The sequence below is a fragment of the Physella acuta genome, unplaced genomic scaffold (genome assembly GCF_028476545.2).
Source record: "Physella acuta isolate Inbredline_101_S28 unplaced genomic scaffold, ASM2847654v3 ptg000476l, whole genome shotgun sequence".
In the NCBI taxonomy this organism is placed as follows: Eukaryota; Metazoa; Mollusca; class Gastropoda; family Physidae; genus Physella; species Physella acuta.
The window spans coordinates 423099-544635 of NW_026731995.1; the positions used below are offsets into that span (position 1 = coordinate 423099).

At 36.7% G+C, this 121537-nt stretch overlaps 4 protein-coding genes across 11 annotated transcripts in view; 2 read left to right on the forward strand and 2 right to left on the reverse strand.

The window, feature by feature from the left end:
* Positions 1-36707, forward strand: part of LOC131944009 (serine-rich adhesin for platelets) — an 83969-nt gene extending 47262 nt beyond the window's left edge. For all 5 annotated transcript variants that reach the window (XM_059304448.1, XM_059304447.1, XM_059304450.1 and 2 more), the window contains 13 exons: positions 13192-13315; positions 14331-14511; positions 14708-14898; positions 15882-15938; positions 16827-17005; positions 18833-18985; positions 19136-19337; positions 19558-19647; positions 22532-22701; positions 23249-23434; positions 27878-27957; positions 30138-30242; positions 35910-36707. In XM_059304448.1, coding sequence (XP_059160431.1) covers positions 13192-13315; positions 14331-14511; positions 14708-14898; positions 15882-15938; positions 16827-17005; positions 18833-18985; positions 19136-19337; positions 19558-19647; positions 22532-22701; positions 23249-23434; positions 27878-27957; positions 30138-30242; positions 35910-36073 — 1882 coding nt within the window. In that variant the 3' untranslated portion in view covers positions 36074-36707. The remainder of the gene's footprint in view (positions 1-13191; positions 13316-14330; positions 14512-14707; positions 14899-15881; positions 15939-16826; positions 17006-18832; positions 18986-19135; positions 19338-19557; positions 19648-22531; positions 22702-23248; positions 23435-27877; positions 27958-30137; positions 30243-35909) is intronic.
* Positions 36708-47453: 10746 nt separating this feature from the next.
* LOC131943987 (TAR DNA-binding protein 43) lies at positions 47454-63445 on the forward strand. Of its 2 annotated transcripts, none has more exons than XM_059304413.1 (6): positions 47454-47975; positions 55112-55290; positions 56857-56997; positions 57309-57562; positions 60649-60811; positions 61892-62204. In XM_059304413.1, exons 1-6 carry the CDS (start codon positions 47738-47740, stop codon positions 62060-62062), a joined length of 1146 nt encoding a protein of 381 aa, XP_059160396.1. In that variant the 5' UTR covers positions 47454-47737; the 3' UTR covers positions 62063-62204. The 2 variants fall into 2 exon arrangements, with proteins under 2 accessions (XP_059160396.1, XP_059160395.1); XM_059304412.1 differs by having other exon boundaries at positions 47455-47975; positions 61917-63445.
* A 1302-nt stretch (positions 63446-64747) lies between these two features.
* LOC131943988 (uncharacterized) lies at positions 64748-69941 on the reverse strand. Of its 2 annotated transcripts, none has more exons than XM_059304414.1 (3): positions 69779-69941; positions 67187-67341; positions 64748-66873 (listed from the first exon to the last, which is right to left on the reverse strand). In XM_059304414.1, the coding sequence occupies exons 1-3, from the start codon at positions 69885-69887 to the stop codon at positions 64759-64761; spliced, it is 2379 nt and encodes a 792-aa protein (XP_059160397.1). In that variant the 5' UTR covers positions 69888-69941; the 3' UTR covers positions 64748-64758. The 2 variants fall into 2 exon arrangements, with proteins under 2 accessions (XP_059160397.1, XP_059160398.1); XM_059304415.1 differs by having other exon boundaries at positions 69645-69908.
* Positions 69942-71944: 2003 nt separating this feature from the next.
* On the reverse strand, positions 71945-102742 carry LOC131944007 (proteoglycan 4). Of its 2 annotated transcripts, XM_059304444.1 has the most exons (11): positions 102311-102742; positions 97438-97627; positions 93692-93820; positions 92202-93571; positions 88530-88621; positions 86132-86742; positions 85486-85675; positions 78509-78568; positions 78121-78291; positions 73422-73594; positions 71945-73084 (listed from the first exon to the last, which is right to left on the reverse strand). In XM_059304444.1, exons 1-11 carry the CDS (start codon positions 102496-102498, stop codon positions 72980-72982), a joined length of 3279 nt encoding a protein of 1092 aa, XP_059160427.1. In that variant the 5' UTR covers positions 102499-102742; the 3' UTR covers positions 71945-72979. The 2 variants fall into 2 exon arrangements, with proteins under 2 accessions (XP_059160427.1, XP_059160426.1); XM_059304443.1 differs by having other exon boundaries at positions 85486-86742.
* Positions 102743-121537: the final 18795 nt, after the last annotated feature.

Sequence of the window (121537 nt, forward strand, 5' to 3'; positions counted from 1 at the left end):
GCAACACACCAAACCTGACGTTGACATTTGACTGACCTGATGTTGACATCTAACTGGCAACACACCAAACCTGATGTTGACATTTGACTGGCAACACACCAAACCTGATGTTGACATCTAACTGGCAACACACCAAACCTGATGTTGACATTTGACTGGCAACACACCAAACCTGATGTTGACATTTGACTGACCTGATGTTGACATCTAACTGGCAACACACCAAACCTGATGTTGACATCTGACTGGCAACACACCAAACCTGATGTTGACATCTGACTAGCAACACACCAAACCTGATGTTGACATTTGACTGACCTGATGTTGACATCTAACTGGCAACACACCAAACCTAATGTTGACATTTGACTGGCATAACACCTGACCTGATGTTGACATTTGACTGGCAACACACCAAACCTGATGTTGACATCTAACTGGCAACACACCAAACCTGATGTTGACATTTGACAGGCAACACACCAAACCTGATGTTGACATTTGACTGGCAACACACCAAACCTGATGTTGACATTTGACTGGCAACACACCAAACCTGATGTTGACATTTGACTGACCTGATGTTGACATCTAACTGGCAACACACCAAACCTGATGTTGACATTTGACTGGCAACACACCAAACCTGATGTTGACATCTAACTGGCAACACACCAAACCTGATGTTGACATTTGACTGGCAACACACCAAACCTGATGTTGACATTTGACTGACCTGATGTTGACATCTAACTGGCAACACACCAAACCTGATGTTGACATTTGACTGGCAACACACCAAACCTGATGTTGACATTTGACTGGCTACACACCAAACCTGATGTTGACATTTGACTGACCTGATGTTGACATCTAACTGGCAACACACCAAACCTGATGTTGACATTTGACTGGCAACACACCAAACCTGATGTTGACATTTGACAGGCAACACACCAAACCTGATGTTGACATTTGACTGGCAACACACCAAACCTGATGTTGACATTTGACTGACCTGATGTTGACATCTAACTGGCAACACACCAAACCTGATGTTGACATCTGACAGGCAACACACCAAACCTGATGTTGACATTTGACTGGTAACACACCAAACCTGATGTTGACATTTGACTGGCAACACACCAAACCTGATGTTGACATTTGACTGGCAACACACCAAACCTGACGTTGACATTTGACTGACCTGATGTTGACATCTAACTGGCAACACACCAAACCTGATGTTGACATTTGACTGGCAACACACCAAACCTGATGTTGACATTTGACTGGCAACACACCAAACCTGATGTTGACATTTGACTGGCAACACACCAAACCTGATGTTGACATTTGACTGACCTGATGTTGACATCTAACTGGCAACACACCAAACCTGATGTTGACATTTGACTGGCAACACACCAAACCTGATGTTGACATTTGACAGGCAACACACCAAACCTGATGTTGACATTTGACTGGCAACACACCAAACCTGATGTTGACATTTGACTGACCTGATGTTGACATCTAACTGGCAACACACCAAACCTGATGTTGACATCTGACAGGCAACACACCAAACCTGATGTTGACATTTGACTGGTAACACACCAAACCTGATGTTGACATTTGACTGGCAACACACCAAACCTGATGTTGACATTTGACTGGCAACACACCAAACCTGACGTTGACATTTGACTGACCTGATGTTGACATCTAACTGGCAACACACCAAACCTGATGTTGACATTTGACTGGCAACACACCAAACCTGATGTTGACATTTGACTGGCAACACACCAAACCTGATGTTGACATTTGACTGGCAACACACCAAACCTGATGTTGACATTTGACTGACCTGATGTTGACATCTAACTGGCAACACACCAAACCTGATGTTGACATCTGACTGGCAACACACCAAACCTGATGTTGACATCTGACTAGCAACACACCAAACCTGATGTTGACATTTGACTGACCTGATGTTGACATCTAACTGGCAACACACCAAACCTGATGTTGACATTTGACTGGCTACACACCAAACCTGATGTTGACATTTGACTGGCTACACACCAAACCTGATGTTGACATTTGACTGACCTGATGTTGACATCTAACTGGCAACACACCAAACCTGATGTTGACATTTGACTGGCAACACACCAAACCTGATGTTGACATTTGACAGGCAACACACCAAACCTGATGTTGACATTTGACTGGCAACACACCAAACCTGATGTTGACATTTGACTGACCTGATGTTGACATCTAACTGGCAACACACCAAACCTGATGTTGACATCTGACAGGCAACACACCAAACCTGATGTTGACATTTGACTGGTAACACACCAAACCTGATGTTGACATTTGACTGGCAACACACCAAACCTGATGTTGACATTTGACTGGCAACACACCAAACCTGACGTTGACATTTGACTGACCTGATGTTGACATCTAACTGGCAACACACCAAACCTGATGTTGACATTTGACTGGCAACACACCAAACCTGATGTTGACATCTAACTGGCAACACACCAAACCTGATGTTGACATTTGACTGGCAACACACCAAACCTGATGTTGACATTTGACTGACCTGATGTTGACATCTAACTGGCAACACACCAAACCTGATGTTGACATCTGACTGGCAACACACCAAACCTGATGTTGACATCTGACTAGCAACACACCAAACCTGATGTTGACATTTGACTGACATGATGTTGACATCTAACTGGCAACACACCAAACCTAATGTTGACATTTGACTGGCATAACACCTGACCTGATGTTGACATTTGACTGGCAACACACCAAACCTGATGTTGACATCTAACTGGCAACACACCAAACCTGATGTTGACATTTGACAGGCAACACACCAAACCTGATGTTGACATTTGACTGGCAACACACCAAACCTGATGTTGACATTTGACTGGCAACACACCAAACCTGATGTTGACATTTGACTGGCAACACACCAAACCTGATGTTGACATTTGACTGACCTGATGTTGACATCTAACTGGCAACACACCAAACCTGATGTTGACATTTGACTGGCAACACACCAAACCTGATGTTGACATCTAACTGGCAACACACCAAACCTGATGTTGACATTTGACTGGCAACACACCAAACCTGATGTTGACATTTGACTGACCTGATGTTGACATCTAACTGGCAACACACCAAACCTGATGTTGACATTTGACTGGCAACACACCAAACCTGATGTTGACATTTGACTGGCTACACACCAAACCTGATGTTGACATTTGACTGACCTGATGTTGACATCTAACTGGCAACACACCAAACCTGATGTTGACATTTGACTGGCAACACACCAAACCTGATGTTGACATTTGACAGGCAACACACCAAACCTGATGTTGACATTTGACTGGCAACACACCAAACCTGATGTTGACATTTGACTGACCTGATGTTGACATCTAACTGGCAACACACCAAACCTGATGTTGACATCTGACAGGCAACACACCAAACCTGATGTTGACATTTGACTGGTAACACACCAAACCTGATGTTGACATTTGACTGGCAACACACCAAACCTGATGTTGACATTTGACTGGCAACACACCAAACCTGACGTTGACATTTGACTGACCTGATGTTGACATCTAACTGGCAACACACCAAACCTGATGTTGACATTTGACTGGCAACACACCAAACCTGATGTTGACATTTGACTGGCAACACACCAAACCTGATGTTGACATTTGACTGGCAACACACCAAACCTGATGTTGACATTTGACTGACCTGATGTTGACATCTAACTGGCAACACACCAAACCTGATGTTGACATCTGACTGGCAACACACCAAACCTGATGTTGACATCTGACTAGCAACACACCAAACCTGATGTTGACATTTGACTGACCTGATGTTGACATCTAACTGGCAACACACCAAACCTGATGTTGACATTTGACTGGCTACACACCTGACCTGATGTTGACATTTGACTGGCAACACACCAAACCTGATGTTGACATCTAACTGGCAACACACCAAACCTGATGTTGACATTTGACAGGCAACACACCAAACCTGATGTTGACATTTGACTGGCAACACACCAAACCTGATGTTGACATTTGACTGGCAACACACCAAACCTGATGTTGACATTTGACTGGCAACACACCAAACCTGATGTTGACATTTGACTGACCTGATGTTGACATCTAACTGGCAACACACCAAACCTGATGTTGACATTTGACTGGCAACACACCAAACCTGATGTTGACATCTAACTGGCAACACACCAAACCTGATGTTGACATTTGACTGGCAACACACCAAACCTGATGTTGACATTTGACTGACCTGATGTTGACATCTAACTGGCAACACACCAAACCTGATGTTGACATTTGACTGGCAACACACCAAACCTGATGTTGACATTTGACTGGCTACACACCAAACCTGATGTTGACATTTGACTGACCTGATGTTGACATCTAACTGGCAACACACCAAACCTGATGTTGACATTTGACTGGCAACACACCAAACCTGATGTTGACATTTGACAGGCAACACACCAAACCTGATGTTGACATTTGACTGGCAACACACTAAACCTGATGTTGACATTTGACTGACCTGATGTTGACATCTAACTGGCAACACACCAAACCTGATGTTGACATTTGACAGGCAACACACCAAACCTGATGTTGACATTTGACTGGTAACACACCAAACCTGATGTTGACATTTGACTGGCAACACACCAAACCTGATGTTGACATTTGACTGGCAACACACCAAACCTGACGTTGACATTTGACTGACCTGATGTTGACATCTAACTGGCAACACACCAAACCTGATGTTGACATTTGACTGGCAACACACCAAACCTGATGTTGACATCTAACTGGCAACACACCAAACCTGATGTTGACATTTGACTGGCAACACACCAAACCTGATGTTGACATTTGACTGACCTGATGTTGACATCTAACTGGCAACACACCAAACCTGATGTTGACATCTGACTGGCAACACACCAAACCTGATGTTGACATCTGACTAGCAACACACCAAACCTGATGTTGACATTTGACTGACCTGATGTTGACATCTAACTGGCAACACACCAAACCTGATGTTGACATTTGACTGGCTACACACCTGACCTGATGTTGACATTTGACTGGCAACACACCAAACCTGATGTTGACATCTAACTGGCAACACACCAAACCTGATGTTGACATTTGACAGGCAACACACCAAACCTGATGTTGACATTTGACTGGCAACACACCAAACCTGATGTTGACATTTGACTGGCAACACACCAAACCTGATGTTGACATTTGACTGGCAACACACCAAACCTGATGTTGACATTTGACTGACCTGATGTTGACATCTAACTGGCAACACACCAAACCTGATGTTGACATTTGACTGGCAACACACCAAACCTGATGTTGACATCTAACTGGCAACACACCAAACCTGATGTTGACATTTGACTGGCAACACACCAAACCTGATGTTGACATTTGACTGACCTGATGTTGACATCTAACTGGCAACACACCAAACCTGATGTTGACATTTGACTGGCAACACACCAAACCTGATGTTGACATTTGACTGGCTACACACCAAACCTGATGTTGACATTTGACTGACCTGATGTTGACATCTAACTGGCAACACACCAAACCTGATGTTGACATTTGACTGGCAACACACCAAACCTGATGTTGACATTTGACAGGCAACACACCAAACCTGATGTTGACATTTGACTGGCAACACACCAAACCTGATGTTGACATTTGACTGACCTGATGTTGACATCTAACTGGCAACACACCAAACCTGATGTTGACATCTGACAGGCAACACACCAAACCTGATGTTGACATTTGACTGGTAACACACCAAACCTGATGTTGACATTTGACTGGCAACACACCAAACCTGATGTTGACATTTGACTGGCAACACACCAAACCTGACGTTGACATTTGACTGACCTGATGTTGACATCTAACTGGCAACACACCAAACCTGATGTTGACATTTGACTGGCAACACACCAAACCTGATGTTGACATCTAACTGGCAACACACCAAACCTGATGTTGACATTTGACTGGCAACACACCAAACCTGATGTTGACATTTGACTGACCTGATGTTGACATCTAACTGGCAACACACCAAACCTGATGTTGACATCTGACTGGCAACACACCAAACCTGATGTTGACATCTGACTAGCAACACACCAAACCTGATGTTGACATTTGACTGACCTGATGTTGACATCTAACTGGCAACACACCAAACCTGATGTTGACATTTGACTGGCTACACACCTGACCTGATGTTGACATTTGACTGGCAACACACCAAACCTGATGTTGACATCTAACTGGCAACACACCAAACCTGATGTTGACATTTGACAGGCAACACACCAAACCTGATGTTGACATTTGACTGGCAACACACCAAACCTGATGTTGACATTTGACTGGCAACACACCAAACCTGATGTTGACATTTGACTGGCAACACACCAAACCTGATGTTGACATTTGACTGACCTGATGTTGACATCTAACTGGCAACACACCAAACCTGATGTTGACATTTGACTGGCAACACACCAAACCTGATGTTGACATCTAACTGGCAACACACCAAACCTGATGTTGACATTTGACTGGCAACACACCAAACCTGATGTTGACATTTGACTGACCTGATGTTGACATCTAACTGGCAACACACCAAACCTGATGTTGACATTTGACTGGCAACACACCAAACCTGATGTTGACATTTGACTGGCTACACACCAAACCTGATGTTGACATTTGACTGACCTGATGTTGACATCTAACTGGCAACACACCAAACCTGATGTTGACATTTGACTGGCAACACACCAAACCTGATGTTGACATTTGACAGGCAACACACCAAACCTGATGTTGACATTTGACTGGCAACACACCAAACCTGATGTTGACATTTGACTGACCTGATGTTGACATCTAACTGGCAACACACCAAACCTGATGTTGACATCTGACAGGCAACACACCAAACCTGATGTTGACATTTGACTGGTAACACACCAAACCTGATGTTGACATTTGACTGGCAACACACCAAACCTGATGTTGACATTTGACTGGCAACACACCAAACCTGACGTTGACATTTGACTGACCTGATGTTGACATCTAACTGGCAACACACCAAACCTGATGTTGACATTTGACTGGCAACACACCAAACCTGATGTTGACATTTGACTGGCAACACACCAAACCTGATGTTGACATTTGACTGGCAACACACCAAACCTGATGTTGACATTTGACTGACCTGATGTTGACATCTAACTGGCAACACACCAAACCTGATGTTGACATCTGACTGGCAACACACCAAACCTGATGTTGACATCTGACTAGCAACACACCAAACCTGATGTTGACATTTGACTGACCTGATGTTGACATCTAACTGGCAACACACCAAACCTGATGTTGACATTTGACTGGCTACACACCTGACCTGATGTTGACATTTGACTGGCAACACACCAAACCTGATGTTGACATCTAACTGGCAACACACCAAACCTGATGTTGACATTTGACAGGCAACACACCAAACCTGATGTTGACATTTGACTGGCAACACACCAAACCTGATGTTGACATTTGACTGGCAACACACCAAACCTGATGTTGACATTTGACTGGCAACACACCAAACCTGATGTTGACATTTGACTGACCTGATGTTGACATCTAACTGGCAACACACCAAACCTGATGTTGACATTTGACTGGCAACACACCAAACCTGATGTTGACATCTAACTGGCAACACACCAAACCTGATGTTGACATTTGACTGGCAACACACCAAACCTGATGTTGACATTTGACTGACCTGATGTTGACATCTAACTGGCAACACACCAAACCTGATGTTGACATTTGACTGGCAACACACCAAACCTGATGTTGACATTTGACTGGCTACACACCAAACCTGATGTTGACATTTGACTGACCTGATGTTGACATCTAACTGGCAACACACCAAACCTGATGTTGACATTTGACTGGCAACACACCAAACCTGATGTTGACATTTGACAGGCAACACACCAAACCTGATGTTGACATTTGACTGGCAACACACCAAACCTGATGTTGACATTTGACTGACCTGATGTTGACATCTAACTGGCAACACACCAAACCTGATGTTGACATTTGACTGGCAACACACCACACACCTGTGCGGAATAGAAATGTTAACAATTCTAGATGACTACATTGCAATAATCATTCCTAATTAATTATCCAAAGCATAAGTAATGAGAGGTGTACATTTTAGAATGAAACAATGTAGATATGCACCTATTTTGGCATGCACCACCTTGGGGAGTTGCCACTACCAGACTCTCGGTGTGACTGGGTTCAAATCTGTTTCAACTTAAACAAATAGAAAGGTGGGAAAGGAGAAAAAATAGAAAGGTGGGAAAGATGAAAAAATAGAAAGGTGGGAAAGGAGAACAAATAGAAAGGTGGGAAAGGAGAAAAAATAGAAAGGTGGGAAAGAAGAAAAAATAGAAAGGTGGGAAAGAAGAAAAAATAGAAAGGTGGGAAAGGAGAAAAAATAGAAAGGTGGGAAAGAAGAAAAAATAGAAAGGTGGGAAAGATGAAAAAATAGAAAGGTGGGAAAGGAGAAAAAATAGAAAGGTGGGAAAGAAGAAAAAATAGAAAGGTGGGAAAGATGAAAAAATAGAAAGGTGGGAAAGGAGAAAAAATAAAAAGGTGGGAAAGGAGAAAAAATAAAAAGGTGCGAAAGGAGAAAAAATAAAAAGGTGGGAAAGGAGAAAAAATAAAAAGGTGGGAAAGCAAACAACTGTCTAACTCTCCATTTCTCAGTTCAACAATTAGAAAAAAGAAGTCAATCTTTGGGTAAGGTCAACATTAAGTGGTGCATGTTTGGTTGGAACTTGCCATAGTTGTCTCTCCTGTGTATCTTGTCATTCATTTGGACATCCCAAGTTACCAACCTAATTTAATTTATCAGATTTCCTACTGTCACCCCTAATTACATCAATAAGATTTTCATAAGTGACCCTTTATTAAATCAATGAGATTTTATACTGTGACCTCTAATTAGATCAATGAGATTTTCTACTCTGGCCCCTAATTAAATCAATGAGATTTTCTTCTGTGACCTCTAATTAGATCAATGATATTTTCTACTCTGACCCCTAATTAAATCAATGAGATTTTCTACTCTGACCCCTAATTAAATCAATGAGATTTTCTACTCTGACCCCTAATTAAATCAATGAGATTTTCTACTCTGACCCCTAATTAAATCAATGATATTTTCTACTCTGACCCCTAATTAAATCAATGATATTTTCTACTCTGACCCCTAATTAAATCAATGATATTTTCTACTCTGACTCTCTTGTCAGCTTTATGTATTGTTCACTTTTCATCATGAAGGCATTTTTGTCTAATGTTAGAAAAACAGCAACTTTCACGTGAAACTTGATGAAGCTATCAGTATGGTGACATAAGGCTTAGAAGAGCATAAGTAATTTTTGTGTTGGGTGTGACAGTGAGGATGCATTATATTTGAGACAAAAATTGTGTATTTCTTACAAACATAGGTCTCTATAAAACATTCAGATGAGTTTGATAATTATTGTAATCGGGAGTTGTACTAGAAACTAATTGGATTGTAATAATGCACTAAAAAGGAGAAAATAAAGGATTTTCTTTAAGTATATGATAATGAACTACTGTTGAAAAAACTAAAAGTGTGGGCACTTCTTGAATTCAAGCAAAGTTATTCAATACATATTAGAGCAACCCACACTTTAAGTTATTCAATACATATTAGAGCAACCCACACTTTAAGTTATTCAATACATATTAGAGCAACCCACACTTTAACTTATTCAATACATATTAGAGCAACCCACACTTTAACTTATTCAATACATATTAGAGCAACCCACACTTTAAGTTATTCAATACATATTAGAGCAACCCACACTTTAAGTTATTCAATACATATTAGAGCAACCCACACTTTAACTTATTCAATACATATTAGAGCAACCCACACTTTAAGTTATTCAATACATATTAGAGCAACCCACACTTTAACTTATTCAATACATATTAGAGCAACCCACACTTTAAGTTATTCAATACATATTAGAGCAACCCACACTTTAACTTATTCAATACATATTAGAGCAACCCACACTTTAACTTATTCAATACATATTAGAGCAACCCACACTTTAACTTATTCAATACATATTAGAGCAACCCACACTTTAAGTTATTCAATACATATTAGAGCAACCCACACTTTAACTTATTCAATACATATTAGAGCAACCCACACTTTAACTTATTCAATACATATTAGAGCAACCCACACTTTAACTTATTCAATACATATTAGAGCAACCCACACTTTAACTTATTCAATACATATTAGAGCAACCCACACTTTAAGTTATTCAATACATATTAGAGCAACCCACACTTTAACTTATTCAATACATATTAGAGCAACCCACACTTTAACTTATTCAATACATATTAGAGCAACCCACACTTTAACTTATTCAATACATATTAGAGCAACCCACACTTTAAGTTATTCAATACATATTAGAGCAACCCACACTTTAACTTATTCAATACATATTAGAGCAACCCACACTTTAAGTTATTCAATACATATTAGAGCAACCCACACTTTAACTTATTCAATACATATTAGAGCAACCCACACTTTAAGTTATTCAATACATATTAGAGCAACCCACACTTTAACTTATTCAATACATATTAGAGCAACCCACACTTTAACTTATTCAATACATATTAGAGCAACCCACACTTTAACTTATTCAATACATATTAGAGCAACCCACACTTTAACTTATTCAATACATATTAGAGCAACCCACACTTTAACTTATTCAATACATATTAGAGCAACCCACACTTTAACTTATTCAATACATATTAGAGCAACCCACACTTTAACTTATTCAATACATATTAGAGCAACCCACACTTTAACTTATTCAATACATATTAGAGCAACCCACACTTTAACTTATTCAATACATATTAGAGCAACCCACACTTTAACTTATTCAATACATATTAGAGCAACCCACACTTTAAGTTATTCAATACATATTAGAGCAACCCACACTTTAACTTATTCAATACATATTAGAGCAACCCACACTTTAACTTATTCAATACATATTAGAGCAACCCACACTTTAACTTATTCAATACATATTAGAGCAACCCACACTTTAACTTATTCAATACATATTAGAGCAACCCACACTTTAACTTATTCAATACATATTAGAGCAACCCACACTTTAACTTATTCAATACATATTAGAGCAACCCACACTTTAACTTATTCAAATAGTGGTTCATTTGATATATTTAAAGAAAATCATTTATTTTCTCCCTTATAGTATATTATTACACAAAAGCTTATTATTAAAACGTTTTTTACACAATTTTTACTCATATTTCTAATTAATGGCATCTGCCTGTTTCTTCTATAAAAAAAATAAAGGTTAATCTCTTGTAGGCCTATAATAATTTTTTTTAAATGTGGCCTTTACACACCTTACATATCTGTACATCAACTGCTACTTGTTGTTAGATGTTGTGTACACAGTTTACACAATCATATTTTCAATGTTTACTGCTGTTAGATGTTGTGTACACAGTTTACACAATCATATTTTCAATGTTTATTGTTGTTAGATGTTGTGTACACAGTTTACACAATCATATTTTCAGTGTTTATTGCTGTTAGTTGTTTGGATTTTCAGTGTTTATTGCTGTTAGTTGTTGTGTTGAGTCATTTTATTTGTTATTAATTGTCTTGATATAAGATAATGTTAAACCTAGTAACATGTTCATGCGCTCATTCATTTTTTAAAGAGAAACATTGAAAAAAATCTTTTGTAGTATTCTTAATTATCATTTTTAGTATAAATTAATCAATACTAATATTTGTTAGCAATAAATTTACTCTTACAGTATCCGGTGCATTAATTTGATTCCCTTAAGTCCAGTCTTGTAACTTACACAAGGAGAGAATGATAAATGTTTTACAAGCTTTTACCTGGTTCACAATGTCTGTTGGTGGCAAATCTTGTAGCTCAATTTTGACTAACTTCTAATGCAATTTTCTAGATAAATTATTCTTCTACTCTAGGGTAATATGTGAATATCTGTTTTTTAATTTAATTAGATGTTAAGTTTGTCATTAAAAAATTTAAGTAAATGGTTTTGAAACTAAGGGGACACAACAAAATAAAATCTAAGCAATTACTCGATAGATTACTATATTCATTAACAAAGGGGAGATAAGACACTATTACCCAACTTGTCTGGTGAACTGTGGCTCACGCCAAATGTTTACCATCTTAGAGCAGGGTCCAATTAGTCAAGACTATTAGGACAGATAATATAGTTTTTAAATGATTTGAAACTAAGGGAAGGTAGCAAGATTAAGAACTACCCTTTGCTTTATCAGCTAGCTGTTGTCTGTAAATTGTGGTCACGGTCGGCTGCTTTCATGGGGCATCGTCTTTCAGAAATTGCGAGCTACATACGGTGTTTTTGAAAGCAAATATTTTTGTGTCGACTTCATAAATTAGGAAGCGCTAAAAATTAGAAAACAAAACAAATATTAAAAAACCTTTAGAGCAGCAAACTTTTCAATGCACTGAAAATAAAAAAATAAAACTAATTTGCTTTCTTGAATAAAAGCTTTGGACGCACATAAGATCTTTAACATTTTAGCAACCAAAGCTTTTAATGAAAGAAAGCAAATTATTTTTATTTCCTTCAGTGCATTCAAAAGCTTAAAAGTTTGTTATTCTTTTTTAATTAAAAAATCATGTGACCTTACTCATACCACAAGTCAGAATATTAACCCCATGAACTGTAGGATATAGATGTAATGTAATGAAAGATGTTGTTGTTGTTGATACAGGAGGAAGTCTATCAACTCCAGCCGTCCTGCCTCCTCATCATGTCCTTCATACATGTATCCTGACATCAGCGCTTTCCCAGAGTTGAAAGGAGGAAGCAGTGATGAAAACCTTTATGTTGATCTGGTACAATTTCTCATTCAATTAGCCGTTGGTACCCGTTACACAGGAATTATAGGCCTATATATTTTAATGTTATACTTGTTTGAGAAAAATATTTTATAAAATAGTTATTGGTCAAAAGGCAATGTGCTTTACTACAGGTTGAACGATATTAGTGACAAAGCAAAGAAATAACTAAATAGCTAAAAATCCAACACATTTAAAATAATATAGGCTACCAATATTTAATAGAAAAATTAAAACCAAATTATATACATTATTAGTCAACACAACACCATATTAAATCACACACGAATAAGAGACTTAAATGATTCTGTTAAAAACCCGGCTGTTCAATGGTGATTCTTTTTTTTTAAAAGTAATTTGTGTTAGTTTGACCAAGAAAATTGTATACATTTCGTAGCGTACGTCTTGATAATTAGATCTAAGTCAAATTTGAATGAAATAGTTCATTTCTTCATATTCTAAAATTGTAAGATGACACCATACGTTTTGTGTTCTTTCCATAGCTTAACATGAGACATGTGACATCATTGTTTATTGCTTTCTTGTCACAACAATAAACACTTTTCCATTGGCATAATTAAAAATGTGTTTCTACATTGGAATATTGCTTTATTAATACTTTCTTTGTTTAACTAAAATTTAGTAAATACATTTAAAACACCCACCATATCTTTAAGTTTTCCATATATCGCTGAAGATACTGATCTCTTAGGCTCGGGACATGCGGACAGAGAGGGAGAGAAAGAGAGAACTGGGCACATGGCCTTTTATAAATTAGGATTAGGCATAGCATAAATATGACCCTCCTAAATCAGACCTAGACTCCAAGACTGAACTCAACTTTTCTGTCTCCCACACATTGTCTGTCTAGATGGATGGTGTCTATCTAGGTTGATGTTGTCTGTTTAGACTGATGGTGTCTCTTTTAGACTGATGGTGTCTATCTAGGTTGATGGTGTCTCTTAGACCGATGGTGTCTGTTTAGACTGATGGTGTATGTTCTCGCCTGTAGGAAGATGAGCACATCTATGGTAAAAGCAGTGATGTCTATGTCAGCCAGTTTGAATCCGAGCCCTTATACCAATGGTACAACAAGAACAAGATGATCCAGAACATTGGATCGGATCAATCCACTGCGGATGAGCTGTCAGATGAAGATTATTTAGAAGTAGATGAGAGAAAAACCCACCCAGGTTGGACTTGAAAGATATTTTTAGCAATTGTTTTTGTGTGTTCTGAATTAGGTATTGTGGTAGACAGTAGAGTGCTCCACAGCTAACTCCAGAGCACCCACTGATGGGTACCTAGTAATGTTAAGTAAAGGTGGCCGGGCTTTGTGCTGACCACACTATAAATGCCATGACCATTGAATGTGTTGTGTTTTTTCAGTGTATGAGGATGTGGAAAGACTTTTAGAGAAGACCAGTAGCAGTTCTAGCATTTCAGCCTCTAGCAGCACCAAAAGTGATAGACAACAGTCTTTGAGTGCTAAAGACAAGCCACAACGCAGGTCTGTCATTGAAGATGTCTTCAAGAAAGGCGGTACGCTTCACCGAGCACTTTGGTGTCAGATGCCAGAGGTGAGCCTGACAACTTTCTTTCATCTAGATTTTAAAAAATGAAAGTAAGTGGCTCTTTTATGCATGACTACACCTTTCATCCTATCGCCAAGAAATTTTAGAAAGTTGTTGAAGATAAACCTGAGAGGTTTCTGCGATCAAAAAAATTTCTCCAGGGGCAGTAGGGTGTGGTTAGTCGCACGGAGTTCCCCAGCTATTTTAGCACCTGGGGTCAGTTGATTAGGGGTCCTACGGAAATTTTAAGATAAAATTTCCTGGCTGGCCGGGAAATCTGATGAGTAGTTGAAATCTTCATAAAAGTCAGGAATATTTTCCATCCCCCACATATAATGAGATTTTGACTAGGCATTAGCATCAACATATCTTGTAGATTAGAGTTAAAGCTCACAAAACATGGTTACACAGTATTGGAGCAAATAAAAAAAAATCACCCACTTACTATTTGTGATTTTTTTTTCAGAGGGTGCCATTTTTCTGGATTATGCCTCTCTGGGTTAGCAAAATTTGATTTAAAAAAAAATGGCAGTATTTGAGGTTACAAAATAGAACGTGTATATTTTCAGGTGATAGAAAGTGGTTTATTGCTTCAACTTTCTGACCAAATAGAACGTGTATATTTTCAGGTGATAGAAAGTGGTTTATTGCTTCAACTTTCTGACCAAATAGAACGTGTATATTTTCAGGTGATAGAAAGTGGTTTATTGCTTCAACTTTCTGACCAAATAGAACGTGTATATTTTCAGGTGATAGAAAGTGGTTTATTGCTTCAACTTTCTGACCAAATAGAACGTGTATATTTTCAGGTGATAGAAAGTGGTTTATTGCTTCAACTTTCTGACCAAATAGAACGTGTATATTTTCAGGTGATAGAAAGTGGTTTATTGCTTCAACTTTCTGACCAAATAGAACGTGTATATTTTCAGGTGATAGAAAGTGGTTTATTGCTTCAACTTTCTGACCAAATAGAACGTGTATATTTTCAGGTGATAGAAAGTGGTTTATTGCTTCAACTTTCTGACCAAGAGAAAAAAATCCAGGAGGTGAGTGGACATTTTTTTAGAACCCAAAAAGTTAGTGAGCAATGGATAGAAATTTGATTTCCACAAGCATGGTGTGAGAACCCAAAAAGTTAGTGAGCAATGAATAGAAATTTGATTTCCACAAGCATGGTGTGAGAACCCAAAAAGTTAGTGAGCAATGAATAGAAATTTGATTTCCACAAGCATGGTGTGAGAACCCAAAAAGTTAGTGAGCAATGAATAGAAATTTGATTTCCACAAGCATGGTGTGAGAACCCAAAAAGTTAGTGAGCAATGAATAGAAATTTGATTTCCACAAGCATGGTGTGAGAACCCAAAAAGTTAGTGAGCAATGAATAGAAATTTGATTTCCACAAGCATGGTGTGAGAACCCAAAAAGTTAGTGAGCAATGAATAGAAATTTGATTTCCACAAGCATGGTGTGAGAACCCAAAAAGTTAGTGAGCAATGAATAGAAATTTGATTTCCACAAGCATGCTGTGAGAACCCAAAAAGTTAGTGAGCAATGAATAGAAATTTGATTTCCACAAGCATGGTGTGAGAACCCAAAAAGTTAGTGAGCAATGAATAGAAATTTGATTTCCACAAGCATGGTGTGAGAACCCAAAAAGTTAGTGAGCAATGAATAGAAATTTGATTTCCACAAGCATGGTGTGAGAACCCAAAAAGTTAGTGAGCAATGAATAGAAATTTGATTTCCACAAGCATGCTGTGAGAACCCAAAAAGTTAGTGAGCAATGAATAGAAATTTGATTTCCACAAGCATGGTGTGAGAACCCAAAAAGTTAGTGAGCAATGAATAGAAATTTGATTTCCACAAGCATGGTGTGAGAACCCAAAAAGTTAGTGAGCAATGAATAGAAATTTGATTTTTGAAATATTTTTCAGGCAATGTTTGAAATAATGACATCAGAGGCATCGTATCTCAAGTCTCTCAAAGTTCTTATCACAGTCTTCCTATCTGCACCCGAGTTTTCTGCTGAAATGTCAGATAGATGTGTCATCACTAAGAGAGAGAGACAAATACTTTTTTCAAATATTGGACACATAAAAGATATCAGTGAAGAGTAAGGACATGGTGGTATACCATTATTGTTTTGTTTTTCCATAATTTATATAATGTGCCATTTGTCCCTTATATAATGTGCCATTTGTCCCTTATATAATGTGCCATTTGTCCCTTATATAATGTGCCATTTGTCCCTTATATAATGTGCCATTTGTCCCTTATATAATGTGCCATTTGTCCCTTATATAATGTGCCATTTGTCCCTTATATAATGTGCCATTTGTCCCTTATATAATGTGCCATTTGTCCCTTATATAATGTGCCATTTGTCCCTTATATAATGTGCCATTTGTCCCTTATATAATGTGCCATTTGTCCCTTATATAATGTGCCATTTGTCCCTTATATAATGTGCCATTTGTCCCTCTCTAATGAAATGTTAACTCATTCCCTCCGGATGCGACTAAATGTAGCCTCGGGGGGGTTCCACCTGATGCGTCTGGCCACACTCTCCTTTTTTTCTTTTCAACTAGATAAATCTCGCTAGATTAATACCGGTAACCACGTAGTAGCGAGAATCCACGAGATTTCAATTTTTAAAAACCAGAAGTTTTTATCTTGTTTAGTTCACTTTCAAAACATGGTTCACACTGTGATTTTTGTGTTGAATAAATGTTACATGTACAATTTTTGTTGTTTCCTTTTTTTATACTGTTGTTTTTATTGTTATGCCAGTATTGTTATATTTATCTGAAAGTTTGTCCATTTCTGAGTGCATTCGTCTTTGTAATATTGTTATATTTCTCTGAAAGTTAGTCCATTTTTGAGTGCATTTGTCTTTGTAATATTGAATTGATTCATTATTAGATGGTAAAAAAAATATAATTTTTAAATACATGTTATAAAAATTGAAGTAGCGTCCCTTTGTTCAGGAATGTAAACTGGAAGTGGAGGCTTAGGAGGGAATGAATTAACTGCTGTAAGGTCCATTTTTCCCAATCTAATGAAATGTTATCTGCCGTATGGGCCATTTTTCTCTATCTAATGAAATGTTATCTGCCGTATGGGCCATTTTTCTCTATCTAATGAAATGTTATCTGCCGTATGGGCCATTTTTCTCTATCTAATGAAATGTTATCTGCCGTATGGGCCATTTTTCTCTATCTAATGAAATGTTATCTGCCGTATGGGCCATTTTTCTCTATCTAATGAAATGTTATCTGCCGTATGGGCCATTTTTCTCTATCTAATGAAATGTTATCTGCCGTATGGGCCATTTTTCTCTATCTAATGAAATGTTATCTGCCGTATGGGCCATTTTTCTCTATCTAATGAAATGTTATCTGCCGTATGGGCCATTTTTCTCTATCTAATGAAATGTTATCTGCCGTATGGGCCATTTTTCTCTATCTAATGAAATGTTATCTGCCGTATGGGCCATTTTTCTCTATCTAATGAAATGTTATCTGCCGTATGGGCCATATATCCCAATCTAATGAAATGTTATCTGCCGTATGGGCCATTTTTCTCTATCTAATGAAATGTTATCTGCCGTATGGGCCATTTTTCTCTATCTAATGAAATGTTATCTGCCGTATGGGCCATTTTTCTCTATCTAATGAAATGTTATCTGCCGTATGGGCCATTTTTCTCTATCTAATGAAATGTTATCTGCCGTATGGGCCATTTTTCTCTATCTAATGAAATGTTATCTGCCGTATGGGCCATTTTTCTCTATCTAATGAAATGTTATCTGCCGTATGGGCCATATATCCCAATCTAATGAAATGTTATCTGCCGTATGGGCCATATATCCCAATCTAATGAAATGTTATCTGCCGTATGGGCCATATATCCCAATCTAATGAAATGTTAACGCCTGTAGATTTCTGAAAGACCTGGAGACAAGGTGGCAAGAATCTTGCTACATGAGTGATGTTTGTGATATTATTTACAAGCACGCCTCAAAAAACTTTGAACCTTATGTGCGCTACTGCAGTAATCAGGCTTTTCAAGACCGAGCACTAAACACCTTAAAGTAAGTAGAAATGACATTTTATTTGCCCGCAATCATCAGTCTTCATACCTTTCACCTACCTCTTGCACAAGCTTTCCCCCCCCCCCCCCCCCCCCCTCTTACAGAAATGTTTTTTGCTTGACTACAAGAATCTGGTAACTTGACCCCCAGACTTAAACCAGAATTTAATGAAGCTGTCAAGAGACTTGAGCTTCACCCTGACTGTCAGTTTCTACCTTTGGCCTCATTCTTGCTGCTGCCTATGCAGAGGATTACCCGGATGCCCCTGCTGGTGGATGCTGTGTGCCACAGACTTGAAACTGGCACACCAAGACATTCTAGTGCAAAAAAGGCTTTAGATAGCCTTACCAAGGTACTCATGCATTAGATAACAACACCAAGGTATTTAACTCATGCAATAGATAGCCTTACCAAGGTATGTAACTCATGCAATAGATAGCCTTACCAAGGTATTTAATTCCTGCAATAGATAGCCTTACTAAGGTATTTAACTCATGTTTTAGATAATTTGAAAATATTCCTGTTCACATATATATCAATGCAACATTTTTTCACTTGGTTTTGTTCTTCAGGTGGCTAAAAGGTGTGATGAAGCAGCTAAAAAGATGCAACAAACAGAACAAATATGTCTTTTAGCTTCAAATCTGGAATTTAAAGTCAAGGCAAGTCTAGTTAGTCTGATATATGATATATGTGAGTCCAACATCTGACTGGTTATGTTAGTCCAACATCTGACTGGTTATGTTAGTCCAACATCTGACTGGCTATGTTAGTCCAACATCTGACTGGTTATGTTAGTCCAACATTGGCTATGTTAGTCCAACATCTGACTGGTTATGTTAGTCCAACATCTGACTGGCTATGTTAGTCCAACATCTGACTGGTTATGTTAGTCCAACATCTGACTGGCTATGTTAGTCCAACATCTGACTGGTTATGTTAGTCCAACATCTGACTGGTTATGTTAGTCCAACATCTGACTGGTTATGTTAGTCCAACATCTGACTGGTTATGTTAGTCCAACATTGGCTATGTTAGTCCAACATCTGACTGGTTATGTTAGTCCAACATCTGACTGGCTATGTTAGTCCAACATCTGACTGGTTATGTTAGTCCAACATCTGACTGGTTATGTTAGTCCAACATCTGACTGGTTATGTTAGTCCAACATCTGACTGGCTATGTTAGTCCAACATCTGACTGGTTATGTTAGTCCAACATCTGACTGGCTATGTTAGTCCAACATCTGACTGGTTATGTTAGTCCAACATCTGACTGGTTATGTTAGTCCAACATCTGACTGGCTATGTTAGTCCAACATCTGACTGGCTATGTTAGTCCAACATCTGACTGGTTAAGTTAGTCCAACATCTGACTGGTTATGTTAGTCCAACATCTGACTGGTTATGTTAGTCCAACATTGGCTATGCTAGTCCAACATCTGACTGGCTATGTTAGTCCAACATCTGACTGGCTATGTTAGTCCAAAATCTGAGTGGTTAAGTTAGTCCAACATCTGACTGGCTATGTTAGTCCAACATCTGACTGGTTATGCTAGTCCAACATCTGACAAGTGGTACTTTATTCTATTTCCAGTTTCTTTATACATATAACTTGAGTACTGTTTAACCATTAATGTCCCATTCATTCTACCAAAACTCCACCCATGACGGCCCAATGTAAGGAGCATAACTCTGTATGATCAAGTGAATAGTTTCACAAAATATTTGTTTTTGTCTAAATGAAATTGAAAATTAAGATAAAAACTACTGCTTAATGTTGGGAATAAACCTGGCTTTCCAACAGTATTAAATAGAATATATTATAATCGGTAAAAGTACAGTAAAAAAATAAAAAATGTCGGAGAAAATTCAAAACAGGTCATTTTCGGTAGTCAACTTTATTTATTTTTGTCTAAACAACTAAGCATTGAATTTAACAGTTAAATATCAATTTGGTTATGTTTAAGATAAATAATTCATAAAATACATGCCTAGATACGTTTAGAGGCATTATTTTATCTTATTTTTAATATTAAATCTACTAAAAAAAGGACAGATGAGTCTAAAATTTCGAGATCGAAAGAAGCTATTATTTTTTATCTTTCAAAAGCGCCATTGAAATTATAAGACCGGAAAAGGATGCTGAAACCATCCGACTTCCTGTTTAGTTAAAAATTAGGATTTGTAGGCCAAATTTTAATGAAACAAATTTAATTTTTCTATGCGTATTTTAAGCGGGCGGCAGCGGGCGTTACGGGACATTAATGGTTAAGTTAGATGAAATTTAAAATATAAGTATCAGATCTTATCGACTGGTTTCTGTAAAGTTGTGAGTGATTTCAGTGAAATGTTACTTTATTCTACTACCTTATGATGACAATAACTAGAGTTTAGTTCCAGTTAGAATGATGAAATGTTATATACTATATACAAGTATTAGCTGCTGTCTCCTTTATAAGTGACCATGCTGCCTAAATATGTGAAATCTTTTTCTTTTTCTACTTCTGTGTTATTTTAATATACTCTTTGCAAGTTGTATTTTGTTTCATAAATTTGGTTTTGTTAACGTTTAATAGGAGTACAACTCTGTTTGCAAAAGAAACAAGTTAGTTTAGTTTTTCTTGCATACTAGTACTACAATTTTCTTTAACTAAATGGAATTTCCTTTCCAAATCCTTGTAGGCTATTTTTAATTTAAAAATTAGATAAAAAAAATAAAAAATAGCACTTGCGATTGATACAGGTATATGTACTTTTTAATTGAAAAAATAAAGCGCGAATGAGTTCTCCTAAACTTTCTCATCTATTCTTGTGTAGTAGTAAGGGTTGCGATGGCACTTCCAATGAAATCACGCTATAGACATAAAGAAGAGTGTGACATAACTGCTCACATTTTTAGAACACATAGAGGCAAAAGGTTTTTAGAATTTGAATTATGAGAATATGATATAAATAAATTCTGGAGGTTTAAATAAATTTTTAAGAGTCAAGTGCCCTTTCCAATTTCTGGAAATTGCTCAAAAGTTTATGATTTCATTAATCTTTTTAGCAATTTCCATATGTATGTTGATAAATACAAGCTACCTGTAAACGGTTTGACTCTGATAAATGTTTGACTCTATTCAATGTTTGACTCTGATAAATGTTTGACTCTATTCAATGGTTGACTCTGATAAATGTTTGACTCTATTAAATGGTTGACTCTGATAAATGTTTGACTCTATTCAATGTTTGACTCTGATAAATGTTTGACTCTATTCAATGGTTGACTCTGATAAATGTTTGACTCTGATAAATGTTTGACTCTGATAAATGTTTGACTCTATTCAATGTTTGACTCTGATAAATGTTTGACTCTATTCAATGGTTGACTCTGATAAATGTTTGACTCTGATAAATGTTTGACTCTGATAAATGTTTGACTCTATTCAATGGTTGACTCTGATAAATGTTTGACTCTATTCAATGGTTTTTCAGTACTGAAATGGGTCGACAGTAATTAATTGTGTGACCCTACATCAATGGTTTAAAAAATTTTTGGCAGGAATTTCCACTGGTGTCATCTTCTCGCTTTTTGGTGAAACAAGGGGAGATGACTCTAATCAAAAGTGATGCAACTACACGTAAACCCTTGAGCAAGCTGCTTGGCTCCCATAAAGAACATATTTATTTGTTCTTGTTCAATGACCTTCTTTTAGTTACAAAAAAGAAAGGGTGAGACATCTTTTTACTTGGGTTAGTTAAAAAGAAAGGGTGTGATGATGGAGGTCAAGTAGATAGAGGTTAGCAGAAACAGACTATAGTTGGTTGGTTGGAGAGACCAATGAAGGTGCAGGAGCTGACCGGTCACATGGGACGCTCAGCTGACCACTGAGGCGTGGGCCAGTAGTTAGATCAGAAGCGCAGTTGTTAGGTAGCTAGCAAAGAGAAGAGAAGGTGTTAGGTATCGGTTAAAGTCTGTCGTAATTATATACAGCTAGGGAACAGTTAGATAGTGTTAGGATTGGTCATGGGAGTGTGTAGTTAGTAGTAGTAGTAGTAGATAGCATATAGTATGAACAGTTAGATAGAAGTAGTAGTACAGTGTTAGGTAGGAAGTTGATTATATAAATTTTAATAAAGAACTCATTATTTTTACTTGAACTTGTGTGTGGATATATTCATCACCCCCACGAAAGATCTTTAATTTATCCCCCATCACAAAGGGTTAGACTTCTTTTTACCTGACTGCTAAAGACTGACTTGATTCTTTTTGTCCCAGGGTCATTTTTCAGGTGAGAGATTATTGCCAGCGTAATTCACTGCATGTTGAAGCAATTGACAACTTGGATAAATCTCGTCACATTGCTCCAGGAAGTGCTGCTGGACTCCACAATATTTTGTTTCTTGCTATGCTTGCAAATCATGAAAACAAACAAGTTGAATTAATTTTATCATGTAAATCTGAGTAAGTAATGTCTTGAGTGGGTTCAAATTCCAGTTTGTGTTGATCAGGGATGTGACAATTTTCCTCTGCTGATTTCATTTTCTCCTAATTTTTTCACCGCTTTACAATTTCTGTCCATTATGTAGTAAGTGTTAAATATTCGGGAAAAAATGGAAATGAATTCTACAGAAATAGCCCACACACGCATTCCACATATTTCTATTAAAACAGAGTATTACAGTACAGTTAAACAGACAATAAATACACGCATTTATTTTCAATTGGACTATTGTGCAAGGTAAAATGTAGGTCGAGGTTCAGAATTTCAAATTTTCTGCTATTTTCAGTTAAATATTTATCAAAAACACACAAAGAAAGTAATGCAGCTCTTCAGATGAAACTTATGTCTCCAAAGCCTGGTTTCTTTTCTGTTAATCTTGCTTGAGCTGTAGTCTCGCCATAGCCTAATTTATCTACCAGTCTCTGCTTCTAATTTTATTAAATTTGGGCAATCTCAAATTATATTGCAAATGGAGACTAGCGCGCTGCTCAGTGGACGCTCTAGTGACCTCAGCATGGCCCCAAGTACGTGTTTAGTACGGCTTGTTTTGGGAAAAATTAAAATGATGTCACCATCTATCTTAAATAGCTATGTTCCTGCTTTGACACATGCTATATATAGTCCAACAGATTTCAGGATGGAACTCACGTGACTCAAACTCGACCGTTTCTTGTTTGTGGTAGAAAAATGCGGACTATTTTAAATAAGGGATCTTCCATTAATAACATCACACGTGTGGGAAGTTATTGTGTGACGTGTGATGATTTGCACAGGGGGTTCAAATAGTGTGATATTAAACTAGTGCATTTTAAAAAGTAATGTTAGAAACTTAATTTTAGCCGTTATTTTGCGTTTTAGAAAACTGTTACAATAAACTAGACTACCCGTCATCCCTTGGATAACTGTGGATTTTTCCATAAAAAAACATCACGTCTGTCACTTATCGTCACAAAAAACCAGACCCCACATTCAAAAAGATGTTTTTTATCTTTTTAAAACACAGAAAACACTGATTTCGGACTATCCCTTCGTATACTGATGTCACAGGTGACCTACTCAACTCTACTTCACCTGCCCAGTGTCCCGCCAAGTCTCAGACAACATGTTTTTATCGTTTAAAAAAACTATTCCAGCATGTCCCTGACCACACTATCCCTTCATATGCTTAGGACAAAGAAACAGATGAACTCTACTTCACCTGCCCTGTATCCCGCCAAGTTCAGATAGGCAACTTTATCATTCACATCTAAAAAATAAAATAAAAAATTGAAAAAAAAAATTAACATTGACGTATTGGTCTAGAACCCGTGCCACCTGCATGAAAGCAGATTACACTAACAACTTAGCTATTTAACTTGTGACGTCACTGATGTTTTTTTATAGTATAGTTTAAACTTTGAGTCTCCTTATGCAACTTGATTTACGCGCATAGATCTAGATCTAAGTCTAGTAGTAGTAACTTTCAAATTAAATTTTATCTTAAATTAGCCAATTACATAGCTAAACAAACAAAGATTTATATAAAATAATGAAGGTCTGAAATTATCTAGATCTAGATAGAATTATCTAGATTCTATGACTCGTTTGCTTAAGTCTAGTTATTGCGTAACTCTTACTAGATCTAGATCTAATCATTAGACCTATTCTAGCTAGATAGATCTAGATAGATAAATCACAAAGATTTATATCAAATATTTAAGGACTAAAAAAATGTATTATTATTATAAAATGGATTGTATTTTTATCTAATTAATCTTTGGTTTGTATCTAATTAATCTTTGGGTTGACCTAGATTCTAGATCTATAAATAACTTTCTTGATATTTAGATCTATAAATAAATAGATAACTTTCTTGGACAGATTGTAGAGCTAGAGAAATTTATTGTAAAACAAAATGAAAAAGACAGTTGAAAATTTATATAAGTGTTGGAACGTAATAAAACAGCAAATGGACGTATTGGTAAAGTTATGGCTGACAGAAAATTAGCTTTAGGACACGTTAAACTTTTGAATGGGCCACAAAGTCTAAGATGGAAGCCGCCATCTTATTGTACTAAAAAATAAACAAATCATGTGACGTCACTATTCAGTCAAGGTAAAGCCATTGTTTGAAAAATTTAAAATTAATGTGGTTAATCTACCAATGAATAAATCAATAAATTAATGTCTTTAAATAAATTTGTGATTAACAGTCTGTCTGAAAACAAAAATTGTTCTCTACCTGCATACTATTTTACAGCTCTCCACCTAGCGCAGATTCTCTCCAGTATTCAATCAGACAAACAAAAAAACAAATGAATATTCAAACATGTAAACAAACTTGAGTTTTAGTAGTATAGAGATTGTAATAAATATTGATTATAAGGAAGTATATTTGTCGAGCTCAGTCAATAATTTAGGGGAAAAAAATCATTGTTTAAAAAATAAATCAATTCAAATGTTGGGGGGGGGGGGGAATTAAGCTGTTGTTGGTTGAGGTATGATGTCATTTTAGAGGGTAGTGTGGCTTTTTGTGACGGGATGGAGGGAGGTAAAAATTGTCCAAAAAAGAGTGACATCATTTATGGATTACTCGACAGCTATTCCAAAAAAAAAATAATGATGGGGCTTGGCTATCAAGATGGTTAATTTTGGTAACAAACTTCTTTTATTTAAAATATTAGCTATATTGAACAATTGATTAGTACAGTAACGGTGTGAGAGGATAAAGAGTTTTTTACCGAAAAATTTCCTTTTTTTCTCATGGTCTGGTCACATCACTGGTTGATGTATGGGTTGATGTTGCAGTGTTGATGTCTGTGTTGATGTTGCGGTGTTGATGTATGGGTTGATGTTGCAGTGTTGATGTATGGGTTGATGTTGCAGTGTTGATGTATGGGTTGATGTTGCAGTGTTGATGTATGGGTTGATGTTGCAGTGTTGATGTATGGGTTGATGTTGCAGTGTTGATGTATGGGTTGATGTTGCAGTGTTGATGTATGGGTTGATGTTGCAGTGTTGATGTATGGGTTGATGTTGCAGTGTTGATGTATGGGTTGATGTTGCAGTGTTGATGTATGGGTTGATGTTGCAGTGTTGATGTCTGTGTTGATGTTGCTGTGTTGATGTTGCAGTGTTGATGTCTGTGTTGATGTTGCAGTGTTGATGTTGCAGTGTTGATGTTGCAGTGTTGATGTTGCAGTGTTGATGTATGGGTTGATGTTGCAGTGTTGATGTTTGTGTTGATGTTGCAGTGTTGATGTTGCAGTGTTGATGTCTGTGTTGATGTTGCAGTGTTGATGTTGCAGTGTTGATGTCTGTGTTGATGTCGCAGTGTTGATGTTGCAGTGTTGATGTCTGTGTTGATGTTGCAGTGTTGATGTTGCAGTGTTGATGTATAGGTTGATGTTGCTGTGTTGATGTATGGGTTGATGTTGCAGTGTTGATGTCTGTGTTGATGTTGCAGTGTTGATGTCTGTGTTGATGTTGCAGTGTTGATGTTGCAGTGTTGATGTTGCAGTGTTGATGTATGGGTTGATGTTGCAGTGTTGATGTCTGTGTTGATGTTGCAGTGTTGATGTTGCAGTGTTGATGTTGCAGTGTTGATGTATGGGTTGATGATGTATGGGTTGATGTTGCAGTGTTGATGTATGGGTTGATGTTGCAGTGTTGATGTTGCAGTGTTGATGTTTGTGTTGATGTTGCAGTGTTGATGTCTGTGTTGATGTTGCAGTGTTGATGTATGGGTTGATGTTGCAGTGTTGATGTATGGGTTGATGTTGCAGTGTTGATGTTTGTGTTGATGTTGCAGTGTTGATGTCTGTGTTGATGTTGCAGTGTTGATGTCTGTGTTGATGTTGCAGTGTTGATGTCTGTGTTGATGTTGCAGTGTTGATGTTGCAGTGTTGATGTTGCAGTGTTGATGTATGGGTTGATGTTGCAGTGTTGATGTATGGGTTGATGTTGCAGTGTTGATGTCTGTGTTGATGTTGCAGTGTTGATGTCTGTGTTGATGTTGCAGTGTTGATGTCTGTGTTGATGTTGCAGTGTTGATGTTGCAGTGTTGATGTCTGTGTTGATGTTGCAGTGTTGATGTTGCAGTGTTGATGTATGGGTTGATGTTGCAGTGTTGATGTATGGGTTGATGTTGCAGTGTTGATGTTGCAGCGTTGATGTATGGGTTGATGTTGCAGTGTTGATGTTGCAGTGTTGATGTTGCAGTGTTGATGTTGCAGTGTTGATGTATGGGTTGAAGTTGCTGTGTTGATGTTGCAGTGTTGATGTTGCAGTGTTGATGTTGCAGTGTTGATGTTGCAGTGTTGATGTTGCAGTGTTGATGTCTGTGTTGATGTTGCAGTGTTGATGTCTGTGTTGAAGTCCCAAAAGATGTTGTCTCTCTTTGAATTGTGTTGATGCTGTTGCAGAAGTGAAAGAGCCCGATGGATTGATGCCATCGCACCAGCTCAGATGTCTGCAGACAATGAGAGGATCTATGACTATTGGGGCAAGTACCAGCTGACTAAATTAGGCCAAATTTTAAAATTCTAGAAGATGGGCTGTTAACTACCAGCTAATCCAACTTAAAAACCTTTTGGCTCCCATGCCACTGCAACTGTCTCACTCCCCTTATCCCAAAGAAAGGGGAAGTACTCCTTAAAATGTAACTTAACTTGAAAAAATAAAAATTAGTAAAATGGATAGCACATTTAATAAAGAAGTTTTTATTGAGTTCAATAAAAAAGTTTGACAGTAGCACATTGGAGCTCTACTACTAAAATTAGCCACATGTATTTTTTTTTTTTTGGGCTTATTTTTAAAATAGTCAACATTTTTTTTATACTTCAAAAACTTTTCTTTTCAGAATTTGGGGGGGGGGGGGTGTTCGGTCTACTGCATATCCATGTACAGACATGCCTACTGTTCTGCCAAAAGCTGAATTGTTCAGCTTTTTTACACAAAAAAACGTGTCCTGTTCTGCCGTCCCGTTTTTTTTAGTAATAATTAATATAAAGAAAAGTAATAAATCAAAATTAAAAAAAGAGCAGGGAAAAGCGTTTCAGTTTCCTTGTTTACTTACAAGTATCATCTAATACTAGATCTACTAATAGATAATGTGGACTATATAGCTTCTGAACATTATTTTTAGTAATTTGCAATTAAATTGTAGATTTCAATTATGCCTTAAATAACATGCAGGGAGAAAAATACAATAACATCATGACTAACATGCTAATTTCCGGATCTAGATAGTAGATCTACTAATCTAGATACTGAATACTGTGTACTGTCATACTGATCTATCTTGTAAGTTGTAACTAGTAACTACTATTATGAAGAACTTAGTAAGAAGTAATTAGGACTTTTACTAGGTAGATCTAGGTCTTAACACTTAACTTATGTTTTATATTACATATGAAGCCTTCAGCATTTGTTATTAATATAGCCTAGAACATAGCAAAGCATAAATAATCAAATCAATAATGAGTTGTGTCAAAGCAATGGGTTTTTTAGGGGGGGGGGGATCTCAGGTTACTGGTGAACTTTTAAAAAAAATTTAAGCAGCATTTAAATGTAGCTTAGAGACTATTTATATATAACTAGAAGCCTACTAATGTCATTAGACTAATTTTTATTTATTTTTGACTTAGTAAAGTAGCATTCCTCTTTTGGCTTCAGATTCCTCTTTTTTAGGCATGACTGTTCCTTCTTTTGGCTGACAGGAGTAGGCATGTCTGCCATGTATTTTATCAGAGAGGGGGGGGGGGGGAGAATATGCCATTTCCTACCACCTGTTACCAAAATCAGCTTTTTTTGTTTGAGGAAAATTTTACGCCAATTGGAAAAACATCAGCCATTTTCTTTAGCTGGTCAATTTTCTATCCTGCCAAATATTTAAAGGGAAAAGCAATTTATTTTAAGGACTGTTTATGTATGAAACCCAGCCATGTGCAGTTCTGATATTTTGATTCAACTTTGTGAACATTTTTTTAAAACATATCTTTATAACCAACCATCAAGTGACCAGGGTTGTGTTAAAGATGTTCATGCTAACTTAATTTACTCTTAGCTAGTGCCATATCATTTAAGTTAGTTATTTATAGTTGATTTTAAAAAACTATATTGTCGTATGTTTGACATGTCCAAAGGCATGTATGACAAAGATGAAAGGGGGTCATTAAATGATGAATGTAGTGTAAGGCTAACAATGTTAATAAGACTGTAAGCCTACTATAATTTGGTTACCGTGATATATATTCTATTGTTGTTTTTTTTCTATAGCCCCCACTTACATCATTGACTTTAGGCATTTAAGTATTTCAAGTATTATTTCTTAAGATCTAGATATGCTGGCATTTTGATGAAGTTGTTTGCTGTATGATTGTAGCACCTCCAATGTTGGCAGCTGGTGCTGTATGATTGTAGCACCTCCAATGTTGGCAGCTGGTGCTGTATGATTGTAGCACCTCCAATGTTGGCAGCTGGCGCTGTATGATTGTAGCACCTCCAATGTTGGCAGCTGGTGCTGTTTGATTGTAGCACCTCCAATGTTGGCAGCTGGTGCTCTGGTCTAACACAAGCTTTTCACCATCCACCAGTTTGCCATTGACTATTTCCTACAAGTTTTTTTTTTTATCCATGCCATGTTTGCTGTGTATTTGTAAGACTATGGCCTATATGTTTCAGACTGTCCACAATTCCAGTGTGTTAGAAAATACATTGCTCAGCAACCAGATGAGCTAACACTAGAGGAGGCTGATGTTATCAATGTCACACGCAAAATAGCTGACGGTAGGTAGCTTTTTACTTAAATGGATTCTACTTTTTTAAGGATTCAGAACTTTTTCCAACCATTTCTTGGGGCCCAAACTGCCTAAAACGTGCATTAGAAGATAAGCTATTGTCAAAAAAACTGGTGTTGTCAACTTTGTAGTGACCTTTAATTTCCTGGTTGGATGGTTCAGCTATTAAAATTTTAACTTGCTTAGGTCGTGCAACACTCCTGTACCCACCTGACCAAGTAATAAGTTATCAGAGGTGGGCAGTGCTAGTTAGGTTGATGCTGTGTCATCCAGTGACCCAAGTAATAAGTTATCAGAGGTGGGCAGTGCTAGTTAGGTTGATGCTGTGTCATCCAGTGACCCAAGTAATAAGTTATCAGAGGTGGGCAGTGCTAGTTAGGTTGATGCTGTGTCATCCAGTGACCCAAGTAATAAGTTATCAGAGGTGGGCAGTGCTAGTTAGGTTGATGCTGTGTCATCCAGTGACCCAAGTAATAAGTTATCAGAGGTGGGCAGTGCTAGTTAGGTTGATGCTGTGTCATCCAGTGACCCAAGTAATAAGTTATCAGAGATGGGCAGTGCTAGTTAGGTTGATGCTGTGTCATCCAGTGACCCAAGTAATAAGTTATCAGAGATGGGCAGTGCTAGTTAGGTTGATGCTGTGTCATCCAGTGACCCAAGTAATAAGTTATCAGAGATGGGCAGTGCTAGTTAGGTTGATGCTGTGTCATCCAGTGACCCAAGTAATAAGTTATCAGAGATGGGCAGTGCTAGTTAGGTTGATGCTGTGTCATCCAGTGACCCAAGTAATAAGTTATCAGAGATGGGCAGTGCTAGTTAGGTTGATGCTGTGTCATCCAGTGACCCAAGTAATAAGTTATCAGAGGTGGGCAGTGCTAGTTAGGTTGATGCTGTGTCATCCAGTGACCCAAGTAATAAGTTATCAGAGGTGGGCAGTGCTAGTTAGGTTGATGCTGTGTCATCCAGTGACATAGTCGGTGGGGGTTCTAACACACACATTACCATGGTCCCCAAAATGCCAACCATTATACATTAAGTTATTGCTATTAACCTGTAGCTGGTAGTAACAATTATTAATATCACGGGCAGTGTTTCTTCCAGACTCAGATATATAAAGTATATATTTCTATATAAATTCCATTTTGTTCTGGGGGGGGGGGGGGGGGGTGTGTGTTACATGCCTGGAAGAAACTCAGTTATTTGTAAAGAAATACTTTGAATGGCCAAAAAAAGGCATGCATGTATATTAGTATGTGGAACAAAATTCAATACTCAAACTGGAAAAGGCAACAGACAAGTTTAACCCTTTGATCCCGGCAAGCCAGAAAAGCGGCTTCAAGATCAGGCATATATGTCCAAAAACCTGGTTTTCTGGCCCAATGATCTAGCGTCATAGTCCTAGGGGCTGGTATACCGTCTAATTAGCGGCGGACTGAATAAAACTGTGCATAAATCTTTATAGTGCGGAATTATGATACTAAAAATAGATTTTGGGAAAAGTGAAAGTGTTTCCATTTCGTAAGATGTGATTCATTTCAAGGACGCAATCACTGCATATTTACCGATTGGTTCTATACATCTGTCACTTTAGCTGAGTACTTGTTAGATATACAAGGTTATGTGGTATAGCATTGACAAACCGTTAATAGTTTCCAAAGTAACTTGTGACAAAGAAAATGGATCGTGGTACTCATAACATGTTCAATGGCAAAACATCAGCTATTGTGTGGGGTGATAAGGAGCCAATTTACTTTGTATGTACAAAATATATCAAAGATACAGAGGTAACTGTGCTGAGCTATGACAAAAAAGAAGGGAAAAGAATTCCACTATCGTGTCCAACTGCAGTGAAAGCATATAATGCTTACATGGGAGGGACTGACAAAAACGATCAAATGACCAAGCTACAAAAATCAAGACGCCATTATAAATGGCCGCAGCGTTAGATGGTGAAGTTTTTTATGTGGAGTGCCTACACCTGGAAAAAATCGTCTAACTTTCCATATGTTTATTGACAAACTCTGCCACTAATTAGTTGAAGCATATCGAAGAAGGGTTTTTAGTTCAGAAGGGGAACTTGATCAGATGAAAGATTGACCAATGAAGGTAATATCCCAGTGCACTTACCTGAGCCACCGCCAGGAGCAACAAGCTACAACAGATGTGTGGTCTGTTTGGAAATCTACAAGTGAGCGAAAAGAGCAAATCCTAATGCCAATGACAAAGACTTGTCGAAACAAAAAAAAACAACTGTTTACTGGTGCAAAACATGCAAAGTTTTTCTTTGCATCGGGTCCGGCAGTGATAGATCTAACTGTTTTGAAAGTTATCACACGAAAGTGGACTTCTGGCGATGAACTAGTATGGCCAGGTATCAATAATAACAAAACAATAACTAAATGTAAATTTGTTTCTTCTACGTTCTATCAAACCCATAATTATGTGTTCGTTTTATATACATAGTTATGTTCATACATTGTAATAATAATCATTAAAAAAGTTTTAAAAAACCCACGTTTTCTGATTGAACTAAAAAGTAGAAAATAAATACTATACATCACAATAATGCAAGCGATCACTCTACTATAAGCGATGAAAAACGTGGGGCGCCGAAGTAAAAGTTATATTACTATTGATTAGATAATACTATTGACTTTTATTAGGGAGCTTGTAGAGAGTCAACAGTATTAGAAACTGTCGAGTGGGATAGCAATCGTGTGCCCAACCACTCGACCATATCGTCTCCCCCAAACTGGCCACCAGTGGTAATAGTTACCTCCTGTAAGTTTAAAGTCGGTTCAAACTAAATTATCTGCCCCTAAGCCTGTCGCGACGTGGGATCGTTCGCTTCACTGCGCGCGGCAAGAGAGAGGCGAGCTACGCGTCGCTCGTTTTTTTTCTAATGGCTCGCAGAGGAGAATTATATATATAGATTATATAGCGGTCTAAAATGCTCAATAAAATGTTTCCATTGATCAATTTAGTAATAATAACAATTGAATATTCTATGGTCATCCAAAAGAAAGCTTCCCTGAAAATTTCAGCGCGCTAGCTAACTGGGAAGTGCTAGAAATTTCGATCGCAAGATTTGATTGGAAAAACAAACAGAGAAAGCAAGTTAAAGAAAACGTGGGAAAAACAACAAAGAATTTCAGAATCTTGCTGAATTGTTTGTTTGATCCTGAGCCTGGATACCAAATTTGGCTTGATTATCTCAAACGGTTCAAAAGTTATAGGCAGTTAGAAAAAGATAAGTGACAATTGGTTTGGGCCTGGGAGCTCAGGAAATGGAAGAAATTAGGCCAGGGCTCAAATGTTAATGGGCACCAGCTACTTCACCTTACAATCATCCTTAAGTCAAATTCTAGAAAATTTTAGTGGAGTAATTTTAAAAGAACTTCCATCTGTTTGTTGTAACGACCATTGTAGTACTTCTATTGCGTTTTCTCAATTTGTTACATGTCATTAACATATGTTGTACATCAGTTGCATGTTATAAAAACAGTTAGTGTTGTTGCGATCTCAGAAGAAAAGAAATTCAAGAAACTCCTTATAACATTCACTTGTTACCAATGATGTATTTTTAGATGCGTAACACCTAATTTTGTGCTGTAAGCTCTATGGTCGGTGGGATGTAGTTCTATAGGTCTGGAAAAAGTCATGAATTTAGTTTTTAAAAGTCTGAAATCTAGTTTTAGAAACTTGTTCACGAAGTCCGTATTTTCTGACTTACAAAATTGCTATTTTTCAGTGAATTGACTCTAATTTGTTTCTCTTTGAGAAAAAAAAGTGTTAAGTACTACTTCCGGTCAACGGACATCACTCAAAATATGACAGAAGGCAGTGAATTAGATCTTTTAATGTGAAACTTTATCCGTCTGAAACAGTTCTCAAGTTATAGGCTTTTGAAAAATTGAAAGTAGAATAAGTTCCGCTACCTGTGGAAATCACTAAAAAGTTGATACAGAACTACAAATTTAATATAATATATATGAAATTTCATCAACCTTTCAGTAACGTTACTCAAGTTATCGTGTTCACAGACATACTATATTGGAAAACTATATTTTTCCCACACAGGGACGTGTAAAAGATCAAGATTCGTGAAAATCTCAATTTCGATCATTTGCACAATTACAATACTTTCTCTATACTTCATATACGAGAAAGTTAAAAGTGTGCGAATGGTAGTTTAGGTATAATTTATCTGTATTTTTAATGATGACAATTAGGGTTAGTCATTGTTACTACGGGGGGGGGGGGGGGGGGGGTCACAACACAGTTCATGCTATTCAGTATTAAACAGGACATATTAAACAGGCGCCCTGAAGTCTAGACTACCATGACCTCACAGTGACTCCTTCACCATCTTCTGTTGGGGAGGGGGGAGTGGGACTTACCATCAACTTCTAATTGCAGACTAAAGTTTCTCAGCTATAAGCATAGTAATAGTTTAATTGAAAACAAAATGGAATTAGATCATGAACAGATTGCACAAGTTTACTGTTGGAAATAAAATACTTTCATCCTTTTAATCAACTATTTTAATTATTAAAGTTTTGGGCGGCGCTATATTAGATCTTAGGTGGTGGGGTGCTGGTTTGTTCACTCTGTCGCCCAGATGGTCCTGTGCAAGCTGTATGACCACCTTAAGTGTTGGTTAATCAATCTCCATAAGAGTGAGGTAGAACACATCTTGGCAACTACTCATTCATCTGGGGCCTTGCACTGCATTCTCAGGAGCTACTGGTTACACTGCTGCAGTGTTATCAAATGTAGCTTGCTCTTAATGCGCCAGGTGCAGTTTTACTGTAGAATCAAGTACCCCTGATATCTAGTAGTACCCCTGATCCCTTATGCAAGACAACCATATACCAAGTGCTAATATAGATGCTCAGGAACTCTGGGCCTCATCAGACTTTTTAATTTTTATATAGGATCTACCGTGTACAGATAAAAATCGCACTCTGCCGGAGCATCACCCCTATTAATTTTTACTTTTTTGCTTTCTCTGAAACCTTTCAACAAACCCCCAAAGTTTTAAGGCAATTGGATGAACTGTGTAATAATGCATAAAGGGCAGACAGACATATATTCAATTTTATACATATAATATAGATATATTAAAGTACTGGGTTTTTTTTTAATAGCACACACACACACATATTTATGTAGGTTATATATCAACTCACTTAGCCCTCGCTGTTAGAGACTTTTATTCATCCAAAAATAAAAAAATTTAAGGCATAGACTAAGACAGTTTTTGCAAGCAGTGAAGTTTGCTGAAAAAAATTTTTAGAGTCAAAGTATGCAGGCAATCAAGTTGGCTGAAAAATGAATGATAAAAATACACAGTTGATCACTAGTAAGATTGGATCATTAGGCGGTGGTTTGTTATGTTATCAGAATTAGGGAATTTCAATTTTTAAAACCACACCAAATTTGTGACTAGTTTATTATACCAATACATTTGGTGACCATGGACATAATAACGTATTTATCTGCACATATTTTTAAAGTGTATTCTATTCACACAAATAATGTATGAATTAATATTTTTTTTAGAAAATTACATTTCAGGCTTGATGAATGAATGTGCTAATACCCATACATACATACATACATACATACATGTAGATGTATCTGTACTCCTTAGGCTGGTGTGAAGGAGAAAGAATCCGTGATGGAGAACGGGGCTGGTTCCCTGCCAGCCACACTGAGGAAATCAACAACAGCCACGTGAGAGCGCGCAACCTTCGACTAAGATACCGCCTGATGATAGCATCACAAGAGTTTGCACAAAATGACTTCAAGCATTAATTGCTAGGGCATCTCACTTCAAGTCCATTGTTATTTCATTCTCATATATGCAACACTTCTGCAGCATAAAACGATATCAAATGTGTGTGTTAGGGTTAACTTGTACAAAGTTGAACAAGCTAGTACATATGCCATGAATATGTTCGCAGTTTGACTGGTTCAAGTTGACAATACCTGCACTGCATGTATGCTGTGCTTTAGTTTGAGGCATTTCAGCATTTAAGACAGTTTGAGGGATTTGTTATTAACATTTTGACATATTTACAAATTTATATTTTTACAAAAACACTTTTGGATCAAAATAAACTCTGACTGAATGATTGGAAAAGATATTATAAATTGCATCACAAACTGTAAATACTAAGTCAAAGGGAGACAACTCAGCAAATATTGTATATCCTTAAATCATTAGTACATAAAATTTCCTTTCAGAATCGACAAATTAATTTTGTGTTATCTTTAAAGCTCATAACAATACTTACTATATGTAAATACATTTATTTGATATTAATTGTTTGGCTTTGGAACAGTATAACCTAGAAAACATATACAGCTTGAATTTCCACCAGCCCTTCAACTAGTGACTGTTACCTAAGTCTCAACCCAAGGTGTTTGCTGGAAATTCTCAGCTAACCTTAAGTAGAATCCCCATTTCTGCTTGGAAATAAACCCTTATTAGAGCCCAACCCTTATTAGAGCCCTTTAAAAGAATGTTTACAAAATTTTAAAAAATCCTCTCATTTGTAGGCTACATCAAAATGATGACGATATTTTACAAGTTATTCGATATTTTACAAGTTATTCGTATGTAAATGTTCTAGTTGTGAAGAACTACTGACTAATGGTAAGAATGCTAGACTAGCGTGGTTATCTATGTAGCTTACTTAAATGTATATAAACAAGCAAGTGAATTTTTGTCTAGCCCTACCATATCACAATAATTGTTGAACCAGCTAAATAAAAATACATATTTACAAGTATAAGATAATACTGACTGAGGTATTCTAAATAAATTGTGTTACTTTTGAATGCATCACTGGTTCCAGAGACTAATAATTATTTCTACAAGAAAACATTCATGGTATGTGTAGGCCCTCTAACCCTTGCACTGTTCTAGCCAGGTTAGCACAAAGCCACAGACACAAAGACTGTTTACCTGTTCAGAGCTATGCTTCTTCTGTATTTTGATAGTCAGATCTACTGTATGTGTCACAATTTATTTTTTATTAATATTTTTAAAAGATGCTTTTTTCACTTATTGTAAACCCCAGCACGCTACTGATTTAATGTGTTTGAAACGCACGTTATAGGCATACCAGTTTTTTTTTTTAAAGAAGTGGTCCCTTTTTTTTAAAGTGTACACTATTCGTGTGTTTTTTACTTCCCATTTTATTTTTATCAAAAAGTGAAAAATGCCAATTTCAGTAAATCGTGTCACAAGTTACAAACCAAAATTTTAAAATTTCATAACTTTTTCTGTTTTGAAATTTGGTGTCAATGGTCTAAGTTAGAATCTTGAAATAGGTGTCAATGGTCTAAGTTAGAATCTTGAAATTTGGTGTCAATGGTCTAAGTTAGAATCTTGAAATTTGGTGTCAATGGTCTAAGTTAGCATTTTAAGTTCTTAACATAGAAACTTTTTAAAAAGCTGTAGGACCATTTTAAAAAATCAGTTTGACATACCTAATATAAAACTTGTGGATTACAGCATTTGACTATACAAAGTGAAAGTGTTGGAGGTTGGCACAGTTACTGTAACTGCCCAATAGATATATTTTGGTTATTTCATCAGTAAGTTGCTTAGTCATCTAATTATATTTTTCGAGTACAAGTTGTTATTGACATGGGTGCAATGTTTATTTTCTACTATTGGGGGCCATTTGCATTGCAATTGGAGATCTTTATTTGATTAGTCTTTCTACATTCCATTTGCTCAGCTTTAAGAAACTGGTTCACATTGATGCATCTTTATGTTCATGTAGTCCATTACAACAAACAATATTGGTAGTCTCTTCATTCACACTGTAAGTCATTTCAAATAATCAAGAAATTATGTTATTTTCTTGTTAGTCCAGATCTCGCTAGGTGGGTTGGTGTCCATTTGTCTGATCTAGCTAGGTGGGTTGGTGTCCATTTGTCTGATCTAGCTGGGTGGGTTGGTGTCCATTTGTCTGATCTAGCTAGGTGGGTTGGTGTCCATTTGTCTGATCTAGCTAGGTGGGTTGGTGTCCATTTGTCTGATCTAGCTAGGTGGGTTGGTGTCCATTTGTCTGATCTAGCTAGGTGGGTTGGTGTCCATTTGTCTGATCTAGCTAGGTGGGTTGGTGTCCATTTGTCTGATCTAGCTAGGTGGGTTGGTGTCCATTTGTCTGATCTAGCTAGGTGGGTTGGTGTCCATTTGCCTGATCTAGCTAGGTGGGTTGGTGTCCATTCGTTTGATCTAGCTGGTTTTCTGTGTACTCAAGTTTATATAGTTAACCAGTAAACATAAAATATTTTACCTTAGCCCTAACCTTACAACACTAACCTTAAATTCAATTATTTTTATTTTGTCATAAAAATTCTTTGAATATTATATACATAGAAATATTGATATTATTAGCTTGACATATTCAATATTATTTATTCAATTTTTTTTTCAAAATTCTATTGTATTAATTAACATTGAATGTCATCAATTGTACAAAGTATTGTTTTAATTAATTAGCATTGAATGTCATCAACTGTACAAAGTATGAATGTATTTGTCGTGCTGAAGCTTGTGTTCACTGAACATTTTTTGAATGATGTCAGATTTTTTTTTAACATGTGTTCATTCCTTGTTATAAATCTACATAGAAATAAACTATTCTACTCTCATATTTTAGTTTTTCTTGCAACTAAACAAATATAGGACTAGATCTACATGTTTTGTAAAGAAAATGTTTCCAGATAATAAAATTAACTTTTGGTAAACTTTGTGTTCTGGTAAGTAAGTACTGTTAGTGTACTTAGTAAGTACTGAAATATTTTACTTTTATTCCAGATCTATAACTTTTCCCCTTCGACAGCTTATTTGTAGATTCTAGATCTAGAGAAATTTATGAAAAGGACTGTTGAAAATTGATATTAGTGTTGGAACGTAATAAAAATAGCAAACGGATATATCTTTAAAACTATAGCCGACAGAAAATTAACTTTATAATGCGTTAAACTTTCGAATGGGCAGCAAAATATTCATTGAAAGCCGCCATTATTGTTGTAAAAAGTAAATAAATCATGTGACGTCACTAAAAGTAAAGTCAATGTTTTGAACTTTTATAATTAATGTGGTTAATCTACCAATGAATAAATCAATAAATTAATTAATGTCTTTAAATAAAATTTGTGATTAACAGTGTGTTTAAAATAAATTGTTCTCTACCTAAATACTATTTTACAGCTCTACACATAGTGCAGATTCTCTCCTGAAACCAAACGGACAAACAAAACAATATTCAAACATGTAAACAAAGTTGAGTTTCAGTAGTATTAGGTAGTCCAAACTGAAATTAACTATTGATTGCAGACTTCAGGAGTGATTATGTCATGAAAGAACTTTTAATTGTAAGCTCTATGCCACAAATTTTATAAAAATATCTTAATAAATAAAAAAGTTATGCGATTTTTAAAAAAGCAAAATTTGGTAAAAAACTGATTTTCAAAAAGTGCCATTTTTGAGAACCCATATTTGCTAAACTAAATAACATAGAAGTGTAGAAATTGGTAAAGTTACTGCAAAGTTTGTAATATATATGCCCAATTTTTTTCAGTCATCTAAAATGAGTCTTTCTAAGGTAAAAAAAAATATTTGAAAATGACAAAAATGCGTTTTGGTCACTTTTTTTTTTTTTTTTTTTTTTTTTTTTTTTTTGCTTTGGACATAGAATAACTCTAAAACTATTTTGTTGGTAACATTAGCAGGAAGAATGTGTTCATTATTTTCAAAAATCACATGAGTTAAAATATTATTTTAAAAAAATGCCACAGTTATCTAGAGCAGGAGAAACAGAATCAAAATTTAGTGGAGTAATGTAATGTAATCTAATAAAGACGTGATGCCTACAAGTAATGCAGCAGTTGCTGCTACATTCAAACCTATTGGGTTGATAACTGCTTTGGGGGAACAATTTTTAAAACGACAACTCCACATCTTTGTATGTCTTGTTTCCCCCAACCTTGATCTTGTGGAGCATCAAGAGTAAATGATATGTTTTGGGAACTGTAGTTGGGGGGGGAGGGGGGGGGGGCTTGGCCTTCTTCCCTTCCCTTGTAAGGAAAGTTCTGGATAGGCCACCATAAATGTCTCCAGCTATGGAATAAATAATTGATTTAGTGATTAATAAATATAATTAAATATAATTAAATTTACAATTAGCCTATTGTATAGGCCTACTATTTGTCCTATGACTGTAACTGGAAACATATGAAAAAGCCTGAAAACACCTTTTTGTTTAAAGTAATTTATACTTTATAGTATACGAGCCGGCCCGCGGCATAACATACGCCGCTATTTAGTTGTTTCTAATTTTCAATAATTCATAATTTGTGAATTCGACAGTACCAACGCTGACACTGAAAATATTTCTTTAAAACACTATAAGTAGCTCGTTAAGGACCATAACCCCCCCCCCTTCCTTCCCTCCCCCCTCCTCCCCCCCCCCCCCCCCCCCCCCCCTACGTTTAAAATCGTTGGCTCTGCTTGTAAACATTTAGAGTGAACACAGCTCACTAAAACCATGTAGGGGTGGGGAGGTAGGGAGAGCGTTTGCAGCTTGTTTTCTAACGGCTCGAAGAAGAGAATTATATATATAGATTTTGAATATTAATTCTATTGAAGAAATATTCGTTGTTTGTGCCACACTGGCTGAGATATCCAATGATGAAGATGCCATACTGTGGTTCTCAACATCATATAGGACAACTTAACTGTCCTTCAGTGTTACTATATGCATATAAAATAAATAAATAATGAGAAAAACTACTAGATCTAGTACTACTTACACTTACAACTAATATAACATTTAAAACTAAGTCACAACATGTACAATCTTACTAAATTGCACCACCATCTAAAAATTGATCTGGTACATTTCATTAAGGAGAGTGGCGCAGACCATTTCACATTATTCAGCAGGGGAATCAGAATCAAAGTGCACAACAGAAAATTAAAAATTAATCACATTAGTCCTTAAAATTTAGTGTCTTTTGTTTTAAATAAATCGATAAAAATGTATAGTTATTATAATTATAAGTTTCTTTTGTGTTTCAATAATATTTTATAAGTATTTAACCTTCGTTCCCTGTAAATAATTGAGTTCGTCCACATAGTAACCAGAAAGGTCTGGTGGCCATTTTGAATTTGTCGATTCATAATTTTGACGCGATAGTCCAGATAAACTGTAGTAATACGACCCTATCATTTATCCCATTCGATAGATTTTAAAGAATTAGTAAACACTAGCATCTAATAGTTAAGTGCATCCATATTTTAAGTCCCTAGAATGTCCTGAATTAAATAGCTTCACGTTTAAACACACCATGTGTACAAGCGTAGTTCACACGCAGTGGACTAGTAGCGTTCAAATTTACATTAATAACGTGTGCTAATTAAACCAAACTGACATTCAAACTTAAAATTCATTTATTAAAATGGAAATGAAACTTTAAAAATGATACTTACAACTTGTTTGAAGGCTCTATCAAGGGTATAATCCGTTTAGCATCATCGGTCGTCAACCTTTAAAACCGTTCTGCGAGCAACTCACTCGGGGCTAAAAGTTGACTCGAGGGTACGGCTTCGCGACCGTAAATTAGAAAGACTTGAATTTACAACACAAAGTAGTTATAAAAGTGAACTTTACATCGGTGTAAAGATTGAAACAGAATTAGTTTGTTTTCGTGTATATATCGTCATTTAAAGTTTAAAAACTGGTTTTTTAAAATGAAATAAGCAAGTTATTTTTTTCAATTTATACATAAAACGATAGACTAGAATTCGCTCTTTAAAATGACATTAAGATTATGCTTCTACGATGCTTCGTCGCGAAGCCGCAGCCAAATGAAACAGTGTGGGGTCGATCGGTACACGCAAAACGGTGAAATTTGTTGACGTAACTGATACTTTTCAAACAAATATAAAACACATTCAAACATGTGTTACAGAAATAAAAATACCAGATTACGACAGATAAAGGCTTAAACTTTAATGACATATAATTTTTATTCTTATAGGACAACTAGAAGTAGTAAAATTTTATTTTTGAAAACCGCAAAAACTGACCCTAAAACGCACTTTTTCGCCAGTTTGGACTACCTAGTAGTATACTAGACTACCCGTTATCTAGTTAGATAACTGGGTTTCGGGGGTCATCCATAAATGACATCACGTCTGTCACTTATCATCACAAAGTAACCAGACCCCACATTCAAAAAGACGTAAATTGAAGAAAAAAAATTAACATGATTTGTCTAGAACCCGTGCCACCCGCATGGAAGTCAATTACATTATCCCCCTAGCTATCTCGGTTCATAACGTCATGACACTTTTTGTGCTTCATATAAACAGTTTGACCCTTTTTATTAAACCATGTCATGGTCAGGTGAGCTGTGGTTCACGCTAAATGTTTACAATTGTAGAGCCGGGTTTAGTGACGGCTATTGGGGGCAGATTATTTAGTTTTTAAACTTTTGGGGGTTGTAACTAAGAGGAGGCTGCTTTCACGGGGGGGGGGGGGAATGTGGAGGTGGGGGTTGTAGGGATATGCCTAGAGAGGAGGAGAGGGGGCTGCTAGGCGCACTTACAGCTTGGTGTTTTCTAGGGTATCCAAGAAGATAATTACATATATAGGTAATTATACTTTTGGTTTGACCTAGATTCTAGATCTATAAATATTAAATAACTCCCTTCGACAGCTGACGTTTAGATCTAGATGTCTAGAGAAATTTATTGTATACTAAAATAAAAAGAACTGTTGAAAAATGGTATTAGTGTTGGAACGTAATAAAAATAGCAAACGGACATATCGTTAAAGCTATAGCCGACAAAAAAAAATTAGCTCTATAATGCGTTATACATCTAAATAGAGGCAACAGATACTTCGTCGATGGAAGCCGCCATTATTGTTGTAAAAAGTAAATAAATCATGTGACGTCAATATTCACTCTAAGTAAAGTCGTTGTTCTAAACTTTTATAATGAACTAGCTTATACCCGTGCTTCGCCACGGTGTGGATACGAATATTACCTCAGCGTTTACGCGCTGCGTGCGGATCCCCGCATTTGGTGTAGCTTATACCCGTGCTTTGCTACGGTGAGGTAGCTGCATACCCGTGCTCCGCCACGGTAAAACTTTTTTAAATATACCAACTTGGAACAGAACAACTCAAAACTACAAAACACAAACCCAAAAGAAAAAACAACCCAAAAGAAAACACAAATCCAAACGAAAACAAAGAAAACATAAACACAATGCAAATTCAAACAAAAACACAAACGCAACACATTAACACAAAAAAACGCAAAATAAAAATACAAATGAAAATATAAACACGACTTAAATGAAAAAATAAACGCATAGTGCTCACAGTCTAGCCCGTAGCGCCCAATCGCATCCTGCCCGAGCACCGGTGGAAGCGCCTGATTCAGCGAACAACTATAAAACCCCCAGCTTGTCCGCAAACCGAAAGATAGAATAATAATTAGTAAACAGTACGTTCAGTGTATACAATAAATAATAGGCAGTATTTAAAATATCCGTGTTTTTACCTAGAGTTTCATAACTAAAACCATTGCGCACCCAATGAGCGCGATGACGCGTCTATAATAGTGCCGAATAGTTGATTAAAAATTATAAGTAGTAAACAGTACGTTCAGTGAATAAAATAAATAAAAGATTGCCTTTTATCAATACATGCTAATTATAAATTTCTAACAATAATTTCCCCTTACACATCCGCATAATTTGCATTCACATTTTGCTAATTATATTATTGCAACACTAATTCCTTCTAGAACGTCCGTAGATTTGCATTCACATTTTTTTATTAGCTTGAGTTTAATTTATTTTTAAATTACCTCCCTTGTCAAAATTAGAAAAAATAGTTACATTAATTTGATTTTTCTACACTACTGTTATTATGTTATTAAAATGTATCCACTTTTTCTAGGAATATAAAGGAAAATGATATTTGCCATTGATCCTTTTAATAAGTTTTAGGAATGTGCGTGTATTTAATATTTTCTTTACGTTATGCAAAAGAGTTAAATTTTTTTATAAAAAACGTTTTAATAACAAGCTTTTATGTAATAATGCACTAAAAAGTAGAAAATAAAATATAGACTACTATTTTAATAACTATAAAGAAAAGCGTGGGTCACTTTAGTATCTATTGGATACCTTTACTAATTGCGCTTTTTTCTGTGTGCGCTTTTTTCTGTTTGCGCTTTTTTTCCGTTTGCGCTTTTTTCCGTTTGCGCTTTTTTCTGTTTGTGTGCGCTTTTTTCTGTTTGCGCTTTTTTCTCTTTGCGCATTTTTCTGTGTGCGCTTTTTTCTGTGTGCGCTTTTTTCCGTGTGCGTTTTTTTCCGTTGCGCTTTTTGTTTGGCGCTTTTTTACGTTGCGGTTCTTTCTGGGAACTATATATATATATATATATATATATATATATATATATATATATATATATATATATATATATATATATATATATACTAGCCGTCCCGGCCAGGCCCTGCTCTGGCTTCTGTGAAAAACCTTTCTGTTAAAGACCGTTACCTTTGTGTTTAGTAAGCATCATAAACCCGGCACAACCAACCAAAACAACAAAACGCAAACAGAACGCTAACACAATTACAAATACAAACGAAAACAAAAACCTAACAACAAACCCAACCACAACCACAAACACCAATACGAACACAAAAAAACAAACAAACGAAAAAGCAAACGAAAACAAACAAAATCCAAACGCAAAACCAACCACAAACACAAACCCAAAGAAAAAAAACACAAACGAAAAAGCAAACGAAAACAAACCAAATCCAAACGCAAAACCAACCACAAACACAAATACAAACACAAACCCAAAGAAAAAAACACAAACGAAAACGAAAAAAGAAAGAACAAAAACGAACCAAATCAAAACGCAACCACTAACGCAAACCCAACCTAAACACAAAGAAAACACTAACGCGAACATAAACGCAAAGTGCTCACAGTCTAGCCCGGGGCAGAATCACCTGTTTCAGCTTAATAATCGACTACAGTACCCCAACTTATTCATAGTCTTTTGCACTCACTTAAACGAACGTAGGTGCCAAACCAAACCAAATGAACAATTATAATACTCCAAGCTTATTCGTAAAATACCTACAACATTTGCACTTGATCAATCCCCGCTAATTATGTAATTATTTTTTTCCCAACACCAAAACAAAGTAATAAAAAGTAAATTTTTTCCACTAATGTAATGTTTTATAAAGGGAAGTAATTGTGTTTTCCTAATTTATCAAAGGGAAGTAAGTGCTAAAGGACTAAATATAAATAATTTTCAGACATAATTAGAACTTTTGTTATTTTTTTAAAATTGTGGTTAATGATCATGCAGACAATTATTACCATCAGTTTGAAAAATGAAAATTATTTACCAACACTTTCAATAGTAATTTTTAACTCATAAATTTAGACTATGAGCACGATAATAGTCTAACACTTAAATCCATCTAAGTATGTCAACGACAAACAAACTTATTTTTACATACAGAATTGAGCTTTATATATTAGATATCTATAATATAAGCGGGCTGGTAGTGTGTCAGTCAGTCATCGCTATAGATTTTGGGACCATAAAAGTAAACATCGCACCATGCTGTGCTTTCATAGAGTAGGGTTTGTTTATATAACGGCATAGAGCTATTTTATAATTGCCACTGTTTTTACTTTTTTTTTGCATAACGTAAAGAGAATATTAAATACACGCACATTGCTAAAACATATTAAAAGGATCAATGTCAAATATCGTTTTCGTTAATATTCCTAGAAAAATGGATACATTTTAATAACATAATAACTGTAGGTTAGAAAAATCTAATTAAACTGATTAGTAATTTTGCCAAGGGAGGTAATTTAAAAATAAATTGAACTCACGCTAAAAATGTGAATGCAAAATCTGCAAGACGGAATAATTGTTGGAATAATATTAGCAAAATGTGAATGCAAATTATGCAGACGTGTAAGAGTACATTATTGTTGGAATATTATAATTAGCATTGATTGATAAAAGGCTATCTTTTATTTATTTTATTTATGAATTTATAATGTGCAATATGGTCGGTAAAACACGGATATTCTAAATACTGCCTTTAATTTATTTTATACACTGAACGTATAGTTTACTAATTATTATTCTATCTTTCGGTTTGCGGACAAGCTAGGGGTTTTATAGCAAGGGGGGGGGGGGTATATGTCCCCGGCCGCCGACCTCAGTGAGCGCCAAAGTGGGTTGGAAAAAATTTGCGGGGGGGGGGGGGGTGGAAATCTAAAGTTTGAGGGCGGTGGGAGGGTGCAAATCGAAAGTTTGAGGGGGGGGGGGGGTGTGCAAATCAAAAGTTTGAGTGGGGGGGGGGGGGGATTTTAAATCAAGAGTGGTGCAAATCGAAAGTCTGAGGGTAGGTACAAATCGAAAGTTTAAGAGGGTAGGGTTGAAATTGAAATTTTGAGGGGAGGGGGTGCAAATCGTAAGTTTGATGGGGGGTCAAATCGAAAGTTTGTCCCCGGGCGCCGGAAATGGTCGCTACGCCTCTGTTTTATAGTCATTCACTGTGTCAGACGCGTTCGCCGGCGATTTGGCGCTACGGGATAGACTGTGAGCATTATGCCTTTATGATTGCATTTAAATTGAGTTTATATTATGAGTGTTGTGTTTGTTTTTTTCGTTTGTGTTTTCTTTTTGCGTTCGTTTGTGTTGTGTTTAGTTTTGTTCTGTTCCCAACTTGGTACATTTAAAATGCAGCTAGTATATATATATATATATATATATATATATATATATATATATATATATATATATATATATATATATATATATATATATATATATATATATATATTACCCTACGAAGAATATCTGGCTAAGGTCCTCCCTGGGTAATTTAAGGCCTACCTAGCTAAGGCTGAATTTGATCTTGATCAAGAAGCTAATTTCTTATTTTGAAACAGTTTTCAGTTTTACCACAAAGTAAAACTGAAACAGTATCAATACTAGAACTACTATCATTATAGTAAAATTCATTGGCCTAGTACGGAAATAAATTATGATAAAATGCCTGTTGCGCATGCGTACAAGGGAATCTCGATTAATTCCGTGATCTACGACTAGAAGTAGTTTATAGATTACAGCTTCCTTTATTTTAATACATGTTTCATTTTGATATATTTCTTATCTAAACATTTTGGGTTGGTATTCGCTGATTAATACTATAATTACAAAATAGTTAGTTTGCATTTTGACTTTGTTTTCCCATGATTCTTTGCTAAGCGCTACAAGCAGCCATTTTCCTACGCTAAACCCGGGGAGCTAGGCGGGCAATTTATTTCCTCAAATACGAATTTATTCTTGAGGAACTGGCGTTCCTTGAATTAAGGAACAATGAGCCAGTATATTCATGTAGCCGAGACTGAGGGCAATGAGCCGATGGAAGTACCTAGTGAAGATGACGGAACCCTTCTTTTGACGACGTTGTCGGCTCAGTTCCCCGGGGCCTGCGGATTGAAATACCGAAATCATGAAACTGGAACACTCCGAGGTATCAGATTATCCGACGGTCGCTTGTATCCACCCGATACAGACTGGGGAAGACAAGTTTACATAGTAGTTTTTCCTAAAGGTATGTTTCTAAGTTACATTTAACAAACTTAAATTAATAAACCAAGTAAATCTGTATTTGTTTATTTTACTTCTGTTTTGACAATTTCCCTCCCCCCTCAGTCGTAGCGCCCCCTGTTCGGACAAGCCCACTTTTCTCTGAATTGATCTAAAAATCTAGACATCTAGAATCTAGACGTCTAGATCTAGATCTAGACCCAAGATTTAGATCCAAGATCTAGTAGTAGTTAGTAGATAAATCCCAAGTTTAAGTTAGTAGCATGACACATTTATTTTTGAGTATTTCATCCCACAACCAATGTTCAATATTATTTGACATATGAGTTGGCTAGAGAAGGTTGATGGCTTTCCCCTGATACCTAAATCTAGGTACTAGGATAAATTTTTAATATTGTTTTTTTAGGGAAACAACTACTACAGTTAAAAGGAGCAGAAAATTACAATAACAGAACAGTTTTCCTTTTTGATGTAGCTCAAATGGTTAAATAGTTATGATTTTTTTTCGTATTAAAAAATGTGATTTTTTTAACATAGGATTTTTTCCAATTTCTGTGATAGAGTTTTTTTAAGCGTTTACTAAAATTGTCCTAGCTTGTAAACCATATGGTCAAATTTGTTATAACTTTGCAATGTCTTTATTTATTATATATGGAAGCATAATAAACAATAAAATTAGAAATTTATGGGCAGAGTTAAACAAAAACAGAAGTAGAACAGGGTACCCCCCCTAATTTTTCATATACAGTGCATTCATACAATCTCAGTTAAAATTTTAACTATTCCAAAAATTAAGCTCAAACTTGCTGAGAATGCTGAGCTATGGATGTGTCAGTTATTACAATCAAAATAATATTCATAACTGAAAAGTTTTTTGTTTTAACTGCTACAAAGCTGATAGATTATGCAATTTCGCAAAACCGAAGTCTTGTTGATGTGAAATGCAACATGATGGCAAATTTGAGTTATTAAGCACTTAAGTCTCAAAATTTGCCTGGCTCTAGATGACTCTATTCTTAAACAGAAACAATCAAAATATGTGTTTCAATCTATCTGTTTGACAAAAAATAAGGGGTGGAACAGGGTACACCCCCTATTTTTAAATTCGAAATTTGTTCATACAATATCAGCTTAGGTCCAAACTATTTGAATCTAAAGCTAAAAACTAACCAGAGTGAAGCTCTGAAATAAGTGTGTTTGATGGTTCTATCTAAATAGTTGACAAATACGCAAAAGATGGTAAAAAGGTAAAACGCTGAGTCATCGACGCGCCTGACATAATTGAAAAACTGAACTAATATATGAAAATAAAAATGATGGCAAATTAGATCTATTAGAAATGTAAGGTCTTTTATTTGTATAAGTGTAATTAACTTGTTAGTCTACTTATATATATACTTTAATTAAAAAGATGTGTTTCTGTCTGTTCATTAGTATTTTACATTTCAGAAGAAGTTCAACATTGGTTTGTTTTAACATGATATAGAATCTAGAACTAGTTCATATCACATATTCCTCTTTACAGTGTTCCCTCATTAGGCCATATAACTGCTTATCATATCGTAGAGATGTGCTGGTTTTTTGAAGTGTAGGTTCTATCTGGAAAAGTAAACAGTACATTATTTGCTTTCACATCAAAATAAATAAAATGGTTTTTCTAGAGACACTAAAATTAAATATTGAACATTTATTGCTATTACCGCACCAAACCTGCCCCCCCCCCCCCCCCCCCCCCCTCTACTCCACTATCTTCAATATCAAAACATCGTTCGCCACTATCGCCGGCGGCAAAACATCGTTCGCCACTATCGCCGGCGGCAAAACATCGTTCGCCACTATCGCCGGCGGCAAAACCATCGTTCGCCACTATCGCCGGCGGCAAATCGCCACTATCGCCGGCGGCAGAACATCGTTCGCCACTATCGCCGGCGGCAAAACATCGTTCGCCACTATTGCCGGCGGAAAAACCATCGTTCGCCACTATCGCCGGCGGCAAATCGCCACTATCACCGGCGGCAGAACATCGTTCGCCACTATCGCCGGCGGCAAAACATCGTTCGCCACTATCGCCGGCGGCAAATCGCCACTATCGCCGGCGGCAGAACATCGTTCGCCACTATCGCCGGCGGCAAAACATCGTTCGCCACTATCGCCGGCGGAAAAAACCATCGTTCGCCACTATCGCCGGCGGCAAATCGCCACTATCGCCGGCGGCAGAACATCGTTCGCCACTATCGCCGGCGGCAAAACATCGTTCGCCACTATCGCCGGCGGCAAATCGCCACTATCGCCGGCGGCAAAACATCGTTCCCCACTATCGCCGGCGGCAAAACATCGTTCGCCACTATCGCCGGCGGCAAAACATCGTTCGCCACTATCGCCGGCGGCAAAACATCGTTCGCCACTATCGCCGGCGGCAAAACATCGTTCGCCACTATCGCCGGCGTCAAAACATAGCTCGCCACATTTTTTTCTATTACCTCCCTTGCCACTTTCGCTTTCATATTGTAAACAAACGAATTTTTTATAGAGGTAGCAAATCTGTGCAGCATATAACTTTTGTGCGCTATGTCCAAACAACTTGATTTTTTGAAACAATAGAGAAAAGTGGTGTAGAATTCATGTAAAGCAATAAAATTCCTGTTTATTATAAAAATAAACAGTAGGGAGTAAATTAAACTTACCTTATTTTCACTGAATCACTCCATCTTGAATAATCCATGCACAAAATTAAAAAAACAATGAAAACGCAAAATGTCCATTTTTTAATGAAAAATCGATAATCGCACGAAAATTGATCGGGCGGTAACACCGAGCGATAAAAATTACGAAACTATAGCACTCGCGTAGCCGCAAATTCTCGGCGTCTGGGTAACGGGGACGAAAAACTCGCCGCGCGGCGTAAAACGAGATGTAATCCTAGTACCTACCTAAATCTGATTTATAAATCATATTTCTCGTAGACCTTCTAGATATATTAGAAGTTGAATAAAACAATTGCAATGGATTATCAGTAGGCCTGAAAAATAAATTGTAGAGCATGTAGGCCTAGTTGTAGTCCTAGGCCTAATGAATAAAAAACTAAATTTTTTGAGGAAACATTCAAAGTAACCACAGCAGCTTTTAAAAATGTGGTTGATTTGTAAAAATAAGAGAACAATAGGAAATAAATTAATTTTCAATTGATAAGAGATGATAGAAAAAAGCTGGCAACTCTTCTCATTTTACTGAAAGGTATCTTAACTATAGAAACTAGACTAATTAGCCTACATTACACTACTGACTACAGGAGTAATAGACTTGTTACAAGTTATAACTATAAACTAGTAAAGCATTGATACTCACTCATTGTGTTGTAATGTAATTTCAGGTTTAGAGACATGAATGGGACGATATTCAGAGTTGAGCAGATTTTTAGGGCTTGGGTTAGGCCTTATATTCTGTCTATAGCCGTTAAATAAGAATTGAAAGAACCTAGCTTAAAATAATTTTTCATTTGCTTATTACAAAATGAAAATGTTAGGCCTATAAATTAAAATATGAGTATGAATAGGCCTATTATAAATAAGACATTTTGATGTAGGCCTATCAATAATAGTTAACACACTAGTAAACTAAGCCAATTTAGCATATATTAACTTTTTGTGCAAAGTCATTATTACTGAAACAAATTACTTGGCTAGTACTTGAACTGTGACCTTCATTAAAACATAATTTTTTTTATTGTAAGTTAAAATTAGCTTTAACTTATCCAAATAAGTAATACAAATTTGAAAATTAATTTTAATTACTATTGTAAAGTGAGATAACTGCTAAGATAAAACATGCTTTCTTGAGGGGGGGTCTGGGACATCGCAATTGGAAATTTTTATTTTCTGGGTTTCATGGCTATATTTGTACACAATCAGTATGCTATGCTTTTTAAATTGATAAAGGGTCAGTATACTAAGTTACAAAACCTGCAATCTAACTAATAATTCATACTTTCAGTTTAAAAAATAACAAAGACGATCATCAATGAAGAAAGCATCAACATTCTATTTTTAGGCATGATATAAAAAAATCTAGCCAAATGATTGGATTCTTGTGCGGCACTCTCTTTCCCATGCATCGTTTTCACCAAAAAAAGATTATAATAAAATGCCATTATTGATGAGTGATCCAGACATGCCTACCGTCCGCCAAAATCTGAACCGTCCCGCCTTTTCACCTAAAAAAGTAATTTGTTCCGTCATTCCGATTTTTACTCAGTTATGTTCCGATTTTTTTTGAGAAAAATAATTAATAAAGCAAGGTAATAAAGTAAATTTTAAAAAGGCAGGGAAGAGCGATTATCTCCCTTTGGAATACGTTTCTGTTTCCTAGTTTACTTACAATATTTACAAGTATTATCTAATACTAGATCTAGCTGGTAGTATATCTACTACTACTAGATCTAGAATTGTAACTAGGTCTACTAGTAGATACTGAAATAGTGAACACTGATCTATCTTGTAAGTTGTAACTTAACTAGTAACTACTATTATGAAGAACTTATTAGTAAGAAGTAACTAGGTCTAGGACTTGTACTAGTTTGATCAATTTTGCTCTTAACAGATAATATATATTACATATGATGAAGCCTTCAGCATTTATTTATATAGCCTAGAACATAGCAAGGCATAAATAATCAAATCAATAATGTTAAGTCAAAGCTAATGTTTTTATTGTGGGGGGGGGTCGCAGGTTACTGGTTAAATTTTAAAAAAAAATGTAAGCTCACATTAAGCAGTATGTAAATGTAGCCTAGAGACTGGTTAATATATATGACTAGAAGCCTACTGTCATTAGAGTAATTTTTAATTATTTTTTTTTTGACTTAGTAAAGTAGCGTCCACGTGTATGTTCCCCTTATTGGCTACAAATTCCTCTTTTTAGGCATGACTGTTCCTACTTTTGGCTGACAGGGGTAGGCATGTCTGAGTGATCATTTACACGTAACACATCTCATAAGCACAATATAAATTACGAGCATACGCTGCTATCTAGTTGTTTTATTTTCTACTTATCAACAATTCATAATTTGTGAATTCGACACTACCCCACCCCCTGCCTTTCCCCCCACCCCGCCCAGTGAAAGCAGCCGTTTACAGACAACAATGAAAATATCAAGCAGAACTTATCCCCCCTTAGTTTCTAATAGTTTAAAAACTAAATTATCTGCCCCTAATAGCCGTCACATATTTGAACCGGCTCTACTATTGTAAACATTTGAGGTGACCATAGCTCACATGACAGGTGGGGATGAGGGTGGTGGCTAAGCTGCGTGGTGTCTTATCCCTTAACGGCGCAGTGAAAGCGAAACTGGTCCCCATTTTAGTAATTTGCTTCCAGCACATGGGCCATGAGATGGCATCAAACCAAACAAACCCGAAAGCTGTGACTAATTTTAGTCAGGTACCCACCAGAACTGGAGACATCCTACAGACTGAAGCCCAGAATCCCAACTTATGACTTTTGGGTTAGCAGTCAAGTGGTTATAGATTAATAACTTTAACCAGTGGTACCCTGAGAAGGGGACAGGGCACCATAAATTTGAGCCATATGTTATTTTTGAAGATGCAAAATTCCATCAAATTTTTTTTATTCCAGGCTAAATGGTGCATTTTTTTTGCATTTTAAGGCAGATAATTCATTTATTTATAGTTTTGCATTTGAACAATGAGATTTAGTGGGGCAAGCAGTGTTATCATTCATCACACTGAATATGCTAAAAGATTTAAAGAAAGCATCTGAGCTTTAATTTAAGTGATTAGCTTTAGTTTGCAAATTGCTGCTATTTAAGATAACGATAAAACTTAGCACATTGGTGTCTGAGATTTTAGGCAACAGAAATAAGCAAGGGAAAAAGGTTATAAAAGGAGTAACTACAAAAAATGACCAATGGACGCGAGCGAGTAAAGTTTCAAAGGTATTCAAGAGGCACGTTAAATACTTTAAAAATCATACACGGTGTAGTTACAATTAATATGGTTATGAAATTCTGTCTGCCTGGTTTCTTTTTTGGACTTTACTATTTTCGGTAACTAAATAAAAAAAAAGCAAATTCAATTTGGTTTTCACGTGTAATGGTAACAAAAACAATGGCATCGTGCTATTCGATAGGCTGCCAAAAATTTTATTGTACACATTGTAAGTGAAAAAAAAGGAAAACTAGGTGTTGGGATGGGTTTAAATTTGCATTGTTATTTAAAAACTTTATCTCCAAAGTTTTGTAAACAAAAAATCTATGATGTGGGGCTGTCAGAAATCGATCACGGAGTTCCTGTACAGCCAATCAATGTTTGTCTTACGAAAGTGAAACATTGGGTTATAACTTAGGCTTGATGAAAATAAATAGAAATGTAGCCTTAAACTCAACAAATTATTTTCAAGTTCTCTGGATTTGCAACTTTTATAACATTGATCTAAAACTATTAAATTTCTGATTTATATTCAGGCTTAAGTTTTTATTTTTTTTATTATTTTTAGTCACTTTGATTGCATAATCTAATAAACAAGTATAACCTAACCAAAATATTTAAATAGTCAATTCCAATTAAAGGGTAAAGAGTTTCCCTTTTAATACTTTTCAGCATTCAGTTGATTCAGGGAAAATATAGTTGTTCTGTTTCATTAGCTCTGCATATACATTAATAAAGGGGTGTGACATTGTTATACATTTATTACATAAGACCTATTTGTTGCTTTAAAAGAACTTCTTTATAAAATGTTTGACTGATTCTTAATAAATTTTCTGTTACTTTTTTGTGCTTCAAATCATAACTGATAATAAATAAATAGAGCGTTTAGTTATAGCACAATTATTACACTATAAATCATATCACTGCTAGTTGCAACATTACAGTATCTCATAAGTGATCAACTATATTAGACCATTGATAATTTAAGCCTTAAACTGATTATTTGTATCTAAACTTTTTTTTTTAAAGTGTTAGCAAAATTTTGCATCTGCTCTAATAATTTTCTTTACTTTACTTTTTTGTAGTTCTTTCCTCTAAAGCATGTAAGTTCAATTTATTAGAGCTGGTATTATCTATATATATACTGCCTATACAAAAAAGCTATCTAAATATAAGTAACTATTTTTTGTTTATACAGGGGAAAAGTTAAAAGAAAACTCAACTCATAGCTCTGAACCTTCACACTGTGTGAAATCTTATAAAAGATTTGAGCGGCAGAAATGTAGTGATCTTATTGTTTTGGGATTACCATGGAAAAGCAGTGAAGAAGACCTTAGAAAGTATTTTCAACAGTTTGGAGAACTTCTTATGGTTCAAGTATGTTTTTTTTTGTTTTATTATTGTAGTTTTTTTTATATAGGCAGACGTGAATATACAAACTCAGTTAAAAGAAAATATTTCCTTCCATGCAGCCCAGGAAAGCAATGTGGAAGATGGTATATTTTCCCCCTCTGCAAATACATAGGACAGGTTTACAAAATGGCACTAATGAGGCTTTTCTGATCCTTTATTTGCAATGTTCTTTATTTACCAGAGGCTATATCAGTATATGCTCAGAATATGCTTATACTGAACTAACTGCTGTGTGTTGATCTGTATCTGATCATTCTGTCTCATTTTAAAATTATGTGATTTTTATTCAATATTAATTTAGTTAATTCTTTACATGTACAATAAATAAAATACTTGGAGTAATCTTTAAAGAACCAAACTATTTAGCTTAACACAGTGAAAAATAATAGTGTATGATGGCCAAAAATGTTAACAAAACTCATAAAAAGCAAATATTAGAATAAATCATTTGAAGTCCATGTCATTTAATCAGCCACCTCAGAAATCTCAACTTAGACCACTGGTTTTATTTTTTGCATATTTTTTACTCAAAAAAATATTGGTTGTCCCTGTGTTCTATTTTTTTTGGTTTGTTTGGCATGATGCATCAAAATTGAAATAAGGGGTCATCCATTTATGACCGACACAACAGTTAAGGATTTTAGACATGCTCAATTAATGTTTTAGAGAAGTTTTTCTTAGAGGGGAGGTAACAATCATTAAAAATTATCACGTCGCTTATACTTATTTGGATAACCTAGTGTAGCTATAAATCCAGTCTTCATGTACACGTTGTGATGGGTTTTTTAAACACAAAGACTGTCATCTTAATTTCACGATTTACATGCAGGATACAAGTTTTATGTTGGTTTTAAAATGTAAGCACTTCAATGTTAAATTAAGCATTTGGATGTCCAAATAGACAGCACATACTTATATATGAAAGTTCATCAACCTAGCTGTAACGGTACTCAAGTTATTATGTTCACAGACATACACACACACTGACAAAATTGAATAACTAGGTTTTTCCTACTTGGGTAGGTGTAAAACTTCGAGATTTGTGAAAAATCTATGTTTGGTTTTTTTTGCACTGTTACAATCATTCCTCTATACTTTGTATTCGAGAGAGTAAATAGTCAGGAATTTAATTTTGGTAGTAAAACTATTTCTGTTAGTTGTTTTGCCCTGTCATTGGCCTTTCTCATGTCACCATATATAATCTATAATATAAGCGGCCACATAGTGTGTCAGTCATAGTGTTAGCGTTTGTGTGTTGCTTTTTTGTTTGCGGTTTTTTTTTTCATTTGTGTTTGCTTTGTCGTTTGTGTTTTATTTGTGGTAGCGTTGTGTTTGAGTTTCTATTTGTGTTTGCGTTGTCTTTGTGTTTTCTTTTGATTGTATTTAGTTTTGTTTGGTTCCCAAGTCAGTACATTTAAAAATTCACCATGGGGGAGCAAGGGTATGCAGCTAGTATATATATAAATTACATACATACTCTTTTATGTTTATTTTTGATTCCATAATTTTTGTGCTGGCTTTATTTTTCAGGTAAAAAAGGATCCTAAAAGTGGTCAATCTAAAGGCTTTGGTTTTGTGAGGTTTGCTGAGTATGAGTCTCAAGTGAAATGCATGTCTCAGAGACACATGATAGATGGAAGATGGTGTGATGTTCGAATTCCTAACTCAAAGGTTTTCATTTTTAAAAATATATAACTTAACCATTACTGGAATAAAATGCCAAGTACTTTTTGTCTTTAAAGTTCTTGTTTGAGGACAATTTAAGTCGTCAGGTATGAGGAAACGGTGGGAAAATGGAATATTGATTAACTTGGTATGAGACTAACAAATTGCTGTTTGGGTCAATAGTTACTTTTAAAATTATCCTCAAGTCATTTGACACCTATTTTTAAAAAATGCAGCTGGCAATTTTTTTTTTACAGTGTTTGTGTCTTATTGTCTTATTTGAAAATAGCTAGTTATTTAATTTTTTGACCATTTAGGAAGGTGCCCAACAGATGATGAATCGGAAGGTATTTGTTGGAAGATGCACAGAGGATATGACAGCAGATGACTTGAGGCAGTACTTCAGCAAGTATGGTGAGGTGGTGGATGTTTTCATCCCAAAACCTTTCAGAGCTTTTGCATTTGTCAGTTTTGCTGACCCAGAAACAGCCCAGGGACTTTGTGGAGAGGACCATATAATCAAAGGAGCAAGTGTACACATTAGTGGGGCAGCACCTAAAGCAAGTGAAAAGTATGTTTTCTAAAAGTTTGATAAGTAGAATATAAACTCCTGTACCATAAGATCCCAGCAGTGTACCAACACATCAGTGCTTTAGTTCTTACAGACTAATATTTGACTAAGAAAACCCCTAGCACCTCATTATTCAGCGCTAGCCGCCCCGGTCTGGCTTTGCACTGGCTTTTGTTAAAAACTTATTTGTAAAGGATCGTGACTTAGGTGTTTATTAAGCTTCATATACCCGATGGTCCTCGGGTTTTGGGAATGTATTAAATTTCCAATTAATGTCTATATTCATGTATAGAAAATATATATAACCCTGAGCCACTACTAACCATAAACATAAATGCATGTAAACACATAAACCTTCTCCCCTCCTCACACTTCTACATCTAAAATTAAACCGGGAGTGATCTCCCCTAAACTTTCTTGAATATTCTTATATAACACTGCAGGGGATGGCAACTCGGGATATAGACATGATTTTTAATCCATTTTTAATTACTTAAACTTTTTAAAATAGAATAAAATCTCGTAGAAAAAAAGAATGGGGCACCAAGTAAACTCCAAACAATATGTGTATAATAGTGCGGAATATTATTAGTACTTTGTAAATTTACATTTTTTATTGCTGAGAAATGGGAAATAGCGTAAATTACTACTTCCAGTAAACAGAAATAAAATTTTACTTACATGAAATTACTTTGATCTATCTGAAATAGTACTCAGGCTATAGATTTTTTGAAAAATTGAAAGTAGAATAAGTTCCGGTTACCGGAAATTGCTACAAATTGAACTGCAAATTGAACTACAAATTTGATATAATACTTATATATGAAATTTCAATAAGTTCCAACACAAAAGAACAAAACAAATATAAAATACAAAAAACATAAACCCTAACCCTCAACCATGAACATTAACAAAAACAGAAACTAATCCCCACCTCAACCGAAAAACATAAATACTCTTCCCTCCCCGCACTTCTACGCCTAGAACTCAAACATAAACCCTAACTTTCACTACAACCTCAAAACAAACACAAAGACACAAAATTCTTAAACATGAGCATTAGCATAAATCAACCCTCACCAAAACCTCATCCAGAAATATTAACTTAAGCACCAACACCTATTTCTATACATGTACCTAACCTATTCCTAACATATCCTTGAGCTACCCCCACCCGGGTCTCTCTCTCAAGATGATGAGCGAGTAATTGATTGGGTGTGATGTCCTGATAGGCAGGGATGTTTACGGGGGGGGGGGGGGGAATGAGCGGTAGTAATTAACAGGTTGTTATTGTCAACCTTCAGACACTAATTTCCTCGTCTATTTTCTCTCGCCACACGTCTGTAAACTGACCGCATCACTTCCAAGAATATGATGCTATGAATGGACTGCCCCTTTAACTATCTCCTGTTCAAATTAACAGACCCCTATCTTTCAGTTAACATAAAAGGAATGCGACTTATCTGAATTTTAGCGCAAATCAGATTTTTCCTTTTCAGCTGCAATTTTCCTCAGCTGATTTTATTTTTGCTAATTTTTTCTGCTGATTTTCAATTTTTGTCGATTTTTTAACGAAGTTTTAAAAATTAGGAGAAAAAAATGGAAATGACCTTTACGGAAATGACCAACATGTACATTCCACATTTGTATTTAAAAATCGAGAATTACACTACTTAGGCAGACACTTGAATATGCACATTTCTTTTCAATTGGACGATTTCTGCTAGGTCTGATGGTGCTAGATTAAGATTAAATGTAGGTCAAGATTCTGAATTATAACAGATTTACGAATTTTTCAGAATGCTAATTTTTTGATACAGCCTAATTTATCCATCGGTATTTTAACCCACCTGAATCTACAGTTTCTCTTTGATTCTATTCGATTTCGCAATCTCAAATTCATATTGAAATCCTTGCAAATGGTGACTGAGGAATAGACTAACCCGACTCTACTTGTAGCAACTGTGGCTCTTGTGACCTCACCATGACCCCAAGTACATCTTTGGTACAGCTTGTGGGGAAAAATAAAAATTACGTCTCAGGTGATCTCAAATAGTAGATCCTGCAATAATTATGCTAGCCTATAGGCCTACAGATTTAAAAAAAACTGAACTCAACGTGACTCCAACCTTTATGGATTGAGGGAAACAACCAAATTAACATTTTTTTGTAAAGTAATCTTAGATTGGTTAATTCCTTTTAATTCAGAATATTTTGGGGAACAGTAAGGCCCCCCCCCCCCCCCCCCCCCCCCACCAAAGCCGATACTTAACCATCTCAGTACCTTTAGCAGCTAATAACTTGCTTTCAGTGCCAAATAAAAGGAATAAACTGTGTTAGCTTTGTAACTCACTGAATTTAAAACTTCATTAAAATTAATCTTTTCTCATACCATAACAAAAACAACTGATAATTGCAGAGAAATGACAATATTTTAATCAAAATACTATACAAATAATTTCTAGTTCACAACCAAATTTATAATTTATTGGCAATATCTTTCAACATCAGTGACAAGAAAAGCGAATGCTATATGACTTCACATTAAAAAAAAAAAAACTTTTTATACTAATTGAAAGTAGTATATTGTCCTGTTTATTAATGGATTCTTTAAAAACTGAGTTAGAAGTTGAAAATGGCATGTTTACCGTCAGTTTCTGCCATAACGCAACTGAGGCATAAGAACTGGAAAGCCATAATGCAACTGAGAGGGTTAACTCTGTGGCAGAAACCTTCCCAGGATTATTCTTAACTACTGTTTAAAGTTTCACTCTGTATAGTGAACTGTAGAGTGACACATAAAAGATCCACAGAAAGACACAGACATTTTTTATATATAGAAAAAATTTCTTTCCCTTCCCCCTCGTCTTCTCTCTCTTTCTCTCCCCCTTCCCCACCTCTCTTAGGCTGCTAGTGTGTGTTTGTGTACCCCATCCATTTGTACAGATATCAATTCCTAATTTATAGGATCAAATTCAACATAGGAAACTTCAGTTTGAAACTTTTAAAACTTCATTAACAGTTTTTGATGACTAAAGATGGTTTAACATTTGTTCTTGTGAGCTGAATTATGTTTGTTGTTCCAGATATGACAGACGAATGGTACCCAATCATGGCCATGTTGCTTATCAGGGTTCCTGGGGACCAGGGAGGGGAGGAAACCCAAGTCATACAAGTAGTAACATGGGAGTTGCTGGGGGCCTAGGCAACAATATGAGCATAGGCAATTTAGGACTTGGTGCTTTGCAGGTGAGTCGTTGTTTTGCTCCACACAACTTCTTTTTTTTATGTTATGAAAGAATTTGCCAGTCAATTATTCCAGAGCTTATCGAGTGTTTTGATTTTTTGAGAATATGGTAATGTGAAGGCTTTTCCTGGCTTTTATTTCCCTAACTTTGGGAGAATTAACAATAGTAACCATTAGGTCCTGTAGTTTCTGAGTATTTTGAGATATGTTGTGTACTTCTCAAAGATAGTTTACTTGGATTTTTATGTGTTAAGTTAACTTTTTTTTTTTGACATCAGTACATTGCATTACCAAAATGCAATAGCAGTTTAAAAATTAAACATTAACTCTACTTTAACCTATAACTCCTATGCCACAATACATTTCACACTTCTCCATTTTATGGCTTTTTTTTTAAATTTCACAATTTAAAAAAGATAAATTTAATCAAAGAAAAAAAGATACATATAAAAAATGTAAGTAAAATGGAGTATACATTTAATAAAATATATCTTATTGCATTTAGCTTAACCCTCTGCTGTCCTTGTTGTTTTTTTTAAATCAAATGTTTCTAGCACTGTAGTAAAAACTAATGTACAAAAAACTGCATCCATTTTTGTCTGAATTAATTTAAAAAAAAATTAAATTTGTTCCTTTGCATTGCCCTATGACTATGGCAAGAAAATAATTTGGCACCTGGACAGTAATGTGTTAACAAAAATAAAATAATTCACTCTGCACAGATATACCTTTATTCATATGGCCATAGCAAAACGGATTATCAAATTTCTCTTCACAACAAAACCTATTCTGGTGGGCTTTTACTGCCCTCATGTCTTTATGTGTACATGTTTGTGCATATATGTATACATATATATACACAAAGAAATACACTACTGAAACAGAGAAGTCACTGTTATTTGTGATTACCAATTCTTCTAATGACCTAAAGAATTGAATAATACTTCCAATATTTTCAGTTATCTGCATCATAAATGTTGATGATTGCAATAAGCAGTGGCTACTATGTGTCTGAACATGAGGACAGCAGAAGCTAATGTTCTGTGTGATTCCACATGAAACTTCTCCCATTTTTTGTTAAGCCTTTGGTTTGGTCTTATTTCTCAGCTCAATCATGCTATGCTGGCTGCGGCCCAGGCTGTCCTGAGCAGTCAGACAGGATGGGGACCATTAGGCCTTACTCATCAAAGTGGAGGTGCAACCACCAACGGGGACCCCATAGTTGTGGCCACTACCACTGCTGCTCCTCATAGCATGAGTACATCATATGCCCCAGCCCCAATGGGCACCTCTAATGGTGCTGTAGTTACTGGTGCTGGTGGTGGCAACAACAGTTTTTTAGGTTGGGGTAGCCAGACTGCTGAGATGCCACCAGCTCCACATACTGTAGCCACCAGTCAGGTACCCAGCTGGGGTTCTATGCCAGCTAAAGCAGGCTCAGGCTGGAATTGATCTACTAGACAGTGATACAAGTGTGGATGAGATCTACCTGCTGGCATGTATGTTTGTTTGTGGAACTAAGTGAATTCACAGAATGAAATACTTTTATTGAATGGAAATATTTTTTTTTATCAATGTTGTCTAAGCAGTGTTTCAAATGTTTGTGTGAGTGTTGTCTTTTTCAGTCTGTCTTGAAGCTATAGTGATAAGAGAAATTTTTTCAGTCAAGTTTGTGAAATTAACAGCAGTAAGAATATGTTGAATCACTGCTCTGGTAACGTTTTCACATACTAGAAATGATTTGTTTTAATTTTGATTACTGTTGTAAAAAACTATTCTGATTTTAGTCAGGGAGACCATTTCTAACAACAAATTGTTACTTTCTCATACATAGTTTGATGCAGGTGTGGTTAACATTGTATATGGAACATGGGAGCTAAATGATTTAGTGAGTTGGAAAGTTTTGACTGTTATCATTACCAACACAACCAGAAGCAGATTGCTTCTTGTATAAAAATGTACGTTTTAGTGCATATACTAAAGCTGCCACCTTTTGGTGGCATGTAAAATGAGTATAAGAATGCGTACGTTTTCTAGAGCTGGAGGTGCTAGAAGAAACTGTGTTTTTTTTAAAGATGATCATTTGAAGGTTCTCAAAGTGAATATCATTTGTACATCCATCCCCCTGTTGCAGCAGGCTTATTGTTGGTGTGTTAAGTTATTGGATGTCCTGGTGCTGTACACATGGCTGGCTAGAGGTGTGTGATCCACAGACTTGTGTGGTTATCTCATGAATGGGCTCTACCCAGATATGCTTCAGGAGTTGTAAATAGTCTTGTGATGTATGAGAGAAAGCTTAGCTTTTTTTTTTAAACAAGGAAACAACAGGTAACCTGTAACTTAAAAGAAATAACTAGTATAAATTATCTGTAATTTGAGGATGTCACAGCTGACAGAACATTACCGTTATATATATTTGTACCCTTCTTTCTCTATATATTTTAACTTTCTTTTTTTAACTACTGGTTTGTGATAGTTTTTTTTTAATTAAAAAAAAACAGCCAATTTTTCTAAAGGGTTGCCGATGTATTAGTTATGTAAGTACCAATTTTCTATTATGTACAATTGGATTGGTTATGTTGCTTGCAGTGGAGATTGTGTGAATTTTTGTATAATTAAAACTCATATAACTTAAAGGTGTTAAGTTTTTTTAAGGAAATGAGACAAGTTATTTGATAGACTGAAAAAAATAGCACAAAATGTCAAATCCAAAAAATTGCTATCTGGTTTAAACTGATTTTTTAATCTCAGATTACTATCTGGCTTGCATATCTGTGTAAGTGTATATTGATTGGTTAGCACTTTGTACGTTCAATATTCAACTCTGTAAAACAGAATGATCTATATGTATATAGTGGAGTCGATACATGTGTATCCGAACGTCCATAGTGACTGTATTGGGGAACAAATGGATGACTTGATCAGATGAACAATTGAACTTATGTAAATAACTTAAGTGTGAAAGGTGGAAAGCTCTTTTTGTTTTGGTCCTTCTGCTAAAAAATTTTTCCTATATCATATTGGTCATCTATGTGAGTAAAACCTGCAGTGTGTGCATGGAGGCCTCCCAAGAGCAGTCCATTAGATGGATGACCATGGCAGGGATTCCTATTTTAATTACAATATGTGATTAGATGGATGAATTCTTTGGTTAATGTATGGATACACATCTCTGATATAAGGCTGCTAATTTTGTTCTCTCATCCAATGTTTTTAGTGCACGGTGTCTGCCTGTTCTAGTAAATATTAGAGTAGATTGATGCATGACTACAGTATATCAGTTTTGTCCTGAAACAATCTGTAACTACTGTTGTATGGTGGTTTTTTTTTTTTTTTTGACTTCATTTGCTACTCAAGCTTGAAACAGCCACTTAAGTGTTTGCTCAGCTTATCAGAAATCAAATACTGTAGTATGGGTTTACTATACAAGATGAAGCCAGAATCCCAATATTTTAAAAAAGTGTGTTTCAACTCTTAATAGTTACTTCATTTTTTAATTATTTGTGTTTAAGGATAGAGATTCTGTAATTATTTTTAAATTGACCAATAATTGGACTGTATGGATTTTCATTTCTCCTGAATTTTTGTTTTTTTTTTTACTTATTGGTTTGGACTATTGGATTGATTTTTTTCCCAAATGAATATAAACTTTATGTTTTGAAAGTGAATGAAAGATTAAAGCCTAATAAAGAGAAGAATAAATGGGGAACATTAGCTTAGGTCACTTAATTCTTACTCCCATGTATGATTCAGCAAATGAAACCATCTACCATCATTCTTTTCTCCTCTTTCTTGGGCTCATTTTGTGTTTCTAATTGAAGTACAGAGTTAATAAAAACATGAAGTCTAAAAGGTTTTGTTACCATTGAAAATTGTAGTAGCTGCTTGTTTATTTTTGTCTGAAGGTGAATTATTACAGCGTATCACTTGACTTAAAGTATGTAACAATTTATGGCTTATTTTCATTTCCGTTCATTGCAAAATCAATCCGACGACCATCAGTATTTAAAATTATTGGCATTTTTAGATTTTTAAGCTGTAATGTCACTTGACTTTGCAATGTGAGTCTGATATTGTCATCTGCAGAACTTGAAGAATTGGTGTGCAGCTTGTTCTGTGGCTCTTGATCAAGTTTCTTATAATGGCCACGGCTGGGTGGATAATGCATTAACTGCTTCAAGGTTTGTTTTGGGTTTGACTCTGAGAGGTTGATACTGGACAGTCCATTATTGTCCATAAGAGGAGTTTCTAACAGGTCAGCACGTGGAGAAGTGTAATATCTTGGGAGAACTGAGGCATCATTAGTACTGGGTAGAGGTTCATATGTTGGCTGAAGTTGTGTTCTCATACGAGGATAGCCTTTAGAATTGTAGGTTCTTGAGCTAAATTTAGAATGGTGTCTGTTGTCTACAGGTGTGTTCCATGTGTGTGTATGACCTTGATGCACACTTGGGAGGGCAGGCATGTGTTTGGTGTGTTGCTTATAATACTTGGGTTGGTATTGACTTGAAAACTGACCAGTGGCTGGCAGGTAGTACCTTGGCTGCTCCAATTGTTGGGGAGGGAGCTGGTCAATTCTAGGCCTGTACTTGGTTGGTCTGTACCGCGAGTCTCTCTGTGCTGGCATGTGAGAAACTTTGGAAGGCGGGCTGTTGTGTTGATTGACTGCTGATTGAGGAAAATAGGCAGAGAATGTTGTGGAGTCCTCATGGGGTGCTGTGTTGCCTGAAGAAATGTGGTCATAAATTTTGGGCTTGAGTTGACCCAGCTTGTGAGGTGGCTGTAGGCTCTTAGATCCAGGCTCTCTTCTGCTAGATGGTTTTTCTAAAACAAGGTCCAAGTCTTGTTTCTCAGAGAGGGAGCCTTCAATTCGTCTGATTTCATCGGCTAGTTTCTGTACATATGACACATCCTTATCAGATATGAAATCTGATAAACCATGCCGTACTGTGTAGAATTGAGAAATGACATGTTTGGCTAGTTTGACAGCATCAAAGTTTATGTCTAAAGTCTGGGCTAAAGATTCCAAGCTGGGAAACATCCCTATAGCTTGCCTAAACAGGTCTGGCAATGAATGAATGGATTCACTTGCTTTTCTGTCTAGCTGTGTGTCTGATTGCTCATTAGGTTTATTCTTGTCAGAGCTTGGCATAGCTTTGAGGGAGCGCATGAGATGCTCTCTGAGCGCTTCTCTTTTGTTTCTGCTTGAATCAGCCGGGAGAACTGTGCCACTGGCTTTAGGGCTTGCTTGTAAGTTACCAACTTGTTTTATTGCAGGGAAAAATTCAGCTGGGCTGTGGTTGGATGGCTGGTAAACTTGGTCAGGAACTTTGTGGCCCCCACCTGAGAGATCTGTGAGAACATTTTGTTGTCCAGGGTTTGGTGTGGCAGGTGTTTGTACCTGGGGTGGGTAGGGCTGAAGGTGCACCACAATAGGCTGGACAGGGTTTTCTACCTCAACTGAGGCTTGGTTTCCAAAACCATTGTTAGAAAATTGAGGGGTTCCAAAACCATTGTTAGAAAATTGAGGGGTTCCAAAACCATTGTTAGAAAATTGAGGGGTTCCAAAACCATTGTTAGAAAATTGAGGGGTTCCAAAACCATTGTTAGAAAATGGAGGGGTTCCAAAACCATTGTTAGAAAATTGAGGTTGAGGATTTCCAAAAGCTCCGCTGAATCCAAACTGGTTAGTGTTAGGATATGGAAAAAAATTTGTTTGCTGTGGAAACCCATTGAAGGCGCCTGTATTTCCAAAGTTAGGAGCAGCATTAAAAAATGCTGGACCTTGGTTAACTGGCTGATATCCCCCATCATTGAAGGGTACTGGTGCCAGAGCTGCATTACCATTTAGACCCAGAATTCCAGCACCCCCAACACCCCCTCCAAACTGTGGCAACAAAGCACCCAGAAGGCTGACCAAACCTGGCCTTTTACTACGGGGTGCAGCTTCGGTTGTTGTGCTGGTTGGTAGAGGCGTGGTGGTTGTCTCCAAAGGCTTGCTGGTTGTTCGCCTTGAGCCACTTCTCTGTCGATTACATCTCACTTCTGAGCTCGGCTTGCAAACCTAGATGAAATCACAATAGCCAGTCAACAGCAAGTGCTCAGGAAGATATTCACCTCACCTTCAACATTTGCATTTTTTTCTATTGTAAATAAAGTTACCTGATCAACATATTGAACTGGATATTGTAAATAAAGTTACCTGATCAACATATTGAACTGGATAAATAAAGTTACCTGATCAACATATTGAACTGGATAAATAAAGTTACCTGATCAACATATTGAACTGGATAAATAAAGTTACCTGATCAACATATTGAACTGGATAAATATAGTTACCTGATCAACAAATTGAACTGGATAAATAAAGTTACCTGATCACTAGTGTCAAATCGCTGGCCTCTCCTGCAACGCCTCAGCTCCCCCACATAGTCCGTGCACTCATAGTAACTCGCACAGTTCTCATCAGCTGCATTCACTTCTCTCCCTTGGCTCACTTGGCAGTCATATGTGCTGTCCTGACCAGCAACTGATACAGGCATACACTCAAATTACAGCAATAGTGGCTGGGCATATATATCAAGGTAAAAATACAAAAAGTAGCAGAGCATAGTTCTGCTCTAAAAATGTAATATTAGTTATTAGCAGAAGTGGTTGTCCATTAATCATGGCATCAAATGCATAAAGGAGGAAGGATGTTATGGTTTTTTGTGAGTGCTGGTGATAATGAGAATAATGGTCAAATCAAACAACAGTAAACTTAATATAAATAGGTAATTTTAAACAAAATAAAAATAAATTTTAAAATTAATAACATAACGCAGAACTCAAATACTGGGCCACACTAGAGAGCATGGACTAAAAAAAAATTACTAAAGGAGTAAAACAAAGTGTCATGGCAATCAGAAAAACAAGTTAAACAACTTTACTTAGTTTTAGCAATCCGATAAAACTTTGCACAGTATACACTAGACCAGTGGTTTTTAACCTTTTTAACTGGTTTCATATGTGCATTCACCTGAACCCTTCTTAATAGTTCTATCACTCGAACTAAAAAAATCTGTGAGTCTGGTGTGTGTCTTGACCTATGCCAAACCCCTGAGACTGATTCACTTTCACCAAACCCCTGGGGTTCGATCGAACCCTGGTTAAGAACCACCACACTATATTTATAGTACTTGCACCAAATCTAATTACATTAAACATCTTATTTTAATTTCTGTAGTAAACCTAGGTTAATAAAAAAAAAAGAAAAGTAAATTTTCCACACATTTCATTAGATCTGAAACATTCAGCAACTTTAAAAAGAAAACTTCTTCCTGATCTGCATATATTATTTCTAATAACAGGATTAATGTTAAAAAAAGGTAATTGGTAGTTTTAGGTACTTTAAAATTGGCTGAGGTGAGAAATCTGATAAAAGGTGACTTAATTAATATGGCCTGCCTTAATACAAGTATATTGTGATAAATCTGTGTCAAATATAATACATAATTGAATAATAAACAAAATGCAATATCTAAATATATCAATATAGGCCAGAAATCAACTTTATACAGCAGTGTTTGAGAGCAAGATGTTCTATAATAGTATATGAACAGCAGCCAACTGTAAATTACAGTGGTTTCTCCCCCCCCGAATCTCTAACAATAATTTTACCAAAAAAAAAAACAACTTAAGATTGATGCGAATGAGTGTGGTTGCATCTGGTGAAAAAATGTTAATTAGCGCAATTTCCATACGGACAATTGTGATTATTAACTCGTCATTTCTGGATGGATGAATGGACGTATGAATGAATGGATGGATATGTGTCCGCAGCTTTAAGTGGTATCTCCTCCTCAACAAAGCGAGGACTAGTTCCAAAAGCAAATATGTTAAGCAAGTTCCAAGGATGATTGTGGGCCAAAAAAATTCCTGGAATTCCTTCCTGGATTTCCCGGAAAAGCCAAAAAACCTCGAACAAATGCAGTTTTTGCTCCATATCTCGGCAACCAGACCACTTAGCGACTTGAAACATTTACCAATCGATTCCTGCCATAATTTAGAACAATATTGCCGAAGAAAGTTTTCAAAAATATCCTTTCGTTCGGTCACAAATTTTTAAAAAAAATTATTTAAACTGAGCATCGTGTAGGCCTAGGATGATATTTTAAACTGAGCATCTTGTAGGCCTACTTGTTAAAATAAAACTATTTCCGTTGATATAGGTTAATATAGTTGTCTTTTTTTTTTACTTATTAATTCAAACGTTATTTTTGTACCCTATTAATTTATTTATAATTTATATGAGAGTGATAGGGAGTTACAATTACAAGGTTTTGTTTCGCTAGGCCTAATCATTTTTTCACATTTAAAAAAAAATTAAGTAAGGAAATTGCGCTTAAATTGTCACTAGACTTTTTATTAACTTGTTTTTTACTTCTTATTGAAAAGTTGTAATAAAATTGTTTAAAAACGGTAACAGGTGCATGAATTATTTTTGTAACTCTTAAAACATGTTTATATATATATATATATATATATATATATATATATATATATATATATATATATATATTATATATTATTATGGTAATCTATCGTTTTAGGTCCGTAAAATCGGCCGAGGCTAGTATTAATACTAGAAAAAATCTAGTAATGCGCGAAAAAGTTGTCCCTTTGTTAAGGGCAGTTAAGGCTTTATTAGAAGTATAATATATTGTGATCTAGAATCTAGATTCTATTTGTGTCAAATATTATAGATAACTGAATAATAAACCAAGATCAATGGCTAAGTATACTATATTAGGCCTACTGTTAAAAATTTTGTTTGCGCATTTTAGAACTCACCCTGTAAACAAAGTCCGCACAATATAAGAAGCAAAAAATAAATCATCTTCCTCAGCAAGAAAGTAGAAAATCGAGGCCTAACCACAGGTGACATGAGTACACTAACAAACTGAAGAGGCCAAATTTATACTAACCATTAAACATGACATTTTTGTTCGGTTCAAATAAAAAAGTCTTTGGAAATTTGCTAACAAATTTTTTTGCGCCATATTCTCGGAACGATACAAAGTGGGAATCGAACATTCTTTACAAAAGCACGTAAACTTAGACAAGTGAAACGCCTTGTTTTGTTTTAATTATGAGCGTAGAGTGATTTCCCTTGTCACGTACCGTAGGTAAAGATCTTTTTATGGTTCGCTAGGGTGTTCGCATCTACGTCACGCGGTCTGTTTGGTATTCATTTTCCAGGAAGGATTGGGGTTGCAAACAATAGATCTGTATTTATAAAGATGAATAGTGAAACAGTGCAAAGAAATTTCAAGACAGTTTTGAGTTTCGTATGTTGTAAGACTCTCTATACATAATACTGCATATGACTATGCATTTATGTATTTGAGACATGAATTCCGTTGAAAAGGGGGGGGGGGGGGGGGGGGGCGGACCGGACGTCAACCCTTCTCCGAACAAAATAGAGAAATACATAATTTACATAGAAAATATATATTTAACCAGTGACCCCTCCAACGGAGCAAAATATCTGAAAGAAACAGTTCAGTTTGTGGGAGACTCAATGTGTAGAAACTAAATTATGGATGACATTTTTCAAGGGTAGTAGCCTACTACTAGTACAGGAACTTTGGATGTGCAGAGTAGTAGAGTTTTAAATTATTTCTCGGATTAATAACAATGTTAAAAATAAACAACAACCGTTCAAATGTTGTTTTAGAAAGCGTTTTGAGCCTCATGAATCTTTTTACAACTGTAAAGTAGTAATTATTAACGCTATTTCCGATTTCTCAAAAAACGCATGTGAATGTATAAAATACTAATAGTATTCCGCACTATTATGCACATTTTATTTGGCGTTCACTTGGTGTGCAGTTTTTTGCGAGATTTTATTCTATTTTAAAACTCCGACTAACTGACTTGGGTATCGATTTGATTACCGTAGGGCAGGGCCGGGTGCCCAAGCGGCTGTCAGCTGCCCGTATACTCTCTACTCCACCAATTCTTACTGAGTGATTTTATCCTGTTTAATGTTTTTCTTTACAGTAGATCTACAATATATTGTATGAGTTTTAAAAATAAAATAATTATTAATATTGTGCATGGAACAGAAGAGCCGCAGGTATAACCGACCCCTGCCTAGAGGCGTAGTGAGGGGGGGGGGGTGCGAACCGCACCGGGTGACACCATTTAGGGGGGGTCACACCAAGGCAAAAAATAGCAAAAGTAGTCTATAAATATGATGGCAAAAATTTGACCCCCCCCATGAGACGATCCTGGCTACGCCAATGGTTAAATAATAATATAGATTACTAGTCTTATTAACCATTAATGACCCATAATGCATAGAAAAATTAATTTTCATTAAAATTTGGCATGCAATTCCCAATTTTTAAATTAACAGGCAGTTGGATAGTTTGAAATTAAAAATAAAATCACGCCGAAAAACGTGTCTGAGCGTGTATTCTACGAATTATATATCTTAAACATAACCAAATTGATATTTAACTATTAAATTCGATGCAGTTGTTAAGACAATAACAAAGATGACTACCAAAAATAACCTATTTAGGATTTTCTCTTACATTTTTAAATTTTTATACTGTACTTCTAGCGAATATATTCTATTCAATACTGTTGGAAAGCCAGATTTAATTAATAGTAATATTGTAATTTTATCTTAAACATAATTATTAATTTCACTTAGACAAAAACGCAAATTTTGTGTATACATACAGAGTTATGGTTCTTACATTGAGACGTCAAGGGTGGTGTTTTAGTAGAATGAATGGGTCATTAATGGTTATGTAGTGGGGGGGGGGGGGGGGGGGGCGAATGAAATGGGTCATTAATGTTTATGTAGTGGGGGGGGGGGCGAACGAAATGGGTCATTAATGGTTATGTAGTGGGGGGGGGGGGGGGGCGAACGAAATGGAATTTACATAGAAAATATATACTTTAAAACAGTGTCACCCCCCCCCCCCCCCATCCGAGAAAAAAGTGGAAGAAACACTGTGGTTAAGTAAGTATTATAGCACAACTATAACAATATAGGCTTCAAGATATTTGTAACAAGTTGGTTAAATATGTAATTTACAGCAACACAAAGAGATTCACATATTTATTTAGCAATTCATTACAATCAATTTAAAAATGTATGAACAATTATGTAAATAAAACAACAGACATTTTAATTAAATAATAACAAAATGAAAAAAGCTGTCTCAACACACACTTTGCACAATATCAAGTCTCAGTATTGATTCATCAGTAATTCATCATAAGAAGGGCAGACATTCATTAATCATACTTAGGGCAGAGTTTCACTAACATACGTAGAAACATGTGTAGGGCAGACATTCACTCATCATACATACACGTGAAGCCACAGAAAAGAAAATATCACAAGATATAGTCATGAGCTTATTGAATCACATGCAATATTTAATCTGTGGGGTGATAGCAGCATGTTCTGATTGTTAGAGGACAACCTCAACACAGAACCTGATTGTCTGCTTTGTTACAGGTCAGTTGTAGGTTAGATAGAAATAGGCTAGAATAATCTAGAACTAGGGGAGAGAAAGTGTGTGAGTTGAGTTTACCCTAGAGTATTGTTAACCCTGGAGTGTTTATGTATTGTTATCCCAAGGTCGAATGCCCAAGGTCGAATGCGGTATTAAAGCTGGAGTGAATGGTTGTAAGGGGTTAGTTGGTAGCAGTCAGGGTGAGGGCTACTCTGTAATGTGAAGAGTTGAGACCAAATAAAAATACTGGAGATTGTCATGAATTGTTTTCTGAGTTGAACTAAACTGGGACGTATTAAGCTTCAACACAGAACCAAACTGTCTTTATTATTCAAAATGAATGTGACAATGGCAATAGATATTTAAAGATTTAAGTGCTGGTAATTTTTCTATTCTATTGAACAAACCCAGTTAATGTTATTTTCATAATAATAATTAAAATGAATACAAAAATACATTTTTGATTCAAGTTGTCCAAAGATGATGCCCAGTGACCTAAGTTGAATGTTCTGTGGGGTTACTATTCACTTCCCTCTCAACTACCAGGGGTGGGTTATAAAAAGTTAACACAAATATCAAACATTACATCCCTCCCATGACTCAATTCAAATGGCAGGAAATTCCTGACACTATTTGGATAATATCTCAACAAAGGCCACAGTGAAACTGGACATTTTCCTTTTGTATGACCTCAATGGAGCAGTCAACACATTCCACATGGTACCACTGTTCACAGTTGTCACACATCACCTGAAACCAATGGTCTCTTTAGGAACTCACTAAGTAAAACAGGGAGAACTGGGCTCAAATACTGAGTCCCATGCAAAAAGGTTACACAATTTTAGGCACATATTTAACATTTGACAATTAAGTGAGGTGAGTTCAGTGGGGACATCTGTTTATTTAAACTAATAATTGTTAACACATTACAATTACATACTTATAATTGTCATTATGTGTTTAGTTATGAATAAGGTTGTGGGTAAAAACTGGTAAAAAAATTGTCACAGTGTAAATAATAATTGCAAGTTTAGATAGTCCCAGTATCATTGTTATTGGATGTAAACATATGTAGGAAAAAACTCACCCAATCAACTTTAGTCCCTGTTGGATTTAAGCACTTTTTAGCACTGCATAAGTTATCATAATATTGTACTCCATCAGGCAGGTCCCAGTCTTCATCTCTCTCATCATCAAACAAGCTGTCATCATCAGATGTACTCTCAGCTTTTTTCCTTTTCTTCACCAGATCTGACTTCCCTTAAAACAAATTGACAAACTCTTGTCAATTTTGTCAACTGTCCCTTAAAACTAATTGACAAACTGTTGTCAATTTTGTCAACTGTCCATAGAATATTAATTGACAAACTGTTGTCAATTTTGTCAACTGTCCATAGAATATTAATTGACAAACTGTTGTCAATTTTGTCAACTGTCCATAGAATATTAATTGACAAACTGTTGTCAATTTTGTCAACTGTCCATAGAATATTAATTGACAAACTGTTGTCAATTTTGTCAACTGTCCATAGAATATTAATTGACAAACTGTTGTCAATTTTGTCAACTGTCCATAGAATATTAAAACCATATGTGTAGCTGCCAAGAAAAACAGTTTCTTAGAACTGAAGTTATTAAATGCCAAGAAAAACAGTTTCTTAGAACTGAAGTTATTAAAATCTGAAAGACCATGTGACAGGGGGTCATACATTTGTGACATCCACGAGGGGAGGGGGGTCTGAAAAAATGGACTTCTGTGGACTGGGGGGGATGATGTCATGTCAATGTGGAGTCCACATGTTGATTTAAACAACAAAATACATTTGAAAATAATTTTTTAAAATATATAAAAAACGGCAATTTTCTATAATAATTTATGGTATTTCAAGTTCATTTTTAAGCATTTTCAAACATTTTGAAATCTTTAATTTGTGTCAAAGCCTAAGATGTTGTAGCTCTAGTCATTTTTTTTTCAAGTAAAAAAACTCAAAATAACCACGGTATAATTTAGATATTTAGGGCTAACGGTCAGCATGACCACAAAAGGGGGAGATGTGGTTAGTTATGAAAACGTGTAGGGTAGAGTTGAGTAAAAGTAAATAAATGATGTCACTTTGATTACCCGAATTTACCCTAACTTATATAGTCGCTACAAACTGACATTAAAAAGTTTAGTCTATAGCATCTTCAATACAAAAATTTTTAATGCCGGCCTGCAATCTCTGACTCATTATGAAAAATAGTGGGTAACAAAGCCTTTAAAATCAAGAGACAGGACAGTGTCCCCATTCATATCCAAACGTAAAATTGATTGATTTTTCGAGAATAGATTTTCGACACTATTCTCCAATTAATTGAATGTTGATAATGACAAAGGTTGGCTTTTACAAAAACTTTTAATTTTTCAATTTTACTCATGGTATTAAAACAGTTATCATGAGTAATTCATATTGAAAGTCTACTTAAAATCTTATGTTAGTGCTTATTAATTTTCATACTAATTTCGGCTTTTTAATTCTATGGGGGTCGCGGGTCACTTACTTTTTATAAAAGGGGGGTCGCCACTTAAAAAAGTTTGGGAACCACTGATCTACACCAACCACTACCACATGGCACAAACCTACACCAACAACAAATCTACATCAACCACATGGCACAAACCTACACCTACCAAAACCACATTACAAACATCTACACCAACCACTACCACATGGCACAAACCTACACCTACCAAAACCACATTACAAAAATCTACACCAACCACTACCACATGGCACAAACCTACACCTACCACAACCACATTACAAACATCTACACCAACCACTACCACATGGCACAAACCTACACCTACCAAAACCACATTACAAACATCTACACCAACCACTACCACATGGCACAAACCTACACCTACCACAACCACATTACAAACATCTACACCAACCACTACCACATGGCACAAACCTACACCTACCAAAACCACATTACAAAAATCTACACCAACCACTACCACATGGCACAAACCTACACCTACCAAAACCACATTACAAACATCTACACCAACCACTACCACATGGCACAAACCTACACCTACCACAACCACATTACAAACATCTACACCAACCACTACCACATGGCACAAACCTACACCTACCAAAACCACATTACAAAAATCTACACCAACCACTACCACATGGCACAAACCTACACCTACCACAACCACATTACAAACATCTACACCAACCACTACCACATGGCACAAACCTACACCTACCACAACCACATTACAAACATCTACACCAACCACTACCACATGGCACAAACCTACACCTACCACAACCACATTACAAACATCTACACCAACCACTACCACATGGCACAAACCTACACCTACCACAACCACATTACAAACATCTACACCAACCACTACCACATGGCACAAACCTACACCTACCAAAACCACATTACAAAAATCTACACCAACCACTACCACATGGCACAAACCTACACCTACCACAACCACATTACAAACATCTACACCAACCACTACCACATGGCACAAACCTACACCTACCACAACCACATTACAAACATCTACACCAACCACTACCACATGGCACAAACCTACACCTACCACAACCACATTACAAACATCTACACCAACCACTACCACATGGCACAAACCTACACCTACCACAACCACATTACAAAAATCTACACCAACCACTACCACATGGCACAAACCTACACCTACCACAACCACATTACAAACATCTACACCAACCACTACCACATGGCACAAACCTACACCTACCACAACCACATTACAAACATCTACACCAACCACTACCACATGGCACAAACCTACACCTACCACAACCACATTACAAACATCTACACCAACCACTACCACATGGCACAAACCTACACCTACCACAACCACATTACAAACATCTACACCAACAACTACCACATGGCACAAACCTACACCTACCACAACCACATTACAAACATCTACACCAACAACTACCACATGGCACAAAACTACACCTACCACAACCACATTACAAACATCTACACCAACCACTACCACATGGCACAAACCTACACCTACCACAACCACATTACAAACATCTACACCAACCACTACCACATGGCACAAACCTACACCTACCACAACCACATTACAAACATCTACACCAACCACTACCACATGGCACAAACCTACACCTACCACAACCACATTACAAACATCTACACCAACCACTACCACATGGCACAAACCTACACCTACCACAACCACATTACAAACATCTACACCAACCACTACCACATGGCACAAACCTACACCTACCACAACCACATTACAAACATCTACACCAACCACTACCACATGGCACAAACCTACACCTACCACAACCACATTACAAACATCTACACCAACCACTACCACATGGCACAAACCTACACCTACCACAACCACATTACAAACATCTACACCAACCACTACCACATGGCACAAACCTACACCTACCACAACCACATTACAAACATCTACACCAACCACTACCACATGGCACAAACCTACACCTACCACAACCACATTACAAACATCTACATCAACCACTACCACATGGCACAAACCTACACCTACCACAACCACATTACAAACATCTACACCAACCACTACCACATGGCACAAACCTACACCTACCACAACCACATTACAAACATCTACACCAACCACTACCACATGGCACAAACCTACACCTACCACAACCACATTACAAACATCTACACCAACAACTACCACATGGCACAAACCTACACCAGGGGTCGGCGAGCCGCATGCTGCCCTTTTGATACTAAGGTGCGGCTCTCCAGCTCCTTTCACAAATATTAAATATATAATTCCGTTTTTACTGGACGGTGGGGTACGAGTGGACGGTGGGGTACGAGTGGACGGTGGGGTACGAGTGGACGGTGGGGTACGAGTGGACGGTGGGGTACGAGTGGACGGTGGGGTACGAGTGGACGGTGGGGTACGAGTGGACGGTGGGGTACGAGTGGACGGTGGGGTACGAGTGGACGGTGGGGTACGAGTGGACGGTGGGGTACGAGTGGACGGTGGGGTACGACCTGCGCTCAATCGGATGGAAGCCTGGTGAGAAACAAAGGACAGAAGCGAACGATTAAGTTATTCAAACCGATATCCAAGCCAGATAGTCGGACTTTGCCGTGTTGAGGCCTGCCTGGCTAATGGGAGACACCTCCTGAGCCGGTGATGTCAGTAAAAAAAAAAGTTAGCTTCTAAAGTGGATTGGAATAGTCCCGTAGTTTTATTATTTAATTACGAATTTTATTATTCTGGTGTAACGTGTATGTTTTTGTATGAATTAATATTATTTCATATTTAAAACTATTTATTTTAAACAAAAAATCAAATTTATTTACCTAATCAAATACCAAATATTGAAATAAAATGCAAGTGGCTCTTTAAAAACTGGGAAATTTTGTAAATTGTAACTTTTGGCTATTCCGTCTCAAAAGGTTGCCGACCCCTGACCTACACCAATCACTACCACAAACCTACATTAACCACTACCACATGACACAAACCTACACCAACCACTAGCACATGACACAAACCTACACCAACCACATGACACAAACCTACACCAACCACTAGTACAAACCTACACCAACCACAACCACATGACACAAACCTACACCAACCACTAGCACAAACCTACACCAACCACTACCACAAATGTTGGTTGTCACCCTACCTTTCTTTGGACCTCTTTTGTTCTTTTTTTTTGACATTTCTGATGTGGCTGAAGAGGTAGAACTGTTTCTTGACAGCCGGCCGCTTTCAGTTGCCTTTTTACTACCAGCTGCTGTGTTAGCCAGGGTGCTAATGTGTTTCTTTCTGGTTGACAAGTCCAAATCATCTTCAGCTTTAAAACACATTACATAGTTACACATTGATTCAGAAAAACTTTGACAAAAGCAACAACATAATAGGATTTTTTTTATAATCCTCACCATTGTAAAACATTGTAACTATTTCTTGGTAAAGCTCAAATAATATACTAAATCATAAACTATAAAGTTGTATAAACAGTATAATCAAAAGTGCATACTTATTATAAAAATGCTTAATTGTGAACTTACATTTTCTTTTCTCTCCACCAGATAGTTTACTCTGAGTGGAAGATTTAGTTTTTTGTTTCCCTGAAAAATATCATGTTATTAGTTTGGCTAGATGAACTCACTCATAAGCTAACCCCTTTACTATTGTTGGTAAAAGTGTTGGTCTATGTGAGAGTGGCTGTCCATTAATAGTGTCATTACAAGGTTTTATTTAACTTGTTTCCTCAGTCTTTCTGTAGTCATAGATCAAAACTGCCTAATGAAATTTCAAGTACTTCTAACTGACTGATTCATTTCAACCCTGGCATCACAAAGCAATCTTACATTATTAAAATTTGACTTAATTGGATGCCCAATTAATTTTGTATGAATTCATTCAAATTAAATAAGCAAAGTAAGGTGTTCTACTATTATTCCGATCTTTTATATGTGCATTTTATGTTCATTTGGTGCGCAATAGTTTTTAATCATGAAATCTATGTATTAAAAATTTTGAAGTACTGAAAAAAAAAGCATAAAAAACATTTTAATAACAACCTTTTATTGAATTAATGCACTAAAAAGAAAATCAATGATTTCCTTTAAATATAATATTATAGACAACTATTTAAACAACTATAAAGAAAAGCGTCGGTCACTATTTAATCCACTAGATACTTAACCCTTTTTAGCGCAATTTCCATACTGACAATTGCGATTATTAATTCGTTATTTCTGGATGGATGGATGGATGGAGCTTTAAGTCGTATCTCCTCCTCAACGAAGCAATATCGAGGACTAGTTCCAAAAGCAAATATGCTAAGCAAGTTCCGAGGATGATTGTGGGCCAAAAAAATTCCCGGAATTCCTTCCTGGATTTCCCGGAAAAGCCAAAAAACCTCGAAAAATGCAGTTTTTGGCCCATATCTCGGCAACCAGACCACTCAGCAACTTGAAACATTTACCAATCGATTCCTGCCATAATTTAGAACAATATTGCCGGAGAAAGTTTTCAAAAATATCCTTTCGTTCGGTCACAAAAAATTAATTAAGGAAATTGCGCTTAAATTGTCACTAGACTTTTTATTAACTTGTTTCTTTATAGTTATTTAAAAAGTTTAAAGAAAATAATTTATTGTCTCCTTTTTAGTGCATTAATACAGAAAAGCTGGTCATTTAAATGTTTTTTTTATGCATTTTTTTTACTCTACTTCTCTTTATCACCACAAAAAAAAGCAGTTTTTCAGGACGGCGGCACCTCTTTCAGACACTATTTATTAAAAGTACTAAACACCTCTAAAAAGAATAACTTGTCTTTCATGAATGAAGTTAAAGCAGTCAAAAACTATTTCCATGGCAAATTTCAACTTATGTTATAACACAATCTTTTAAAACATGCATGCACACTTTTTCACCTTCTTGGAGCCTATTAGAGCACCAGTCAACTCACGAAGAGGGGGCAGGGGGTGCGAACTGCACTAGGTGACGCTATTTAGGGGAGGGGGGAGGGTGTTGACACCAAGGCAAAAATTGCAAATTATATTGAAGAAAAATGCTTTTTGCTAGATTAATTATTAATTAAAAAGCCTTTTTTAAAATGTAAACCTGCTTAAAGAAAGCAACGTTACATAAGCTGTATTTATAACCCACTATAGATAAACATCATTACTATTAACCCTTTGAGCCCGACAAGCCGGAAAACCGGCTTCAAGATCAGGCATATATGTCAGAAAAGCCGTTTTTTTTCCGGCCCGATGATCTAGCGTCATAGTCCTAGGGGCTGGTATACTGTCTTATTAAATATAATTAGCGGCGGACTGAATAAAACTGCGCATATGTCTTTATAGTGCGGGATTATGATTCTAAAAATAGATTTTGGGAAAAGTGTTGGCATTTCGTAAGATGTGAATCATTTCAAGTACACAATCACTGCATATTTACAGATTGGTTCTATACATCTGTCAATTTAGCAGAGTACTTGTTGGATATACAAGGTTATGTGGTATAGCATTGACAAACCGTTAACAGTTTCCAAAGTAACTTGTGACAAAGAAAATGGATCGTGGTACTCATAACATGTTCAATGGCAAAACATCAGCTATTGTGTGGGGTGATAAGGAGCCAATTTACTTTGTATGTACAAAAGAGTAAAAAAGGTTTTGTTGAGTATTTTAATAACTGATATGATCGAAGAGGGGCACCAAATCAATTAATTTACTATGAATACGATGCGGTTTTCCACCTGAATAAATCGGTGGATAATGTTCACAAAAATAAACGCCATTAGCAAACATGCCTACCCCTGTCAGCCAAAAGTAGGAACAGTCATGCCTAAAAAGAAGAATTTGAAGCCAAAAAGAGGAACATACTTTACTAAGTCAAAAATAAAAATGATTAATTAAAAATTACTCTAATGACATTAGTAGGCTTCTAGTCATATATAACTAGCCTCTAGGCTACATTTAAATACTGCTTATTAATGTCAGCTTACATTTTTTTAAAAAGTTAACCAGTAACCTGAGGATACCCCCCCCCCCCCTCCCAATAAAAACCATAGCTTTGACATAACATTATTGATTTGATTATTTATGCCTTGCTATGTTCTAGGCTATATTAATATGAATAACAAATTCTGAAGGCTTCATCATATGTAATATATAAGTCAAGAGCAAAGAGCCTTGATCTATCTAGTAAAAGTAATAGTTGCTTTTTACTAAGTTCTTCATAATAGTAGTTACTAGTTAAGTTACAACTTACAAGATAGATCAGTGTTCACTATTTCAGTATCTACTAGTAGATCTAGTTACAATTCTAGATCTAGTAGAAGTAGATATACTAGCTAGATCTAGTATTAGATGATACTTGTAAATATTGTAAGTAAACTAGGAAACAGAAATGTATGCCAAAGGGAGATAATTGCTTTTCCCTGCCTTTTTTTCAATTCACTTTATTACCTTTCTTTCTTTATTTATTTTTTAAAAAAAACCGGAACAAACTGAGTCAATATCGGAATGACGGAACAAATTACTTTTTTTAGGTGAAAAAGCGGGACGGTTCAGATTTTGGCGGGACGGTAGGCATGTCTGCATTAGGCAAAATGAGAGGGTGTGACACCAATTGCACTATAAATATACACTAGCTGCATCCCGTGCTCCGCCACGGTAAATCTTTTTTAAATTAACCAAATTTGGAACAGAACAAAACAAACAAAAACATAACACAAACACAAACAAAGCCACAACACAACCCAACCACAACAATAGAATCACCACCGAACAACACACTTTTCCCAGGCGTCCGCGCCCAGAGAGAGCCTTTCCAGCATTCTCTATACTATAATTCTAAATTTTCACCATCTGTTAACACCGAAAAACAAAAAATAGTGATTTTGAGAGATCATAGTCTAATTAGAAAATAATGTAAATAATCTTAACATTTTTCTATTTTACTTATGAACCATAACATATAATAATCAATGTGGTAGTAATAAAAAAAATTAACTTAAATTATTGAGAGTGAGTTGAATATTAAAAACACGTTTTCCCCGGCGTCTGCGCACAGAGAGAGCCTTTCCATTATTCTCAAAAAGTCCAATTTCAACATCTGTTTTCATAACACCGAAAAACAAAAGCAAAAAAATAGTGATTTTGAGAAATCATAGACTAATTAGAAAATAATAATAAATAATATAAATAATCTAAACATTTTTATCTTTTAATTATGAACCTTAACATATAATAATCAATGCGATAGTAATAAAAAAAAAATTATTGAAGAGTTAAATATATTTTCAAATTACCTCCCTTGCAAAAATTACAACAAAAAAAAGTTGAATTAATTAGTTTTTTCGACCTACTTTTATGAAAATGTATCAATTTTTTCTAGGAATATAAACGAAAATGATATTTGACATTGATCTTTTTAATATGTTATAGCAATGTGCACGTATTTAATATTTTCTTTACGTTATGCAAAAAAGTAAAAACGGTGGCAATTATAAAATAGCTCTATAGTCTATGCCGTTATATAAACAAACCCTACTCTATTAATTATAATAAGACACTGCGGTGCACTGAAAAGCACAGTAAGGTGCGATGTTTACCTTTATGGTTTCAAAATCTATAGTGATCGAGTTTTTTTATTATTCTGGATGCTGTTTCGTTGTGAGTTACATATTGTTTGGCTCTTGTTCCTATGCAATGCGACATGGACCAAAAGGGCTGTCAGACCAAGAGACAGACATACCAATGAAGCAGACAAAGGGTAAGGAGGAAACATTACTTGCAGATTATGTCACAATAAATAAGAAATCATGGACAACAGGTCAGCAGCTCATACTAGCTTGGTAAAGCAGGTGTTGACAGAGGTCGCGGTGATCCCCGAAGTGTCATTGCAGTTGTCATAAGCGTTGAGGGCGCTTTCTACAAGCAAGGAAAGGAACATGGTGTTCTAAAACAACTATATGCTAGAAGTGAGTTTTCAATTCTTCACGAAAGAACTGCTCTTATTGTTGTTAGTTAGCAATGAGGAAAAATCACAACGAAACATTGCATCTTCGCAATCACTGACCGGCGGCCAAGGCTACACTCGCTGCAATTGTACAACCAAGTGCACAACAAATCGCTGCAAGTGTAAAAATAACAAGTTAATATGTAATTCTAAATGCCATAAAAGTTCAATTTGTTGTAGCAAGTGTCAATATTGATTGAGACTATAGTACAATAAAATAATTTGAATGTTTCTGTCATTTACTTTTATTAATAATCAATTAAGACTTAATTTCATGATCCTTATGGTATAAAAAAACCAAAATCTGCTCATGATCATCTAATTCGGACTTTGTTTGGTCCACCATGGCCAGTCTGCGGATTGGCCAGCCAAAGGCCGAAATCAAGTAAAGTTTCGGAAGGCGATATTAGCCAATGTGTGCTTTAGCCGACTTCAGGCTTTGACCGTAACATATATATATATAATTATATAACATAGAAACAATTTCTTAGAAACGCATTGGTCAAGAGAAAAGCTTTTTTTTAACTTTCCCTTGAAACACATATGCAGATGTACCTTAAAACAGCTATAGAGCAACAATTGTTTCCTAACGAGTATTAAAAAAGTATTTTTTTACTGGAGCCTACCCCCTTAATAAATGTACTTAAATTACAATTTTTAGCGCAATTTCCATACAGACAATTGCGATTATTAACTCGTCATTTCTGGATGGATGGATGGATGGATGTGTGTCCGCAGCTTTAAGTCGTATCTCCTCCTTAACGAAGCAATATCGAGGACTAGTTCCAAAAGCAAATATGTTAAGCAAGTTCCGAGGATGAACATAGGCCAAAAAAATTCCGGAATTCCTTCCTGGATTTCCCAGAAAAGCCAAAAAACCTCGAAAAAATGCAGTTTTTGGGCCCATATCTTGGCAACCAGACCACTTAGCGACTTGAAACATTTACCAATCGATTCCTGCCATAATTTAGAACAATATTGCCGAAGAAAGTTTTCAAAAATATTCTTTTGTTCGGTCACAAAAAATTAATTTCTTCTAATTTGTATTGGCTAAGATTACTAAGAATATACAAATATTTCTATCACCCTCTTCCCTTCGCGTCTCACCACTAGAAGAAGCGAAGCGGTGAAGTTCCAAACCAAGCACACCGGCTGAGGCAGTCGCTAGTGAGAGGTAACGTCTACTTGTTTAAACTGAGCATCGTATAGGCTTTTTTCCCCTTTGATGCTTAGCTGGACGCAATCTGCGGTACGCGCTGCCATTGGCCAGACTAGCGCAGATCTCGCGAGGGGGCGGGGACTAGCTCTGCTCGTGTGGAGAGAAACGAAAAGGGGTGCAAACATCTACGGGTGATTCGTTCGGTCACAAAAAATTAATTAAGGAAATTGCGCTTAAATTGTCACTAGACTTTTTATTAACTTGTTTTTTAAGTGACCTCAGAGTATTCAGAGTGGTACTTCATTTCCAGTGTCTAAGCTACATAAAACTTGAGTAATGTTTTTATTAGGATGTCATATATGGATATAAGATGCAAAGGTTTTTGTAGAATTGTGAGTGATTTTTGGAGAGTGGAAGTATTACTTTACACTACATCATCCCCCCACATCCCACTCAACTCTACATCATCCCCACACATCCTACTCAACTCTACAGCTACATCATCACCACACATCCCACTCAACTCTACATCATCACCACACATCCCACTCAACTCTACATCATCACCACACATCCCACTCAACTCTACATCATCCCCACACATCCCACTCAACTCTACATCATCCCCACACATCCCACTCAACTTTACATCATCACCACACATCCCACTCAACTCTACAGCTACATCATCACCACACATCACACTCAACTCTACATCATCCCCACACATCACACTCAACTCTACATCATCACCACACATTCCACTCAACTCTACATCATCCCCACACATCCCACTCAACTCTACATCATCCCCACACATCCCACTCAACTCTACATCATCACCACACATCCCACTCAACTCTACATCATCCCCACACATCCCACTCAACTCTACATCATCCCCACACATCCCACTCAACTCTACATCATCACCACACATCCCACTCAACTCTACATCATCCCCACACATCCCACTCAACTCTACATCATCACCACACATCCCACTCAACTCTACATCATCCCCACACATCCCACTCAACTCTACATCATCCCCACACATCCCACTCAACTCTACATCATCACCACACATCCCACTCAACTCTACATCATCCCCACACATCCCACTCAACTCTACATCATCCCCACACATCCCACTCAACTCTACATCATCCCCACATATCCCACTCAACTCTACATCATCCCCACACATCCCACTCAACTCTACATCATCACCACACATCCCACTCAACTCTACATCATCACCACACATCCCACTCAACTCTACATCATCCCACTTGATTTAGTTAATATAATCAAGACTGACGTTATTTTTGAGTAATGTGACACTTACCCTTTTGAGATATGTTGGATGTTTTGCCAGGTGCACTCATAGTATCCAATTTGTTGTTGTTGGTTAAATCAGAACTCTTATTTTTCTTGCTAGTCCTGGAGGGTTTCCTAGCCAATGGAGGTGAATCACTCAGAGGCAAGTCAATAAGATACATGGATTTATTGGCAACCTTTTTATCTGAACTCACTTCCTGTACAGAAATATCAGAAGAAGAGCTAATAACTATAGGAGATTGTTGCTTTTTACTCATTAGGCTACTTTCTTTTGCTGGTTTTAAATTTCGCTTGGCTAGTGTGCCTGGAGTTGCAGCCTTTGTGCTTCCTTTAGTTAAAGAAGGCACAGAAGATGGTGGAGAGAGTTGAGTGCTGGACAAAGATGAATTATGAGTAGAGCTGGTCAGTTTGACAGGCTCTGGTTTCTCCTTCAACTTTTGAGTTCTTGGGTGTGAGGCAGACATTGCTGATGGAGCTCTGCTCTTTTGGTGATCAGCAGATGGTTTGGCTGCTTGATTATTATCAGACAAATCTAAATCTTTAGGCGGCATGGCTGAGCTGACTGAGGGGTGAGACTTACTTGCCTTGCCCCCCATTGATGGGGACTCTTTGGAGTTCAAAGCAAATGCATTTTTTGATAGTGGGGCCGTTACCTGTGACTTGGGGGCTGATGTTGACTGTGACTTGGGGGCTGATGTTGACTGTGACTTGGGGGCTGGCGCCGGCTGTGATGTCGGGGGTGACGTCAGGGCTGGTGCCGGATGTGACTTGGGGGCTGATGTTGACTGTGACTTGGGGGCTGATGTTGACTGTGACTTGGAGGCTGGCGCCGGCTGTGACTTGGAGGCTGGCGCTGGCTGTGACTTGGAGGCTGGCGCCGGCTGTGACTTGGAGGCTGGCGCCAGATGTGACTTGGGGGCTGATGTTGACTGTGACTTGGAGGCTGGCGCCGGATGTGACTTGGAGGCTGGCGCCGGCTGTGACTTGGAGGCTGGCGCCGGCTGTGACTTGGAGGCTGGCGCCGGCTGTGACTTGGAGGCTGGCGCCGGATGTGACTTGGAGGCTGGCGCCGGATGTGACTTGGGGGCTGGCGACGGCTGTGACTTGGAGTTAAATGAAATCAAGGATGTTGAGTCTCTATTTGTTGGAGAATAATCTAAAGATTTTAATGTGACTTTTGGCTTTAGTTTGACATATGATGAGCCTGTTCTGTCTCTCTCTATGACACTTTCTAGATCTGACAAATCTGAAGAGGATGGAGATTCTGAAATCAAATAATTAGAACTAAGAATGGACACAAAGAAATATATCACAGTAAAACGGACACAACAATAGCCAGTCATTCAGTGCTGACCACACTATCCCTGAGGTCACAGAAACAGGTCAACTCTACTTCACTGGCTCCATAGACCAGGTTGGTTATTACCAATGTTCAAGAACATTTTACTGTGGTTAAATAGGCCAATTTTCAAACCTACTTGAGCTAAACCTTATTTAACAAGTATCATGGGCTGCAAATAAAATAGAAAAGATTTTAGAATACTTTTCTTCATGCAGAGGAGCGTTCAATGGATGAATTTTTTCACAGAACAATTGTGCTGTGGTTTGTGTTTCTGATTGCACAAGTGAACCATCATTTCTTTATTCACACATTCACTGAAATTATTTCTCCTTGACTCTTCTGCCTATTGATTTCTTTCAAAAACTAAACAATCCTTTAAGCCTTCAACCAAGAAACAATCTAATAAGTTATTAAATGAAAGAATTAATTTTAATGCCTCACTGTTGTGAACACACGGACAAACTACAATACAGTGGCTAAATACTAGTATAGACTTAACATATACTAACCTTGGAGATCTGGACGAAACTGAGGCAACCACACACGTTTTCATACACCTTATATACCCTTTCATTAACTGGTACAAACCGGACTAACTCACAGCACAAGAACTGAATAAGGACGAACGGGATAGGGTAACAAGTACAATTAACATTCACCCCCATTCATCCCCCTTCACTCATTCACTACACTCACTACGTATTTACTGTCATTTAAAAAAAAAAGTAAGTGTTTGTTGCCTAATAAATTTCTACATTACAGGGATATAGTATGTGATTAAGTTTTTATTCCACAGCACAAATATCATAACAACTCAATATAATACAGCTATAATCACTGCAAGACATACTTCAATTTGAACACAACAGGAATCTCAGGAGGAAAAATTGTTTGTAAACAAACTCATCATTATATATTGCCCAAATTCATCACTCATCAAACTTGATAATTTTGAAACTCTAATCAAAGAGAGAAATAGTAATTCTATGCTAACCCATACCCTGCTAGTGTCCCACTTCTAATTCTATGTTAACCCATGATGTTTTAGTGTGAGAGTTGTATTAGGATGCAACAACTTAGGAATGGTGTTTTAGTGTGAGAGAGTTGGACTTCATATCCTCATGTATCAGCCTTGAAGCTTGATAGTGGAATCCATGAACATTTTATACACAAACAAAAGAAAAACATTAACAGACAGGGTGTAATAATACAACAAACAAAAGAAAAACATTAACAGACAGGGTGTAATAATACAACAAACAAAAGAAAAACATTAACAGACAGGGTGTAATAATACAACAAACAAAAGAAAAACATTAACAGACAGGGTGTAATAATACAACAAACAAAAGAAAAACATTAACAGACGGGGTGTAATAATACAACAAACAAAAGAAAAACATTAACAGACGGGGTGTAATAATACAACAAACAAAAGAAAAACATTAACAGACGGGGTGTAATAATACAACAAACAAAAGAAAAACATTAACAGACAGGGTGTAATAATACAACAAACAAAAGAAAAACATTAACAGACAGGGTGTAATAATACAACAAACAAAAGAAAAACATTAACAGACAGGGTGTAATAATACAACAAACAAAAGAAAAACATTAACAGACAGGGTGTAAAAATACAACAAACAAAAGAAAAACATTAACAGAGAGGGTGTAATAATACAACAAACAAAAGAAAAACAGGTTACCATCACTTTTGTTCATTTTTCTCCTATGAAGTATTTTTGCTGAAGAGAGATTGTGCGCTGATGGAGACAATGGGGATGTACACCTCTTCAAGCTGTTGATGGAAGATGATCAATTCATTACAGTCTGACACATGCCAGCAATACAAGAAACATAACTAGACTTATTCTAGAGCTGTAAGTTGTAAGCAATACAAGAAACATAACTAGACTTATTCTAGAGCTGTAAGTTGTAAGCAATACAAGAAACATAACTAGACTTATTCTAGAGCTGTAAGTTGTAAGCAATACAAGAAACATAACTAGACTTATTCTAGAGCTGTAAGCAATACAAGAAACATAACTAGACTTATTCTAGAGCAGTTAGTTGTAAGCAATACAAGAAACATAACTAGACTTATTCTAGAGCTGTAAGCAATACAAGAAACATAACTAGACTTATTCTAGAACAGTTAGTTGTAAGCAATACAAGAAACATAACGACTTATTCTAGAACAGTTAGTTGTAAGCAATACAAGAAACATAACTAGACTTATTCTAGAGCTGTAAGTTGTAAGCAATACAAGAAACATAACTAGACTTATTCTAGAGCTGTAAGCAATACAAGAAACATAACTAGACTTATTCTAGAACAGTTAGTTGTAAGCAATACAAGAAACATAACTAGACTTATTCTAGAGCTGTAAGTTGTAAGCAATACAAGAAACATAACTAGACTTATTCTAGAACAGTTAGTTGTAAGCAATACAAGAAACATAACTAGACTTATTCTAGAGCTGTAAGTTGTAAGCAATACAAGAAACATAACTAGACTTATTCTAGAACAGTTAGTTGTAAGCAATACAAGAAACATAACTAGACTTATTCTAGAACAGTTAGTTGTAAGCAAGACAAGAAACATGACTAGACTTATTCTAGAACAGTTAGTTGTAAGCAATACAAGAAACATGACTAGACTTATTCTAGAACAGTTAGTTGTAAGCAATACAAGAAACATAACTAGACTTATTCTAGAGCAGTAAGTTGTAAGCAATACAAGAAACATAACTAGACTTATTCTAGAACAGTTAGTTGTAAGCAATACAAGAAACATAACTAGACTTATTCTAGAGCTGTAAGTTGTAAGCAATACAAGAAACATAACTAGACTTATTCTAGAACAGTTAGTTGTAAGCAATACAAGAAACATAACTAGACTTATTCTAGAGCTGTAAGTTGCAGGATGTTTAAAATTTTAAAGTTTGTGATAACAAAATAAATAATTAATCAACATTTTAAAAACATTACCAAATCAGAGAGACACTAATGCAAAAGCACCCTTCTCTTTTAAAAAAATAAATCGTTATATTTACTATTCATATTCACTTGAAGATAGAGCAGATATGAAAACAAAATTCATGGTATAATGGAGAACAGGGTGATATTACATTATCTGTAGTTATTTAAGAATTGAGGTGGACCAATCTAACTGAAAGTATTACTATTAAATTACACATATAAATGTAGCTTAAATAATTAATACGAGTGACCAGCGACATAGCATACGCCGCTATTTAGTTATTTTATTTCCTAATTTTCACTAATTCATAATTTGTGAATTCGACACTACCAATGCTGCGACTGAAAATATTTTGCTTTAAAACACTATCAGTAGCTATGAAGGACGATTATCCTCACCCTCACTTTCCACTCCTATTCCCCCCCCCCCCCCCTGCAACAGCAGCCGTCCGTGATGACAGTTTACAGATGACAATGAAAAGTTCAAGCAGAACTTTTTATTACCTCCCCTTAGTTTCAAATAGTATAAAAACTATATTATCTGCCCCAAATAGCCGGCACTAATTTTACCCGGCAGTACGATTGTAAACAGCTCAGCAGACTGGTGGGGGTGGTAGTGATATGGTCTGTTGAGATTACGTGGTGGTGGTGTCCTGCATGATCCGTCCATGAAGAGAATTATATATATAGATAGATTTAAATGGTGTCAAAGTTTAACACATTTTTTATCAAGCCTATGACTTGCAATGTTTATGTTACTAGAGAGTACTAGTTAACATTGCAAACTTCAATCTATAAATTATCTTAAGTGATATTAATTATTATGTCTGCTTGCTTTTACTTTTAGTGGAAATTTTTTGTTCCTTATCCTGTTTGTATTTTCCCTTGGGTATACTCAAGGTGTATCTCGGTTCTCTCAATAAAGTTAGTTTTTAATGAAAAGGAACTTCATAACTTCAAAAAAAAAAAAATTAACCCCGTTTGTAATCAGAGTGCTAACCTATATCCAAATATGTAACTATTATGTTGTTTGACCATACTGTCATATGTGCACTGCCTTAGCTAAGTTCCATGGGTTTATTGTTACACATCCCAGAAGATTATGTTGTGCCACTAGCAAATAACCTGCTAGTTCAATTGTAAACAAACACACAACTAAAGCACAAAGAAAAAAGTACAGACAATGATCAAGAGACATGTATTCAGCCATCACATAGCAAAAGTTAAAGAATCAAGGGACAAAGATGGTGGATCCTAACAATCAATATACATATTTTAGCTTGCCACTGAGTCAATGGGAAGCACTTCTTTGTCTATTGAGTACAATTCTTCTGCTTGACAACCTATAGCTATCATGATAGTATCAATAGTAGTGGGAAGGTAATTACTTCCAGCTGGAGGACTATTACTAACTTAGCTTTGATGCGAAGACAAAGAAACCAAAAACATTACCTTGACACTCACTAAGTGAGTAGAATCTATGCACAAGATAATTTGCAAGAAAAAAATGAAGGACATGCACTAGATATTATGCAAGAAAAAAATTAAGGGACACTCACTAAGCGAGTAGAATCTATGCACTAGATAATTTGCAAGAAAAAATGAAGGAATTTCTTTTTAAAATGAAAATATAAAAAGTGACCACCAAATAAGATTTGGTGGTCATTAAAAAAAGACAGTTCAATGTTTAGACAAATCAATTCACATCACTGGTTCAAGCATGTTTGCTGCCCACCTCCCCCCCCCCCCCCCCCCCCACAAAATAATATGACACCAACACCCCCACAAAATAATATGACACCAACCCCCCCCCACAAAATAATATGACACCAACACCCCTACAAAACAATATGACACCAACACCCCCACAAAACAATATGACACCAACACCCCCACAAAATAATATGACACCAACACCCCCACAAAACAATATGACACCAACACCCCCACAAAACAATGGTGACTCACCTGATGACATGACATAAAAATGGTGACTCACCTGATGACATGACATAAAAATGGTGACTCACCTGATGACATGACATAAAAATGGTGACTGGCCTGATGACATGACATAAAAATGGTGACTCACTTGATGACATGACATAAAAATGGTGACTCACCTGATGCCATGACATAAAAATGGTGACTCACCTGATGACATGACATAAAAATGATGACTCACCTGATGACATGACATAAAAATGGTGACTCGCCTGATGACATGACATAAAAATGGTGACTGGCCTGATGACATGACATAAAAATGGTGACTCACCTGATGACATGACATAAAAATGGTGACTCACCTGATGACATGACATAAAAATGGTGACTCACTTGATGACATGACATAAAAATGGTGACTGGCCTGATGACATAAAAATGGTGACTCACCTGTCAATGGTGCGCTTGTTAGATTTAAACAAAACACTTCGCCTGGAAACTTGACAGCTTTTCCCAGCCTCTCGTCTTTTGTTGGGAGATTTGTAAATTTTTTTGACAATTTCACTTGTTTTATTTTCTTTGAAGATCTCATCTTCATCTGAGCTTGAGTACATGTTGGGTACCAAGTCCCTGACCAGTGGCTCTTTGAGTGAAGCACTGGTGTGTGAGCGTGATGACCTCGAGGATGTCCTGGATGTGGGTGATGATGGCTTAGACGATGACAAAGATGATGTAGTATGTGAAGAAAGAGATGATTCTGAATCAGATGAATGCAATGGGTTAGTATTTTCTTGGAGATGAGAACAATGTTGTGGGGATGAATGTACAAATGGTGATTGAGGAGATAAAGTGGGAGGGGAGACAGAGGTAGGTGAGGAGCTGGGGGATGGAGCCTTGTAATGTTCCACAGACTCACACGAGCGGGACACACTGTCTGATGGAGATACACTAGCATTGTGCAGATGATTCTTGCTTATGATTCGATAGTCTGTAGGAGTCAAGAAAGACCTTTTTTCTAACATAGATTCTGCTGGGCTCTCATAGTTTATTTTATCTTGATGTGTTACAGTACTGTGTACTCCTTGAGAACTTTTCCCAGAAGCTTTTACAGCTTGAGTTACATCCTCAGCTTCACTATCATCATAACCAGACTCAACCTTGATTCGAGTGGGTAGATTTGGGCTCAAAGTACCAACAATTTCTATCTCTGGGCTATGGGAGCCTTCATCGCTGTCCTCATCTCGCAGAATGATGGTAGTACTGTTAATCTCAACCCCACCACCATCTGTTCGATATGCTGAAGGTGACATATGCATGAGTTCATGAAAGTTGGACGATTGACTGGAATCTTCAGAGACAGTGCTATATATTTTGACATTGTGAGCTTGTGCCATACTACTCTCCACATGATGGGCTGACCCTGAGCTTATCAAGAGCTTTTGATCAGCACTTTGGCTGTGTGTATCAGATTGGTTGGACCCATTGAGTGCTCTCTGTTTGCAACTACTAGATGCTAGGATTGCACAGTCTAAAGATGCGCTTACAATGGGTTTGGTTTCTTCATTGCCTGAATTTGCTAAGTGATTCTCCTTCTCTGATGCTGAGGCATTGCTATGAGGAGAGTCTGCAAGCTGTGAAATACTTTCTATCACACAATGACCATTTGGAACAAAGACGGGCGTCCTACAATTTTCTCCTGTAATGACACTTTTTAGTTTTTGTTGCAAACTCTGGCGAAAACTGTTGTTACATTTGAACTTTGGCACATGAGTGTTCAACTTTTCACTTTCAGCATCTTGTTGGGGTGACACACATTCCAACTGGGGAAATAATTTGATGGAATCTTTAGAAAACATTACACAGATATGTACATATTAAAACTCAACTCGATTGAAAGCATTCTACTATAAAAGTTACAATGTAGAATGTTTGAGACTTACAATGAACTGAAACTCTGAGTCATGTTGAGGAGCATAGTGACCTGGTTGAATGGAGGCACAGCCTGGATGCCCAAACGTAATTTTATCTCCTTTTTGAAGGATTTGTTTGTTTTCAGAGTGAAAGCCCATCTGTAGAGATTGAACATTACCAAATTCTTGAGTTAAAATGATGCTAAATCTATTTGATAAAAACAGTTGCTTTACCTTACATATGATATTCAGCTGATTTATCTGACAGTCAGCTGATTTATTTGACACAGACAGTCAGCTGATTTATCTGACAGTCAGATGATTTATTTGACACAGACAGTCAGCTGATTTATTTGACACAGACAGTCAGCTGATTTATCTGACACAGACAGTCAGCTGATTTATTTGACAGACAGTCAGCTGATTTATCTGACAGACAGTCAGCTGATTTATCTGACACAGTCAGTCAGCTGATTTATTTGACACAGACAGTCAGCTGATTTATTTGACACAGACAGTCAGCTGATTTATCTGACACAGACAGTCAGCTGATTTATCTGACAGACAGTCAGCTGATTTATCTGACAGACAGTCAGCTGATTTATCTGACAGACAGTCAGCTGATTTATCTGACAGACAGTCAGCTGATTTATCTGACAGACAGTCAGCTGATTTATCTGACAGACAGTCAGCTGATTTATCTGACAGACAGTCAGCTGATTTATCTGACAGACAGTCAGCTGATTTATCTGACAGACAGTCAGCTGATTTATCTGACAGACAGTCAGCTGATTTATCTGACAGACAGTCAGCTGATTTATCTGACACAGTCAGCTGATTTATCTGACACATACAGTCAGCTGATTTATCTGACACAGACAGTCAGCTGATTTATCTGACACAGACAGTCAGCTGATTTATCTGACACATACAGTCAGCTGATTTATCTGACAGACAGTCAGCTGATTTATCTGACAGACAGTCAGCTGATTTATCTGACAGACAGTCAGCTGATTTATCTGACAGACAGTCAGCTGATTTATCTGACAGACAGTCAGCTGATTTATTTGACAGACAGTCAGCTGATTTATTTGACACAGTCAGTCAGCTGATTTATTTGACACAGTCAGTCAGCTGATTTATCTGACAGACAGTCAGCTGATTTATCTGACAGACAGTCAGCTGATTTATCTGACAGACAGTCAGCTGATTTATCTGACAGACAGTCAGCTGATTTATCTGACAGACAGTCAGCTGATTTATCTGACAGACAGTCAGCTGATTTATCTGACAGACAGTCAGCTGATTTATCTGACAGACAGTCAGCTGATTTATCTGACAGACAGTCAGCTGATTTATCTGACAGACAGTCAGCTGATTTATCTGACAGACAGTCAGCTGATTTATCTGACAGACAGTCAGCTGATTTATCTGACAGACAGTCAGCTGATTTATTTGACACAGACAGTCAGCTGATTTATCTGACAGACAGTCAGCTGATTTATCTGACAGACAGTCAGCTGATTTATTTGACACAGACAGTCAGCTGATTTATCTGACAGACAGTCAGCTGATTTATTTGACACAGTCAGTCAGCTGATTTATTTGACACAGACAGTCAGCTGATTTATCTGACACAGTCAGTCAGCTGATTTATCTGACACAGTCAGTCAGCTGATTTATCTGACACAGACAGTCAGCTGATTTATCTGACAGACAGTCAGCTGATTTATCGGACAGTCAGCTGATTTATCTGACAGACAGTCAGCTGATTTATCTGACAGTCAGCTGATTTATCTGACAGACAGTCAGCTGATTTATCTGACAGACAGTCAGCTGATTTATCTGACAGACAGTCAGCTGATTTATCTGACACAGTCAGCAAATTTATCTGACAGTCAGCTGATTTATTTAACACAGACAGTCAGCTGATTTATCTGACACAGACAGTCAGCTGATTTATTTGACACACACAGTCAGCTGATTTATTTGACACAGACAGTCAGCTGATTTATCTGACAGTCAGTCAGCTGATTTATCTGACAGTCAGCTGATTTATCTGACACAGTCAGCTTATTTATCTGACAGTCAGCTGATTTATTTGACACAGACAGTCAGCTGATTTATCTGACAGTCAGTCAGCTGATTTATCTGACACAGACAGTCAGCTGATTTATCTGACAGTCAGCTGATTTATCTGACAGTCAGCTGATTTATCTGACAGTCAGCTGATTTATCTGACACAGACAGTCAGCTGATTTATCTGACACAGACAGTCAGCTGATTTATCTGACAGTCAGCTGATTTATCTGACAGTCAGCTGATTTATCTGACAGTCAGCTGATTTATCTGACACATGCAGTCAGCTGATTTATCTGACACATGCAGTCAGCTGATTTATCTGACAGACAGTCAGCTGATTTATCTGACAGACAGTCAGCTGATTTATCTGACACAGACAGTCAGCTGATTTATCTGACACATACAGTCAGCTGATTTATCTGACAGACAGTCAGCTGATTTATCTGACACAGACAGTCAGCTGATTTATCTGACACATACAGTCAGCTGATTTATCTGACAGACAGTCAGCTGATTTATTTGACACAGACAGTCAGCTGATTTATTTGACACAGACAGTCAGCTGATTTATTTGACACAGACAGTCAGCTGATTTATCTGACACATACAGTCAGCTGATTTATTTGACACAGACAGTCAGCTGATTTATTTGACAGACAGTCAGCTGATTTATTTGACACAGACAGTCAGCTGATTTATCTGACAGACAGTCAGCTGATTTATCTGACACAGACAGTCAGCTGATTTATCTGACAGACAGTCAGCTGATTTATTTGACACAGTCAGCTGATTTATTTGACACAGACAGTCAGCTGATTTATCTGACAGACAGTCAGCTGATTTATCTGACAGACAGTCAGCTGATTTATCTGACAGACAGTCAGCTGATTTATTTGACACAGACAGTCAGCTGATTTATCTGACTCTCAGCTGATTTATTTGACACAGACAGTCAGCTGATTTATCTGACTCTCAGCTGATTTATTTGACACAGACAGTCAGCTGATTTATCTGACAGTTAGCTGATTTATTTGACACAGACAGTCAGCTGATTTATCTGACTCTCAGCTGATTTATTTGACACAGACAGTCAGCTGATTTATCTGACAGTTAGCTGATTTATTTGACACAGACAGTCAGCTGATTTATTTGACAGACAGTCAGCTGATTTATCTGACAGACAGTCAGCTGATTTATCTGACACAGACAGTCAGCTGATTTATCTGACACAGACAGTCAGCTGATTTATCTGACACAGACAGTCAGCTGATTTATCTGACAGTTAGCTGATTTATTTGACACAGACAGTCAGCTGATTTATTTGACAGACAGTCAGCTGATTTATCTGACAGTCAGCTGATTTATTTGACACAGACAGTCAGCTGATAGTCAGAGCTGCACTAGCTTTAAATCTTCATCTTTAGGCTGTTTAGGTGGTCAGAGCTCATGACCCCTGACCCCTTGAGTTCTGGTTCCTGGCTAGAGTCTGTAAGACATCTCTGAGCCTACCTAGCTCTAATGGGTACCTTCCTCATATTAGGAAAACAAAATTGGCTGGGCATAGTGCTGACCACATTATTCCCCTGTACGCCAAGGTCAGTGAAACAGATGAACGCTACTTTATCTACCCCTTGTGTCTTGGGAATTAACTGGAAAAGATGATAATAAAAGATCAAGGTGATATAATTGATTACCTTAATATCATTAATGTAAGTGCCATTTAGACCACTATTCACAATAGTGAACTTAGGCCAACCATTTTCTTGCTTTTCTCCAATTATAGATGCATGTATTCGTGATATGAGTCTTAAAGTGATGGCGGAGTCTAAGAAATAATCTGCTGCAGGTCCACGACCTATTGTTACTTTCCCATCTTCTTTAAGCCTGAAACAAAAGCAAAATGTCTTTAATAAAAGTTTTAAAACATGACTCTATCCAATCTGGCTGCTTGGTTTGTTGTTACTGAGCCAAATATAGGAACTGATTTGAACTAAGTTCAAATAAATTTCAGTAAAACCTTTTTGAACAAAACACCTTTGATAATGGTTTATAAATATTTGGCAGGTATATTGAATGGTTTAGCTAGATTTTGCTTCAGGACTACTGGCCATTTATCTAACAGCTACACATTAAAGCTTTTCCTAAATGGGAGGATTTATTTGTATTAATGAGTAACATTCTATTTCTTGTAAGAAACAGGCTATTATTAGTTGGCTGTGAAAACCCATTAAATTTATTGATAAAACAACCTATACATATTTATTTCTGTATTATTTGATTAGCTACAAAGTCATATGAGTCTAAACAGTCTTGTATTTTATTCTTATGCTTGAAATAAAAATAAAAAAAGCACAACAAAAAAAAATATTTTAAATTTGTGTTTGTTAAATTGCTGCTTAGTTCTTCTGTAATTGTTAATAGACCAGTAGTTAATGAACTAATAAACTTTAGCGGGGAGGCGTGCAGGGGAGGGGATATTTTCTTGGGCTTAAAGACCTTTATCCAAATGATAACTCCTATGTTTGTCTAATACAGTAGCTAGCTCTCTCGGGTCTAGGACATGACCCCTCCCCCTCACACACCCCCGTAGGACTATCCTCCCTCCCCTCTGTTAAGTGAAGATAGATATAAATTTAAAAAAATAAAATTGGAACTACATATACCTAAAATGTCACTGCATACTAAGTGGTTTACGGATTTAAAAGAATTTCATTTATTTTAAGTACTTATGATAATGTTGGTAAACGCTTGTGAAGGAGTGGATTTTAGAAGTCAATGAAGTAAACGCAATCTTAAATGTTTTGAGGCTTTTTGGAACGACCCCTAAGTAGGGAATATTATTTGAGCAGAGATATGTTCTACGCATATGTAGATACAAGTAATCAGTACTATTTGCGCTGTCTATTATTCAAAATGAACAAGATTTTAGTTTTAGTTTTTTCTTATTTAACATGGATAAAGTTCATAGTATTCGTGGATTTAAAAAATTATGCACATTGGATATGTCTATGTCAAACAGAAAGATTTAGCAGCAGGTGTAATCAGTTAGGAGTGGGAAAAGCTAGAGTTTCTCAATGTAAAACAAAGACCAAAGTTAACAAACAATATTGGTGTTGGATTTCCGCTTGAAAACATACTTACAAATTGTCCTACCAGACCTTCCATGTGCTACCTCAGTAGACTATCCATGTGCTACCTCAGTAGACTATCCATGTGCTACCTCAGTAGACTATCCATGTGCTACCTCAGTAGCAAAAAAAATGACTTCATTGATTCTAGAGTAAATAAATCTAATGCCCAAAAACAAAACACATTAATAATGATGCCATCAATACTGGATAACAAAGACACTAACATTATCACCTAATTTATTTGTCTAATCTTAAAAGAGGTCTGCGGTTGACGTTCTTCAGGGGGCTCTGACACCCCCATCCAGAGTTTCTTACAGGCATCTATCAAGGGGGGGGGGGGGCAAAGAAAGTCTACCGCCCCCCGAACGAGATGGTTTTAATATAGTAAACATACACTTTTACTAGTGACCCCCCCCCCCCCCGGAGAAAAAAGTCTGGAAGAAACACTGCCCCCATCCCCGAAAAGATGCCTGAAAGGAATTTTGTCAAGTTGGAGCTTAGGTGCAAGGTTTAGGGGTATGACTACTACTTTATTTTGTATGAATGTGCAGTATGCAATGATACTGCTATGTTATATGCTGTTATTATGGTTTTTTGTATAAACGGCCAGTGTGAAAAAAAGGCCTCTGTGCCTAATGTTGTTACTGTTATTGAATAAATTGTAGATCAAGATTACCAGGTAAAGTATTGTGATAATGTCTACATTGATTGTTGAATTAAAAATAGAATAAAGAATTGAATGCCGAAAACGATACACAATAATAATGACATGTATAAATGAGACAAAAAATTAAATACCTAATTTAATTGTCTAACTGTAGAAGTGAATGTAGATATACAAAACAAATACCGGCAAAGTAATATATATAGTAAGCATTAGTATCAGGATTAAAGTTGGGGTTATAGACAACTCCAAAATCATACAACTGCTGCCTTGTGTAGTTTCTTCTTGGTTGGACAAAGGCTATGGAAGCAAATCCAAAAAGAAAAGCAGGCTGAAAACGGAGTCAATGGCCTCAATGGCGCATAACCAGTTGACACGTATCCTTAATTGTCATGGAGGCGTGGTCGAGTCGGCAAAAAGCTCATGGTTGATAAATTTGAAAAAAGTCTTGAATTCAAACACTGACTGTCATATAAATGCTCGATCCCTTCCAGCACTAAAAATTAAGAACGAAGAAGAAGAAGGTGTTATATTTTGAGTTAAACTTCTGGATCCAGTTAAAATAATGATGCTGGATAAAAATCCGTTTTTAAATACATTTTTCGTTTCCGGTTAAATTTGAGGTTGAGGTGGCGATTTTGATATTGGTTTAGTGAAAAAGACAACACTATCAACCTAGTCCTTGAATTTCTTCCACAACGGACCCATTTATCTAGTCTATAAGTATTAGGCCAATTAGGCGCACCCTAGATGCTCCTACTCTCTACAGTATTATATTTATAACTTTTGTCTATTTTAGTTTTAGTATTTAGTTGGAAGGTCTAGATATAATTTCATAACTTCTATATGAACAAATACTAAAGTACTTAAAGTAAAGTAATACTAGAGACTCCCACTATATTGGCTATAGTTAAGTTGTATTGATACTATTGACTCCCATACTACTACTACTACTAGTATAGAGTTAATAGATAGCGTATAGACCTAGTCCTACATTCTATGTACTAGTTATGCAGGCCTATAGTAACACTATGGTTACAATGTAGATCTACATAGTATATAGATCTAGTTATAGGCCGGTAATCTATCGTTTTAGGTACGTAAAATTGACCAAGACTAGTAATGTGAAAAAAAAATGACTCATTAAATTTCTGTAATGGACACCAGTGAGTTGACGAAAATCCTTCCGTAATGTTGTTGACATGGAATAAAAATGTGCTTTTTTAGATTTAGGACCATAAAAATAATAAAAGATAAAATTTGATTAAAAACTTAAGCCTAAAATTAATTCAGAAATTTAATATTTTTAGAATCAATGCTATACAAGTTGCAGATCCAGAGAACTTGAAAATAATTTGTTGAGTTTAAGGCTACATTTCTATTTATTTTCATCAAGCCTAAGTTATAACCCGATGTTTCACTTTCGTAAGACAAACAATGATTGGCTGTGTGTAAAGGAACTCCGTGATCGATTTCTGACAGCCCCACTTTATAGTTATTTTGTTTACAAAACTTTGCAGATCAAGTTTTTAAATAACAATGCAAATTTAAACACCATGACCCAGTTTTTCTATTTTTAGCTTACAATGTATACAATAAAATTTATGGCGGCCTATCGAATAGCAGGATGCCATTGTTTATGTCGCCATTACACGTGAAAACCAAATTGTTTTTTATTTTTTATTTTATTTTTTATTTAGTTACCGAAAATATTAAAAACATCAAATACATCCAATCTTTAGTGAAGTCCGAAAAAAACCAGACAAACAGGATTTTATAACCATATTAATTGTAACTACGCCGTGCAAGATTTTTAAATTAATTTATGGACCTCTCAAATACCTTTGAGACTTTTCTCGCTGGTGTCCATTTGTTTTGAAAGCTACAAAAATGTTTCAAAGTTTCATACATGTAGATCTACCTGTTTTTAAACAATTGTATTAAAACTTTTCAGTAATAAATAAAGACTAGCAATGTTTACATCAGATGCAACCAAGCTCATTTACTTTAGCAGCCGTCTTGTTTAAGTTATTTTTTTTTTTTGTAAAATAATAGTGGTAATTTCAGGGGAAACCACTCTAATTTACAGATGGCCGCTGTTAATATAGCAAATCTTGCTGGCAAACACTTCTGTTTAAAGTTAAGGCCTAGGCCTATATTGATATATTTAGCCATTGATTTTGGTTTATTATTCAGCTATCTATAGGCCTAATATTTGACACGAATAGGCCTATATCACAATATTCTTCTATTAAAGCTTTAACAATGAGGCAACTTTTCTTCATATTACTTTACTAGCCTCGGCTAATTTTACGCACCTAAAAACTAGATTACCTATAGGCCTAGGCCTAATATTTACTCTACTATATTTTTTATTAGTATTATTAGTTAGTAGATCTAGTCTAGATATATTTATATTAGGCGGATGATTTTAGATACTGATGTCTGATAATAGACTCGTCCTTAAAATTATAATAGGTGTGTGTTGGGTTATTAACTTAGTAGTATTGTAATCTCGACTAGAATCTAATTTTATGGTTAGAAATTAGGGTTAGGCATATGGTGTGTATTGTGTATGGTAGGACTAGGGTTGGGGTTAGGGACAGGGTTAGCATTGACATTAGCCAGCAATGTGTGTATTTAATTTAGTTAACTACCAGTAACCTAACACCCCTTTTTAAAAGAAGATTCTATTATTAATTTTTTATAGGATAATTATTATTGGACACTGAAATTCCACCCCCCCCCCCCCTCTAATTAATTAATAATTACCTTATTAAAGATGCGCTGTTTGCAACAGTTGATGGTGGACCAACACGACGTAGCTGCCATATCCCTCCTAGGTTACTCTTAAACTTTATACTAGATCTGGGCGATTTGCCTTCATATCCAAGTTTTGATTGAGTTAAATCCATGCAGTCAGGGAATGATGGCACAACAACTCGAGCTGAGCATTCCATGTAGAGATCTATGTACGCTTAGATCAATATAGATCTAGATCTAGACTTAGATCTACCTTTAACCCATTAGGGATGCGGAGTTAAATATCACAATCAATACAACACCGTTATGACAACTAGATCTAGAGAAATCTAGGTCTACGTTTGGCTCCGTTGTTGTTTCTGACAAGCAGCTGAGCACCACCACCACATTGATTGATTCTTCCTTGCTTAGATGTGGCGTCGTTCGGTAGGTCTATTAAAGCAAGGGGCGGGCAAGTCCGTAGCTGAATGTGTGCGATATAAAATCGATACCACAAAAGATAGTTAAGATACTGCATAGCTTCACATGGTCCTTCTCATGTGAAGACTTAAGTTGATAAAACCTGTTTTCAAAATGACTTAAAAAATAAAAATTGAATGTATGCATCATGTTTGATAATAATATTTTAACAAAAAATGCAATGTTATTTTTTACTTTAATACCGTGGATCGATCCGAACTTCATTTTCATCAAAAGGGAAATTCCCTCCATATCATATTGGAGTTTTCTCCCATTTTCCTTTTCAAAATTAGCACTAGATTCTAGATCTAAATCTAGATCTAGTCCCTAAGTGATCCAGTAGATCTCTAGCCTAGAATCTAAATATAAATTCTAGATTATATATCTATCTAATTTAAAAAAAAAATGATGTTATCTCTTAAAATAGATACATAGACTGGTTCTAGATATAATATATATATAGGCCTATATATATATATATATATATATATATATATATATATATATATATATATATATATATATGTGTGTGTGTGTGTGTGTGTGTTACGGTCAAAGCCCGAAGTTGCGGCCAAAGCGCGGATTGGCCGGCCAATCCGCGCATTGGCCGGCTCTCTTGGCCCGAAGAACTTAGCACTAAGATCGTATTTTATACATTGGCCGGCCAATGCGCGCACTGGCCGGGACGTACTGGCCAAAGTCCGAAGCGCTTAAACTTGACAGCGTATTTTGTACATTGGCCGGCCAATGCGCGCACTGGCCGGTATGTCCTGGCCAATGTTCTATCTAGACTAAGTTGTGATCGCATTTCATTATTCTGGGTGCGTTTTCATTGAGAGTAACGTATTGTTTAGCTCTTGTTTGTATAGCATTCTATTTGCAAGGCGACATGGATCAAAAGGGCCGTCAGACCATGAGACAGACATAGCAGATGGCTGTCAAAAGAAAAAAATGTAAATCCATGTTAGTTTCCATATATGGGCTCTCGATAAAATAGTTACTGAGGAAGATCTTGAGAACATTGAACAAGAAATGGAGGTTGCCATAAATGCAACGACATCCTCAGCTAACACATCTACTGCCGTGGCGGAACGTCCAGACCAGTTGCGTGACAATAATGTGGCCAACAGATTCTGTATAGTTTGTGAAAAACATTGTAGTGCAGCTCACTCTTTTGGATCCTGTGGCAACGATGTCCATGCTATTTGTGGAATACCCAGACGAAGGGTACGGAGGGAACATTACCTGCAGATTATGTCACAACAAACAAGACATCATGGAACACAGGTCAGCAGCTCATACTAGCTTGCAAACTCAAGGTGCTAAGATGCTTAAAACATCAAATACATAATTTTAAGATGCTGATGTGGGTCACAATGTACGCCTCAGTGTTCCAGATGTTGACAGAGGTCACGGTGATCCCCGAAGCGTCATTGCAGTTGTCATGAGCGTCGAGGGCGGTTTCTACAAATTAGGAAAGGAACATGGTGTTCTAAACACCTGTATGCTAAAAGTGAGTTTTCTATTCTTCACGAAAAACTGCTCTTATTGTCGTCAGTTGGCACTGAGGAAAAATCACTACGAACCATCGCATCTTCACAATCATTGACTGGGGGCCATGGCTACACTCGCTGCAATTGCACAACTAAGTGCACAACAAATCGCTGCAAGTGTAAAAAAAACAAGCTGCTATGTAATTCTAAATGCCAACAAAGTTCAACTTGTTGTAACAAATGATGATATTGATAGATTGAGACTATAGTACAATAAAAAATGTGAATGTTTCTGTCATTTACTTTAATTAATAATCAATAAAGACTTAATTTCATGATCCTTACGGCATAAAAAAAAATCTACTCATGATCTTCTAATTCGGACTTTGGCCGGTCGTCCCTAGCCAGATGATCTTCTAATTAAGACTTTGGCCGGTCCACCATGGCCAGTCCGCGGACTGGCCGGCCAAAGGCCGAAATCAAGAGCTATTTCAGACTTTGGCCGGTCCACCATGGCCAGTCCGCAGACTGGCGGGCCAAAGGCCAAAATCAAGCAAAATTTCGGACTTTGACCGACCTATGGGAGGCGATATTGGCCAATGCGCGGATTGGCCGGCCAATCCTAGCATTGGCCGACTTCGGGCTTTGACCGTAATATATATATATATATATATATATATATATATATATATATATATATATATATATATATATATATATATATATATATATATATATATATACATATATATATATATATATACATATATATATATATATATATATATATATATATATATATATATATATATATATATAGATATATATATAGATATATATATAGATATAGATATATACATAACCAAATCGAACTACCTTTACCATTGAATTTAGAAGGGGCACACGTTAACACAAATGTAAACCCAAACGCAACGCGCAAACACTAATACAAACACAAAAGAAAACTCAAACAAAAACGCAAACACTTGATCAAATTACGATTTCCCGGACGTCCCCGCCCAGAGAGAGCCTTTTCCACATTCTCTGATTTAACCATCCCTTTAAAAAAAAAAACAGTGACTTTAAGAGATCATGGAAATAAACAAAATCTAATATATAAAGCTCAATTCTGTATGTAACTAACATGTAATAAGTTTGTTTGTCGTTGACATACTTTTATGGATTTAAGTGTTAGACTATTTACCGTAGTCACAGTCTAAATTTATGAGTTAAAAAATTACTGTTGAAAGTGTTGGGAAATAATTTTCATTTTTCAAACTGATAGTAATAATTGTCGGCATGTTCATTAAACACAATTTTAAAAAAGTAAAAAAAATTCTAATTATGTCTGAAAATTATTTATGTTTAGTCCTTTAGCAATTACTTCCCTTTGATAAATTAGGAAAACACAATTACTTCCCTTTATAAAACATTGCATTCGTGGAAAAGAATTTACTTTTTATTACTTTGTTTTGGTGTTGGGAAAAAAATAATTACATAATTAGAGGGGATTGATCAAGTGCAAATGTTGTAGGTATTTTACGGATAAGCTTGGAGTATTATAATTGTTCATTTGGTTTGGTTTGGCACCTACGTTCGTTTAAGTGAGTGCAAAAAGACTATGAATAAGTTGGGGTACTATAGTCGATTATTAAGCTTTTTTCGTTTTCGTTTGTGTTTTTTTCTTTGGGTTTGTGTTTGTATTTGTGTTTGTGGTTGGTCTTGCGTTTGGATTTGGTTTGCTTTTGTTTGCTTTTTCGTTTGTGTTTTTTTCTTTGGGTTTGTGTTTGTGGCTGGTTTTTCGTTTGGATTTGGTTTGTTTTCGTTTGCTTTTTCGTTTGTTTATTTCTTTGTGTTCGTATGGTGTTTGTGGTTGTGGTTGGGTTTGTTGTTAGGTTTTTGTTTTCGTTGGCTTTTTTGTTTGTTTTTTCTTTGTGTTTGTATTTGTGTTTGTGATTGTGGTTGGGTTTGTTGTTAGGTTTTTGTTTTCGTTTGTATTTGTAATTGTGTTAGCGTTATGTTTGCGTTTTGTTGTTTTGGTTGGTTGTGGTTTGGGTGGGCAATGCCGGGTTTATGATGATTACTAAACACACAGGTAATGGTCACTCCCGGTTTATTACTTTCTCGTATATACAAAGTATACAGAAAGTCTTGTAATAGTGCAAAAAAAAAATCAAGATTTTTGCAAATCTCGACGTTTTACACCTCCCTGAGATGGAAAAACATAGTTTTGCAATCTTGTCCGTATCTGTGTGTGTGTATGTGTGTGTGAGTACTTGAGTACCGTTACAGCTGTGTTGATGAAATTTCATATATAAGTATTTTATCAAAATCTTAGATCCGTATCAACTTTTCAGCGAGTTCCGATAACCTGAAGTGGTACTTTTTCTACTTTCAATTTTTCAAAAGCCTATAACTTGAGTACTATTTCAGATAGATAAATGAAATTTGACATGTAAGTAGAAGATCTAATTCTCTACCTTCTGTCAAATTTTGAGTAATTTCCGTCGACCGGAAGTACTAATTTACGCTATTTCCGATTTCTCAAAAAACGAATGTAAATTTATAAAGTACTAATAATATTGCGCACTATTATGCACATTTTATTTGGCGTTCACTTGGTGTGCAATTCTTTTTCCACGAGATTTTATTCTATTTTTAAAAGTTTAGGTATTTAAAATGAATTAAAAATCATGTCTATAGCCCGAGTTACCATCCCCTGTTATTTTATATAAGAATATTCGAGAAAGTTTAGGGGAGATCACTCCCGGTTTATTACTTTCTCGTATATACAGAGTATAGAGAAAGTATTTTAATCGTGAAAAAAAAATCGATATTTTTGAAAATCTCGACGTTTTACACCTCCCTGAGTCGGAAAAACATAGTTTTCAAAATCTTGTCCGTATGTCTGTATGTCTGTATGTGTGTGTATGTGTGTGTGTGTGTGAGGGTGGTGATTTTAAGAAGGCGTCACGAATGAATGCAATAACACACAGTTCAAGTTCAACTATAATTGTTCTTTATTAAAATGATATATATGTTCAAGTTTCTACCTAACTGATCTACACTGTACTATTTACTTCTACTACTGACTGTTCATACCACATGCTACCTACTACTACGCACTCCCATGACCAATCCTAACACTAACTGTTCTCTACATTCTACAACCTAACACCTTCTACCTTCGCTAGCTAATCATGATCTCCTAACTATCTACATTCTCGGCCGTCTCTGCCGCTACCTAACAACTCCTGGCCTATCGCTCTACTGCCCCACGCCTCAGTGGTCAGCTGACCGTCCCACGTGACCGGTCAGCCCTGTGCGCCCATTGGCCTCTCTAACCAACCAACTAGGCCTATAGTCTGTTTCTGCTAACCTATATCTGCTAAACATGTCTGACGTAATCTTGCGTCATCACAGTGTGTGTGCATGCGTGCGTGTGTGTGTGTGTGTGTGTGTGTGTGTGTGTGTGTGTGTGTGTGTGGATGTATGTGTGTCTGTAAACACGATAACTTGAGTACCGTTATAGCTAGGTTGATGAAATTTCATGTATAATTAGTATATCAAATTGGTAGATCCTTATGAACTTTTAAGCGATTTCCGATAACAGGAAGTGGATTTGTTTTTCTACTTTTAATTTTTCAAAAGCCCATAACTTGAGTACTATTTCAGATAGATAAATGAAATTTCAAATGGTGCTCACAGGATAACCTATAGCGCAAAATAGCACTCTGGTGGGGCGCCGGCGGCCGCGCCTGATTCAATTTGGTGAGCGACTATAACGCCGCATCTAATCCATTGTCTATCGCACTGTTTAGAACGAACATAGGAGCCATTGTCTCACGGGAAAGCCCAGGGCGCCAAATCGAAACCTTCAGGAGCGCCGGGGGACGCGCCTGGTTTGATATATTTCGATTATTGTTGCCCATGTGGCTTTAGTGTAAAACTTTTTTAAAAAACCAACGTAGGCGCCCTAGTGCTCTCAGGGGAGCCGGGCGCTTCGGATCACGCAATCGTCGTCCGCAGGCGGTTACGTTTGTTGCAGTTTTACCACTGAATATAGTAGTATCCCTTACCCACTATGCAGGATGCTCCAGAAGTCTAAGCGCCAAACCGTGTATTGACGAAATCGCACCCTCCATGGTGCCGCCCATAAGAAATTTTAATTTCTTTTTCGCAGAAATCTTCTCGGGAATATTCTCATTTACTCCACAAAGTTTCATGGCACTCGCATGAATGGTGTCGAACCGCATCCTACTTTTTTATATACCGTATATAGAGAAAAATCGAATCGCGCCCTGTCGGGGCGCCACCCCTGCGAATTTGAAATTTATTTTATCGCAGGAACCTCCATAGGATTATTCTCAACAATTTCCCAAAGTTTCATGGCGATCGGGTGAAAGGTGTAGTAATGCATAAAAGACACACACACACACATACATTGCTTTATATATATATATACTAGGCATGCTGTGTGTGGCGCCTCTGGATTATTCTACCGCCAACTCTAAAAAAACTCTCTTCTTCTTCGTTCTTTATTACTAGGCATGCTGCCCAGCTTCGCTTAGGCTTTCAAAAACATTGAGAATTTGAATGCTTAATTAATTCGCCCGAGGGTCGGTCTACGACCTCAGGAGTTATGAAGAGGTTCCTACGTGGACAATTTTTTTTCGATTTACAGCTCATATCATCTCAGCTAATCAAGTACCTTTACTTTTAAAATATGGAGAATAAAAGAAGTGTTTAAAAAAATAACTTACACGAATATGCCTATTTTTTTCAAATTATTTTTTTAACCAAAATTAGCCAGTTTCATTGCTAAACAAACACAGATTTCTATAAAATATTTAAGTCCTGAAAAAGTTTATTATAGAAATTTATTTTTGAAATAGATTCTAAGGTAGATAGAGTCTAAATCTAGATCTAGAATAGATCTTAGCGACGTAGCGTCTAAGTGTAGTTTTTGCGTAGATTTAGATTTAGTCTAGATCTAGAATCTCTAGATCTAGAATCCAAATAGATAAAATATTTTTTTTTTAAGTTTAGGCCGAGAATATCGTATTGTGTAGTCTACATTTCATAGCGTACATAGCTCTAAATCATATTTGAATGTATTGAAATAGTTCATTTTTAAAAATTCTAAACACGGAAGATGACGTCAACAGTTTCGTGCTCCTGTTTTAGTGTTTTAGTGTAAACAATAAGCGACGTCATTGTTAAATGCGTTCTTGTCCCAAGTTTATACACTTTTCCGGTTGCATAAATAATACTGTTTTTCTACATTCGAATACGCCTTTATTTTTTATTTTTCTTCTTTAAATAAAATTGTGGTGATACATTTAAAACATCTAATATATTATTTTCAACAAAAGTCCGTAAAAAGTTCTCGATATATCACTGTAGATTCTGATGTGATGTCCGGCGAAAATATTTTGCGGACAGACAGAGAGAGAGAGAGAGAGAAGTGCGAACGTGGCCTATTATAGATTTATATATATATATATATATATATATATATATATATATATATATATATATATATATATATATATATATATATATATATATATACTAGCGTACCCGTCCCCGCGCGTTGCCGCGGGAATAGAAGAAAGTCCGGCGAAATATATAAGAAGGGTTTCATCCATGCGATACCAATCCTATATTTTTAGACTCGTGACCTTGTTTTCTAAAAGTGAGTTATTTAAATGTAAACAATGCATGCGCTTGGATCATAAATATCGGGACACGGGTTTTCCTACACTACCGCATGAAAACCTTATGTGTACATTAATAACTCACCGAAATAATGAGGTAGAACACACTTCGGTGACCACCCATGTGTCAGGGACGTAGAGGGTCGCTCTCAGGAGCCCCCCCCCCCCCCCGATTACACTACCGCATAGGCGCAGCGTACGGCCCCTGGCTCCTTAAAACTAACAGGCGCCATCGTCCTCAGAGTTCCAAATAGCATCCTGTGAACAATGATGTAGATTTCATCATTCTCTAAAGTGACACAAATGAAAAGGATTTTTTTCATTTACACGTAAAGAAATTATTTTACGTGTTTTAAACATCAGTGTGACTGATGCAATATGCTAGCGTTACGAATGGTCTATTATTAGATGCTCGATCTCAATTTCTGACTGGATCGTCTAATAATAGATGCTTATTGCATCATTCGCAAAGTGACGAAACTCTACAGTAGGCCTCTCATATTCAAAAAGTTATTTTTTCATCTGTCGCTAGGTGACGAAACTGTACAGAAGGATTTCCTCGCGTTACAAAGTTATTTTTAGAAGCCTTTTGTAGTTTTACCGCTGAATATAGTAGTACCACTTACTCGCTATGCAGGACGCTCGATTAACGGATGCCAAGTGCCAACTTAGTCGCTCTAAAACTCTGGGTGCCAAACCGTGTATTGACGAAAATTTTACCCTACATGGCGCCGCCCATAAGAAACTTTAGTTTTCTTTTTAGCAGAAATATTCTCGGGAGTACTCTCATCTACTCCCTAAAGTTTCATGGCACTCGGATGAACCGCGTCCGAGTTTTATTTTTTATATACCGTGTATAGAGAAAAAAATCTCTCTCTCCCCCCCCCCCTGGGGGCGCCGCCCTTGCAATATTAAAAAATATTTTTTTTTTGCAGAACCCTAACATTGAGTGATCTAATCGTCTCCCCAAAGTTTCATGGTGCACGGATGACACCGAAATAGACTTTTTTTTAAATAAACCGTATATAGAGAAAAATCGCACCCTCCCGTGGCGCCGCCCTTGCGAAATTAAAAAGGATTTTTTTTTTTTACAGAACCCTTCCTTGAATTGTTCTAATCAACTCCCCAAAGTTTGATGGCTATCGGATGAACGTTTTGAGACAGCAATCGACTTTTATTTTTATATACCATACATAGAGAGAAAACAAATCGCGCCCTGCCAGGGCGCCACCCCTGCGAATTTGAAAATGTTTTAGCGCAGAAACCTTCCAAAGAATATTCTCAACATCTTCCCAAAGTTTCATGGCGATCGTGTGAACGGTGTCACCACAATTCACTTTTATTATTTTTATATACCGTATATTGAGAAAAATCGCACCCTCCCGCGGCGCCGCTGTTGTGAAATTAAAAGTGATTTTTTTTACAGAACTCTTCCCTAGAGTTTTATAATGAACTCCCCAAATTTTCATGCCTATCGGATGAACGGTGTCACTGCAATTCACTTTTATTATTTTTATATACAGTATAGTATATAGAGAAAAATCGCACCCTCCCGTGGCGCCGCCCTTGCGAAATAAAAAAATTTTTTAAGATACATCCGCCTATATATTTCCACTAAATTGGTGGAAAAATATTGGTAACTATGACAACGGCGGCCATCTTGAAAAATTACCCCCCTCATAGGTTTATCACCATCCATAAAATATTATATTTTAAGCCCAACAAATAATTCATAATCTTCTTCCATATTTTGGGGCACTCAGCTAAAAGTTTTAAGTGCATATCATATATTCAAAATAATTTATTATGAATTTTCAAAATTTGTGTCTGTAATATATTGAGCTTGGTGAATTCAAGGGAACTCACTCTTCTTGTATTAGTCTTATATTTATAATGTTTTTGAGTGATGTCCCTTGCATGTCATGTGTGTTCGGTTTCCGTTACTGAGGCAGAATAAAGACTAGATACATCAACATGGCTTCATCGTCTATTGTGTTATAATAAAACCACAATCCATTACAGTGTCCGTTCAAACCACTAGTTTTAATGCCCCAAAAGTCCCCAAAATTTAGTGTATTTATGTCAATCTACATCGAAAATCTGCTATTTCCAAGAAATCCTAAAAAAAAAAAAAATTATTACCGTGCCCTGACAGTACTCCTAAGTATTCGTGTAAACATTGATCTAATACAAAGGCAATTTTAATAAAATTTTAATAAAATTGAATAAATAGAGGTTAAACCAACTATCCTGACTATTAAAGATGTCAATAAAAATATTTGGGTTTGAAAACTTGAATATTAAAGTAAAACGAAGGAAAATTAAGAATACGTGTGCGATATATAGATCTAAAGCGCAGCATTGAAAATTTTCAAAAAACATCGATCCTGCCACACCTACTTGTGACACAGGGGAGATAATACTATTAATTGTAACAATAATTCATAAAATTCTTCTTAAATTAAAAATAAACCGGGAGTGATCTCCCCTAAACTTTCACGAATATTCTTATATAACTTGGAATATGGACATGATTTTTAATTACTTAAACTTTTAAAAATAGAATAGAATCTCATAGAAAAAAGAATTGCACATAAAGCGAACGGCAAAGCAAAATGTGCATAATAGTGCGCAATATTATTTATAAATTTACATGCTTTGAGAAATCGGAAATAGCGTAAATTAGTACTTCCGGTAGACGGAAATTACTCAAAATTTGACAGAAGGTAGAGAATTAGATCTTTTACTTACATGTGACATTTCATTTATCTATCTATCTGAAATAGTACTCAAGTTATAGACTTTTGAAACATTGAAAGTAGAAAAAGTACCACTTCCGGTTATCGGAAATCGCTGAAAAATTGAAACGGATCTAAGATTTTGATAAAATACTTATATGAAATTTCATCAACCTAGCTGTGACGGTACTCAAGTTATTGTGTTTAGACACAGACACACACACACACAGACATACGGACAAGATTGCAAAATTATGTTTTTCCGTATCCGTGAGGTGTAAAACGTCGAGACTTTTTTTTCACGATTACAAGACTTTCTCTATACTTCGTTTATACGAGAAAGTAATAATACAGGCGCTTAATTCAAGTAGTACTGTCAAGAGATAAAGGGTTATGGAAAATATCTTAATCGTTATGAATCACTAAAAAGTAAAAAAAAAATTAAAAATATCAAAACAAACTTTCTAATAGCAAGCTTTTAAATGCATTGAAAATAAGAAAATAAAACTAATTTGCTTTCTTTCATATAAGCTTTTGTTACGTATGAGATCTTTTACATATTTTAGCAACCAAGGATTTTAAGAAAGCAACTTCGTTTTATTTTCTTATTTCCAGTGCATTTAAAAGCTTGATATTAGAAAGTATTTATATAGAAATCTATTTGTTTTATTCAGTTCCTTGTCTTGACCTTGGTGACTGTCTACCATAGGTGTCTGGCTCTATATTTAACCTATCTGGTGTCTACACGCCCTCACCTAGTGTCAACGATTGTGGGTCACAGCCCGTGGGTCACAGCCCATGGGTCACAGCCCACCTGTCAGACCCTATATACCATACCAATACCCACGTACATCCCACCCAGACAACATCCCACCAAGACCACATCCCACCCAGACAACATCCCACCCAGACAACATCCCACCCAGACAACATCCCACCCAGACAACATCCCACCCAGACAACATCCCACCCAGACCACATCCCACCCAGACAACATCCCACCCAGACAACATCCCACCCAGACAACATCCCACCCAGACAACATCCCACCCAGACAACATCCCACCAAGACAACTACCCACGTACATCCCACACAGACAACATCCCACCAAGACAACATCCCACCCAGACAACATCCCACCCAGACAACTACCCACGTACATCCCACACAGACAACATCCCACCAAGACAACATCCCACCCAGACAACATCCCACCCAGACAACATCCCACCCAGACAACATCCCACCCAGACAACATCCCACACAGACAACATCCCATCCAGACAACTACCCACGTACATCCCACCAAGACAACATCCCACACAGACAACATCCCACACAGACAACATCCCACCCAGACAACATCCCACCAAGACCACATCCCACCAAGACAACATCCCACACAGACAACATCCCACCCAGACAACATCCCACCAAGACAACATCCCACCCAGACAACATCCCACCCAGACAACATCCCACACAGACAACATCCCACCCAGACAACATCCCACACAGACAACATCCCATCCAGACAACTACCCACGTACATCCCACCAAGACAACATCCCACACAGACAACATCCCACACAGACAACATCCCACCCAGACAACATCCCACCAAGACCACATCCCACCAAGACAACATCCCACACAGACAACATCCCACCCAGACAACATCCCACCAAGACAACATCCCACCCAGACAACATCCCACCCAGACAACATCCCACACAGACAACATCCCACACAGACAACATCCCACCCAGACAACATCCCACACAGACAACATCCCACCCAGACAACTACCCACGTACATCCCACACAGACAACATCCCACCAAGACAACATCCCACCCAGACAACATCCCACCCAGACAACTACCCACGTACATCCCACACAGACAACATCCCACCAAGACCACATCCCACCAAGACAACATCCCACCCAGACAACATCCCACCAAGACAACATCCCACCCAGACAACATCCCACCAAGACAACATCCCACCCAGACAACATCCCACCCAGACAACATCCAACACAGACAACATCCCACACAGACAACATCCCACCCAGACAACATCCCACCAAGACAACATCCCACACAGACAACATCCCACACAGACAACATCCCACCCAGACAACATCCCACCCAGACAACATCCCACCAAGACAACATCCCACACAGACAACATCCCACCCAGACAACATCCCACCCAGACAACTACCCACGTACATCCCACCAAGACAACATCCCACCAAGACAACATCCCACCCAGACTACATCCCACCAAGACAACATCCCACCCAGACAAAATCCCACCAAGACAACATCCCACACAGACAACATCCCACCCAGACAACATCCCACCCAGACAACATCCCACCAAGACAACTACCCACATTTTCGTTTGCTCTTAAATTTGAAGTTGAGGTGGTGATTTTGGTTTTGGTTTAGAGAAGAACAAAACACTAACAACCTAGCGCCCATTGTATTTCTCACTCAACGGGCCAATCATCTAGTGATTTTAATATTTGCGGGGAAAATCATTATAATTACAAAATTTAACTTTTCTATTTAAAAATATTTTACACGTATAAATTCATTATTTCAGCTGATTTTTTTACCAGGATTTCATATCAGAGAAGCACTAAATCAAATCAAACTGTGTCACGTTTATACAGTGACCTTTTTCATAAGATAGAAACAGAACGCAACATGATTCAAACAATGAGACGTTGCAAGGTTTAAAATCAAGACCCGTTTATTTCGTGAGGGAAGATTTAAAAAGTGAGATATAAATAAATAATTAAGAATTGTAAAAGTTTTTTTTAAATAATTAATTATACATTAATTTATTTACAGATACAGACATGCATATAGACAAACTGCGAAAAAATGCACATTTTAAAATAGTTTGCTAATAATTAGAAATTAATTCAACTGTGTTTATTTTTGTGAGAACAGTGTGACTGTGTTTAGTTCGATGGTCTTATTGTTGTGTCGTTAGTTAAATGGTCTTATTCAGTGGCGTAGGCAGGAGGGGGTTTAGTGGGGTTAACCCCCCTCCCCCCCCCCCCCCCGTGGACCCCTCTGTAAAAAGTTTTTACAGTCATAATACTACTGTTACTTATTTAAATCTATTTCTGAATCAGTATATATGTATAAATTGTATATGTATATTTAGAACAGTAATCCAAACACTGACGCTATGTTCACTATGAGTTGGTTATCCCCCCCCCCATCTCACCACCTAAAACGGTCAGGCTGTGTGTAGTGTATATTACCTAGGGACATTACACCGTGCACGTAGAGCTGGGTAGGATAATTGACCTACAGTGAACGGACAGTTCCGCCCGGAACTGATCTGTTAAGTACATTAGGGAAAACGCGTAATGATGTACCAAAATACTATGCCGCCAGAATCATAGCTTTTGAAACAGGTAAAACTCTGTAAATATTGTTTTTGCAATTACCAGTAAAGAGGTGTGTGATCAATACAGTGATCTAACCAATACCTTATCATTATGTTAAAAAAATTATCTTTAAAGAACACACAAAAAAAAAACAGTAGCAAATTAAAATATGAAAAGTCTGAACTTCAAAACCCATATATGGTTATATGAAAGCTATTATTCAAATTGTTCCACCATTTCGTTTTAGTTTATTAATTAGATTGAAAGGCTTGATTTTATACCAACTCTGATTTAAAAAACTTTCATTATGCTGTAGTATTTTAGCATTTATGATAAAAATATATTTAATTCTGATTGCAGACTAAATATTTTTGTAAAAACGAATAATGTTAAGCTATTATATTACATAATAAAGTGATTATTGATTTGTTTTGACATTTACAATTAAATTTATAGAAATATACATTTTTATATTAAGAGTGTGATTATTTCCCCTAATTCGCTTAACTTAATTAATATTCTAGGAATCATTATGTCAAATTGTTTTTTTACAAGGATTACAAAACAGATTGTGTTACGTTCAATGTTTTTGGTTGTATTGTGTGTATATTTTTTGTGTGTTTTGTTTAGAGTGATAAATTGTTTTGTTTTGTCGGCCTACATTGTGTATTTTTTCTTATTTCTTCAGAGTACTACTTTCAATTTAGTTTACATCATAGCTACTATATATATATATATATATATATATATATATATATATATATATATATATATATATATATATATATATATATATTACGCTAGGAAAAAATGACCCCCCTATGAGACGATCCTGGCTACGCCACTGGTCTTATTTTTGTGTCATTAGTTAAATGGTCGTATTGTTGTAAGGTTAGCTAATGTAAGAGCTTAACCATTTATGGATTGTTTAATTTTAAAAAAAAAACGTTTGTGCCACCTGTATTAGTGTGCCATAGCTTGTGTTTGCCGTCAGTATTTGTGTGCCATTAAAACATTGTGTTTTCACAGTAAAAACTAAGTATAACAATTCTAATTATAGCAGTGTTTCTTCCAGACTTTTTCTCCGGGGGGGGGGGGGGGGGTCAACATTTCCCGTGGGGGCGGACACTAGTAGAAGTATATGTGTTCTATATAAATTTCGTACGGGAGGGGGTGTGCTCTTTCCCGCCCCCCCCCCCCCCCCCCCCCCCCCCCGCCCCGGAGCGATGCCTGGAAGAAACTCTGAATTATAGTAAGATTAAAATTGAAAACCTTAAAATAGGTATTAACAATAGTATTCTAATAATAGTAAGATAATAGTTTCTTATATAACAAAGAAGAGAGGTTCATTTTTAATCTGTATAAAAACAAAAATAAATAGTGTTTGCGTGTGCAATGTGCTTATTGTAAGGTCGGGTCTAGAAACAATTGGACACACATCTAGGGCTAGGGTCGGCCTATCAGATCTGTTAGTAGTTTGAGTCAAGTACAGAACCATGTATGATGTTTAGTCTTGTAGCAGGAAGGAAGGCTCTAGTTACCGAAGCATGGAACGATACCTTTTATAAACAAGGTTAGTAACATGCTATAACCTACGTACACCAGCGCATGTTACAAGTGTCTTGAAAATGGTTTGTCTTTTTTAAACTAATTTCTGATTGGCTGATGTGCCATCTAGAAATGGCCCAATATGTTTTTAGTCTGCAGGTGATCGCATGCATTGTTTGATTATATAAAACGATATAGCGTGCATTAAAATACAGACCGTCTTAGAAAGTATAAAATTAACCCCTTCAATGAATTAAAAACAGAAGACTTCTTACATGCACTCCAGTGTTGCTACAAAAACTTGTTCGAAATGTTTTGGCGAGTCAAGGTTGCTAGCACATCATCGCGGGATGTAAACAGATGACGTCAGAAAATGGGCGTAATCAAGCCTTGAGTTACTATAGCAACAGGTATTCATTGGCTGATGATATTATAAGAGAAAAACTCCAGAAAAAGGTGTTGTGTCCAACTAGTGAAAACTATTTTTCAATGCATCTCTCCGTACAGAGACACACTGAATATTGAGACCAACATAACCTACTATACCCTGAAATCAACTTATTGTATTTTTGTGACTTTCTTTCAAAATTTTTCATTTTTCTCCTCAACAGATTGCAGCCACCGTAACTAAAGCTAATGGAATATCATCGCATTGTCGTGTCGGTGTTCAGAGCAGCCACCGTAACTAAAGCTAATGGAATATCATCGCATTGTCGTGTCGGTGTTCAGAGCAGCCACCGTAACTAAAGCTAATGGAATATCATCGCATTGTCGTGTCGGTGTTCAGAGACGTCAGCAGACGTCAGCAGACGTCAGCAGACGTCAGCAGACGTCAGCAGACGTCAGCAGACGTCAGCAGACACTCCGCGGTTTGATGGCCAGCTGAGACTATAGTTGCCATTGTAAAGTCAAATTCTTTCCCAGTGGCCCCTAATGTAAGGGCCAATCAAAAGATGGCCCCTAATGTAAGGGCCAATCAAAAGATGGCCCCTAATGTAAGGGCCAATCAAAGGATGGCCCCTAATGTCAGGGCCAATCAAAAGATGGCCCCTAATGTAAGGGCCAATCAAAGGATGGCCCCTAATGTCAGGGCCAATCAAAAGATGGCCCCTAATGTAAGGGCCAATCAAAAGATGGCCCCTAATGTAGCAAAACCTAAATTTAAAGCCGTCAGTTGTTAAAAAATGTTTTGACGTGTTGCTGCCTGCATTGGTAAGGCACAGTTCAGGCTAGTGTGTACCAAGGTCATCACGTGTTTACCAAGGTCATCACGTGTGTATCAAGGTCATCGCGTATGTATCAAGGTCATCACGTGTTTACCAAGGTCATCACGTGTGTATCAAGGTCATCACGTGGACACCATCTTCAGATGACCACGTACCATCCTCAGGTAACGGAGCGGATGAAGGGGCGCAGTTTTGTCCCCGTGCGATGCCGTCTAGCCTTAAAACAAAAATCTGAACAGCCCACTTAGTGCTTCTATTGAAATTGTGCGATTGATCAAATAAAGGCAGACACTCGAACTTGGGGGGGGGGGGGAATAAGTAAACAATACCATGCTTACAATATAGACCAACCAAAAGAGCATGCTTGCAGTGGATACAAAAGGGAGGTTATCAAAGATATCAAAAAGGCATTCTGTGCTGGGGCGTTTGCTCGGTGTTATGACAGTAAGTGCTGATGGGGGGAGGGGGGGGGGGGGGTGGGGAGGGGGTAAGCCCCCCTCCCCACCTCACATGGTGGTATGTTAATGGTGTTGGCAATTATGGTGGTGTGTTAATGGTGTTGGATATTATGGTTGTGTGTTAATGGTGTTGGCAATTATGGTGGTGTGTTAATGGTGTTGGATATTATGGTTGTGTGTTAATGGTGTTGGATATTATGGTTGTGTGTTAATGGTGTTGGATATTATGGTTGTGTGTTAATGGTGTTGGATATTATGGTTGTGTGTTAATGGTGTTGGATATTATGGTTGTGTGTTAATGAATAGGTAGAGGTAAAAGGCAAAAGTGGTTGGAAAAATGAAAGGTTCAAAGGTCAATTGTAGACAGGTCAATTGTAGACAGGTCAATGGTAGACAAGTATGTCCAAGAAAATAAATAGGTCAGATAATAAATACAAAGGTCTGGATGACCTAAATGACACGTCTGAATGACCTTGACACCTATCACAAGTGTTGCAACAAGAATTGTGTATAAATTGAAAAAATGGTGTCCCAAACTTGGGAAGAAAATTATTTAAAATTAAATTTCCTAACAAAAATGTGACTGTACAATTTATCACTGGACATGTTTGACTGGTCAATATATGACTGGTCAATATATGACTGGTCAATATATGACTGGTCAATATATCACCGAACAATGTATCACTGAAACAGACTTGTAGGCAGGTAGGGTCAAAGTATCACTTTCAAAGGAGAGCAAACCATGTGACCCAAGTTGGCATTACTCGCTAATCAGCAGGACAGGACTAGAACATTCGGAGAACATGGGAACTAGAACATTCAGAGAACATGGGAACTAGAACATTCAGAGAACATGGCCACTAGAACATTCAGAGAACATGGCAACTAGAACAGTCAGAGAACATCGGTACTAGAACATTCAGAGAACATGGGAACTAGAACATTCAGAGAACATGGGAACTAGAACATTCAGAGAACATGGGAACTAGAACAGTCAGAGAACATGGGAACTAGAACATTCAGAGAACATGGGAACTAGAACATTCAGAGAACATGGGAACTAGAACATTCAGAGAACATGGCCACTAGAACATTCAGAGAATTTGGGAACTAGAACAGTCAGAGAACATGGGAACTAGAACAGTCAGAGAACATGGGAACTAGAACATTCAGAGAACATGAGAACTAGAACATTCAGAGAACATGAGAACTAGAACATTCAGAGAACATGGGAACTAGAACAGTCAGAGAACATGGCAACAGAACATTCAGAGAACATGGGAACTAGAACATTCAGAGAACATGGGAACTAGAACATTCAGAGAACATGGGAACTAGAACATTCAGAGAACAAGGGAACTAGAACATTCAGAGAACATGGCCACTAGAACATTCAGAGAATATGGGAACTAGAACATTCAGAGAACATGGGAACTAGAACAGTCAGAGAACATGGGAACTAGAACATTCAGAGAACAAGGGAACTAGAACATTCAGAGAACATGGCCACTAGAACATTCAGAGAATATGGGAACTAGAACATTCAGAGAACATGGGAACTAGAACATTCAGAGAACATGGGAACTAGAACAGTCAGAGAACATGGGAACTAGAACATTCAGAGAACAAGGGAACTAGAACATTCAGAGAACATGGCCACTAGAACATTCAGAGAACATGGCCACTAGAACATTCAGAGAACATGGGAACTAGAACATTCAGAGAACACGGCAACTAGAACATTCAGTGAACATGGGAAATGGAACATTCAGAGAACAAGTGAATGTGTACTCGGTTTAGGACCAAGTAAATAGTAATGGTTACTTCTGTGGCTAAAATGGTTTTCAGTCCAGGCTTACATGTCCTATATAGTAAACACAATTCAAAGATTGGATGTGAGCATTGAAGATAAAATGGTCTGTTAGACTTGTCTTGTTTACACATATTTTTTTACCATTTAGAAAGGCAGTGATCAACTTCAGTCAGGGGACATAATTAGAATCGTCTTATCAATTTCAGTCAGGGGACATAATTAGAATAATCCAATCAACAGCAGAAGGACATAATTAGAATAATCCAATCAACAGCAGAAGGACATAATTAGAATAGTAACAGACTCTTTAGCGGCTCCTAAACAAAGGCCCAAGACCAATGTATGGAATGGGATCCA

What these genes read in the sequence shown, in the direction of transcription:
- LOC131943987 (XM_059304412.1), top strand. Translation starts at nt 47,738, where the DNA reads ATGAGCCAGTATATTCATGTAGCCGAGACTGAGGGCAATGAGCCGATG. An exon ending in CATAGTAGTTTTTCCTAAAG is followed by an intron (nt 47,976 to 55,111) that starts GTATGTTTCTAA and finishes TTGTTTATACAG; the next exon opens with GGGAAAAGTTAAAAGAAAAC. An exon ending in TTCGAATTCCTAACTCAAAG is followed by an intron (nt 56,998 to 57,308) that starts GTTTTCATTTTT and finishes TTGACCATTTAG; the next exon opens with GAAGGTGCCCAACAGATGAT.
- LOC131943988 (XM_059304414.1), bottom strand. Translation starts at nt 69,887, where the DNA reads ATGTTCGATTCCCACTTTGTATCGTTCCGAGAATATGGCGCAAAAAAA. An exon ending in CAAAAATGTCATGTTTAATG is followed by an intron (nt 67,342 to 69,778) that starts GTTAGTATAAAT and finishes TGCCTGTATCAG; the next exon opens with TTGCTGGTCAGGACAGCACA. An exon ending in GATTTGACACTAGTGATCAG is followed by an intron (nt 66,874 to 67,186) that starts GTAACTTTATTT and finishes GATTTCATCTAG; the next exon opens with GTTTGCAAGCCGAGCTCAGA.
- LOC131944007 (XM_059304443.1), bottom strand. Translation starts at nt 102,498, where the DNA reads ATGGAATGCTCAGCTCGAGTTGTTGTGCCATCATTCCCTGACTGCATG. An exon ending in ATCCAACATATCTCAAAAGG is followed by an intron (nt 78,569 to 85,485) that starts GTAAGTGTCACA and finishes GATATTTTTCAG; the next exon opens with GGAAACAAAAAACTAAATCT. An exon ending in CAAAAGAGGTCCAAAGAAAG is followed by an intron (nt 73,595 to 78,120) that starts GTAGGGTGACAA and finishes ATTTGTTTTAAG; the next exon opens with GGAAGTCAGATCTGGTGAAG.